A 143,486-nucleotide genomic window follows, 5' to 3' on the forward strand; every position below is an offset into this window, starting at 1 on the left:
CCATGCAGGCTGGGTGGCCACCCCAGGCCCGGGAGGGCCCCCCGATGGCAGGTTGCGTGACTGCCCCAGCTCAGGGCGGCATGCCAGGCAGGGCAGGTGCGTTAGGGCAATATGGAAGACATGCCAGAGCGGCCCCTGGCCAGTCCTTGTGCATCCTAAGCCCCCCCCCCCCTTGGAAGGGATGCGCTGTCACCGCGGGCCTGGTCATGCGCTCATGGTGCCAGGGCAGGATATGGCTGGCAGTTCACCAAAGTATCGCAGGCAGACACGGGTCCATGTGTAGATGAGCTTTATTCCCAGTCCCACGGCGCAACGTACAGCCAGGCCCAAGGGTTCACGTCCCGCAAGGATGCACTTGAGCAGCACAGCATCCCCGCAAGGGAAGAGGGCCCTGGGGCCATAGGAAGCCAACCACCACGGCCCCCTCCCCTCCAACCCACAGGTCTGAGACGGGGGGGGCCTGTGCTGAACCTATCCATGAACTATGCAGCTGCCAGACAGAAGATAGGGAATTGTTACATCTCAGACCCTCCAAGGTCATGCCGGCGGGCGGTGTAGTTCGGTGGGCAGCACAGAAACACTATACCCACAGCGGTCCCGGCTGCATGGAGGGCGACGGGTGGCGGGAGCAGTGGGCGGCCAGGCTCGGGGCCCAGCTCATTGCCAAGGCTGCCGGGAATGACCTCCTGGCAGATGAGGGTGCGATGACTGCGCGGCCAGTTTACCTGGAGGAGCTCTTCCCTGGCCGTGCGGAGGAGGCCCACCTCATACGAGCGTGGCTAGACACGGCGCTGTGCGAGGTGGAGCATGACCTCCTGGAAGAGGAGGTGGCTGCGGGCCCTGCGCGCAGTAAGTCAGGGTCCTCGGCGCCATCCAGGGAGCCTCCTCCGCTGCCACAGAGGGCAGGCCATAAGGGCCCGGAGGCGTCCCAGCCACTTCCGTCGAGGCGCAGGTTGCAGGTGCTTGCAGCAGATGCCGGGCTGCCACCAACGGGTGCCCCCCCTCCCTCTCTCCCCCCTCTGCAGGGACCATCAATGACAGGTGGATGGCTGCCATGGACCGGGTTCACGGGGCATTCCAGCAGGCGCGGGCAGCGGCACCATGTGAGTCTCGCCAACAGGAGGGGCACGGGCATGTGGGGTGGGGCGGCCTGCGGCCGCGACAACACCCCCAGAGCCCACAGGGGCCCTGACGCTCCCATCCCCCACCTCTTGCCCCCACAGCGGCGCCCGCCCGGAGCCCCTCGCCAGATGAGGAGGAACTTGGGAGGGGCTTCACCGCCTGGTCTCCACCCCGCTACCCGCCACCCGCTGAAGACCCAGAGGGTGACCCAGTGGAGGGGCCTGGCAGGAAGCGGCCGAAGCTGGAGCCCGTCCCCGCAGACGGCCGGGCAGCTGCCGATATGCCATCCCAGGCACAGGCATCTTGGACCCCAGCCGGGCCCCTGCTCTGTAACGGGGATGCCGTGGCGGGGTCGCTGGCCTCCCCCTGCTCCGACGCGCTACCTAGCCCTCACCCTCCTGGCTGCTGAGGCCGGGGTTCTGGGTTGGCAAGCTGCTCTCTGGGCGCCTGATGCGGCCCTGGAATCGATTGGGAATAAAGCCAAGTTCGTTAACCGCTTTTCCCGTGCAGCCCGTCCATGGGGGGCGGTGGCTGCTGGCCGGGGCGGCTTTCCCATGCTCTCTACATGCAGGGGTTGAGGGAGCGGGGACTCGGAGGGGCCGCCTGGGACACCATAGGGGCGTAAAGGGCGAGTGTTTGGCCGGCCGAGCCCCCCATGGCCAGGCATGGCCCTCAGCGCGCAGCATGCCACAGGTGCTCCGCGACCCTGTCTCGCACAGCTCGGTCATGCTCCTGGGGCTCTGCAGGGGCGTCAGGAGAAAGGCGACCGGCGGGCGGCAGCCAGGGGTCCTCGCCTGGGCCCTCTGTGGCTGGCAAGGGGAGCTGCTGGCGCACGGCAATATTGTGCAGCATGACACAGGCAGCCACGAGCTTGGCGACGGTGAACGGCTGCATGGCCAGGCGGCCGCCCGTGTGATGGAGGCATCTGAAGCGCATTTTCAGCTGACCGAAAGCACGTTCGATCACCATCCTCGTGCGCCGGTGGGCCTGGTTGTAGTTGGCTCTGTCGGCGGGCTCATCCGCAGGGTATGGCGTCAGGAGGTAAGGCAGCAATGGATAGCCACGGTCACCTGCAAGGGGAGGCGGAGTTAGGATCTCCCTTCCCATCCCCGTCCCCTCACAGCTCCCCCACCAACTCCTGACCTAGGAGCCAGCCTCTCCCCTCAGGCCATGATGACAGGAGCCTGTTCAGGCCGGAGGTGGTGAAGATCTGTGCGTCGTGGACGCTTCCCGGGAACTTGGCAACGAGGTCCGTGAAGATCCCCTGGTGGTCACAGGCTGCCTGGACGTTGATACTGTAGAACCGGTGCCGATTCCTGTAGACCTGCGGCTCCTCTCTGGGAGCGCATATGGCCACATGCGTGCAGTCGACTGCTCCAATCACATTGGGGAAGCCTGCAAAGGAGGAGAAGCCAGCCCGGATGGGTGCCAACTCTGCCTCCGAGGTGGGAAAGTGGATGTGCTCGCGGATCCGACCAACTAGGGCGTCCAGGAAGGCATGCAGGCAGCGGCTGGCGGATGACTGGGAGACCTCCAAGGCCTCAGCCATGACTCCCTGGAAGGAGCCGGTCGCAAGGTAGCGGAGGGACAGCAGGACCCTCTGGAGGACGGGGATGCCCCGGGGAGCCGCAGCTTGCCCCTGAAGGGCGGGCGCGAGCTCCTCGCACAGAGCCTGTATGGCTGCCCTGTCCAGGCGGAAGCGGTCCAGGCAAGTCATGTCGCCCAGGAGCAGGGATGGCACCCTGGCCTGGAACCGGCGGCGGCGTCTGAGGCGGCGCCGCCTGAGGGCCGCTCGGACAAACACGGCTGGCAGGAGGTGGCTGGTCCGGATGGCTGGGAGCCGCGGCGGCAGTGGCGGGCACCAGGCGGGGATGATCAAGGTCCTGCCTGGAAGGAACGCAGGTTGAGTTTCAGCACCCTGAACCCCCCCCCCCCACGCACAGCAGCAGGCCTACCGGTCTCAGCGGCCCGTTGCAAGTGGTGCTCAGGAGCAGGTCCTCTGTCCGCTGCATGGGCCGTCCCAGCCACCCTTCCCGGTCCTGCACCCCCTGTGCCCTCCTCCATCTTGCCGAGGGGATGGGTGAGCACATGACTAGGTGGCTGGTTCCCACCACTTATCTCGGGGACCGGACATTCCAGCGGGCACTACCCCCATGTCTGCTGAGAGCACTAGTGGCGGCGGAAGCCAGCGCCAGGCAAACTGGACAGAGGCCGAGAGAGTGCTGCTTTTTGGGCTCGTGGTGGAGAATGCGGAGGTCGCCCTGAGCACGCACAGGGGCGCCTCGTCCCGGTCTCGACGACGGGCATTCTGGCAGATGGCAGCTGACAGGGTCTCGGCTGTGGGCAACGCGCCCCGCACTGCTCACTCGGCAATGAAGCGCTGGAATGATTCTTTCGGGCCCGCGCGCAAACGAGTGCGCCTCCTCATGTCTCAGGGGGTTCCTTATGAGCGGGCCCTTGACGAGGGGCTCCCAGGCCCAGAGGCGGTCATGCGAGCGGTCATCCCGGAGGCGGTGGTGGGCGGCCTGGGCGTTGAGGTCCTGCCCGGTTAGTATTTGTGGATTCAGGGAGGCGAGGGGGGGGACGTATGGATCGTGGCACATGTGTGACAGGGCCTCTCCCGTGAGTAGGCACGGCCCCTGAGGGTCCAGACCCAAGCCAGGCGGAGGCAGAGGCAGCGGAGTCTGTGCCCCCCCTGGCAGAGAGCGGGGCCCAGGAACAGGCAGCCCTTCCACCGCCACAGCAAGCCCCTGCTGCCAGCGACGAGGAGCCTCAACCGGGCCCGTCGGGGGGCATGGATCCGGAGCACGGTATGTATCTGTGGCCCTGCTGCTGGTGGGGCCAGGGACCGGCTCGGCCGCCGGCCTCGGCCACACATCCAAGGCCACTCATGGCGCCGACCGGTCTCAAGACGAGGGGCTGCGGCCGCAGTTGGAATGGGTGTGCTTGGCCCGGCTCGGTGGCCTGTGGCAGCCCATGTTGGGCCGCTGCTCTTCCCTCCCTGGGGCCTCTTCCCACCCATGTCTCGCTCCAGCAGGGACCATGCGCCTGGAGATAGGCGGGGAGGTGATTGCCCAGCTGCGCGAGCTGCCACCCTCCCGGAGGACCTCTGCTGCCGGAGCGGCTCTCCTGCAGTCGCTCGGCTTCCCTGTGTCGGTGGAGGGTGAAGGTGGCCCTGGGACTCCGCCGGTTCAGGACACCTCATCGACAGAGCCGCTCGAGGAGCTGTCCCAGCCTGCAGCACCATCCCCTCCAGCCCCCCCGCCCCCGGGTGCCATGGGCCGTGTGCGGGAAGGACCTGGCTCCGCCTCTGAGGGGGAGGGGCCCATGGAGGGGATCCTTCCAGGCGCACGGGCTCGCGGCCCCCGCCCTGCCCAGCGGCTTCCCCCGACACTAGCCGCAATGTGGGCGGCGATCGAGAGGGAGCGGCTAGAGGTGCACGCTGCATGGGAGGAGGCGAACAACCGCGGCCGGGAGTTCATGGCTGCGGTACTGGAAGTGGGGGAAGGGGTCCGTGCCTCTCAAGTCCGTGCCGAAGCCCTGCTCGGGCGGCTCGTCGCCATCCTCGACCCTCCGGCCCCACCCGCTGCAGCAGCTCCACCTGCCCCAGAGGCACCCCTCCCTCGGGCCCAGTTGCGTGCGAGAGGCCGGGCCCGTGGACGGCCAAGGGGGTCCGGCCGCCGGCCTTGCCGGTGACCGCCGCTGCCGCCTTGGGGGTGGGGTGGGGTGTTTTGCTGCACAGGCGGCTCTCCTACACGCCTCCCCTTCCTCACGTCTGCTGGGGGAGGTGGGATGATATAATAATAAAGGCTGATTTCTGTGCAATGGGTGTCTGTGTTCTTTGCCTTGGGATGGGGACGAGGGGGCAGGCCCGCTGTGTCTGCCTCTTGGTGGCGGCCTCAGGCCAGCCCTCCCCTTCGGCGCCACTGGGGGGCTGTCCCCTGCTGCCAGAGACTGGCTGCTGCCCTGGATTCCTCATGGCAGGGCGCCTGCCAGTCCCATGCCAACCTCTCTGGACGCGGCCGCCAGGGACTTGGTGCTACATTGGGCAAACGGGGGAAAGGCTTCTCAGACTACGCCCACCCCTCTCCTTCCCGACTGCGAGCCCCGCCCGACACACGAGCCGAGGCAGTCTGCCAGCATGGGCGCGGTTTGCCTGCTGCTCTGGGGCCTGGCCGGGATTGCGTGCTGCCCATAGGCTGCGCCTTTCCTGGCCCCTCCCCCTGACGCTTGTCAGGAACAGCGCCCTTTGGCTGCGCCTGGCGGCGGCCGTGGATCAGACCCGCCCACAACACTTTCTGGTTCTCCAAAATTGCATCTCTGCGCCGCTGCGGGCGCTGCTGCGGCCACACTTTGCTGGCACAGGATCCGGCCCGGCGCCGCCGCCACACCACCAGTGCAGCCGCGTCGGCGTTGGGGCCGGCCATAGGATTGCGCTGAAAGTGCTGCTGAAATGGTATACTGAAGACGAAACAGTTAAAGTGCAAATGGTGAAGTGGGCTATAAACTTTAATAAAGAAATAACAATGGAGGCGTGGGAATACTTGTGGAAAAATACGTTGAAGATCACGACATGCACCAATATTAAAGAGAATGTCTATAAAATGATTGATCGTTGGTATTTGACACCAAAGAAAATTGCGCTAGGGAATTTGAATATGTCTAACAAATGCTGGAAATGTAAAAAGCATGAGGGATCTTTGTATCACATGTGGTGGACTTGTGAGGTAGCTAGGCAGTACTGGGGGGAAATAATAAGAGTAATTAGTAAGATTTTACAATTTCAAATTAATAAGAACCCAGAACTCCTGCTACTGAACTTGGGAATGGAGGATATTCCAGCACAATATAGGACATTGCTATTTTACATGACAGCAGCGGCTAGACTTTTGTACGCGCAAAAGTGGAAAGTGCAAGAAGTGCCAACTATTGAGGACTGGATATATAAATTGCTGTACATGGTGGAAATGGACAAAATGACAAGGAAACTGAGAGACCTTGATCCAGGACAGTTCAACACGGACTGGGAGAAGCTGAAACAATATTTAGTGAAGAAATGGGAGGTGGGAGGAGAACTGTGGCAGTTTGAAAATTACTGAAATACAATAAAAGTAGAGGGAGGTGACTATACTGGGGGGTGGAGAGGTAAATGAGAATTTCTAAGCAACTATTTTATTAGACTATTATATATAGCATTAAGTATTATAGGTGTTATTACAAGAATTATAATGATAGAAATTAACCAATTATAAGGATAGAAACTAATTAATTTCATTTCTGGCAATAATTGTATAATGGAGATAATTTTATAATTGCAATGAAGGAATTTAAGTAAGGTGGGAAAATATATATTAATGTATAGATTATGTATTAAATTGATTGAATGGGTTTGGAGGTATATATGGGTCAAATTGGTTGACTATTTTTGGTGGATAGTTGCATAATGAAAGAATAATACAATTATATAATTAAAACAGTATGAAGATGAGATATGTAGAAAAATATATAGAGTATAAGTTAAATTGGTTGACTTATATTGAATGTACTGTTTATAGAAGTATCTAAAAATATGCTAAATGAGGGATAAATTGTTTGCCCCATATTGAAGATGAGATTATAAGATAGAGTATAGAGTACCAAAATTAGCTAAATGATTATTATCAAAAGAAAATATGCCAAGAATGTATTATTTAGTTATGTATTATTTAGTTGTTAAAGTAAGTAGGAAGACAGAAGGAGCACTGTGTTATACAGATAAGCTTAGAAGAAAGTGGAAGATTATGTTTGACAGATAGAATAAATTTAAAATGAGTAAGGGAAAAGGGACAAGGGGTTGGAAAACTGTTGGAAGTCAACAAAAGGGGGGGAAAGGGAGGGGGTTAGAATTGGAAAAATTAAAGGAAACTGATTGTAATGTACAATTTAATGATATCTAATCCAATAAAATTATTTAAAAAAAAAACAACTGGTATTGGGGCAAGAGTTTATTCGCCACCAGAAAAACAGATTCCATCTTCCTTGTAACTGAGAAAAGGCTTAAATCTCGGTAAAATTCTAAACAATGACATCCTTAAGATCAATAGATTTGAAAAGGCCTAACTCTGCTTGGGACTGCCCTCAAAATGGCACGCGGACTTGCCCGGGATGCTTTTTGAGCCGCCACACGGAGCTGAAATAAACAGGAGACACGTGGGTGGTTTCGCGATTTTTGTCCTTTTCACACCTTCCCAACCCTTTTGTGTCTGCATTTGACAAGGTGGTTAATATTTAGAAGGAAACAATGCAACTTTGCGGCGCGCCTTTCTAGCGTCCTGCTTTTGGGTAGGGCGACAATCAGCGAGGGGACAGGCCAGGGCCCTTCCCCGCCTCAGGCTCAGGCTCAGCCGGAAGCCCTCCCTTGGCCCGAGGCCTTGGCGGGCCTCTGCCCGTCAGCAGGGACGAGGCTGACCCGGAGCGAGCGCGAGCGCGCCCCTGGCCGCGCAGCTGAGCGCCCCGCTGACACTCGCGGCTCCGGCCAGCTCGGCGCGATCCCCACAACACTCCTGACATTCCGCCAGAAACGGAATTCGGCTGGACCTTCGGGGCGGCGGGAGCCGGACTCGGGGCTTGCCTTGAGGCCTGCGCCCAGAAGGGCCGGGAGACGCCGCCTCCGATCGGCCCCCAAGGAGATTTTGGCAGCGGCGGCAGCAGCAGCGTCGCCGCCGCGGTGGCGTTTCTTCGCTGCGCGTCCCCCTTTGGTCCCGGCGCTGCTCTTCGCCCCGCTGCTGACGCGCGGTTGGCTCCAGCAGCAGCAGCAGCAGCGCCGCCGCCGCCGCCGCCCCGCGGGGACCAGGCGGGGTCCGGCCTCTCGCGCTCTGCCCGCCGGCCCGCTCTGCCCCTTGCCGGCCGCGCTCCGAAGCCGCCCCGGCGGCCACTTCCGGAGAGGCGGGCGCGGCCTGCGACTGCGCGCAGGGAAGGCGGGGGCGGGCGCGGCTCCTCCCCGCTCCGCGTCCGGCCATGGCGGCGGAGGCCGAGTCCGAGTCCGCGGCGTCGCGGCGGCTGGCGGGGCTGGTGGAGGCGCTGACGACGGCGGGGGGCGCGCAGCTGGACCCGCGCGGGATGCGCGAGCTGAAGCGCCTGTGCCGGTGCGCCGCGATGGGCCGGGGCGGGAAGGGCCGGGGCGGGCCCGGGCCCGGCGCCGCGACTGACGGCCGCCTCTTTCCCCCCGCAGGGCCGAGCCGGCGCAGGTGGGGCGCGCGCACCGGCTGCTGATGGCGCAGCTGGCGGCGGGGCACGCCGAGGTGCGGCTGGCCGCCTTCCGCGCGCTGGAGCAGCTCTTCGCCCGCTCGCACGCCTTCCGCGCCCTGGTGGCCGCCGAGCTGCCCGAGCTGCTGGCCCTGGCGGCCGGGAGCGAGCCCCGCCGGCCCCTGCCGCCGCCCGCCGCCGCCGCCCGCCAGCTCCGCGCCGCCGCCCGCCGCGCCCTGCCCGACTGGAGCCTCCTCTACGGCCCGGCGCTGCCGCAGCTGGCCCACGCCTGCCGCTTCCTGGCCCTGCGCAAGAAGGTCAGCCGGGCGGGAGCGGGAGCGGGAGCGGGGCCGGCCGCCCAACCCCCCCCCCCCCCCACCGTCACCCACCGCCCTCCGGGGCTGCGCTGTGCTTGCAGGTGGACTTCGCCGACGCCAGCGCCAGGACGCCGGCCGAGCGCGGCAGGGAGCAGGAGCGGCGCGAGCGGCTGGACGGCCTCCGCCAAGAGGGCGCCCGCCGGGCCGAGCGGGAGATGGAGGGTGAGCCGGGCAGGCCGGGGCAGGCGAGGGGCGGCCAAGAGGCTCCCGGAGCGGAACCCCGCGGGCGCTTCAGGGCTCCCCGTTCGCCGGCCGGGGGAGAGGGCGGGCGGGCGGGCGGGCGCCGGCCGAGGAGGAGCGCCGGCCTGGCCGGCTCCTCCGCGGCGCCTGGCTGAGCTGCTGGCCCTTGACAGGCGCGGCCGGCGAGATGCAGGCGGTGCTGACGGAGCTGGAGAGCTGCTTTCGCCTCCTGGTGCCCCACCCGCTTGACCCGGCGGCCGAGGAGCAGCCCTGCTGCAGCGCCCACCTTCCCGCCTCGCAGGGCCCGCCGCCGCCGCCGCCGCCGGAGGAGGAGGACGGCGCGGCTTTCCTTCAGAGCTGCGGCCTCGGCTCCCGCCACTACGCGCTCTGCCTCGACATCCCCACAGGTAGGCAGGCCCCTGCTGCGCCCGCGGCCGGGCAAGGCGGCTGCAGCGGCGGCTGCTCTTTGCTGGTGGCTTGACAGGTTTGCCTGCCTCACAGAGCAGTTTCCAGGCTTGTTCTAGTGGGGAAGCTGGCCTTACTCCCCGTTTCTGAGTGAGAGGAGAGCCGAAAGCGAAGCAGGGGCAGCCTTGGTTAGGAATTGGGTGGGAGACCACCAGCCAAGACCAGGGCGGCAGGGGCAGGCAGTGGCGAACCACCCCTGTCAGTCTCTTCCCGTAAAAACCCCACCAGGGGTTGCCATCAGTCAGCGATGCCTTGACAGCGCTCTCCACTCCACTCCAAGTGAGAGACAGGCGGACGCCACCGGCGGCCTTGGACCTCTCCGTGGCTCCCCTGCCCCCTGCCGGGCCCCATTTTCTGCTCTGGTTGGCTGAGATGGGGCGGGTTGCGCCCCAGTGGTTCCCCCCCTTCCTGCCTGGCTGCCCTGGCCCTTGTGTCTAGGTATTTAAAGAGTCATCCTTATGCAGGTGAGACACATCTCCAGCAGATTTAGGGAAAGCATTGCACACTCTGAAGAAGGGACCTGGCAGGGGGGCAAAAGGTTGTATGAGGCCCGTAGACGTGGGCCTCAGTTCAGACCAGATTGACCTGTGAAGTGGTAATACGCTGTAGAAGAGTTCAGCATTTTCAGCGCTCTGAAGTTTAACTCAGTATTTAAATATGGCGGTAGTCCTGGTAGAAAAAATAAAAGTGGAATGCAGAAAACGAATTGTGGAGAGAAACAAAGACGCTTCCTTAGCATACGTACAACACGCAGCAGCCATGTCTAGCTTGTGTTTGCTGTCTCTGGTATTCACAGTATGGCTGGGAGAAAGCAAAGGCCCTTTATATGCTAAGTTAGAAAGAATAAATTATATGTTAGAGCAGTAAAATAAGTTCAGATTTCATAAGAAGGTAGCGCTGCAATCCTAAACGGAATTATACCCTTAAGTTAGAGGTTTTAGGATTGTGCTGCTAGTATTGCGTGGGGAGAGACTGTTCCCATCCGGGGCAGGGCTTTTTCCTACTTCCTGCTGTGCTCCTGTTCCATCCCCTGGGAAGTAGTTGCTGCCCGGTACATTTTGTTGTATTTTGATGGGGTTGTTTTCTCGTGTTGTAATCTGCTTTCAGTCCACACTCAGTGGAGAAGAGCAGCGCAAAAAGTGTCCAGACAGGTAACTGACAGCCTCTATTTCTATAGTTTTCCCTGCATCCGTGTGCTTGAGTTTTAGGTGTTGGCCAGGTAAAGACAGTTTGGTGCTATTACCTTGCCTTAATTCTCATTTTTAACTTACTGTTGTCTTTGGGTATTCTTAAGTGGATAAAAGTATAATACTGTGATTGTCAGAATTACTGAAAATGTCATCGTTGGTATTAATAGTTGGCTATTGTTGATTTGTATTATGTTGCTTTGATTTTTGTGAACTGTTTTCATCAGGTAGCAATTCGTTTCCTGCCATTGTGCCTTTTCATCATTCCTCCTTAAAGATAAAGGGTGTGGGGGCTTGAAAGGGGGAAATTATGGATTTGGCTGTTAATGGCTATGGAGAGCTCTTAGTGCCCTGCCAGGGTCTGCCTTGGCTTTTCCCTGGGGGGTTGCTGAGGCCTGAGTCACCAAATTGTAGCATTCATGGTCACAGCCAGGGCTTTTTTTCAGCGGGAACGCGGTGGAACTCAGTGGGTTGCCCTCCGAGAAAATGGTCACATGGCTGGTGGCCCCGCCCCCTGATTGCCAGACAGAGGGGAGTTGAGATTTCCGCGCAGAGGGCAATCTCAACCCCCCTCTGTCTGGAGATCAGGGGGCGGGGCCACCAGCCATGTGACCATTTTCTCGGAGGGCAACCCACTGAGTTCCGCCACCTCTTTCCCCAGAAAAAAAGCCCTGGTCACAGCTCTGAAATACTTAAGACAGAGCAGGAGGCTGCTAGATCACTTTTGGTTTATGTATTTGTATTAGATTTTTAGACTTTTAGTTTTATGATGAAAGCTGATTTTTTAAAAAATATTTTCTTCTGTTACCAATAGATGTGAAACTGCAGGAGAATGAAGACAATACGGCCATAATAAACAGTCTTATGGATGCTCAAAAACTCATCAGAAACAAATTCCTGCCATCTGTACAATCTTGGATTCAGGTCAGGAAAAACTTTTCTGTTAACATTTAAATTTGGTATTTTCTTGTCTGCTGCCCTTATGAACCAAAATTCTCATGGCCTCTTTTTCTCCAAAGGTACTCAAGATAGCTTGCAAAGTAAAACCTACACAAGAAAGTTTACTGAGTTAACTGTGTAGTATTATATAATGTTTACTGAGTCACTGTGTAGTATTTTCGTTTCCTGGGGTTCTGCAGTAACTTCAGTGTCCCTGTGTCAAAGGGTGGGTTCTTTCCAAGTCTCTTCTGGCTTTATAATGAATGCCTGGAGTTTAGCACATTTCCCCCAATGCCTTATTTCTGGCCTGAATGCTATCTCTGAGCAGATGTTTCCACAGCTGTTCACACGTTCTGGCTTTGATCAAGTCAGTCTCTGTGAATTGTTGCTTAGAGGAACCCACCTGCATGGGCTAGAGAGAAAGGAAAGGGCTGGCATCCTTTCCAGTGTTACTGCGAGCGCCACGTTATTAGATGCAAGTGTGGGAAGGAGGAAAATCTTGGAGTCCTTAATCTTTACTGCAATTTGGAAATGAGCAGCACTTTCTCCTTCCAGCTGTTCGAAATGGCCTTTGCTGGCAGAGGTGCGCACTGGGTTGCCGTTTTCTGTGAGATAGGGGCTTTCTGGCACACTGGATTTTTGTGTTCCGCTTTGATAGAATGAGGCTTGGTATCCATCTTGAATACTTCTGCAGTTAGTTTCTCCTAAATCTTACTGCTTCTTTCCCCTTTTTTGTCACTGTCTGCTGTCTCCGTTAGTCCCCTAAAGTACTGAGTTGGAATATCTGACAGTCTGTTCAGAGGTTCTACTTTGCCCTTTCTATAAAGGAGAATGCTGCAATACCGTATCTGTCTGCCGTGACTCAGGGGCTGAGCTGAAAGTCCTTCTGCTGTCTAATCTGTAGCTCGGTCATTGCCCACATGGTGCCTGTAGTGGGAACATTCTGTCAGCTTTAGGGGGCAAGGCAATAAGCAGAGCTCTTCTTGCCAGATAGTGGTGCGTGCGTTCTTTGAGAAAAAGACCTTGCTAGCTTGAGGCTGAGAGGGAGTGCTTGCTTTCTGCCAGTCCACGCTGGCATCACTAGTGGGCATCTTAGGGGCTGTTCTACAGAGGGGGGATCAGTGATGGAAAGACCCCGAGGGCAGGCATGGCAAAAGGAGAGTTCCTTCTCTAAAGACTGGACAGAAGTTGGCTTTTGCTGCCCTTTATTCTGAAGCTCACAGCTCTTTTCTACTGACTTCACAAACTGGCATTAATTGTGCCCAAATCCACTTTATGCTGCTGGAGCATAGAAGGTCTGCGTTGAAGAAAACAAGCTCCTTCGGTTAATAGCGTTATTTTCTTCTGTCCCAAGGGCACCCAGCGGGCTTCAAGTGGAGGAGGAGTGGGGAATCAAACCCGGCTCTCCAGATTAGAGTCCTGCCCCTCCTAACCACTGTACCAGACTGGCATTTTGGTGTTTTAATTACGTGTTGTGCCCCACTTTGACCCAGGGGAAACGGTGGGATAGACAAGTTTTAATTAAACACATTCATTTTTATTTGAATAGCAGACCCCTATTCACATCCCCACTCTGCCATGGTAGCTTGAAGAGGGCATCATTCCCTCTTCCCTTTTATCCTCACAACATCAACCCTGTGAGGTAGGTTAGGCTGAGCGTGCCTGGCCAGGGGGTTACCCAGTGTCCTTCCATGGCAGAGCGGGCTTGTGCCAATCATGGCCAGACATTCTAACCTCTGTACCACCCACTGGGTCCCTTGGTCTTACTGTCTCCTCTGCACTGAGTATAAGCCAAACTTCTGGGGTACAAATAGAAAAGTGTGCTTGACCTTTGAGAGTTGTTGATGGCAGGGGGAGAGCAAGGCGGCATGCAGAAGCACGCAGGTCTCCCTTCTCTTCGTAGTGGCCGTGCGGTTAGGGGGTAGCACAAGGGAAACTAAAAGATGGGAAATAATCTCGACATCCTTCCCAGTCACCACAGTGTAAATTTAAAAAAATAAATAAAAATGCACCAGCCCCTTCTATGAGCATAAGGCACAAGTTGCTTTTCAGAGCATAGCAGAGCTGTGATATTGCGGCATGCATCCAGCCACACAGCGCCAAGGCTTCCATGACGTGTCAGTATTCAGAGGAGGGGCGTGTGGGTGCTGCTGATATCCCCCCCCCGCCGCCCCCAATGCTCTGGGTGTGGGGCAGCACTGAATTTTTCCCTTCCCCCTTCATGGTCCCTGGGGCAGTTCCTGGCATCTCTCCTTTAAGGATTTCGGGCAGCAGCAGGTTGTGGCAGGCAGAGCCCCTGTGGCAGGCTGTGGAGGATAGGGTACAGCAGACAGATCTCTGACCCATTTGCATCAAGACACTAGTTCTTGGTCAAAATGGATTTTATTCAGAAATCAGATCATTTCCATACACAGGTCCATGGGACTACTTGGAAGCAAGGTAGACATCCAAGCAGCATGAGCAGAAGTTGACAGGAATGACATCATGTGAGAGACGCTTCTCTTTTGCCCTTCTGGTTTACTCCTTTCTCCCCCCTCCCAACCGTAAACAATACTTTGGCACTCTCTTGGTGTGAGAACGTTTCACATATTTGTGATATCACACCGAGTTACTAGGAAGCAAGACACAGCACTGTCTGGGAATGAGCACAAGGTCATAAACACTGGAAGTAGTTACAGTCCAACAGATAAACACCTGTAAAAGCCTGAGAAAAGAATAGTTATGACACTAGCAAAGTGATACTGAGCTATAGCAAGATACACTGCGTTCAGCAGAACAGAATCAAAATTGGCATGGATGGGGCTCAGACATGACACCTTGCCTGTCAGAGCAGGCAGTGCCAAGCTTCAGAGATCTGTGGGTATTGGGCTGTATTTATACGCGAGTGGGGGCCTAATGCTTACATAATTCTTCTCCTCCAATTTTACCCCCACAACAACCCTGAGGGTAGCTTAGGCTGAGAAGAGTGTGAGTGGCCCAAGGTCACCCAGTGAAACTCCACGGCAGAGGAAGGATTCGAACCTGGGCCTCCCAGATTCTAGTCTGATCCTCTAACCACTACACTACTCTGTAAGTCTCTGAGCAGAAGAGAAATGAAGTTTGCCTGACAGCTCCTTTAAACTGCTGAGCTGTCGCTGCTGCTTTTGAGTATTCGGAAGTGAAAACTGTTCCCCAGGATCAGCTGCGGGTAGCTGAGTACGGTAAACCTGGCTATTTTTTATTCATGTGGTATGTCAGGTGTGGTGGATGTTTTGGCATGCCTTTGGGTGACATCACTAATTTACATTTAACTTCGTAGTTGTTCACAAGAGCTGGAATAAGTGACAATCGTCTAAGGAAGGCCATTGATCTTAAAAATAAACTAGAGGCTGCGCTGGAGAAACAGAAGGAAATGAATATTGACTATAAAGAGAAGAGGAGAAAAGTGGTGAGTTGAACTATCTCCCCCCCACCACCACCAAAAATAGGTTATTGGGAATACAATTCGTAGACTGAAAATGATGCGTTAGTATTTTCTCAGTATTCACTATTTTAGTCAATTTGATATAGCAGGAACAGGCGGGAGTAGAAAGTTCTGGAAATGTGGGGGGGGGGAGGGGGACATTACATGCAAATTTTTTCTTTGATCTTGACCTAATTCTTCTAGAACTTCTCATGAAATTGTTTGAGACTTTTGAATGCTACTCTTTAATGAGAACATCATGCATTTCTGCTTAGAGTGCCTACTTTGCTTAAGCATATGAAAACAAAAGAAAACGTGCACAAAGGGCCACGGGGCTGACTTTTCAGACATTGCAAGTCGGTCGATTCGGGACAGGGTGTGAGATGGGAAGGCAGCTCATTGCCGACAGACCAGGAATGAGCTCATACTGCATCAACAACGCTTTACTTGGTGTTGTCGAATTTCTCCTGCCACAAAGCTGCCCTTGGTTGCATACTTTCACGCAGAATGAAGTTAGCTGTGTTTTAGGCCAAGTCAACTTGTAGTGATTAGCCACTCAAGGTATTTTTTTCATAGCATGTCTTCCTGAGGGCTAATGTTCCATTAAAGAGCCCCATCTTAACACTTCTACTTTTCTTTCTTTTATAAAGAACCTAAGAGTATTCTCATTTTTTAAGTTAGGATTTTAAGAAATCTGCTTTAACTTCTAACCTCAAACCTTGGGATGAGTAGCAATGGACGGGCTTTAAAACCCAGCAGGCTTCGAGCCTCTGCAGAAAGAGGTCCAGTTTTAGAATCTCCATGGGAGGGGAATTCTAGCATCAGATATCCAAGGACCTCAGTTCTCGATGTGTAAGGTGGCACTTCTGAGTGAGAGGCAAAAATACGGGTGCTTGTGTGGTGGCAAAATCCAAATCTCAAGTGAAGGCAGGCATGTGACACTGAGGAGGCCTGCTGTCGTTCCCAGCACAGTAAACTTAGTTTTGTTCTGCAGTCAAGGGTCCCCACGGCATTCATTAGTCGCCTGGTTCAAGGTTCATAAACATTCATTCTTTCTATGAGGGGGAGGACATCAAGACGTGGATGATTCCCACCTGTCAATCGAGGCAAGACTAAAATTCTTCCAGACTTCCTGTCTCCTGGGCAGGGGTTGCCCATTTCCTGCCTTGCTACAACTCAGCAGAAGGTTCATCATAACTCTTTATTTCCATTTATTTCTCCTCCTTTTCTCCTCCTCCACTTCTTCCCATTGTTTTTTGTGTACTCTTCTCACCCCTATAAGGGTGGTGTGGCTGATACAATGGAGGACCCGGAATATTTCAGCTTGGGTGGCTTCATTTCCAAGGAGGATGAGGACCCCCTTGCCCACCCAAAAATGAGAAGAAGGGACTACCCTCTGGCACAGTCGAGCAGGCACAGACTTACCAGAGGGTGGCTAATGGCAGATGAGCAGAGCCTGCTGCACAATTTAACTGCACATCTCTTGGGCAGAGGCTGATTCTCGTGGGAAGATCCTCCATGCCGTTAAAGATGGGTGGATACTTGGGCTCAGCAGAGCAGTCGGGGAGACAAAGCCCCACTGTAGAACAAAGTACAGCTGCTTCGCCTCCCAGTTTTGGTCCCCAGTTTTTGAATGCCCCCAGATGTAGCAGCACATCAGCCTTGGTTGACTAAGAGAGCACAAAAAATTGCCCACCTCCTTTCCTCCCTTTTGCTTACCCTTCTCCTCCCCCACTTCTGGGTGGCAATGGAGGGCAGAGAGAATTTCAACACCGCCTTGGATGGCTCCGTCTCCAAGGAGGATGGGGAACCCCTTCTTCCTTCCAAAAATGGATGGAAGGGACTTCTCCCCCAGTGCAACTGAGCAGGTTCAGACGTGCCAAAAGTCCCTCCTACTGGAACTTGGGGATGGGACAACTCTTGCAATAAAAAATAAGGGGAAATGCCTGAGAAGGTGCTAATAGTCCCAGAGTAACCCAAACACCTCTTAAACCAGAAGAACTATCAGGAGTTGCTAGCCAAGACTGGGTTTGTGCTCGTTCTCTCAGAAACCAGGGAAGAGACCATTCCTAAAGCAAAATACAAAGGGAATAAAGGTTTCCGCCCGCAGATTGCTTAATGGGGGAAGAAAAGTAGTGCCATTCCCAGAATTATTTGAGAATCAAATGAAAGCAGATTGGATTTAACCCTCTTTCTAGTAAAATATTTCATTACTTGCCCAACCATTCTATGGATCTTTTACAGGTACCATTAGCAGATGCTCCTGTTACAGCTCTTCTCTCACATGACTTGGTTACTTTTATTTATTTGCATTACTTACAGCCCACCTTTCTCATGGAGACTCCAGGCAGGTTACACAGTCTGAATGAGTACCATCAATTTCAAGGACATTTCAGTAAACAACGTAATAGGTTATATAATGTACTTTTGCAGACTAAAAGCCAGCAGAAATCCAAAGCAAAGTTGAATAAATGCTGAAACAGGGCGTAAGCTGCTGTAGCACAGTGGTTAAGTGCTGCGAATCAGCACTCTACTGGTTCGAATCCCACTTCTGCCATGAGCTCAGTAGGTGGCCTTGGGTCAGCCACTCCTCTCAGCTCAGCTCCTCAGCTGTATTGTAGGGATAATAATAACACTAACTTGTTCACTGCTCTGGGTGAGGCACTAATCTGTCTAGAAGAGTGGTATGTAAGTGATGTTGTTGTTATAGAACTACGCAGTAGGTTCATACTTCAAGCAACATATAATGCATCGTAGTTAAGTCTGTGGTCTCTGTCTCTTTACTGACCAACTGGACCGTGAGTCATACTACGCTGGGGAAGGTGCCAGTGGGCTCCTTAAGGCCCACTTTACGGCTGATGCCACCCGGGGCTCGCTCTGCTTTCCTCCTGTGCGATGTCTCGGTGCGTAGCAAGCTGATCATCAGTCCAAACTAATCTTGGTGTCCCTTCTGTTCCATGGAGAAAGACTCGTTGGAGACAGCTTGGATGATATCCTGATGGAAACCAAGGCTAAAAAGCATGTCATTCCTAGAGTACATAGGAGAGGTGACAGGAGGCAGAATCCTTTTGACGCCAGCATTCTTTGCCGTGCTTCGGGGGTGAACAAAGAGGCCCGGCTGTAGTAGAAACAAGCAGGAGATCAGACGAGGATTTTACCAATAAAGAAGCAACCACCAGCAGCCTTTTAGAGGTAAGAGGCCCCAAGCAAAAGAGGGCGTGATGCCAGATACCCGCCAGTGGGAGGGAAGATGCGCACTCTTTCTCCCCCAGTGGGGTTGGTCCAAGGGATAGTGGTCATGATAAAAATGGGATACCCAGTGGAGCGCAAACATTTCACCTGTCTCCAAAGTCTGAGCAGAGAGAGAAACGCCTGTGGGTTATGGAAGCCGTTTGTCACCTAGCAGATACTGAGGCCATGGAGGCTGTAAAGCGTCGTCAGTTTTCTTCACTGTCCCCAAGGAAAAGGGACTGAAGGGCAATGCCAGACCTGATGTACCTGGAAGATCTGATGTCCTCCCAAGCTCCAGACGGAGTCTTTCTGCTCCACCGCAAAAGGCACTTGGCCCACAGAGCCTCATGGCTTCTATAGACCTCAGCAAGGTGCATCTCCTCATTCCCATTCTCTCAGCTTCCCACAGGAACCTGATATTTGCCTTCGCTTGTCTGGTCTCTGTTTCTTGGGCAAGATTTCATTCCCATTCTTTGCAGTGGTTCCCAAGCTCCTTCCAGCTACAACAGGGCCACATCTGGCAAACTCAGCGCTTGATCCTGTTCATGGGCAAGAATATTTACAGGCAGAGCTTTGTTTCAGCAGGAACACGGTGGAAGGGAGTTCCGGCACCTCTTGAAAATGGTCACATGGCCGGTGGCCCCGCCCCCTGATCTCCAGACAGAGGGGAGTTGAGATTGCCCTCTGTGCTGCTCAGCGGCGGGGAGGGCAATCTCAGCCCCCCTCTGTCTGGAGATCAGGGGGCGGGGCCACCGGCCGTGTGACCATTTTCTCCGAGGGCAACCCTCTGAGTTCCACCACCACCTTTCTCCAGAAAAAAAGCCCTGGTTACAGGTATTTACAAATGCGAGCCTGAGAGGCTGGGGAGCAGCCTGTCAGGGAAGAGAAGCACAAGGCACCAGCGGTGTGTGTGGAGAGGAAGGTGTGCATCATGATCCAGAGCAACCACGTCTTAATAAGGTCAGGTGACGTCTCAGCAAATGTCCACAAAGAACAAACTGGGCTGGTCCAAGTCTTTGCCTCGGTGCATAGAAATGGAGCAGATGATGTGCTGGTCAGAACAGAACCTCAAGTCCATATCTGCAGAGCACACGAAGGGTTAGCAGAACGAGCTGGTAGACTGGCTAAGTAGATTGCGGACAAAGGCAGCTGGTCTCTCAGGATGGAGATCTTTCTTCAGACTGCCAGATGCTTTGGGGCCCTTGGGCTTTGGCCCTCGCAGCACTGCCTGCCCAGCTCCTTCCCCAGGTTCCAGGCAGCAAACAGATGCTCTGATGTCCCCTTAGGCACCAGGACTTTTCTCTGCTTTTCCTCCTGTTTCTTTAATACCAGAGATGCTAAGAAAAGAGACACGCATGGAGAAAAAGGCAGACCTGATCGGCATAGCCCCAACTGGCCATGCAAACTCCGGTTAGTGGAGTTACCAGTAGAAGACCCAGAGGAGTGAGCCGTGTTAGTCTGTAGTAGCAAAATAGAAAAGAGTCCAGTAGCACTTTTAAGACTAACCAACTTTACTGTAGCGTAAGCTTTCGAGAACCACAGCTCTCTTCGTCAGATGCAACTGACGATGCTCCTCATCAGGCAGTAGAAGACCCTTCCAGCTCACCTGGACATGCTTCAGCAAGGGGCATCCACACCCACCTGACTGCATGGAGATTGGGGACAGGCAATTCTACAAGAGTCACAAGCAGCCTCTTGAAGAGCCTCTACACCGAGAATTTATAACTCCTCTTGAAAGGCATTTGATAGGTGGTGTGAACGAAAACGCCTAGAACTGTTCACCCCAACATTTCATCAATACCCGGAGTTTCTGCAAGATAGTGTTGAAGGAAAGTTGAAAGTAAACGCAGTATGCAGACGAGCAGCATCTATTCCACAGGTCAATGGATGTCTGATATCCAGACTCTCACAGTCTGATTTCTTAGAAGAGAAATGTTCACAGTGTCACTGTGACACTGAGAGATCTCTGTCTTTTGGTGCTACAGCTCTGAAGATGCCAGCCACAGCTGCTGGCGAAACGTCAGGAACTACAATGCCAAGACCACGGCAATACAGCCCGGAAAACCCACAACAACCATCGCTCTCCGGCCTTCGACAATACAGCCTTCGACAATACAGTGTTGTTGTTGTTGTTGTTTATTTATAGTCCACCTTTCTCACTGAGATCCAAGGTAAATTGCATACTTGCAAGTATATACAGTATGAACAACAGGACGATCACAGAGAAAAAAAAAAGATGATCAACAGTTCAGACTTCCATACAATAAGGTATGGTAGCTACAGATTTGAAAAACTAGCAGAAGGCTGTACACATAGATGACCTTTCTGAATTTAAAGCCCAAGTAATTAATACGATATCTTTACCAACATCGAACTACTCAGTGGGCGTGTACCTGCATCAGCAGAGAGCACCCAGTAGCATAGTCTGCAGCCTCTGTCCCTTACCAAGGTCTCTCCTTATATGTCAGCCCTGCGATCCGGGTAGAAAGCCCTCCTGAACAGCTCTATCTTGCATAGTTTGTGGAAAGCCACAAACCTCATCAGGCAGCCCATTCCATGAGGTGGGGGCTACCACAGAGAAAGGACGTATGTGGGCAGTATCTGCAGAAGGCCCTTTCCATATGAGTGAAGCTGCCATGGTGCAGCATAGGGGAGAGGAGGTTGCCCAGATAGGAGGGACCAAGGCCATGTGGGTTTCAGCAGAATTCAAATGGCCTGCTTTTCGATACTTGGCGTTTCTCATTGCTGTGGGTCCAGTGCTGCTTTTGCTTCTCTAGTGTTCTTGATTATTTTTACCGTCCACTACACCACCGTAACACAGTGCAGGATGGAGGCCGCTGTCCTTGTCATTGTGGAGTCCGTATTTCCTGCTTTCAGCCATCACTTTCTTGATTCTAAATGCCGCTGGGCTGGATTCCTGTGTTCCTGAAAGAGTAAGACTTCTGTTCATTGTACAAATGAGGGAACAGACACGCAAGCAGTCTCTATTCCAAGCCTGTAAAGAAGTAATTGGGAGGAGAGTATATTCCAGTGCTGTTAGGAGAACGTGGTGGACCTATGACAACCTCTGGCCAAAGAGAGATCGGACTGGCCTATTTGCCAGGTAATGTTGAATCATAGAATACAGAGCTGGAAGGAGCCTTACAGACCACCTAGACCAACCCCCTGCCCAATGCTGGAACAGCCTAAAGCATCACCGGCAAGTATTTGTCCAGCCACTCTTAGAAGACTGCCAATGAGGGGGAGCCCACCACATCCCTAGGCAGCCGATTCCACTGCTGGATTACTCTTAACTAGAGATGGGCACGAACCAAAAAAAACCCCGAACCATGTGGTGTGGTTTCACAAACCATGAACATTCATGAACCTGCCCCGGTTCATGAACCGGCTCTGTTTTTTTCATGAAAACATCATTTCTGGGTCAGCAGAAGGTCTGCAGAAAGCTCATCCCCTGTTGCCTAGGAAACTGATTGATCGGTGCCAGGCTGTCTGCAGTGATGAACTGAAAAACAAACAGGCCTAAAGTTTGTGATGGTTCGTCAGAAATCAGCTCTGACGAACCACTGGTTTGCAAACCATGAATCGGCCAGGTTCGTGCCAAACTTCGGTTTGTATTTCTGTTCGTGCCCACCTCTACTCAGTTCAGTTCAATTCAAATACCTTTAATGGCATACAAAGATCTAAGACAGCACACCTCTACTCTTAACGTGAAGTTTTTCTAATGTCTTGCTGGTACAGTCCCTTCTGTACCCGTTTCGAGTCCTATCCTCTGTTGCCAACAGGAACAGTTCCTTTCCCTCCCCTAACTGTGACAGCTTTTTAAATACTTTAAAAGAGTGATCATGTCTTCCTCAACTGCCTCTTCTCCAAAATAAACATTCCCAAGTCCCCCAGTCCTTCCTCATAGGGCTTGGTCTCCAGACCTCTGACCTTTCTGGTTCTCTCCTCTGTACCCATTCCAATTTGTCCATGACCTTTTTGAAGTGAGGCTTCCATAATTGCACACAATACTCCAGGTGGTGCCTGACCAACGTGTTATATAGTGGGATGATGACATCCTATGATTTGAATGTTATGCCTATTGTGTTCGCCTTTTTTGTTGCTGCATCACACTGACTGCACATATTTAGCGTCCCATCCACCCATACCTCAAGAACTTGTTCACACACACACTGCTACCCAGAAGTGTATCCCTCATCCAGTACGCATGCTCTGCATTTTTGTTACCCAAGTGCAGGACACGGCAGTTAGCCTTGTTAAATTGCATCTTATTCAAATCTGCCTATTTTCCCAATGTGTTCCGATCTTGTTGAATCCAATCTCTGTCTTCTAGGGTGTTTGCTACGCCTCCTAGTTTGGCGTCATCTGCAAATTTAATGTGGAATCCCTTCACACCCTCATCCAGATCATTTAAAAAATACTGAAAAAACACTGGGCCCAGAACCAAGCCCTGTGGCACTCCACTGGACACTTCTCTCCAATCAGACATGACGCCATTGGCAACTACTCTTTGGGTGCAGTTATCTAACCAGTTTCCTATCCATCTAACCATCCTAGGGTCCAGTCCACAGTCCTCCAGTTTACCCATCAGAACAGCGTGAAGAACCTTGTCAGAAGCTTTACAGAAATCTAGATAAACTACATCGACAGCTTTCCCACAATCTAGCAAGCCTGTCACTCGATCATAGAAGAAGATGAGGTTGTTCTGGCAGGATCTGTTGAGGACTTCCCTATATCACCTTGTTGTCCGTCAGATGACTGCAGATCGACGTCTTGAATATCTGTTCCAGTATCTTCCCTGGGACAGAGGTCAGGCTGACTGGCCTGTAGTTCCCTGGATTGTCCTTTTTCCCTTTCTTGAAGACTGGGATGACATTTGTCCTCCTCTAGTCTTCCGGCACATCACCTGTCCTCCAAGAGGCCTGGAAGATGATTAAATAAGGGTCTGCAGCTTTTTAAGCACTCCCGAGTGTATCCCATCTGGCGCAGGGGATGTGTACACATCTAATGCAGCAAGGTGCTTCTCCACCACTTCTCTGCCCATGTTAACCAGCAGCCCCGAAGCTATTTTTTGCGTACACTCATCTCTAGGTGCGCCTGTTCTCTTCTGGAAAAAGTGGTGCAGGATCCAAGCAGGCGAGGTCTAGGAGCATCCCATCACCCTTCTCTGCCAGCGAGGCTTTCCTTCTTGTTGCAGAACTGCAGCCTGTCGTCTTTGCCCTTTTATTTGTCGCCATCTCTCCTCTCTCTGTTCTGGCAGAAAGGCAGCTACGTCGTTAGGCAGTGCGACTACGTTGATTTTATAGCCCCTTTTCTTTTGCATCTGTTTTCTCCCTCTATCCATGGCCAGTCATCTCTTCAGAGTAGAATTCCAACACAACTTCCATCCAGCATCTTCCTGCTCAGCTCACAGAACCGTTAACTTGAACTGACAAAAGACGTTTCCTTCTTCTGAGACCAAGCATTTGTTTCCTGTTCTTTGAGTACTGGCTTCTATGCTGTGTCCGCTTTGATTCACACAGTTTAAAAATGTAACAGTAAGTACGCAGCGTGCTGTTGAATTTTGCAGTTTAATTTGAAGCTTCCTTCTACTTGAAGCCCCGAAACAGCAGATAATTGTTTTCAGAGACTGAATTCAGATCCCACCAAACCGGAGTGTGTATACTCAGCAGTGTTTGGAAGCTGAAGACAGAATTTGGAGCTCAAAGCCTCGGGCAAATTGTGCCTTAGAGATGCTTGCACAGCTTCCTTTTCTAGCTATTCAGTAGTAGTCTCAGCTCCACGGAGGGTAGATCATTTGCTATATCATTGGGCTGTCAATTCAGGAATCTAATCGTATCATAGTTAACATTCATTTGGCTTCCCTTTGTCTTGATGTCTGATCCTCAGTTAGCAGTTAAATTGGTAAAGCTATATTTGTTGGGGGGTTGGATTACTAGATTGTTTCCTGCTCATACAAGGCATTTTTGGTCAGCGGAACAGAACATTTTTGCTTTTCCCCTCCCCTCCCGCCGCAGCCCTCTGATCTCCCTGAAATGCTGCGGTCAGGGACGAGGGGCCCTCCGCAACGGCAGGGGAGGCAGATCAGGGTCTACAGCAGGAAGAGGGGTCTGGTGGCAGTGACTGCACTCCTTCTGCTAGCAGAAAAATTCATCCAGATCCAACCCACCTTCTGAATTAGGCCCTTGCACTTATTTATAGTCTAAGAAATAGGATATTTATTTAGGTGATAGGGAATGTTGCTGATTTGAGCTGGGATATTCCGATGCAGGGCTTCAGATTTCTGTCTGAGACTGTTTAGACTTTGGTTCATATACTATGAAAATATTCTGAGAGAGGTATTTCAATATTTCATTTTTTTGTGGAGTTTCACTGCAGATATATTGTCGAAGGCGTTCACTGCAGAATTTTTTAGGAACAAATAGAATTATTTTCTAAGATTGAAAGTAGTAACTGATTCCTGTTAACTTTTCCAGAATTACTCCAGTGGCCAGCAGAGGGAGCGCATCCTACATAGGGATATTTTTGTGCTTGGGTATTTTATGTGCTCCCTTCTCATTTGACGATAGTTCTAGTCTGTTTACCTTTTGGCAGGTGAACAGTGCAATAACATCACTGTAGCATAAAAATAAATAGGATGGGGGGGAAATAATCAGTGGCTGACATTCTTGTTAACTAATGTATTTCTCTTACTTGTTTTTCCAAAAAACTCGTTAAATGTAAGTGGTCCAAGACCATTTATTATCATTGGTTCTGATAAAATTATTACCATTCTGACACCTGTTAAGTTTCTGAATGTTTGCAATTGCATAATCCAATGCACTTGCAGTGCTAAGAATGCAACATAAACCTTGGTGTGCAGTTGGCTAAATATACTTCTGTTCAAAATGTGGTTGTAACCCTGGCAGCAAAATATGTTTTGGGTTTCATTGAGAAACTCCTTCATATGGTCTATTGAGATCAGAAACCAGAAATCACACTGTGGTATTGCAGAGAAAGTGGAGAGCCCTCCCCTCTGGTCTGCATAAGAAGGAAAGATCCGGTAGGCTATATAGTGCATAGAAATTTTTCACAGTTCCAGGCTCAGAGTCACGATTTTCTACCAAAAATGTTCAAAAATGGTTGATCTGAACCAGCTCAGGTTTAAAGGACCATGTTAACAAGGCACTGTTTTTATTAGTGATCTGCCAGAGGTTAGTAGTAGGGAGGTGCTGATAAAATGCATTCAATGCTACTTAGGAGGGATTTTTGAAGATGTGCCAGGAAGTTAACCGTGATGAATTCTGCTGAACTTATACACCAAAATAACAAAACTGCGGGGGGGGGGGGGAGGCGGGGAATAACCGGCCCAAACGTTAATAAATACAAAACATAAGGCTGTGAGTCCAGGCAGGAACCAGAGGACTGTGTGTATTTGGCCAGTGGCTAATCTGGACATGTCAGAGGACCGGACCACAGGGTGGGTGTGCGTCACCTGGGTGATCTCAGCATTTCTGTATTATTCATTAACCTCCTTTGGGTAGCTGGGCCTATTTCAGTGTGAATCCAGACCGAGGCCCGAGCAGGATCTGGAATGTGAATGCAGAGTTGCCGACCCTTCTGCTTCAGGTAAGGAGAGTTGCTGTTAAGGCTGCTTCCTTCCCTCTCTCTTTCAGTTCTGATCTGACCTGATTGATGCTTTTGTTTCCTAAAAGGTCCTCTGCCCTCGGTCTGGGTCTCCCTCCTTCCTGTTCTTTTTAGGCCGGTTTCCTTTATGCTGTCTGATGCTTTTGATTTAGCAACTGTTGTTCCGGAGCCAGTAGAGCCACGTGTTGGATTAGGGGAACTGGGGTCCAGTCCTCAGCTTGAGAAAAAGTTCACCTGGCCATTCTGTCTCGAAGGCGAATCTCAGGGTGGTTGTAGATATGAAATAGAAAGCGTTTGGGAAGAGACCCAAAGTGCAGAGTGGATTAGGCAGGAAAGGAAATTTTTCCCCAAGTGTCAGAGAAATCAAGAAATCTCGTCTTTTCATGCGATATTCAGATTGTGCAGTGAAGCACTGTTTTAAAAGGCAGGCCCTTTAGAAGCCTGTGGCTTCTGCATTAAAAAAACACCCTAGCATTTCTTCAAGTGGTTTACAGAATGTGCGGCATGTAACAATTACTGTGCAATCCAAAGCAAAGTCACTCCAGTGTAAGCCCATTGCTTTCAGTGGGCTTAGACTGGTGTAACTCTGCTTAGGATTGCACTGGTAGAGTTAAAACCGTATATGACCCAAACCAAATTGCAGCCTTAAGCAGTGTAAAATTCAGCACCCTTCGGTAGGACTGGCAATAACTTCTGCATGTTTTAAGCAAGGCGCCTGCATCTTTTTTTATTGCAAAATAAGCAGAAATAGTATTTCCAGGCTAATTCTGAGAAATGTGGAGGTGCCTACGTGCGAGTCAGTGGTTTTCAGCGTGGGGAACTGCCGAAGGGAGGAAAGAGCCACGGTCGGGCACAGGTGCCAGGCAAGGTGCAGCAAACTTCAGGCACCATAAAGCCAGCTGTTGAAGTTCTGCCAGTCCTCCTCCCTCACAACTACTAGCCTATCAAACTTGCTTTTGTGCAGTGTGAGGATCTTTTCAATTCTTTGGAGGAAAGGCAACGATTTCATCTAAATTTATATTTGTGCTTGTAACAGAGGGCATTTCTGGCCCGTTTCTAACGGAGGAAGAACCAGGCGGCTCGTAGTTCACTTAATGTGCCATTTACGTTTATGATTTTAAAGGGTAGAATAGACAGTTGGTAAAAAAAATCTATCCTTAGTAAGTTACTTTCTTTAGTTCTATATTGCTTTCTGATCTAAAGAAGGTTTGTATACTCCTATTAATGGATATTGCGCGATTTGCTTATATTTCCTCCATTTAAGGTGACTTAACCCTATTTTTCGTTATGACTGAGCTCAGAATGCATTCACATAAAGTTGTCTGTATAAATTGGTTCCGCTGTGGTAAATATTAATTTCTTGGCCAAAAATCTACTCTCCTCTAGGAAAAAAATGTTTAGCTGGCTGTGAGTAGATGCCCATGAAATATGGGTACGGTGGGATAATTTGCAAGATCTCCCAGAGAGGGTATTAGCATATAAATAGCAGCTGCAGTGATGACCATCACAGCTGAGTACGTTTAATTTTTAGTTTATAAGATAGAATGGGTTTTTAAATGCGTAGTCATCAAGCCTCCTGAAAGACAAATGAAGTTTAGAGTTCACTTGTCTGAGGAGGCTTTACATCATGTTAACGGAAGGAAAACTGAGCCCACCACAGAAATACTTTAAGGAGAATGATAATTTGGGGCTGGGAAAGGAGAGGAAAAGTAGCAGAAATGGTAGAAAGGCTTCAGTTGCAAAACTTACAGTGCGGTCCTAAGCAGAGTTACTTCAGTCTAAGCCCATTTATTTCAGCGGACTTGGACTAGAGTACCTCTTTGGAGGATTGCACTGTCAAGCTCAGGTGTCTTAAACACAAACCTGTGACCTCTTGATGCGTCTCCCTCGGCTATCCAGCCTCCTCAGATGTGGGCCAGCTGCAACTATAGTCCTGCTATGTTGGTAGCTGTTACACCAGCACTTGTTGCAGTGCCACATATCGCCCTCCTGCGAACCCTCAGTGATACCAAAAGAGGAACAATAGTTGCGGTAGAAAACAAGAGAACGTTAATCTTGACTGTCGCTCCCACAGCATTTCCGGCGACTGTGCTACCGCGCACCAATCGCAGTGTCCCTGGCTCTTGTTCCTGCACGGAAGTCGTCTCTTGGTGGCACTAGCAGAAAAGTCCTGATGCTGATATGGCCCGGTCTGCTCCCCTTCCCCACAGAATGCGTGATCAAACTGTCAGGGACCTGTACGTAATAGTACCTCCCTTGCTGGTGATCCCTGTGGCCCAGTGTTTAGGACAGCCTTTGGAGTGACAGGCAGCAGGCTTCCCTTTAGAAGGGTTTGAGCCCTGGTGGTGATGACCCCCCCCCCACAAAAACAAATGGGGGTAAAACTGTACAGTTGCAGTGATGTCTGGGGGAGGGGTGGCCGTTTTGTAAGGGAGCCACATGGACAAGGAAAAATGCACAACATAACAACAAAGTCAAGGAGGAACCCTCTGAACTTCAGTGGGAAGCGCCTAGTATATGACCCATTAACATTGTGGGAATGTGGCAGGGCTTTCCCCGCATTCCAAGAAGCAAGAAAATAAGTTTCTGGTCCAGAAAATTTGAGGCTGGACTGGCGGACCTTTCCCTGATGAATTTCCCCTCAAAGGTCAAAACAGCCTTTCTCACAGAAACCAAGGCTTGAAGGCTGGTAGCACGGTGTGGTTGCCTAATAACCCCTACAGTGGCATCTGAGAGGGCGTTTGTTTCCTAAAGCTACTGGCGCTGCGCTGCCTCTGTTGTTTGGGTTCTTTAACCACTTTTTAAACATTCTTTCAGTTTGGTAGAGAGATCTGTTTTGTCTCTTCATGGATCTAGTCTGGATATATCCACAGATCTGGCCATGTTTTGAACTAAATATATTGGTAGAGAGAGATCGTGTGTGAGTGGAACGAATGGCGCAAATCCTTGCAGCCTCCAAGTTGCTCCTGGGGGTTGGGGAGGTGGGGAAGTTGGGCTTATTCCCTCTTGGGCTGCAGTCCCTGTGAGGCATCTTTGATTGTTTCCAAGCATCCTTCGAAACCACAAAGGGGGGGGGGTTGGGGAGGGGGGGGAGCTGCTGTGAGGGGAGCACCAAAAATCACCACTGCAAACTTGCAACATTTGCAGTAGGATAGGAACCGACCCATGGTTTTTCAATGGCACCTGCATGACTCTTATCTTAACAAATGAAGAAAAATACCAGCTGTTTAAAGTTATATAAGAACCAACCTTTTATATCAAAGGGCTTAATTCCTCATAGTTAGGCAAGCAGTTAATTTTTTTTTACAAGAAATACAAAATTTAATAAAAAATGCTCTCTCAATTCAAGGATGCAGACAATAAGCATAATATTTTATGAAAATGGCCCCCATATTTAAAATCTGGCATTATGCATTGTAGCACCAAGTCCGCATCTACCTTTTAGAAAATTAAAACACATAAATTCTGTTTAGTGTTTGATATGCAGTGCTCTAGCTGAAAGCTATAATGGCCCTAAAACCTTGGGTTGCTTTTCACCTTTCATAAATTCCTGGGTAGATTCTATACAAAAAATAATTTTCAGCTCCGTGGCTCATTGTTATTCAAACGTGATTGATCGTCGTCATTTACTCAGTGAGGAAGTTAAGTGCTCCTGTCATTTCCGAAGAGTATAATTGGGACGTTTCACAGGTCAGCGCTAGTGACAGGTTTCCCTTTTGATTAGTGTTGGACTGATAACAAAAATTACAGTTTCCTATGATTAATGCTTCCTGTAGAGCCTAAATGCACAACTCATGGATTGTGCCTAAACAAAGTGAATTTTCCTCTTCTTATTCCTTAGCATAGCTTTGTGAGGGTCTCAGAGTTGGAGCCCCTGCAAGCAGGCAGGGGCGTTGACACTTCACTTCATGTTAGGCGCTTGCAACAGGGGCATTTCTGTGAGGACTATTTTAGTGCGTCCTCTGCATTGTCAGTAGTCCACAAAAATAAAATTAGGAAAATTTAGAAAGTCTTGAAAAAGGTTGCTTAACTGTTTCAAGTTTGACCATTAGATTTTTTTTTCAGATGTGTGCCTTATTCTGCACACAGCTTTATTGACTGCAGCTGAAATGCAGGGTGTGTGGAAATCCCTTTCGTATGTATGTATGTATGTATGTAAACAGCCTGGCTCGCCCCCTCTCCAGCCAGGCGCGCTTTGGACCTATCCAGAATTTGGGCGGTCTCTGGCTAGGCAACAAGGCTTCACTTGAGCCAGACCCCCCTCCCCCAACTGCAGAGAAGACCCCCCCCAGGACCCCAAGAAGGGGGGGGACCAGGAGATGAAGGGGGCTTGCTCTCCAGTGGGGAAGAAGAGCTTTAAACCGAGCCTGCAGAGGAGGACTCTGGGGACAGGCGCGTCTGCTCAGCCACCTCTGGAGCCTTCCCTTCTCCAGGCTTTTAAAAAGGGGGTTAGGTCAAGATGTGTAGCCATGTGAGTCTGTCTGTAGCCATAGAAAAGAGCAAGAGCCCAGTAGCACCGATAAGATTAACAAAATGTGTGGTCGGGTATGTATGAGCTTTCATGAGTCACAGCTCAGTTCTTGGACCCAGGCTGCCCCCCCCCCCCCCGTGACATTTCGGGTGTGAATACGGGAGTGCGCACTAAACCGGTTTCTGCCCTCCCAGAGGCAAGTCTTTGCTGCTTTTTGGCCCCAGGAAGCGGGTGGGAGGGGGGAGTACAGAGGAGGAGGAAGAGGCAACCCACCCATGGAGAGACACAAGCAAAGAGACATTTTTAAAGAGATTTTCATACAGATTTTTCCAGACATTTTGAGTGCCCCCAGGAGGGGGGCCGCCAAATCAGTTTACTATGTTTTCACACAATGGGCTTGGATGCTCGTATAATCACGGCTTTGTGGCTATTGCAGTTCCTTACATTTTTTAAGTGCAGTGCATTTCATCGAGGTGTGAAACCTGTGCTAAGCCAGTCTCCCTCTTTTTGCATTATTTCTGTAAATGTTTTAGGAAATTCCAGGTGGGGTTCTGTGCTAAACTATGAAAATAGCTCTTTGAGATGTGTTTTCTTGAACTGGCGTTGGCTGGGGCAGAGTGAGTTTCTCTCGCTCTCTCTTTCTGTGTGTGTGTGTGAGAGAGAGAGACGAGCAGTTCGCAGAGCATTGTGTAGTGGATGTGAATTTTATAAATCCGCTAAACTTTTAATGTTTTCTGTGTTTAACTGTTTACAGTCTTACTGCTGTACATATTGTTAATACCCTGGTAACTCCAGTAACTTTTTGGTTTAAAGGTGTGGTGAGGGAGGGGCCGCTGTGGCTGAGAAAGTAGGCAACTCCCCCCCCCCCAAGACCAGTCCCAGTCCCAGTCCCAGCTGTCTCCAGTTACAGAAAGCCCCAGAACGGGGGCTGGAAACCATCTTTTTCAGCCCAAAGCCCTGAGGTGCCACTGGCAGGCGGAGTAGAGCCTGCGATGAGGCAGCTCCAGGCGTTCATGTGCCACTGCAGTAAAATCAGAAAACCAAAAAACTAGAAAATTCATTTATTTCATTGTATATGTTGAGGAAATCCTCAGGTACCGTAGAACATTCCTGTCAAAATATGAACTGGAAGTGAAGAAGTATGTCTTTTGCAGATACTGGAACTATACCTAAAATGTGTTCACACAGATTGGTGCAGAGGCTAACGCAGGAGCTGAACTGAGATGGCAGACCTCCACTGACTGTGTGTGTAATTAAATTATAGGAGGCTGCCCTGTCCTAATGGAGGCGTTTGTGTTCACCCGCTCGGCTGTATGTTTATACTTTGCCTTTGGTGCTTTGATGTTTTACTGTAGATGAAAGCTTCTGACGATAGCAGCGATAACGAGGAGTTTGTAGAAGTACCTGCCAAGGAAGGCTACGAGCCCCACATTCCAGACCACCTTCGGAAGGAGTACGGTGAGTTTGCCCAGCTGTGGAAAGCGCCGCCTCTGCATGTTACAGCTGCAGTAAAGTAAATAAACAGCCATTATGAAGTAATAAAGTGATCAGGCGTACGGGTAATCTCTCTGATTGCTCTGAGGAAATCATTACATAGATAGGGGAGTAAAGAAAAATAAATACTCTCCAGGAGGCATCGTGGGTCAGGGGCTTGCTTTATTTCCTCCTATTCCACTGTAGCTTTGAACCAAGATGCAGTTGTGTGTGTGTGTGTGTGTGTGTTTCTATGACACTTAAAAAGGAATAGCTGTTTACTCAGGTGTGTAGTACAAGATACGTCTTTGTGGCTTGGAGTTGCTGTTGATCACTTAACGGCACAGGATGGAGTTTGCTTTGCTTGCTGCACTGATGCTGCTTCGCGGCGCCCATGTAATACGATGCGACTGAAGCCACATCTCTGGCTCAGCTGTGACCCCGTGTGTCAGGGCAGGAGGGGAGCGAGATCCTTACGATTCTTATTTAAGTATTTTAGTCCTTTCCTTTATGAATATATTCCTTTGACCAAACATCTTGAGCAGAGTCAATATTTTGCCAGGATGTTAGTCCTCATTACCTGCCCAGTCTCTGGGGCCAGGGGTGACACGTTGTGCGTCTGCCCTGTTTATCAAACATCTCCATCGTGTTCCTTTTTGAGTGCCTCTGTACTCGAAAGCTACACAGCTTTCTGTTGATTAGAGGTGGTGGGGAGCGCTCTGTCCAAGAAAATGTTGAAGCCTTAATATTGCTTTACCCAGAAATCATGGAACTTACTGGAATGCTGCCTTGTGAAAAGAACCTCTCCCCCCGCCCCCCGCCTTCAAGTGGCCACTTTCCCGAGGAAGCAACCTTACTGTGAAAAGATCCACTCACAGTATATTATGTAAATTATTGCCCAGGGCCATCTGCTGTTTGTCATCATGTATCTGTCCAGAGAGAAATTACTGGATTGGTCTGGAGTCCTGTATAAGCTAGCCATGGTTGGGGAATGTTCATTTTTGTGAGCATCTGACAGGGTTATTTGGTTCAAAAACATCTCCGTTCCCCAAAGCAAAGAGGTTAATTACACTTTCCCCTCTTATCCCCCTCCCCGGCAACATGAGTTAAAATAGCCTTTATGCCTTCATGCGTATCTCCAAATCCCAATCGGAATGGAATTGCCATTAAGATGTGCACTCTCATTAATGATCCTTAAAATTCTATATACTTTATTCTTTATCTAAAATTAACTACCGTATATTTAAGCCAAATAACCTTTATCTCTTCGATCTTTGTTCTAACCATATAGCATCTGTAGAAAGCCTTCTAGTGAACTAAAAATGGTAAGGTTTAATTTTTGTTAAAATAAATTTTATCACGCAAGTTAAATGTGCCTCGTGCAGGACTGAATTTTATACAAGTTCGGAGGCCCGGCAGTGAAGGTCATAAAGGGCTTGTTCTGTTTCTGTGTTTAAAAGTCCAGGAATTCAGTGTAGATAGATGAAAAGGGAGACGTTCTCTATAGCCAGGGAAGAGGAGGAGGAGGCACTTTCTTCCTCTCCCCCGTTCTCCTACCATTTCTGGCAGCTGATCAGCAGCAAGAGGCCTTTGTGCACAGTGAGGCTGTGCTCGCAGCGAAGCCAGTGTTGTCAGGGCGTTCGGGAGCCGGGGTGTTCTCCCTGCAGTGAGGAGTGGAGAAGACTGGGGTAGACTAACCAGGGTTTGTGCAAGACAGAGTTTGTGTAAACAAATCAGTTTGTCTCTTTAAACTCTGTCTCCTTAATTATTTCTGGACCATTTTTGGACTAAGTGACGTTCATGTTTATATAATAATAATAATAACAACAACAGTGTGCTTATGTACCACTCTTCTAGACAGATTAGTGCCCCACTCAAAGCAGTGAACAAAGCCAGTGTTGTTATTACCTCCACAATACAGCCGGGGAGTTGGGCTCAAAGGCGCAGTTGATCCAAGGCTACCTGCGGAGCTCATCGCAGTTGAACCAACAGAATGCTGATTCACAGCCCAACCACTTAACCACTGTGCTACAGCAGCTCTCTAGGTTGAATGAAATTTTATTACTGTCATTAGACCAGCATAACATGCAGCTCTCTAGGCTGTTGACTTTGTAAGATTTCTCAAAACATTTTCCATTGGTTGGTTCTTCCCTTTCGGCTTGCGCCCAAGGACGATGGCCTCTGGGCGTGCCCATGCGAAATACCTGCAGGAAGAGAGGGGGGGGGGGAAGTGTAACGTAGGTGGCCTTCAGCCGCTGCTGGAAAGCCAGCAGGACTCCCCCCCCGCCCCCCCATGCCGGTTCTTCTTATTGACGTAAATTTTAGCTAAGCCCTGCCAGATGCTTATGATCCTTGTTAAAAGAAAAACTGTGGGGCTGGGTTTTTAATGCTAAAGGGGAAAGGCCTGGTTGGCTCCTACAGAGGTCCCACTGATTCGAGAAGGGGCGATCTTGTCCTCCTTCCCTTCCACTTGGCTTTTGTCTGTGAGGCCCAGCAGTGCCTTCTGTCAGCTGGGCGAATGAGGAGGCAGAGAAAGATCATCTTCCACCAGCCGAACATCCGTAGCGTCGGGTCCTGTGGAATTCCCTCCTAACAGCGCGTCTCTTTCCGTGGATGCGCTGTTTTTTGTTTTAGAGGAGAGCTCCGCTGGTAGTGGAAAAAATCCAGGCGAACTCAATGAGCTTAGCTGTAGAAACAAACTAGAGGAAAAACTACATTTAATTTTTTTTCATTAAATTTTGTACAGTCTGTGTAATATGAAACCCTTTAAGAGTCCAGAATTTTTACTTAATTCTTCTGATTAATCAGGTGGAAATTTTAAGGTGTGCTTAAAGCATTCATTGATTAATGACACCAATTAATCAATTAAAGCCTTTAGTCTTGATTTAGCTGTGAGGTTTAAAGCTTTCCATCTTTGCTTTCATTAGCCCATTTCTTAGTACTTTATCAAGACTCTGGCTGGTTTACTTGTTGTGCTTTCTATAGCTAAGATTAGAAGAAACACAGAATAGAAATTTTTAATTTGAATAAAATAAAGCCTGTTCACAAATCACAAATACTTCTTCCATAGTAGTCTTTATTTTCCCATTTGGCTTTGCGTTCATTTAGCAACTAAAAATCAAGTTAATTTCAGACTTCAGCCTTGCTATGCCAAAAAACATATAACAATCTGTAGTACAGATTTAATTTTTCTTAAATGATTCATTTATTATATTGAGTCACCTGAACTATCGCTCATAGTTAGGTCTAACATAAGGTGCAGCCACTGATTAGAAGAAGGCAGACGAAGGGGTCTGGCCCAGCGTGGCGCCACTCCAGAGCCCAGGCGGTGTTCGGCGCCGTATTTAAAGTGATAGAGTCGCTTTCCAGTAGGGGAGTGTTAGATAGAGGTACTTGTTTCTTTGGTTGGAAGCACCCTGACATAAAATAATATTGAACTTAGATGCCAAGTGTAGTGAATCATCCTAAGTTAAACAACTGTTAAAATCTGTGGTGCTGTTCTGTACATAATAATGTCACACGATACGAAAACAGTCCTTCTAAATAAAACTCTCTATTCTGAATTTCTGTTGAAATCAGTGATGCTTCCTAAATTCGTAGCTGTTCCTGTCAGGATGGGGGAAACAGGTGATAGTTAAAGGACAGATTTTTTTGAAAACTTTTATTGAGAGCTACTGTGGTGTAGTGGTAGGATTCCATACTAGATTTGGGAGACCCAGGTTCGAATCCCCACTCTCCAGTGACAGCTTTATTGCGTGACTTCAGGCCAGTCCCACTTTCTCAGCCTAACCTCCCTCACAGGGTGATTTTGTGAGTAAAACAGAGATGTGGGAAATGGATTTAATGAAAGAGATTTTATGTAACCTTATGTGCCTTCTATCACTGTTACGCACTTTTACTATTCTCAGGAGCTAATGTAGTATTTGTAACGCAACTTGCAAGAAAATGAAACTTGAAACAAAGACCAAAGCAGAATGTATGTTACACATGTAAAATCACTGTGAAATGTATGATCAAAGTACGGTGAAGTTTGCTATCAGGTAGATCACACTTAATAAGTTTAATGAGCATCTGTTTGATTTCTGACACCTGTTTCTTACTTGATACAGAAATCCCCTTTGTGAAACTGTCCATGCAAAATGTTGCAATGAAAGGTAGCTAAGATTAGAAACATCTCTCAAGGCTGAGAAAGAAAACCAACAAAAAGGAGAAGGGGGACTGAATGTAACTATAAGCACATTCCAGGGGAGGAGAGCATTTCTCTCACTCGGAACCCAGAGAATTATTCTCCGCTTGAAGCCCCCAAGGTTGCCAGAAAGCGATATTGGGGCGCCGCTAATCAATGTTACATAGATCAAAGGAATGGGCATGAATGAGAAGCCCACGAAAGAGAGGTGTGAGAATGGAAGATGTTCCTTCCGGAGATAACACCAAGGACAGATAAGATGATAAATTGCAATTGGGTAATGCTGTAACTATGCTGTTGACATAAGTCGTTTCTTCCAATCAGAATACCCTTAGACACTTGTATCATGAGAGGTGGTCGCCCACTTGAGCCAATGGGGGACCCTGTGTTTTCCGAGCCAATAGAATAACAAATATTACAATTAACCAAAAGGTATTAATTGCTTTGTATTGCTATTGTAGCTTTGATGAGCGTTGGGCATGAGGAGACCTTTTACTCTCTGTAACCATAGTTCCTCCATTGTTTAATAAACGGTTGTAGATTGCTTCATCTGCAGGACTCCATGTCTGTCTCTTATTATGATTGGCTAGAGGGACATTTGGGACACCAGTCGTGTCCAACAGAGATAAGGAGTAAGATTTGCACCACCTTGATCTCCTTGCAGGTATAGCTTGATAAAACTTTTTAAATAAACATCACACATTTCTTGAAACTGAAGTATAAACCAAATGTTAAACTGGGAGGGGGGACATAAGGGAAGAAAAATTTGATTTCTGAGGTTAATGGGTTGGATCCCTGGAGGATTTCCATGAAGGGAAAGGAGGAGCCAGCCTTTTAAAAAAAAAAAAAATCCTTCCTCTCACTGCCCACCCCCAACTCCCCCCTCATGCTATCACCTTGGGATGCAGTGGGGGAGGGTGAGGGGGGCCGGGGGGGGGGTCTGCTCTGCTCCGTCAGCCTCACGTTCAGCGAGATCTAAGCCCTGTTGTGGGAACTAAGCCGTCCTTCTGCCTGCTTGGGTCCGGGAGAGGCTGTCCTGCCGATCAGTAGGATTTATCTCACTGCGCCCTTTGGAGGTGAGGCGTTCTTCTCTTTGGCGTCCTTTGACTCTCAGAGCTCTGTCCCGTTCACAGTGGATGGATGTTCTGGCTCTGCCACCAAGGATCGCGAACGTTTTGCTTTGCATGTTCTGGGGGAAACATTATTTTGCCTGGCACCAGGCCCTACTTAGCTGTAAATGAAAAAGTTTTAATGTTTACAGGAAGCACTCGGTGTGTGTGTGTTTGTACAGGAAATATATGAATTTCAAAATGAGAAACATGTTTAAGTCAGTTATTTACATCTGTCTTGTTAATGATGTAAATTAATCCACCGTGCTTATGGTCAAAGTGGCTGATGTATCGCTTTGCTGTCTTTTGAAATAAACCTTGCATCGATGTACCTGTGAATGCAAGTGAGTTTACGTTGACATGCTCAGTGGCTGACTCCTATACCCCAAGGGCCTGGTCCTTCTGTGGGCTGGCGGGCAGGCAGGCTCATAAAGTTGTTGGCCTCTTACTTCACAGTTACGGAGCCAGACATGCCCAGGCACACCACTTCTTAACATGTGCTCATGCTGTGACATGGCACACATTGGGCTTTTCTGTACACTTGACTTATTCCTGATTTTCTTAGCAATTGATTGAGGAAGGCAACGGCAAGCAACCCCATAACAAAAAGTCTTCCAAGAAAGCGTTGTGCTGCGACGCCCCCCCCCCCCCCGGTGGGTTAGTAATGACTTGGTACCTTTACTTGATCCCCAGGCATTGAAATCAGGTTGGGTATGGTTCTTCTGTACAGCTGCCCTCCTGCATTTTTACAGTTGTGGAGTTAGTTTATATTTTTCCTCATGCACCTTAAATAATCAGGATTTTCAAGCAAGGATGCACTTGTCATCAGTAGCATCACGTACCTTTTTAATTTTTGTGCATGCATACATCACTATAAGGGCCAGATTTTTTTAAATGATTGAAAATGAATATACTGCCAGTCTTTGTATGGGGGAAACCTAAAAGGCTTTGCCGCCCATACCTAATTCTTTCCCCACTCCAGTCCAAACCAGAGAGCCCTGCCCAGGCTAACCTGGAGCCAGCAGGCAGAGGCTAGCCCCAGTGGGGCAAGGCAGCCTCTGTTGAGATGGAGCCCCAAATTGTGCTGTTTCTTCTGGTGCCAGAGATGCCCCCCCCTCCTGGACCACCAGGGTGTTTGCCATTGTTTTTTTTAAAAAATAATTTCATATCCCAGTACTGATCTATCATTATAATTTAGCTTCTCTGAATTCTCAGCTTTCATTTTTTTTTTAAAAAAAGGAAGTCCCTAGCCCCTTCCCCCTTGAAGATATAAGGAAAAAGTCATATCTCTGCAAATGAAAAAGAAAAAGATTGAAAACAAAACCCGGGAGCGGTGGAAAGGAAGACGGGAGGGGGAGGGGTGGGTGCTGTCAGTCCAATCATCACAAAGTGGGTTGGGGGTAGGTGGGATTGGGTGGGGCAAACCACACTAAAAGTAACATTTATACCCAAGGAAAAATGGACTCCACGTGGGCTTTCAGGAAAAGATCGTGGTGAAAGTGGTCTCAAAAGAACTGTAAATACCATGAAAAATCTTTTTTTTTTTAAAGTGAAAATTAAACAAACAAATGTGTTCAGAGATCATGGGATCAGCCCAGTATGGGACCAGAACTGACAATACAGCCCCATGTGGAAAACCCTGCAAAGTCCAAAAGAGAGATGACATTTGAGTGCATGTTCCTTTTCCAGAGCTTGTTGGCATTTATTTTTCCTTGAAGTGGAACTGTTTTTGTACTTTGATTAACATTTGGAAGGGCTTTTTAATCACCAGCCAAGTAACCTCATTTGGGAGACTAAGTTGTACTTGCATCCCACTGATCTGCAGTGCCTATACTAACCAATCCCAGTCGCTGCCTCCCCCCCCCCCCACACACACACATCATAACTCCTTTGTTCGTTTGATTAGATAAAATTGACAGTTGGAATAAGTCACTAGTTTAAAGGTAAGGAAAAGAGAAAGAACAACACGGAGATAACGGACATTGGGGGTGCCAGGACAGGAGGTGGGCTAGTCTGTCTTGAACAGAGAGATGTCGGAGCCCCTGGTTTCTCCCCTAGTCGAGCAGCATGCTGATTTCAGGACAAGGATCGCCATTTCCTGCCTGATGTATCCACCAATTTAAGTTCTAACTTAAAAACAAATAAAAATTTGAATCTGCCATTAATATGGTTTTAATTAGAAAACTATAGCAGAATGCTTATCGTTATTCTTACACTCATATAAAATGTTTGAACAATTTTCAGTTGCTCCCCCAACTCTTCTGCACCCGAATAAACACCACAAATGGAAGTACAATTTCATTCTTCCTGTACTAACTAATATAGCATCTGTCCCTGAAATGTCAAAAGCAGTTCAGTTATTACATTTTAGAAACGGAGTATTCTGGATCATCTATTCCATTTGTTACTGAGGATGAATGTGCATTTCATCTCTTCTGAGTTGCAAATGCCTTGCTTTGCATTGAGTTGTTTGCATGACTTAAAAGATTACAGCAATATTTTAATAAATGGCACAGCTACAAAAGCATGTTCTTAACAACAATGCAAGGCAAGAAATTAGTGTTTGTACAGGTCTGTTGGAAGGGGGGTAGTCAATTTGACTTTGCCTATGCAAGATGAAATGTAAATTTGTAAAAGAATTTAGGTGATTAGGCAGCTGAAGTGTGAAGACATAACCCATTAGGGGTGTCATGGCAAATTAACATTACCAGGCTTTTAATGACCTCTCATTTGTATAATCCTTATTTACACTTTTGCACCTGATCTCTGCAGGAGGATGGCCATTTTGCATTCAGTCTAAACGCTTTCTCTAAAGAGAAAATGTGTCCTGTAGTTATACTACGTGCCACTCCTTGCCTTTGCCCGTTTCATCAGAGGGACTCTTGATTATAATGAACCCCAAATGTGATTTGTTCTAGTGTTGCAGTTTGATTGAGAGAATTCTGGAGGCAAAAAAGCCCTCTGTTGCTGGGTCACAAGTCAGGTTGGAACTCTTCTGTCAGTCAGGAGGAGGCAGGGAAAAGCAAGTTTAGAAAGAGGTTGGTGGGAAACTTGTAGTGAATTAGACAAGTACCTGCTGCACAGCTATGAAGCAGCGGTGATAGTGGCAAAGAAATATTTCTTTGCTTCCATTGCACCAGCTGGTTCACAACCATCCTAATTGTTGAAGGTATCTCAACACCTTCTGGCTCCTAAATCTGAACCTTTGCTGTCTCAACAGACAATAGCTGTGACACCTTCGCATAGTTCTTTGCTGACGAAATAGCACGAACACATTCTGATCTAGATGCCAGTTCTAAATTAGACACGGTGGAAGAAACGTTTAATCCACTGTCTGACTTGCTTAAGGACCATTTTGACTTGGTTACAGTGATGTATACCGTGGCCTGAGCGGCCCACTCTAGCCCGATCTCGTCAGATCTTGGAAGCTGAGCATAATTAGGTGGGTAGCCATGTTGGTCTGCAGCAGAATAACAGGATTTGAGTTCAGTGGCACCTTAGAGACCAGCAAGAGTTTCAGAGCGTTAGCTTTTGAGAGTCAGAGTTTCCTTTTTCAGACACCTTCGGGTGTCTGGAGCTCTGATTCTTGAAAGCTTACACACTGAAACTCTTTGTTGGAAGCTAAACAGGGTCAGCGATGGTTAGTACTTGGATGGGAGTCCATCAAGGGTTTCTATACAGAGGCAGGCAATAGAAAACCATCTCTGTTAGTCTCTTACCTTGAAAACCCCAGCAGGGGTTGTCACAAGTCAGCTACAACTTGACAGCATTTTATAAACACACACAAAAACACAGGTGGGTATTGACACAATCCTGGTGTCTGTGAAGGCCACCGTTTGTGCTCTGGCTCCCTGCCCATCTTGGCTGCTTAAATCATGTAAGCGCCTCATAAATGAGCCCTTGATGTCTTTTGTAGATCAGTCACTAACTCAAGGCACCTTCCCCTAGCCACTCAAAGAAGTGGCTATCTTATCTTGTAAGTGGCTACTTAGCAAAGTATTGATTACTACTTAAGAAATCATCTGTAGACAAAAATGGTAGTTGATGTGGTAGCTGAAAAGGCAAATGTGATTTTGGGTTGTATCAACAGAAGCATAATCTCCAGATCACGCAAAGTGATGGTATCGCTCTACTCTGCTCTGGTTAGACCTCACCTAGAGTATTGTGTTCCGTTTTTGGCTCCGCAATTTCAGAAGGATATAGACAAGCTGAAACATATCCAGTGGAGGGCAACGAAGATGGTGAGGGGTCTGGAGATCAAGTCTTTTGAGGAAAGGTTGAAGGAGCTCAGTATGTTTAGCCTGGAGAGGAGACAACTGAGAGGTGATATGATAACAGTCTTCAAGTACTATAGAGGATGGTGCGGAGTTGTTTTCCACTGCCCCAGAAGGTCAGATCAAAACCAAACTGCTTGAAATTAAATCAAAAGAGCTTTCGGCTAAATGTTAGGAAGAACTTCCTGACAGTTAGAGCGGTCCCTCAGTGGAACAGGCTTCCTCGGGCGGTGGTGGGCTCTCCTTCTTTGGAGGTTTTAAAGCAGAGGCTGGATGGCCACCTGACAGCAGTGCTGGTTCTTGTGAACCTGGACAGATTAAGAAGGGGAGGGCAGAAGGGGTTGCATCAGTGTTTGGTTTTCGTGGCCCTTCTTATATGCCCAGGGTAATGCCGATCGCCACCTTGGGGTTAAGTAGCAATTTTCCAGAGGCCAGTTTGGCTAGGGATCCTGGAGGTGTTTTGCCGCCATCTGAGCATGCAGTAATAGTCACTAGGTGTGTGTGTGTGTGTGTGTGTGTGGCGGGGGAGGTAACTGAATTTCCTGCATTGTATAGGGAGTTAGACTAGATGACCCTGGAGATCCCTTCCTGCCCTATGATTCTTTGATTCTAAATGATGTGGCAAATTTTCACCCAGTCTGTAGTCTGCCATTTCTGTGCCAAGCGATTCAGGAGCAGGAGCTGACGAACTCCAGGTCTTCTTAGATCGTTCTGGTGCTCTGGACCCTTTTCAGGCTGGTTTCAGGCTGGGCTGTGGGACAGAGATGGCTCTGGTGGCTTTAGTGGATGACCTCCATCTGAATGCTGCTTTGTTGCTCCTTCTGAATCTGTCTGCAGCCTTTGATCATGCCATCCTGTTGCTGTGTTTAGAAGCAGGTATAGGTATTGGGTTATGGCTTGGATTGGTTTAAATTGTCCCTTGTGGAATAAATTCTTAGGGTTTCTGTCGGAGACCAGCTATCATCAGGGTATGAATTACCTTGGGGAAGGGAGACAATCCCACCCCCAAAAAAACTAGTATGATACAAATTACTGCTGATAAGAGCACTAATGATGAGTGGGAAAAGGAGCTTGCTGATGTAATTGCAGAGCTTCCGTCTGTCATCTTGGAGAATTCTTGGAGATCAGGCGAGGTGCCAGAAGATTGGAGGCGGGCAAATATTGTCCCCATCTTCAAGAAGGGGAAAAAGGAGGATCCGGGTTACTACCGACCCATCAGCTTGACATCTATACCTGGAAAAGTCTTAGAACAAATCATCAGTCAGTCCTTGAGCATTTAGAAAGGATGGCCGTGAGCCAGCATGGGTTCCACAAGAACAAGTTATGTCACACTACCTCATTTCTGAGGTATATGGGGGGGTCTGAGGAATATGGACCAGGGAATAATGTGAGCATAGTTGATCTCGATTTCAGTAAGGCGTTTGATAAGGTTCCACATAATATCTTTGTTCACAAGTTGGTAAAATGGGGTTTGGATCCTAGTACTATTAGGTGGATTTTGAACTGGTTGACAGATCGCACCCAAAGAGTGCTTGTTAATAGTTCCTCGTCCTCTTGGAGAGGAGTGACGAGTGGAGTGCCTCAGGGATCGTTCCTGGGCCCTGTGTTGTTCAGCGTCTTTATAAATGACTTAGATGAAGGAATAGAGGGGGTGCTTATTAATTATGCCAATGATAATAAATTGGGAGGGGTAGGAAATGCAGTAGAAGACAAAATCAAGATTCAGGATGATATTGACCGACAGGAAAACTGGTCTAAAACAAATAAAATGAATTTCAACAGAGATAAATGCAAAGTTCTGCATTTAGGTAGGAAAAATCAAATGTATAATTATAGGATGAGGGAGACTTGTCTTGGCAATAATATGTGTGAAAAGGATCTAGGGGTCTTAGTAGAACATACACTGAACATGAGTCAGCAGTGTGATGTGGTAGCTAAAAAGGCAAATGATATTTTGGGCTGTATAAACAAAAGTAGTGTCCAGATCACGCAAAGTGATGGTATCACTTTGCTCGGCTCTGGTTAGCTCTCACTTGGAGTACTATGTTCAGTTTTGAGCACCATAGGTTAAGAAGGATTTTGACAAGATGGAACATGTTCGAAAGAAGACAACAAAGATGGTGAGGGGTCTGGAGACCAAGTCCTATGAGGAAAGGTTGAAGGAGCTGGGTATGTTTCGCCTGGAGAGGCGACGACTGAGAGGTGATATGATAGCCATCTTCAAGTACTTGAAGGGCTGTCATATAGAGGGTGGCGTGGAGTTGTTTTTTGTTGCCTCAGAGAGTTAAAATTAAAGCAACAGAGGTTTCAGCTAAACATGCAGAAGACCTTTCTGAGAGAATGATTCCTCAACGGAACGGGCTTCCTCAGGATTTAAAAGCGATTTAAAAAGAGGCTAGATAGCCACCTGATAGCAGTGATGTTTCTGTGACTCAATATGAATGTACACCGATTAGGACTCATATGGACTTCAATGAAATGATTCTTTTTTTAAAAAAATCCACAATGGAATGGCCCTGCTTCTGAACTGGAAGCTTGTTGATGGTGTCCCTCCCTGCTTTCCAGTTGTCCCAGATTTATAGCAGAATAGCCTCAGCACGCTTCCGCTTCCTCCCAGTCCTCTGCTAAAAAGGATGATGGTTTAAAGCAATGTCCCTCCCCCAGATGTGAGCACTGAGTGATCCCCATGTATACAGGGATCTGCTGACAGAGCAGCAAAACTCTTCTGCCAGCTGAGACCTAATGAGAAACTGAAGAGGGTAAAATTAGACATAAGATTTGAGGGGAATAGTACAATCAGCTGCTGTGGAGAACTGGCCAAGTCAAGCAGTGACAAAGCACCAGCTTTGTGCTCCACAAAAGGGGGAGGCCAAGGCAAGGGGTACAGCAGAAGCTCCATCTCCCTGTCCGGGCAGGGCACAGTAGGTTTCCTTCAAAGCTTGGAGGGCAAAGAAAGAGCAACGTCAACGGACAGGCATGCTACCGGTTGGCTGACTTTTAAAAATTCCGTTTATTTATTTGGATAATTTTACCCCACTTTTCTCCAGTGGGCGTGGACTCAAAGTGGCTTACAATATGAAAAAGCAGCAGGCCTTAAATACAGCCAGTCTGCTTGGCGATAAGAAACTAGTCCACGGGAAACAGAGGAAGCGGTAAAAGCTCTGCTGCGTCTGACGGTGATGGCATCTCTCCAGTCACTGAAATGGAAGAGGTTCAGGAAGATCTCCAGAGGAGGAAAAGATGTGGAGATCTCCACCTGAGAAAGAGGCAGGTGTGCCGGCCGTCGTAAGCCCCTCCTGGAGCTTGGGTTTTCTGCTGGAAATTTAACAGTGTTAATTACATTATTGGGCCGCCTGACCTTTTAGGGGAAATGCTATTGTTGTAACTCTAGTTCTTTCCCTGGTGGGATGCTAACATGGCAGGATTCCACTTATGCACCTCATAGTCCACTGATGGATCTCTTGGAAGGGCTGGATTAAAGGTCTTGTTGCCCAGGCCCGGGAGATCCACCTTGTTCACTCTAGAAAGATCATCTCTTCCCAGTGGAACTAGTTTAGGCATGACCTCCTACTCTTTCTGCTGGTTCCCAGGCTTTTGAGGCAGTAGTGGCCAGAAACCCTGTTTTTCCTTGCGTGGGACTAGCAGTCAGAAGCTGCCCCCATGTCTGAAAACACAGATGGAAAGTGAAAGGCGTGCCAGAGTCAAGGCCTGATGGGGACTCTTGTGGAAAAGTGGCAAAAACAAACATGCAGGAGCTCTTCAAGAATCAAAACAATGCATAATTACGCAAAGTAAAAACCACACTTAACTTGACCTTACAGGGCCTATCTGCATGGCAGTTGCTCTTAGGAGTGTGTACCACCCCACACACACCAAAATCAAGGAAATCCAGATCCAAATGTTAGGGATTCAAGATTCCTGAAATCCAGGAAAGATTCTCTGATCCAGCTAAGACGCATCAGAGAATCCCAGATTTATTTGGCAGTTATCCCCTATGCAGAAAACAATCTGGGTGGGTTGGCGGGGTCATTTTTCAAGCAAACTCCACCAAACTTGCAGGGAACTTACTTTTGGCTGTCTTTGAAAGACTACCAAAGTTTAAGGAATATTGAACCTCAGGATCCAATTCTGTGGGCCCCTGAAGAAAGTGCCCCCAACCACTCTCTATTGCTTCCTGTGGGGGAAATATTGTTTCCTATGGGAGAAATACAGAGGGGCAAGACTGCCAGTGGCCCAAATGCAACCTCAATCCAGAGAAAGCCCAACAGAACCAAACTGAAGTCTCCCCAAACCCAAGTGCCCCCAGACAAGCTGCCCAGCCACTCCTATGGGGGAAACGTTTACAAGCAGGCTCTCCGGGACAGACTCATAGGGATCAAGGCTGCCGGTGGCCGAAGGCACATTCACAAAGGCAAGAGGAAGCCCAACAGAACCAAGCTGGAACAAGGGAATGGATGGAAATACCCCCAGAACCAAAGCGAGTCAAGGGGACCAACACGAAACCAGAAAATCATATCAAAACAGAGAATTCTACCCAAACCAAAGCGAAGCAAGGGACACTGTGGCAACTTAGCCCAACTGAACCAGTGTCAATCACAGAAGTCAGGCAGAAAGAGAGAGCTGCTGCAGGGATTGGCCAGTAATGCCAATAAAGTCTGCTGCTGCTGCTGCATGGGATTGGCCAAGAATTGGCCTCCCCTTCCCCTTTTGGAAAAAAAATGGGAGAAGCCCAGGAAGGAGCCAGCCAGAAGCTGAAGCCATGTTTCCCCGATTTCCCCAGATTTATCTTAGGGTCTGGATCTGGGTTCCCGGATTGGATCCCAGAACTAGATTGCATACCTCTAGTTGCTCTAAGTTGAGCCGGTAATGTTTGCCAACTGCTGTGCCACATGAAATACCCCCCCCCCCATGACACATTGCCAGGCCATAGGGTTGAATGGACCCTTAAGATAAGAACTGATAGAAGCAACATCCAGCTAGAGAGTTATAATAATAATAATAACAACATTCAATTTATATATTGCCCTTCAGGACAACTTAATGCCCACTCAGAGCGGTTTACAAAGTATGTCATTATTATCCCCACAACAACAATCACCCTGTGAGGTGGGTGGGGCTGAGAGCTCCAGGGAGCAGTGACTAGCCCAAGGTCACCCAGCTGGCTTCAAGCAGAGAAGTGGGGAATCAAACCCGGCTCTCCAGATTAGAGTCCCACGCTGTTAACCACTCCACCAAACTGGATCTTATTTTTTTGGAGAAGTAATCTGCTAACAAATGCTTCAGCCCTGGTTAGCACATGTATGAACATCAGTTTTGCATAATTGTAAATCAGATTAATGAGATCATTTTGAGCAAAATCCTAAGAAAATAAAGAATGACCTATGGTTGTTGTGGGTTTTCCGGGCTGTATTGCCGTGGTCTTGGCATTGTAGTTCCTGACGTTTCGCCAGCAGCTGTGGCTGGCATCTTCAGAGGTGTAGCACCAAAAGACAGAGATCTCTCAGTGTCACAGTCTCAGTGTCTCAGTGTCACAGTGACACGGAGAGATCTCGGTCTTTTGGTGCTACACCTCTGAAGATGCCAGCCACAGCTGCTGGCGAAACGTCAGGAACTACAATGCCAAGACCACGGCTATACAGCCCGGAAAACCCCCAACAACCATCGTTCTCCGGCCCTGAAAGCCTTCGACAATACAAAGAATGACCTACCTTAAATGTACTAAATCAAAATCTGATAAACACTCTGGTTTTCCAAAGGAACTTGAAAGAAACAAATATGATGTGTGTCTTGGCAAGGACCCTTGTGTATAGATTCATAGATTTGTTGTTATGGTCCAAGACCAGCTAGCAGTACAATAAAAGTATTGAATAGTGCGTAAAAGCAATACAGTTATAAAATAGAATACCATCTAAAATTATATATAAGAGTTTAAAATTCTAAAATCTAAAAAATAATATTAAGATCAAATGACCTTATCTGTGCTTATTGTCTTCTTTGTCTTTTCCCTAATTCGGTAAGCCAACCAACCAAATTTGGCGACCATCCCAGTCAGCTTTTGAATATCACCTGCAAACATAATGGACAGGAGTATCGTAGGAACTGACAATAGGCATCACCAGAGTTTCCCTAATATTTTGGTACAGGCTGCGTTCAAAAATAACATATTCTAACATTTCATCAGCTCGCCTTTCTTCGAAGATTGAGTAAATCTGGCCTCCAGTGTAGCTGAAGATAGGGCATTATACCTTAAAAGAGTAAAAATTCTCCTACGGTTACTGTTACCTAAAAATTTAATATAAGGTTTCAAAGTTATCTTATTAAGTGTAGTTACATCAAATACGGGGTTCTTAATCCTACTCACATCCACCTGCCATTCGACATCCAATATTCTTTGTTTTAAAATAGTTCTAGCCTGTATATACTGCTAAATATAGGTAAAGGCAAGCACTGCACCCTGTGCAAGCACCGAGTCATTACTGACCCAAGGGGGACGTTGCGTCACGACATTTTCTTGGAAGAGTTTTTTTTACGGGGTGGTTTGCCGTTGCCTTCCCCAGTCATCTACACTTTACCCCCAGGACACTGGGTGTTCATCTTACCGACCTCGGAAGGATGGAAGACTGAGTCAAACTTGAGCCGGCTACCTGAACCCGTCTTCCGCCAGGATCAAACTCAGGTCGTGAGCAGAGCTTGGGCTGCGGTACTGCCGCTTACCACTCTGCGCCACGGGGCTTTTATATACTGCTTAGAGAGACCATAATAGTTATCATGGACCAACCTGGCCCAGCAGAGCAGAGAGACTCGGAGGACTCTTCTGAGGGAGAGGCAGCTGGCGAACCTGACCCAGATCCACAGCCAGCGGCAGAGGCACTGCAGGAGGAGGCAGTCTCTGAAGGATCAGATGTGGCTCCACAGCCAGGCCCCAGCACATCGGTCCCTCGGCTTCCCAGCCCTGGGCCAGCAGCAGAGAGCCAGGCACCAGCCAGCTCTCCCCCTTTATCACCAGATCCTCAGGAGCGCCGTCAGAGGAGGGCTAGGAGAGCCCCTCAAGCCAGAAGGTGCAGTGCCAGGCGAGCAGCACAGCACCGGCCCAGCATCAACAGTGATGAAGAGTGCTTGCAGGAGCAGGACTGAGACAACTGGCAGGTGCAGGATGCAGCACAAGCGGCTGAACAATGTGAGCTTAAAAGCAGCAGAGAAGGGAGTGGCTGTGTGGAAGCAAGGTGTCTGCTTACTACTGACCTTGCTGCTGTGTTTGGAATGGAGTCTCTTGTCGCTGACCTCGGCCTGTTACTGTGGGCTTGTTTCTAGAATACCCCTTTTGGACTTGAAGCTGTGAGCGTTGCCTAATCGGTGCCCGAACCTTGGAACCGTGATTTGTCCTGCTCAGACAACTTGGGAGTTTCCCCTTGCCTGCTGCCTATGTGCGTCTGCAGTCGGGACAATAGTTCAATTTGACCTCTGTCTTCTTCTGCCATGGGGAAACAAAATTATCTGGCATCATAGTATAAGTCAGACCACTAAGTGAGAAAATCAGTTTTAACCAATAATTAAAGGCAATAATCCACAGTTTTGCCTGTACCGAGAGCAGGCCTGCCTCTAAATGAATTGCAGCATTTGATACCCTTGTTGAAACTTGGAAAATAGCTCTTTAAAATTTCGATTGCGTTCTTTCAAGTAAGGTCAATTCAGTCTGGAGTAACAGTGGAGCTTCATATAATAACAGAGGTAATACTTTTAGAGAATATAGCTTAATAGCAGCTTCTATATTACGATCCCCTTTGGACCAGAAAAACTTCTGAGTAGCACCAGCACTTTTCTGCGCATTAGCAGTCAGGTAATCAACATGTCCTTTCATACATCCGGACGACTGAAATACAACTCCAAGATACCTATAGCAGCAGACCTGCTCTATGGGATGAGACTCAACAAACCAGTTAAACACCCTAGGCTTATTTGTAGATACCATTATTTTAGTCTTAGTATAACTTATCTCCAAGCAGTTTTGACTGCAGTACTGCAAGGGGGCATGTAAAGCTCTCTTGAGGCCGTTGGGGGTCCTAGAAAGAAGAGTGTAAGATCATTTGAGGCAGTAGATTACATTGCAGACGCCAGCGGCCATGAAGCAGTTTGCATTCATAGACATTTCTGTTCCACCTTTGCGTGTCAGTGAAGCTGAGAACAATACTCTCAGCTATTTGGACTCTCTTAAGAGTCTAAACTCCTAGCAGTAACGTAATGCAGAATAGTCAAAGGTGAGACCCCGGAGTGACATGCATTCACCCCCTTCAGGAATCAGTGGTCACATCACCAGAAGAGAACCGATAGATATGGGGGGGGTGATGGGGGGTCATGGAATCCCTGAAGGACATCTGCTGGGGAGCAGCGGCAGTGGAGGGTGACACTGGCAGAGGATTTTTCAGACAATGGCAGTGATGTTTAACTAATCCTGGTTGGTACTGCACAGAAGAAGGCAATAATAAACCACTTCTGATAACCTCTTACCTCAAAAAACCTATAACGAGACAACTCAAACAAAAGAAGATACTGTGCTGGAAGACAGGATCCCCCAGGCTAGATGGCACTCAATTGGCTACTGAGGATAGTAAAGGACAAGTATGAATAGTGCTATTCTTAACGACGAGAGAAGATTAAAGCAAAAAGGATGTCCAGTTGCTGATGTGAATAGATGCAAAAGGAAAGTCCAAAGTGACGCATATAATAGGAATGTGGAATGTGAGAAATATGAATCCAGGTTAGCTTAAAATCTTAAAACAAGTAGTGGAACATTTACACATTGTAATCCTGGTTGTAAATGAACAAAAGTAGACTGGACTGGGACATTTTCAGTCAGAGAATTGCAAAGTGTTTTACCCTGGAAATGACAAGCTCAGAAGAAACAATGTGAGTTGAGATGTAGCATGGTCATTCAGGAGTTATAATGCAAAGTCTCACAGAATACCAATCAGACTTCAACATAACCATTGTTCAAATTTATGTCTCAGCAACAGATGCTGTAGTTATTTTAGAAAATGAAGTGAAAAGTGCATTCAAAGCAATTGGGAGAAACAAATCACCTAGAGTAGATGGAATATCAATAATGTATTTCCAGCTACAGAAACTGAGTCCATCAAAATCTTAACAAGGATGTGTCAACAAATATGGAAAAGAAAGCAATGGCCCACAGACTGGAATTGCTCAGTCTACATTCCAGTTCTGAAAAAGGAAGATGCGAAATTTTGCAGCAACTATAGGCACATCTCATTAATTTCCCATACAAGCAATGTGATATTCAAAATTTTACAACAAAGACCCACACCTTGGAGCCAGAAATGTCAGATGTTCGTGCTGGTTTTAGAAAAGGAAAAGGAACTAGCTTACCACACTGCAAATCTACAGTGGCCACTGGAGTGTACTATTGAGAAGAAAACCAGTTTGTGTTTTATAGATTACATCAACGCCTATGCTTGTGTGGATCATGAAAAAGTTATGTACCGTTTTAAAAGAAATGGGCGTGCAGCAACACCTGATTATTTTGATGCACAACCTAAAATCTGGACGACAGGCTACTGTTAGGAAAGAGTATCGGGAAACAAAATGGTTTCCAGTCGGCAAAGGTGTCAGAAAAGGATGTATATTATCTATCTGTTCAATCTGTATGCAGAACATACCATAAGGAGAGATGGGTTAGATTTAGATGAAGGTGGAGTGAAAATTGGTGGAAGGAACATTAACAATTTGAGATACGCAGATGACACCACATTACTGGCAGAAAATAGTAAAGATTTGGAACAACAACTGATGAAGGTTAAAGGAGAAGGTGCTAAAGCAGGATTATAGATGAACGTCTAATATAGACTCAGTGACATGAAATCCATGTGGCCTTTCCAACATCCTCTGGTTTGTCGCTTCAAATGTCCTGAGACAAGTTTCTTTCTGAAGTCTCGTGGAATAGATGTTACAAATCAGTGATCTATTTGTTCTTCCTATTGTAAAGTTTCATTCTGGGCAACAATCCCACCATAGAAGTTTATCTGTTGGAGAAGGTACAGCAAGAACTTAACTGAATAAACAACTTGCCTTTGCAAACCTGAAAAGGAAGCACTTGTCAAGCTCGCTTCTCTTTTTGTTCAGCCAGTAATTTTATTGTCAGAAAAGAGTCTGCAACAGGGGTACAGAGAATAGTTCTTGAAAAGAGGATCTGGACTGGTAGGAAGATGGGGTGGATGTGGGGAGGCAGTCCCTCAAGTACCCCTGAAAGGTACGGACCAGCACTTTGAACTGTTCCTTGACACAAAGGGACAGATCTTTCTGTCCAGGGGTGACGCCGTCCCTGTACTGGCGCCTGACAGGAGCCTGCCAGCCACATTTTGAACCTGTTGAAGCATAGAGATCTGAGCCGCTAAGCACCGGCCAGGATTCAACAGCACCCTCAAGTTACAAACATGCTTCTTGTGGTTAAGAGCAACCCATTCATTCCTCAAGCAACTTTGTCATTGACCAACCACACCTGAATCTCATCTGGATTAAGTTTTAATTTATTGGCCCATTCCATCCCATTGCCAGGCAACTCTTCAGGACTTCCGTAGACCCAGCCGTCTCTCAGTGTTAGCGGCACATCACTCCTGACTCCTGGATAGGTCTTCCTATGGTTGCCTAGCAGGCGGTGCTTTTAAATATGGCACGTAGCACTTTATTAGGGTAAAAAGGATGAGACTGCGGGGAGGGTCTGAAAAATCTGCACAGTTTAGGCTGATGTGCCCGTGGGGGGGGGGGTTGGGTTTGCGTTTCTTGAGTAGAACCCACCCATGCAGAATTGTAAGATGATGCTGAAATGGTGAGTGATTGGAAAGGCAGCTTGTGGTCAGTTATGGGAAACTGCTTATTTTCGGGGGGGGGGGAGTGGGGGTAAAAATGTCTCCAGGGCATGTGCTAGTCTTTTGGAGGTGCCCAAACTGAGTTCCACACTTTATTAATAGCGTATAATCCTGTTCTTGAGAATTTTCTGTTCATATTATTTATATTCTAGCTCTGAGGGGTCCCCCCTTCTTTTCAATTAACTGGGAACTAAAGCAAAGTAATTTTGATTCTCTTAAATCCAAATAGCAATGAAACTTGTTCTCCTTTTTCTTTGAATTTTCGTTTAGGAGCTTTTATCTCCCCTTAATCCCACCATTTCTGTCAGGACATAATCTCTTTCTCAAATTTACATTTTAATTACAAGGCCACCTGAGCTAGCTGAAATCAATAATGTCAGCGTTCAAGAGCCCAACTTCCCACTGAAGCCCCAGCCTCTCCATTTCCTGCTATTGATCTCTCTCTTCAATACTGTCTGTTTTATTGCTTCAGGCAAATGGGCGCCAGTTGGTCCATTTAAACAAACACACAAGGTTTGGACACTTTTCTCAAAGCAAGTATTTAATATAAATTTGAACAAAGATATTTTGAAGATCAGGTGATACTGTGTAAATCCAATATAAGAATATCTTTTAGAAGATCACTGCTGTTACGTTATGCCACAAAATTATATCTGATTATTTAAATGATTTTGCATTTGTTGTAAGTAGTTTGTCATCTCTGCTTTTTAAAGGGCTCAAAACCAGCAGCAGCAGATGCTTCTTACACTTTGAAATTGTAGCCCGTGCAGCTTCGATTGCAGTTGTCGTTATTGATCTTGATGTTCTACAGTTTTGTTCACTGTGGGCAGAAGATCCTAGAATGGCAAAGTTGAAGGTTTAAGAAATAAATCGTAACATGTTCCAAATGTCCGTTTGGTGTTCAGTAACAAATGTATATGTATCTTAGAAAGGAGTCCACGGAACTGTCAGGATGCAAGTTGTTAGAGGAAGAAACCCACAAAACGAGCGTGCAAAGCTGATTGTTTCCACAGGAGGTTTTTCCAACACTTCTTCCCATATTCTTCAGGCTTCTGGCGATCTCTAATGAACAGAAAGTGGGCAAAGATCAGTCCAGCCAGGACATTGTGGGTTTAGGCAGGCCTTTCCCCCAAAGGCAGCAACAGCCTCCCTGACTTAACTTTCATCATCCATCTTGAATAAAGCTGTACAAATTGAATGGGATGCCCTGCCAAATTCACCCCTCAACTCTTCTCCAGCTTCTACTAGTTACAGAGGCAGCCACACAATTTAAAAAGCCTTCTGTTGATGCCCCGTTGACTGATTGGAGCTTCAACTTAGTCATCCGAATGGAAGCGGATGGGCTCCCAGGGATCCAGAGGACAAAAGAATTAACTGTGTTTGAAGGGTCATCCATCAGTAGTCCTCAGAGTGCAATAGAAAGCTCTTGGTTCTCCTGGGCACTGACCTCTTCTCAGCAGGCACTGGTGTTCCCCAAAACCTGAAAGACGAGCTGAAGGAAATGTCCCCGGCTGCAGCCCTTGTCACAGACACATTTCATTCAGGTTTCAGGGAGAGCCGTGGCATCAGGTGGGGCTGCTTGTAGAAACACTTGGCCTCTGCTACTGAGGTCGATCGAGAATGCATGTCAGCCTTGCCTGGCCATTACTTCATTGCACTCTTTGGGGATTCCTTAAATTTTTTTCTGCTGGAAACCAAGGACAAGAAGAAGGCCATGTCCACCAAAATATTCTAAACCCAAGCAGTTCAGAATATTTAATTGCTTAAATGGCTTACTCAGATAGGGAAATGATCACAGTTTCAGCACGAAGTGGCAAAGATCCACGTCTGCAGCCAGGAGGCTATAAAATGAAGGAAGCAAGAACTGTATGTGATGACAGCAGCATAGGTTCCACCCCAGGCATAGGTGGTCAACTCCCAAGATTTTTCAGTGGTATGGCAACAGTCTACTTCTGATTGGTGGGTGCAGAAGATGAACACCAAAGGGTGATTCTCAACGACTAGAAAAAATTCTCTGCAATAGATTTGTTCAGGTACCAAAAAGCAGGTGCCCAGCCAATGTCTCCTTCTTCAAGTGAAGATTGGAACTATAGAAGTGGTATCAGAATCCCAGAAGGCATCGGGGGGGGGGGTATTCAGTTGTCTTATAGTTCCAAAAAAGGACAGAGACATTTTGGCCATTTTGGATCTAAAGCAGATAAACTGCAGAATAACAGAGGAGAAATTTGTAAGCCACTTCGGGTTCCTACTGGGGAGAAAAGTGGGATATAAATGAAGAAAGTAAAAGTACCAAAAACCTTCCGATCCATTATAAAAGCCATCGATCGTGGACTTGTCAGAGAGCTTTCTATTTTTTTACGTTTATAATCCACTCTCTTTGCAAGCGGGTAACATCAATCAATAAAAATCACATTAAAATACATAAAAACACATAAAAACATAATAATCAGTGTAAGAAGGCAGCAGCTTATCACAGCCACCCATATGTCAAACCCGATCTAATACATCCCATGGGATGGGTGATGGCATACATGTTAGGTGAGTTGGCAGACCACCAGGAGGAGGGGGCTACATTCCTTGCTCGACAGGAGACCGGCAAAAAGGAACTCACTCAAGCCCCAGCCTCAACCTTATGTTTAGCAGAACGTCTCTGTCCTACAGGCCTGACAGAAGGAGAATAAATCCTGTCGGGCCCTGGTTTCCACAGGCAGAGAGTTCCATCAGGTGGGTGCCAGGACTAAGAAGGCCCTGGCCCTGGTCGAGGCCAGGCAAGCATCCTTGGGACCAGGGATCACCCGTAGCTGTTTATCAGCTGGCTAAGTACCCTCTGGGGAACATCTGGTGAGATAGTCCTGCAGATATGCTGGTCCCAGTCCGTTATGGCTTTGTAAGTTAAAACCAACACCTTGAACCTGATCAGGAACTCCACTGGGAGTCAGTGCAGCTGATGCAGAACCTGTTATATGTGTCCTATATGGTGTCCTAGTGACGCACACAGCTGCATTCTGAACCTGTTGCAACTTCTGGCCCATACCCAAGGGAAGCCCCGTGTAGAGAGAGTTACAGCAATCTGATCTGGAGGTGACCATTGCTTGGGTCACTGTCATTAGGTCATGAGTCGAAAGGTAAGGGACAAGCTGCCTGACCTGTCACAGATGGAAAAAAGTAGATCGGGCAACTGCAGTAATCTGGGCCTCCATTGATAGGGATCCAGGATCCAGGATCACCCCCAGACTCCTGACCGTCAAAATAGGAGCAAGTGGCACCCCTTCCAGGGTTGGGAGCTGGATTCTCGAACCGAACAGGTCAACTCTGTTTCTTTTTTTTTTTGAAAAATTTTTTATTGGGTTAGAACATTTTTATTTTTACATTACAATCAATTTTCCCCTAATTTTTCGTTTCTAACCCCCTCCCTTTCCCCCCCTTTTGTTGACTTCCAACAGCTTTCCCACCCTCTGTCCCTTTTCCCTTACTTCTATTAAATTCCTCTGTCTAAAACAGATACACATTCTCCATTATATTAAGCAGTGCATCATTAACTCCTTTAATTATTATACACCCAAACTATACGTCTTTAGATAAACAATTTATCCCATTTTCCAGTTTTGAATAATTCTATATAAACCTATATATCATAAACCATAAAAATTTCCCACATTTAAATCAAACAATTTGATTTATTCTCTATATATTACTCATTTCAACTTTTTATGGTAATTCTATATAACTCCTCAGATACTCAATCAATTTAACTCTTCTATACATTCAGTTTGGTGCATATAAATCTTGTCAAAGAAAGAAAATATTGTTAGTTAGTCAATCCTCATGTTTAAACCTTATCATTAATTATTCTCTATCAGTTGACCTATACATATCTATATATATCTCAATCAATTAATCTAACTGCTTATAAATTCACATTTCTCTTCCTCCCCCGGTAAAGTCACCCCTCTCTTTTATACTTTTATTATATTTCAGTAGTTCTCAAACTGCCACAGTTTTCCTCCCACCTCCCATTTCTTCTCCAGGTATTGTTTCAGCTTCTCCCAGTCTGTGTTGAACTGCCCTGAGTCCAGATCTCTCAGTTTTCTTGTCATCTTGTCCATTTCAGCCATATACAGCAATTTGTAGATCCAATCTTCAATAGTTGGTACTTCTTGTACTTTCCATTTCTGCGCATACAAAAGTCTAGCTGCTGCAGTCATATAAAAAATCAACGTCCTATGATGGGCTGGAATTCCCTCCATTCCCAAGTTTAGCAGCAGGAGTTCTGGGTTCTTATTTATTTGAAACTGTAAAATTTCACTCATTTCTCTTATTATTTCCCCCCAGAACTGCCTAGCTACCTCACACGACCACCACATATGATAGAGGGAGCCCTCATGTTTCTTACATTTCCAGCATTTATTAGAAGTATTCAAATTCCCTAGCGCAATCTTCTTTGGTGTCATGTACCAACGATAGATCATTTTGAAAATGTTCTCTTTAATATTGATACATGTCGTTGTCTTCATTGTAGTTTTCCACAAGTATTCCCATGCCTCCATTGTTATTTCTTTATTGAAATTTATAGCCCATTTCACCATCTGTGTTTTAACTATCTCATCCTCAGTATACCATTTCAGCAATACTTGGTATACCTTGGATATTCTTTTCTTGTCTTCTTTAAGAAGGGTCTGCTCTAGTTCCGAGTTCTCTGTTCGTATGCCCCCTTTTGCAAAGTCTGAGTTGTATAAGTCTCTAATCTGTCTATACTGAAACCAATCATAGTTAGGTGATAGTTCCTCTTGCGTCTTTATTCTAAGTTTAGATACTTCAATCTTAGTTATTTCTTTGTACGTTAAACATTGTTGTTCATTATCCACAGCTCTCGGATCTATCACCTCATATGGAACCACCCACAAGGGGGTTCCTTCTTGTAGGTAAGTTCTATACTTCTTCCAGATTGTAAATAGACTTCTCCTTACAAAATGATGCAGGAACATCGAGTTGACCTTTACTTTGTCATGCCATAGGTATGCGTGCCATCCAAAAATTTTTTTATATCCCTCTAGGGCTAATAGTTTCTTATTCTTTAATGTCATCCACTCTTTTAGCCAAACTAGGCAGATTGCATCATGGTAAAGTCTCAGATTGGGCAGTTGCATTCCGCCTCTCTCCTTTGCATCTTGTAAAACTTTTACTTTCACTCGAGGCTTCTTGCCTGCCCAAACAAAATCTGATATTTTCCTCTGCCATTTTTCAAATTGTTTAGAGTCTCTGATGATTGGTATTGTCTGTAACAAAAACATTACTCTTGGTAACACATTCATCTTAACTGCTGCAATCCTGCCCAACCATGACAGGTTCAATCTATTCCATTTGATCAAGTCTCTCTCTATCTGAGTCCATAATTTTTCATAATTATTCTTGAACAAATCTATATTTTTTGCAGTCAGCTCAACTCCCAAGTATTTCACCTTACTAGTTACTTCACAATCCGTTGTTTCCATTAACAATTGTTGTTTCTGCTTAGTCATGTTTTTGCATAATATCTTTGACTTCTTTTTGTTAATGAAGAAACCTGCCAAATCTCCAAACTCCTTGATCTTGTCTATCACTTTTGGCATGTTCTCCAGTGGGTCTTCTACAATTAACATTATGTCGTCTGCAAATGCTCTGACCTTATATGAATAGTCCTTTATTTTTATTCCTCGTATTTCCTCATCTTGTCGAATTTGTATCATCAGAATCTCCAATACTAAAATGAACAACAATGGAGATAACGGGCAACCTTGTCTTGTTCCTTTACTAATCGTCAATTTTTTGGTCAATTCATCATTCACTACAATTGCTGCAGTCTGGTCTCTATAGATTTCCTTGATTGCTCTGACGAATCTTTCTCCCAGTTGTAGCTTTTCCATAGTGGCAAACATAAAGTCCCAGTTTAAATTATCAAACGCTTTTTCAGCGTCTACAAAGAAGAAACCAACCTCTTTGTCACAACGCTTGTCGTAGTATTCAATAGCATTGATCACTGTCCTTAAGTTGTCTCTTATTTGTCTGTCTGGCAAAAAGCCTGCTTGTTCCTCCTCTATGACTTCCGAGAGCCACCCCTTCAATCTCTCCGCCAATATCTTCGCAAAAATTTTATAGTCATTATTGAGTAGTGATATAGGCCTATAATTTTTCACGCTAGTCAGATCTTGGCCCTCTTTTGGGATCAATGATATATTCGCTTCGCTCCAAGTGTCTGGAATTCTTTGATCCCTAAAAACTCCGTTCATCACCTCTTTTAGGAATGGTGCCAGTTCATTGGCCATTGTCTTATAAAATTTAGCCGTAAGTCCATCTGGCCCTGGCGCCTTTCCTAGATTTGCGGATTGTATTGCCATATTTATTTCCTCATCAGTTACTTCACTGTTCAGCTTATTTCTCCAAGCTTCCGAGATCTCTGGAAGTTTGGTTTTCTCCAAATATGATGCTATTGATTCTTTGTTTACTTCTTTTTTATTATACAGCTTAGCATAAAATTTATAAAAGGCTCTGCTAATGGTAGTCTGCTCCAAATACGTTTTGTTTTCTTCACAAATTTTATTTATTATTTTCTTTTCCCTTTTCTTCTTTAATTGCCATGCCAAATATTTCCCAGGTTTATTAGCACCCTCAAAAGCTTTTTGATTCAGTCTTTTAAGGTTCCACTCCAATTCTTTGTTACTCATTGCTGTTAACTGTTCTTGAAAAATTTTGATTTCCTGATGTATTTTCTTTTTCCCTGGTCTCTTTTTTAACTGTACTTCTTTGGCCTTTATTTTCTCCTCAATCTCTTGTCTTTTCTCCTCTTTCTTTTTCCTTGCTCTACCATTTAAGTCCATTAGTATGCCCCTTACAACCGCCTTGTACGCGTCCCAAACTTTACTGGTTGGTACTTCTTTATTCACGTTGTATTGTATAAAAAACTTAGTCTCTCTTCTCAGTGTTTCCATATTCTCACTTTCCTGTAACAGGTCCTCATTTATTCTCCAGGCTTTCCTTTTTCTCCTTTTTCCAAATTTCCACATAATTGGGTTGTGATCTGAGCCTACCATCGGCATTATTTCTACCTCCTTAGTCCATAGCGCTAAGTCCTTTGAGGCCCAGATCATATCAATTCTTGATAATGTAAGATGCCTTGCAGAATAAAAAGTAAACTGTTTGGTTTTAGGATATTCTCTCCTCCATACGTCTTCGAGAGTTTCTTGTTGAATCAACTCAAAAAAAAGCTTTGGCAATAGTCCTCTTTTCTTTTGTGCTTTTGTAGTCTTTTTGTCTAATTCCAAATCTGTCACTCCATTGAAATCTCCAGCAAGAATTATCTGGTCATATACAAGATCGTCTAGGTGCTTCCTTAAGTCCTCAAAAAAGCTTTCCTTTGCACCGTTAGGTGCATAAAGTCCGACTACCAACACTCTCTTTAAGTTCCAATTACATTCCACTGCTACAAATCTAGCTTCCACATCTCTCATAACAAATTTTGGCTGCAGCTCCTCTTTTATATACAACACCACTCCTCTTTTTTTCTTGTTGGAAGCCGCTACAAATTCTTTGCCCAATTTTCCAGATTTTAAATATTTTACATCCTGTTTTCTAATGTGGGTCTCCTGCAAACAAACAATATCACATTTTTGTTTTAGTAGCCAATGAAAAATATTTTTTCTCTTATTCGGTGAGTTTAGTCCATTTACATTCCAAGATAATACTTTACACTCCATATTCATGGTTTTGTTGGTAAGTCTTTTTCATTGTCCTTGATAAATCTCTCCATCTCCCGCTCAGATCTGATGCGTTTTTTTGCCCCTCCAAACTCAAAGGACACTCCTTCCGGTAACTCCCATCTGTATCTGATATTCATGTCCTTCAAAGTCTGAATTAGCACTCTATATTTTTTCCTGTCCAATAACACTGATCTGGGCAGTTCCTTCATTATAATAATCGTCTTGCCATCAATCTCCAATGGATCTTGAAATTGTTTGGTCACAATCCTCTCTTTCATATTTCTAGTTGTAAACTGCACAATCACATCCCTTGGTAGTTTCCTCTGGGTTGCAATTCTCGAGTTCACACGATACGCCACATCTAGGATAGCCACAATTTCCTCCTCCTCCTTCCCCAGGTAATCAGCCAACACCTCAGTCATCTGTTCTTGCGCTGACTTCCCTTCCACTTCTGGCAGACCACGAAAACGAAGCTGCTTCTCCATGTGTTTAGTTTCTGCAACTGACATCCTCCCCTTCACCAGCCTCATCTCTGTTTGTTGCGTGTCTATTAAATTCTCCATCGCGTCTTCTACTGTTTTAACTCTCTGCTGCGTTCCTTGTAATTCACTGCTAATCGTTTCCACACCTTTTTTCACTTCTGACAGCTCCGACTTTACTGTCTGTGTAACTTCCTTGACCTCTTTAATAAGCTCCAATTTCGTGTCCTTAAGTTCTTTCATCATGTCTATAAGTTTTTTGTCCAAGTTTTCTATTGCCGATTGCCACTCTTTTTTCGACATCGTGGGGCTTGCTTTAGCTCGCTCCCACGAATCTGCTCTCTTCCTCAGCTCCGTGGCGTATAATTAAACGTTTTCCTTTTTTTTTAAATGTCCCAATCTTTGCCAAAATTAATTTTTTATATCCAAAATGTCGGGCGTCTTTTCTCTATGGTTTCTCTATGTTATTATAATCCAAGATGGCCTACTTCCTCTTCCGCTGAAACCACGACCCTTCCACTTTCAAAGATGGCGATTCCCCACTTCCTGTCCTTTGGCAAGGGCCGCTTCCCTCCAGCCACTCTATTGTTGTTACGCACTTCCTGTCTCCCGCCTTCCCACAGCAGGTCTCGCGATGGTGTCTTTTTCCCACAGCTCCAAAACCACAGGTATTCAAAACAATAGTCCGATTTTTGTAATAACTTCTTTAAACTTAGTCTCTTTTAAAATACAACTCCTGCCGAGTCTTCACCTCCTTTTCGCTAGTCTGTTGCAGTTTAAAAGTCTACTTTCTTTCCTCTCTGTTTTTGTCAATCTGTCCCGTTTCAAGAGATAGCGATCTTTACCTTCTCTCCAGCTTTCTCGGGTTGTAATCGCTGTTTCGATCTTAAATTCTCCTCTCGACTTCCCTCCCCGATCGAAGCTTGGGTATGTAGGTCTTATGCCAGCCGAATTGGCCCCAAAATTGCCGCAGAGATTATAGCCGACCCGTCGCAAGGTGGGACCTCAAGGATCGGGGGGGAGACTCCTTGTGTAGAGCCCCCCCTCGTCCGAGATCTAACTCACCCTAGGGTCTTGAGCGTTCTTTGCCTGCTCCCCGCCTGAGAGCAGTCGGCCGCGGGTTATTTTCACCCCTCCGGCCGGTTAAAACGGCAATCCGGTCAGCTCCACAAATGGAGCTGCGTTAGACCTCCATGAATCCCAAACCGGAAGTCCAGGTCAACTCTGTTTCAACCATCCAGTCACAGCCTCCAAAGCTCCAGCCAGGCCATCTGGGGCAGGCAGGCTGGCCGTCCATCAACAGATACAGCTGGGTGTCATCTGCATACTGATGGCACTCCCGTCCAAAACTTCGTACCAGCTGGGCAAGGGGACGCATAGTGGTAGTCCGGAATTTATGCATTTACATATTCCTATCCACAGAGTACACAAGTGTTGCTTATGCAGGGTCTGCATTACAAATGTTGGGCACCGCCTTTCAGTCTTCTCTAAGGGTAGTTTTAGGTGGGCAAATGTGTTGGTTTGCAGTAGAACAGCAGGATTTGAGGCACCGAAAGAAGGGAGCTCAGACTCTTGAGAGCTTAAACCCTGAAAATCTTGTTGGTCTCTAAGGGGCCCCAATCCTGCTATTCTCTGAGGGTGTTTTTGAAGGCAACTTCAGCAATCCTACTTTACATCCAAGGGGTAGTGATACCAGTGATACTTTCCTGTGTCCATAATATGCTGATCAGGTCCCTCAATCATAACAGGACCTTTGGGATGTAGAACTTGTACTTACTTGTTCACAGAAACTTGGCTCATGCCTCTGGGCAAGCCAAGGCTTCACGTACTTGTGTTCAGAGAGGAGAGCAGGCCCAGTGAGGTACTATTCAGCTGCTGCTGATCAACAGGGTCTGGATCAGGTCACTGCAAGTACAGCCATTGTTTGCAAACCAGCCCTAGAGGGCAAAATGCAGGCCTGAAAACCTCAACAATCTGCCGGTTCATAAGTGGGGCAAAGTTCAGGAGCGCTCCCAAACTGCAAGCTTCAACCTTCTGCGGGGGAGTGCCCAGAACCGTCAAGAACAAATGGTAAACCTAGTCCCAGATTGGCTTTTCCCCTCGTAATTTTGGATTTACCTGGATCAACTTCATTGGGCCACATCCTCCACACACCAGCGTAAGAGTTTCGACTGCCACTCTAGAAATCGATAAAAAGAAGAGTTGTGTGATATCCAGATGTCGATGGTGCTGTTCTCCAAACATCGGCCTACTTCTCCCAGAGGTTTCATGCAGATATGAAATAGAAGGGAAGACAAGGCGGGATCTTGTGGATGCCCATAGGCTGAGGCGGGAGAGCATCGGTCTCCCATTGTCACCTTCTGACACCTGTCTGTACACCAGTGTCTCCCACGTCCTTCCTAGCTGAGCTCTACTGAAACGGACTTAGAGGTCCAGAAGGACTAGCAGGGGCAGCCTGGCGACAGTGTTCAGTATCATGGGGTATAAGGAAGTTGGTGAAGGGCTAGCAGAAGGGCCGTTTCCAGACAGCTCCCCGCTGCTCGGAAGAAGCCGGAAGATCGTGAAAAAAACGTGGAAGATCGCGTTTTCTCGCGCGAGATTTGAGCGACGTCACATGACGTCACGCAAATCTCGCGTGAGAAAACGCGATCTTCCACGGTTTTTTCACGATCTTCCGGCTTCTTCCGAGCAGCGGGGAGCCGTCTGGAAACGGCCAAGGTCAGGACCTTTCACTCTCTCGGGGTATGAACTACAGTGGCATTACCAGATGTGTGGGCCTTGCATACCTGGTTGCCCTTTCTCTCTGCAGCAAAGGAGGAGTATTTCACCCTCAGGAGCTGGCCTGAGAAGTGACAGGAAGAAGTAGAAAGGGGAAACAGATGAGAAGAGGAGGGTCAGCCTGAAGAAGAGCAATGGGGGCGCCCAGGGGCCTCTGCCTCTGTCAAAGGCCCCCAAGGACGGGGGTAGAGCCACCACAGTTTGTATGGAAGGCAAGGTTCTGTGTCTGAGGGAAGCAGGTGAGGCCCAAGCAGGTGAACTAAACTGTGCCTGTGTGCATATAGACTTTTTGTTTTTGTTTTTTTGAAAAATTTTTATTGGGTTAGAATCCATTATTTCCACATTTACATTCAATTTTCCCCAATTTTTTCATCTCTAACCCCCTCCCTTTCCCCCCCCTTTTTGTTGACTTCCAACAGCTTTCCAACCCTTTGTCCCCTTTCCCTTACTTTTATTAGCTTCCTCTATCTAAAACAAATATATATTCTCCATTATTCTAAGCAGTACATCCTTAACTATTTTTAACATTATATGCCCAAACTGTAAGCCTTTGTTTCCATCTTAGATAAACAATTTATCCCAATTTTTCAATTTCAGGTATTTCTATATATCATAAACCATATAGATCATACATTCGTTTATATCAAACAATTTGACTTATTCTCTCTATATATTACTCATTCTATCTTTTTATAATAGTTCTATATATCTCTCCTCACGTAGTCAATCAATTTGACCCATCTATATCTTCAGACATTCAGTTTGGTACAAAACTTGTCAGAAAAAAAAAGAAAATATTGTTAGTTAATCGCTCCTTATATTTAGTCCTTATAATTAATTATTTTCTCTATGTTCTGTTTGTTAACCTATATATATCTATATATATGTCAATCTATTAATCTGACTGCTTATTAATTCACATTTATCTCTTCTCCCCCCGGTAAAGTCTCCCCCCTCTACTTCAATACTTCAGTAGTTCTCAAACTGCCACAGTTTTCCTCCCACCTCCCATTTCTTCTCCAGGTATTGTTTCAGCTTCTCCCAGTCTGTGTTGAACTGCCCTGAGTCCAGATCTCTCAATTTTCTTGTCATCTTGTCCATTTCAGCCATATACAGCAATTTGTAAGTCCAATCTTCAATAGTTGGCACTTCTTGTACTTTCCATTTTTGCGCATACAAAAGTCTAGCTGCTGCTGTCATATAAAATATCAACGTCCTGTGTTGGGCTGGAATTCCCTCCATTCCCAAGTTCAGTAGCAGGAGTTCTGGGTTCTTATTAATTTGAAATTGTAAAATTTCACTCATTTCTCTTATTATTTCCCCCCAGTACTGCCTGGCTACCTCACACGACCACCACATATGATAGAGGGAGCCCTCATGCTTCTTACATTTCCAGCATTTATTAGAAGTATTCGAATTCCCTAGCGCAATCTTCTTTGGTGTCATGTACCAACGATAGATCATTTTATAAATGTTCTCTTTGATATTAATACATGTCGTTGTCTTCATTGTAGTTTTCCACAAGTATTCCCATGCCTCCATTGTTATTTCTTTATTAAAGTTTATAGCCCATTTCACCATTTGTGTTTTAACTATCTCATCCTCGGTATACCACTTCAACAGTACTTGGTATACCTTGGATATTCTTTTCTTATCTTCTTTAAGAAGGGTCTGCTCTAGTTCCGAATTCTCTATTCGTATACCTCCCTTTACAGAGTCCGAATTATATAAGTCTCTGATCTGTCTATACTGGAACCAATCGTAGTTAGGTGATAGTTCCTCTTGTGTCTTTATTCTAAGTTTGGATGCTTCAGTTTTAGTTATTTCTTTATACGTTAAACATTGTTGTTCATTATCAACAGCTCTCGGGTCTATCACCTCATATGGAACCACCCACAAAGGGGTTCCTTCTTGTAGATAAATTCTGTACTTCTTCCAGATTATGTATAGACTTCTCCGAACAAAGTGATGCAGGAACATCGAGTTGACCTTTACTTTGTCATGCCATAAATATGCGTGCCATCCAAATATTTTTTTATATCCCTCTAGGGCTAATAGTTTCTTGTTCTTTAATGTCATCCATTCTTTCAACCAAACTAGGCAGATTGCATCATGATAAAGTCTCAGATTGGGCAGTTGCATTCCGCCTCTTTCCTTTGCATCTTGTAAAACTTTCACTTTCACTCGAGGCTTCTTGCCTGCCCAAACAAAATCTGATATTTTCCTCTGCCATTTTTCAAATTGTTTGGAGTCTCTGATGATTGGTATTGTCTGTAGCAAAAACATTACTCTTGGTAACACATTCATCTTAACTGCTGCAATCCTGCCCAACCATGACAAATTCAATCTATTCCATTTAATCAAGTCTCTCTCTATCTGAGTCCATAGTTTTTCATAATTGTTTTTGAATAGATCTATGTTCTTTGCAGTTAATTCGACTCCCAAATATTTCACTTTACTTGTTACTTCACAATCCGTTGTTTCCATTAACAATTGTTGTTTCTGCTTAGTCATATTTTTACATAATATCTTTGACTTCTTTTTGTTAATGAAGAAACCTGCCAAGTCTCCAAACTCCTTGATCTTATCTATCACTCTTGGCATGTTCTCCAATGGGTCCTCTACAATTAACATTATGTCATCCGCAAATGCTCTGACCTTGTATGAATAGTCCTTTATTTTTATTCCACGAATTTCATCATCTTGACGTATTTGTATCATCAGAATCTCCAATACTAAAATGAACAACAATGGAGATAACGGGCAACCTTGTCTTGTTCCTTTACTTATCGTCAATTTCTTGGTCAATTCATCATTCACCACAATTGCTGCAGTCTGGTCTCTATAAATTTCCTTAATTGCTCTGATGAATCTTTCTCCCAATTGTAGCTTTTCCATAGTGGCAAACATAAAGTCCCAGTTTAAATTGTCAAACGCTTTTTCAGCGTCAACAAAGAAGAAACCAACCTCTTTGTCACAACGCTTGTCATAATATTCAATAGCATTGATCACTGTCCTTAAGTTGTCTCTTATTTGTCTGTCTGGCAAAAAGCCTGCTTGTTCCTCCTCTATGACTTCCGAGAGCCACCCCTTCAATCTCTCCGCCAATATCTTCGCAAAAATTTTGTAGTCATTGTTGAGTAGCGATATAGGTCTATAATTTTTCACATTAGTCAGGTCTTGGCCCTCTTTTGGGATCAATGATATATTCGCTTCACTCCAAGTTTCTGGAATCCTTTGATCCCTTAAAACCCCATTCATCACCTCTTTTAGGAATGGTGCCAGTTCATTAGCCATTGTCTTATAGAATTTAGCCGTAAGTCCATCTGGCCCTGGCGCCTTTCCTAGATTTGCAGATTGTATTGCCTTACTTATTTCCTCGTCAGTTACTTCACTATTCAACTTATTTCTCCAAGCTTCCGAGATTTCTGGAAGTTTGGTTTTCTCCAAATATGACGCTATTGATTCTTTGTTTACTTCTTTTTTATTATACAGCTTAGCGTAAAATTTATAAAAGGCTCTACTAATGGTAGCCTGCTCCAAATACGTTTTGTTATCTTCGCAAATTTTATTTATTATCTTCTTTTCCCTTTTCTTCTTCAATTGCCATGCCAGGTACTTCCCAGGTTTATTAGCACCCTCAAACGCTTTTTGATTCAGTCTTTTGAGATTCCACTCCAATTCTTTATTGCTCATTGCTGTTAGCTGTTCTTGAAGTATTTTAATTTCCTGGTATACCTTCTTTTTCCCTGGTCTCTTTTTTAGCTGTATTTCTTTGGCTTTTATTTTCTCCTCAATCTCTTGTCTTTTCTCCTCTTTCTTCTTTCTTGCTCTACCATTTAAGTCCATTAGTATGCCCCTTACAACCGCCTTGTAAGCATCCCAAACTTTATTGGTTGGTACTTCTTTATTCACGTTGTATTGTATAAAAAACTTTGTCTCTCTTCTCAGTATTTCCATATTCTCTCTTTCCTGTAACAAGTCCTCATTTATTCTCCATGCTTTCCTTTTTCTCTTTTTTCCAAATTTCCACATAATTGGGTTGTGATCTGAGCCTACCATAGGCATTATTTCTACCTCCTTAGTCCATAATGCTAAGTCTTTTGAGGCCCAGATCATATCAATTCTTGATAATGTAGAATGCCTTGCAGAATAAAAGGTAAACTGTCTGCTTTTAGGATATTCTCTCCTCCATACATCTTCAAGAGTCTCTTGTTGAATCAACTCAAAAAAAAGCTTTGGTAATAGTCCTCTTTTCTTTTGTGCCGTTGTAGTCTTTTTGTCTAGTTCCAAGTCTGTCACTCCATTGAAGTCTCCAGCAAGAATTATCTGGTCGTATGCAAGATCGTCTAAATGCTTCCTTAAATCCTCAAAGAAGCTTTCTTTTGCACCGTTAGGTGCATAAAGTCCGACTACCAACACTCTCTTTAAATTCCAAATACATTCCACTGCTACAAATCTAGCTTCCACATCTCTCATAACAAATTTTGGCTGTAGCTCCTCTTTTATGTACAACACCACTCCTCTTTTTTTCTTGTTGGAGGCCGCTACATATTCTTTGCCCAATTTTCCAGATTTTAAATATTTTACATCCTGCTTTCTGATATGGGTCTCTTGCAAACAAACAATGTCACATTTTTGTTTTAGTAGCCAGTGAAAAGTATTTTTCCTCTTATTCGGTGAGTTTAGTCCATTTACATTCCAAGATAATACTTTACACTCCATACTCATGATCTTGTTGGTAAGTCTTTTTCATTGTCCTTAATAAATCGCTCCATCTCTCGCTCAGATCTGATGCGTTTTTTGGCCCCTCCAAACTCAAAGGACACTCCTTCCGGTAACTCCCATCTGTACCTGATTTTCATGTCCTTCAAAATCTGAATTAGCACTTTATATTTTTTCCGGTCCAGTAACACTGATCTGGGCAGTTCCTTCATTATAATAATCGTCTTGCCATCAATCTCCAATGGATCTTGAAACTGTTTTGTCACAATCCTCTCTTTCATATTTCGTGTTGTAAACTGCACAATCACATCTCTTGGTAGTTTCCTCTGGGTTGCTATTCTCGAATTCACACGGTATGCCACATCTAGGATAGCCACAACTTCCTCCTCCTCCTTCCCCAGGTACTCAGCCAACACCTCAGTCATCTGTTCTTGCGCTGACTTTCCTTCCACTTCTGGCAAGCCACGAAAACGTAGCTGCTTCTCCATATGTTTAGTTTCTGCAACTGACATTCTCCCCTTCACCAATCTCATCTCTGTTTGTTGCGTGTCTGCTAAATTCTCCATCGCGTCTTCTACTGTTTTAACTCTCTGCTGCGTTCCTTGTAATTCATTTCGTATTGTTTCCATACCTTTTTTCACTTCTGACAGCTCCGATTTTACTGTCTGTGTAACCTCTTTAACCTCTTTTATCAGCTCCAATTTCGTGTCCTTAAGTTCTTTAATCATATCTAAAAGTTTTTTGTCCAGATTTTTATCCAGGTTTTCTATTGCCGATTGCCACTCTTTTTTTGACATCGTGGGGCTTGCTTTAGCTCGCTCCCACGAATCCGCTCTCTTCCTTAACTCCGTGGCGTAAAATTTAACGTTTTTCTATTTTAAATGTCCCGGTCTTCTTATAGAAATTGTTTTAAAGAGTCCAAAATGTCGGGCGTCTTTTCTCTATGGTTTCTCTATGATTTTGTAATCCAAGATGGCCTACTTCCTCTTCCGCTGAAGCCGCGACCCTTCCCCTTTCAAAAATGGCGATTCCCTACTTCCTGCCCTCCAGCAAGGGCCGCTTCTCTCCAGCCACTCTATTGTTATTACGCACTTCCTGTCTCCCGTCTTCCCACAGCAGATCTCGCGATGGTGTCTTTTTCTCACAGCTCCAAAGCCACAGGTATTCAAAACAATAGTCCCATTTCTTTAATAACTTCTTTAAACTTAGTCTCTTTTTAAATTCGATTCCTGCCGAGTCTTCCCCTCCTTTTCACTAGTCTGTTGCAGTTTAAAAATCTACTTTTTTTCCTCTCTGTTTTTATCAATCTGTCCCGTCTCAGAAGATAATGATCTTTACCTTCTCTTCACTTTTCTCGGGTTGTAATCGCTGTTTCGATTTTAAGTTCTCCTCTCAGCTTCTTCCCCCAATCGATGCTTGGGTATGTAGGTCTTATGCCAGCCGAATTGGCCCCAAAACTGCCGCAGAGATTATAGCCGACCCGTCGCAAGGTGGGACCTCAAGGATCGGGGGGAGACTCATTGTGTAAAGCCCCCCCTCGTCCGAGATCTAGCTCACCCTAGGGTCTTGAGCGTTCTTTGCCTGCTCCCCGCCTGAGAGCAGTCGGCCGCGGGCTATTTTCACCCCGCCGGCCGGTTAAAACGGCAGTCCGGTCAGCTCCGCAAGTGGAGCTGCGTTAGACCTCCATGGATCCCAAACAGGAAGTCCGCATATAGACTTTTTGGATTACAATAAATTGTACTAGTTCCTGGTCTTTTTGGCCTCTGATAAGTCCACTGAAATTGATTTGTTTCTGAATTAATGCAGCGTTTTCCCCAAATTATACAAGAATCCTGTAGCACCTTAAATAATAACAATTTATGTATTTATTTAGTCTGGACACCTGTGGAATTTTACTGCAACAGACTAACCTCTGCAAATATTCTTTCAGTGGCTATGGAACAGCAGAATGGTATCTGACTGAGATTCTCAGTCAATAATCTGGGATAAATTTGATGTGATTTGTTTTCTTGCGCAAGTTAAAATAAGTAGCCCATCAGCAATCTGGTTGTTAGTATTTTTCTGCTAACTAAAACTGAATCAGACTTTCTCTGCAAGTGAGTATTGCTGTACAGAGTCGCCATTTTTCTCTTTGAGAGATGTGTTTGCTTCATACTTTACATGGCTGCAAAATAAGTGTTTGCCACCATCTTTGCTTTTCTTCTTGCAGGCCTTGAGCCTGTCTCGCCTCCGAACGCCTTAGGAATAAAGACAGCAGAAGAGGGAGAACCTCAGCAAAATGAAGAAGAACTTGATCCAACCTGTGCCGCTGCAACATGGAAAATTGTCCAAGATAAACTACCCAGAGTGCAACCAACAGATACCAGGTTGTAATTATAATTAGTGTGAAAAGGTTTTTTTATTATCTTTGATCCCAAGCACTGCTTTGAAATATGTTAGAACTGAGGCTGGTTGTTAAGAACTGTGGAGTTGCTCCACGGAGGGACCACTCTTAACTCCCTGGAAGATCTTCCTAATATTTAGCTGAAAACTTTTGATTTAATTTCAAGCAGTTGGTTCTGGTCCGACCTTCTGGGGGCAACAGAAAACAACTCTGCCCCATCCTCTATATATGACAGCCCTTCAAGTACTTGAAGATGGTTATCATATCACCTCTCAGTCGTCTCTTCTCCAGGCGGAACAGTCTTGCTTTCCTCCTTCAGAGAGAAAGAGAGAGAGCGCACGCTGTTTAAATTTTTGTGATTATTGAAAAGACATGGCATGTGCCTCCAGTTTTTGGAAAAGCAAAAATGTTCTTTGCAGCATCACGTTCAATAATGTTCATGCACTTGGGAATTTTGGCAAGAATGTGTTGAACAGCAGTGTTTGTAAAAATGTTTTTAATTTTTCTGTTGTTTTATTCAAACTATTAAGTTTAGTCTTCCTATGTATATCCTGTGAAGATTATTCAAGTTCACATATACATTTCTTCCTCCTTTATAAGTAACAGGAAACTATTGGTATGATTTTGAAATCACAAGATTGGGTTTTTTTTCATTTTTACTGTAGTCATAACAAGATGGGTAGCCGTGTTAGTCTGCCTGTAGCAGTAGAAAAGAGCTAGAGTCCAGTAGCACATAGAAGACTAACAAAATTTATGGTAGGGTAGGAGCTTTCGTGAGCCGCAGCTCACTTCTTCAGATAGTCACATGGTATTTTAAAGACCTGCTCATTGGAAATATGAAAGTAATACACTAATACAAATCTGTGCCAATATGGAAACGGGGGATACACCAAAATGTATATATAGAAGTCAAGATAGTTTTCAAATTGCATTTGTGGCAATAATGCTGTTAACTAGCCAGACAGAGAATTGACACCGTCTATAAAAATTGAGGGGGCTGGAAATCAATTAATTGAAAGGGAATTAACTGTCCCACTTACCCTGACATATCCCAGAGCGGTCTTAAACCATGTAAGACAGGAAGGAATTACGAAGTTGGTTTCTGCAGTGATTCTACTTCCCTTTTTACTTCTAGTTCATTAACTACTTCATAGCATTTAGAAAGCAGCTGCCTCTTCGGGCTGATTCTGGAGGTGTGAATTTTTCTTTAAGTCTGTGGAAGTCCAGGAGATCACAAAGCAGGATTAACTAACCCGGTTCCAGAGATTGTTGATGTTGTTGGTGTTTATTTGATTTATAGCCCGCCCTCCCCGCAAGTGGGCTCAAGGCAGGTTACCACAATATAATACAAAAATAGAACTTTGAAATACATTAAAATCAGAATCATCGATACGTCCAGTCAAACCCCAGATGGCCGCCTCCTCCACTCTCCCAGCATAGCCTATACAAGGAGGGGAGAAGAGGTACAATGGATGTCATCATCACTATGACTTCGCATATGAGGGGGCAGGTGGTTATGGAGCCCCCTCTAGCAGGAGACCGGTCGGGAGGCATTCCTAAAGAAACCTTAGGCTGGCCTCAGCCATACACCTGGCAAAACATCTCTGTCTTACAGGCCTGCCGAAAAAATATAAGATCTTGACGGGCCTGGGTGTCCTCCAAAAGAGAGTTCCACCAGGTTGGGGCCAGGACTGAAAAACCTGTGGCCCTGGTCAGGGCCAAATGAGCCTCCCTGGGGCCAGGGACCACCAGTGGATGTTTTCCTGCTGATCTAAGCGTTCTCCGGGGTATATGCGGGGAGAGACGTTCCCTCAGATATGCTGGTCCCAGTCCGTTTCAAGGTTAAAAGCAAAACCTTGAACCTGATCTGGAACTCCATGGGGAGCCAGTGCAGCTGCTGCAAGATGTGTGCCCTGTATGGTATACCCGCCAGGACACATGCAGCAGCATTCTGGACCCGCTAAAATTTCTGGGTCAGACTCAAGGGAAGCCCTACACAGAACGAGTTGCAGTAATCTAGTCTTGAGGTGACCATTGCATGGATCACTAGCTAGTGTCAGCTTGTTTGTGGCTCTTGTAAGTTGTTAAACCATCAGGCTTAGAAGGGTGCAGCTGCACTTAGGGTGCCCTTTTTGTCTTTTACTGCTAAAACTAGGCAATTGTAAATAGGTTTGAGGGCTTTCTGCCTTGTCCCGTAAGCATTCCCCCCATCTGAAGACTGCCTATCTGGCTGCACTTGTTACCTTGAAGCTTGACTGCTGTAACACACTATGTATAGGACTTCACTTGAACACAATTTGGAAACTGCACTTGGTGCAAAATGTGAAAACACATGCAGGGGGCATGGATCATATTGCACCTATTTTGCCGTCCTTGTCTTGGTTGCCTGTGTGTTTCCGAGTCCAGTTCAAGGTGCTGGCACTAACCTTTAATATCCTCCACAATCTGGGGGCCTGCATACCTGAAGCATCATCACTCTCAATGTCTTCGCTCAATGCAGCAATGCCTCTTGGTCATTCTGACCCCTGTAAGGGTATGTGTCAGGTCTTGCCAGGTCTTTCCCCCAAGCACTTCACGGCATCACTCAGGTGTATGAGTTAAAGTTACTTTATTAAAGAAGAATACCAGTATCAAGATGGTCAGACAGGATCATTGGTTGAAGTAACTAACACAAGGCAGCAAAGCAAGGTTAATTATAGGGCAAGGTCTCCACCCCCCCAATAGGGAAGAAAGGCCATTAGGATTTTGGCACGCTGAGCCAGGGAGCTGGGAGTGAGGGGAGGAGGGAAAGGATGAGCTCTGCTCAGTCTCTTAGGAGGTTGGTGCAGTCTTGGCTGTAACTTCAAGGCCACGTTCACAGGCCAGCCAGGAAATGGTAACCAAAACACCTGCAAGATAAGCAGCTAGCAACCAGTCAGCAAAACAGGTTCCCTCTGCATGTACACTACACACTGCAGTAAGAAATCCATGACACATGGCAGATAGAGGCTGGAGACGTATCTGACAGTATGTTTTACTCCTGCTCTTTTGGGGGCTTTTACTGTGACTGTTACGGAGTAGCTTTCTGGAGGAAATGAGAAGATACACTGTACTCTTGGCTTTTAGTAGGGACTGTAAAACAAAACTCTTTAGAAGGACTTTTGTCTTCGCAAGATGATTGTGTTGTAGATGCCTTGAATTTTAAATCTTTCTTTCCGAGGGATGTTTTACTTGCATTGTTTTTCTAGTGTTTTTTTTTTACTGTTTTTACTATTGCACGCATTTAGTCCCTGTTATCTGCATTCAGGTTTCAGCAGATAACACACACACACACACACCCTGCAACCCACACTATTCCTGCAGGCCCTTCATCCTCAGAAGCAGTCTTTTAAATTTATTATTTATTTATGTTATTTATAGACCAGCTTCCTCATTGAGACTCGAGGCGGATTGCACAGTGTAAGTCAGTGTATTCCATAAAGTAGGACAACTCTTAAGTGAGGTAATCTGACTGGGATTACAGAAATCTGAAAACAGCACAAGTATTAGATATTTACATTATTTTTAAACAGAGAGGCCTGTTCCTCCAAAGATGACAGGAAGTCAGAAGACCGGCACTTGTAGATCTTGGAGTCAAACCCATTAACTTTTGAATGTTAATCATTAGATGAAAAGAAAAGAATAATTGGCTTTTAAAGGAAAAATATGTGTATTTCTCGCTCTAGTTGCATAATACGGTTGCATTACTGATATTTCAAAGGTAAATATTGCCTCATCATAGATTACTTCAGAATTGGGGTGATGGAAAACGCAGAACTAACATTACATATAATGGTATCTGAAGACTGAAAGGCAGTCCCCTGTGCAAGCACCGAGTCATTACTGACCCATGGGAGGGACATCACATCACAATGTTTTCTTGACAGACTTTTTGTTACAGAGTGGTTTGCCGTTTCCTTCCCCAGTCATCTACACTTTTTCCCCCAGGAAACGGCACTCATTTTACCGACCTCGGAAAGATGGAAGGCTGAGTCAACCTTGAGCCGGCTACTTGAACCCGGCTTCTGCCGGGATTGAACTCGGGTCATGAGCAGAGCTTGGGCTGCAGGACTGCTGCTTTACCACTCTGTGCCACGGGGCTCTTATCTGAAGATTACCTTATAGATATTGCCTGGAAAACAGTTCCGTTTCTGAAAAAGTACATGAATTGTGAAATGCTGCCATGCTGGCTACAGTAACGTTATCTAAATGTCTTAACGAAAGAAGAGCAATTCAAAAGAAACCTGTTTTGCTTATAAATTTATATGACAAGACATACCGGGGGCGGGTGGCTAAAGTAAGGGCTTCCCCAGCCTTTTACTAGTGAAATACTGAGATCACCGCAATGATCAGAAATTCCTTTGGAGCGGGGACTGGGAGTTGTTTGTTTTGGTTTGTTAGAGGGTCGTTTGCTTATCCTGATTTTTTACACTGTCATTTTTGAAAAGGTACATATGGTTGTAAGCAATATAAGCTCAGTGCAGTGACGCTTTTTGATTGCATTAATGTCTTAATCTCGCTGCAGGCCCAAAATCAGCTTTGCACCCTAGGCAAGCCAGCAGTTCACCACACTTTGATCTGATCCTGTTAATGGCTATTCCAGCCCTTGGAGAAGAATGCAATTCTTAACTGAGATAATCTTTGTGAAGACAAGCTCACTGCATTTTAATTTGCTTTGTGATTCTTTTAATATTGTATCCTATCCTTAGTCTTCCCTTCTTGCCACATCAAGTTATATATGCTGGTGGTGCTCCAAAGCTTGCAAGCCCCATGTGCCTCTTTCATGTGCTGCCTGCAGCCCTTCTCATTTTGGGTTCTCTGAGTCGCTCGGTGCCTCAGACAGGTGCTCCCAGAAGTAAACATGGGCGCACCGGAAATGATGCAGGATTATCAGCAGGCTACTGTTAAAGAGAAACATCCTTTGGGCAAGGAAGGGTTCCAGAGGGTGGAAGTACAGAGAGTACTTTTGGGGGGAAAGAAGGTGGGAGAAGGAAAGGAGGTAGAAGACAAACTGAGATGGAAAGGAGTTGAGGATCAGGTAACTTCTTTGGACAACGGTGATTGCAAATGTCGGTCTCCATAAGTCACAGAGTAAGTATCATTAATCAAAACAAGCCATTTTAAAAGTATGTACAAAATTTATGGTGAATTGTCGTCACTCATTGTAAGCATTACAGTATTTATGATAAACAGCCAAGATGATAGGAATTTTAGTAGATCTCACATGACGTGCATGCAGAAGATACTGAACATACGTTGCAGTTCTTGATTGCTGAAAATACGTTGCAGTTCTTGATTGTGAGTTTCATGCATTGTTTTATCAATTTGTTCTGCACATATAGGAATTCTGAATTTGTAACTTCAGGGGAGCAGAACAATAAGCGTGAAGAAGAGAAATCCAAGGCTCCATTTGTACCTTTTGGTTTAGATCTTGCTTACTGGGGAGAAGAACAACCTGTTGCTGGAAAGATTTTTAAGTAAATAAATTCCAATTTTTCTTTTAAATGTATCCTTTTTTGTTATCTGTTGCATGCAAGTTTTTAGAAAAGCTAGCATATATGAATATTACTGTGAAAGTCCTAAATAAAATGGGGTTGAAAGTAAGATTTTGTTTAGAAGTCATGGGAATTTCAGGAACATTAGGGATTAAAACACATTAAATGAACACAGACAATAAAGCTTCCCCCAACAAGCTTTAAGTGTGATATTGTTTATCTTGTATCTTATGGAATCCATGTATCATTCATAAGACAAATATTGATGCTCTGATCTGCATAAAATGCATTAATAGTAAACTTTTTTTTCTGTAGAGTTGCTTCTCAGCATCGCTTTTGGACACCGAACGAGATGGAAGAAGAAGTGGAAAATAAGGATATTGCAGGGATGCTGAAAAGCAGGTGCATAACGTTTGCTGGCAAGTTTGAACCAGTGCAACATAAATGCCGGGCCCCCATGCCAAATGGGGGTCTTTGTGAAAGGCAGGACAGAGTTAAGGTGGGTACAACCAGAATTTTCATTGGTATACAAGTGAAATTAACTTGGGGTGGCTAACTGCGCACACTCTAAGGGGAAGGTCACTGGTGCACATCCACGGGGAGGTAGAGCTTTGGCCCCCTCGTGCAGTTCTTCTTTGGCCACTGCAACAGCAACAGTGTTGGGAACTTCCATGCTCGTCAGCTCCCCTTTCTCCTTCCATATCTTTTCTCCTCTCCAGTTTTGAAGCTCTCCTGTCCTTTTCCCTGTGCCCTCCTCTCTGGACCATGCATCTGTGCCACAGTGGTCTCTTTCAAAAAATGCTTTTTGTGCGGTGTGTGGTCTGTGAAGGGGCTCACTGCCCAGATGTGGGACCAAAGTAGCCAAGAGGGAGAAAGAAGCCTCTCCTCTTCTGTCCCAGCAGAAATTTCTGCCAGGTTCTAACATATCCATTCTGTGCAAATTTGGTGCCATTCATTATCTTTAAACTTCTTCCCCAGCCCCTTGTACACATTCCCCATTGTAAAAAATGATCTTGGAATCCAAAAAAAACACCTGGATTTGAATACAAACCAGTAATGTCCTACCTGGAAATAAGCTACCATGATAAAAATCCTGCCCTCTCCGTTCCTGGATCTGAAATTATAAGAAAAATTTTCTCAGTGCAGACCCCTTCTTGATATGAGAGCCAGGGAGTAAGGGGAGCAAGATGTTTGGTTTCCTGGCTTGAGAAAATGAGAAGTACCGGCAGCAGGCAGAAGATTGTATTTGAATTTTCATGGATTTAAATTCCAGTATCTCAAGTCCAGGTCTCTCATCCTTTAAAGAAACTGGCTATACAGAAAACTTTTAATTTTAACTGCCAGCACGTTGTTTGTGTATGGAGATGGAACTGGGAAGGATGAATGAACTTAAAATGAATCAAAACATCTTTTGCAGAGGGAAATGTATACCAGACTCTTCCCTCATTGCTCCTGGCAACAGGTTTCTAAATGCGAGCGGATGTGACATTCGTAATCACAGCGTGAATGACTGACCGAATGACTGTTTTGTGTATTGCCATCTTCCTGACTCCTATCATTTAACATAGCTGCATATCCCAAATAAACCCATTGATTGGTGCTCTTAGTTATCCCTAGCTGGTTAATAATGTGAACATAACTTGGAGTTCTTTATGAGAAAAAATGTAATTGCATTTAATTTATCCCAAAGTGTCCTTTCCATGGAAAAATAATCCCACGGGATGAACTTGGAAATCCTGTTAATCAAGAGGACAGAGACAGGGAAGCAAAGGAGCAGTTTGAAAAAAAGGAAAAGCAACCAGGTTCGTATGTGTCGCGAAGTAGAAATCTGTGGTGATTTTTTGTTTGAATGAGGTAACCTTTTAAATCTGCTGTAGTGGTTGAAAGAATAATTCAGTAAAAGCTTCTAGTAAGAAGGCAAACTTTATGATCTCTTGATTTAGTTTTGGCAGATCATACGTGATAGTTTCAGTATGAGGCAGTTGCCCCGTGTATACTCAGAATTCTTCTCTGACTCAGGTGGTGCCTCCAAACTAGAAAAGTTTCCCCCCTCGGTCTCTCCTCCTCAAGTGAGCTCCTGCCAGCTGGGCAGGAGGGCCAAGAGGTCTCTGCTTCCTGTCAGGCTATGGATGACAAGATACAGCAGACAGATCCCTGGACCATTGCATCAAGACACAGGTTCTTGGTCAAATGGCTTTTATTCAGAAATCAGATCATTTCCATATGCAGGTCCATAGGGCCACTTAGAAGTAAGACGGGCACCTAAGCAGCATGAGCAGAAGTTGACAGGAATGACATCATGTGAGAGACGCTTCTCTTTTACCCTTCTGGTTTACTCCTTTCTCCCCCCTCCCACCTGTGAACAATACTTTGGTGCTCTCTTTGAGAACGTTTCACGTATTTGTGATATCACATCGAGTTCCCAGCACTGTCTGGGAATGAGCACAAGGTCATAAACACTGGAAGTTGTTACAGTCTAACAGATAAACACCTGTGAAAGCCTGAGAAAAGAATAGTTATGACACTGGCAAAGTGATATTGAGCTATAGCGGGATACATTGTGTTCAGCAGAACAGAATCAAAATTGGCATGGATGGGGCTCAGATACAACACTTCCTTCCTCCATTATGCTTGTACCCCTTCTCCTAGGCTTAGCCGGCTCCGAACAAGGGTGGAGCGGCACACTGCACTTTGAGAAACATCTGTCCCAGAATGTGTGAGGCGGTGAAGCAGAGCTGCTCAGAGTCCACTGGGCACTTTGACCCAGTAGCCCTTGGGAGGAGGGAAGCAGCGAACAGCTTCCCTCTCCTTGCTGACCCACAGCTCGCCTCTTCCCGTGGCTCCAGAGCTGCCGGCGAAGGTCTCCAGGCTCTGCATTGCACCCTTGGTGGTCATGGGAGTTTGGGCATTCCAAGCATCCCGAATTAGACTCAGGATGGGCCGCGCTGTTTTACTGACCAATAACTCACTGAATCCAATTCCCAGCCAAGTCTACAACTGTGGGATGCCCATCAGGAATCCATTTTAATCGGGAATGATAACCTCCCACGTACCTATACCTCACTTGATATCCCTCCACTGAGTGACTCACGTAGGAACGGACTCTGTTGAATACTGTGGCTGTTGTGGGTTTTCCGGGCTGTATTGCCGTGGTCTTGGCATTGTAGTTCCTGACGTTTTGCCAGCAGCTGTGGCTGGCATCTTCAGAGGTGTAGCACCAAAAGACAGAGATCTCTCAGTGTGACACTTTTGGTGCTACACCTCTGAAGATGCCAGCCACAGCTGCTGGCGAAACGTCAGGAACTACAATGCCAAGACCACGGCAATACAGCCCGGAAAACCCACAACAGCCATCGTTCTCCGGCCGTGAAAGCCTTCGACAATACATCTGTTGAAAACTGTTGTGTTCTGAGGTGGTGGGAGGCAGTATGGAAGTTCTGGGACTGTGGATTGATCTTGGTTCATTTTCAGGCTCCTCATCACTTCCTCTTGCAGTTTTTGAGATATTTGTGAATAGGGTCTTAGAGGAGGTCCCTCATCGATCGCAACGAACCTGAGAATGCGTTGCCTCTGGTCTCCCTCGTAACGATGAGCACTTAGGTGCAAGGCATTTGGGAGATTAGAGCCCATCCTCTCCAACTTGGATTAGCAGAAAACTTGGATTAGCAGAAGTAAAAAATAGATCTTGCCAGACTTTGTTGCATTTTTTTGATTATTGCATTTATTGCATTCTCTGTGGGCCAGCCTAGCTTATGGTATATAGATTCATAGCTGATTGGAGAAGCATGCTCAAAGAGCGCTCACCAGTAATACTGAATTCTGGAAGGGGGATCTTGAATAGGAAATGGAAAAACAATCTAAATTCCTGTGTAAAGTTTACCATATGTATATAAAATACGTAAATAACAGTTCTATATGGAAAAGATTATATTTAGAAATAAGATTTTTTTTTTTTAAGAAAAAGGAGCCAGTTTGGCTTCCTCCACTTGAAGCCAGCTGGGTGACCCTGGGCTAGTCACAGCTCTCTCAGAGCTCTCTCAGCCCCACCCACCGCACAGGGTAATTGTTGTGGGGATAATAATAACACACTTTGTAAACTGCTCTGAGTGGGTGTTAAGTTGTCCTAAGGGGCGGTATATAAATCAAACATTATTATTAAAATGTTAAGGCCGTCTCTCCAGGGACCCTGCCCGAGGTGGCTTAAAAATAAAACAATAAAAATATAAAAAACATTTAAAGTTGTTAATAAAAACCCATCATCAAAAACCCAGCCATAAAAACCCACACATAAAAGCATAAAACATCGACCAGCTTAAAAATAAATTGAACAGTTTACAGGCTAAAAGGGCACTATAGAAATGATGGTCAAAAGCTTGAGTCTTTAATTAAAATACTAAATAAACAGAAACGTTTTGACCTGGTACCAAAAAAAGAGTCGCATACACACGAGGCAGGCTTCAAGGCATTCCACAAGCGAGAGGCCACCCCTGGAAAAGCCCTGCCTGTGGTTGACACCCACCTGGTTTCTGAAGGCAGGAGCCCAGAGAGTAGGACTGATGAAGGCCATCTTAACTGGTGGGCTGGACAGTACGGGAAGAGGTAGTCCTTCAAGTACATTATAAAAATGGTGTGATTGTGCTTTCAGAAATAGTTTTCAAGGCTGTAGAGTAGTCGGCCTCTGAGTTCCTCATCAAGAATTGGCTGCATTTCACATTTATGGCATCCAACGGAACGATTCTCTGTGGGGTTTACAGAAGTCGCAACTGATATTTTCAGGGGACAGAGGAATCTAAATGAGTCACAGGTGATTGATCAATAAGTAAATCAACATTAAGGTGTGCCTTTATAACAAATGTCCTGTTAAATAATTATTATTACCTTTTAAAAATCAATTCCTTAATACACATTTTTATATATTTTGGTTCTTATAGCATAGGGGTTTAGTGGCTGAGCTGCAAATGAGCACTCAGCTGGTTGAACTCCCTCTAGTGCCATGAGCTCTGCAGGTGGCCTCGGGTCAGCCACTCCTCGCAGCCCCAGCTGGATTCTGGGGTTAATAACCACACTGACCTTGTTCACTGCTCTGAGTGGGCACTCATCTGGCCAGAAAGGCGGTATATATTACTACTACTACTACTACTACTACTACTACTACTACTACTACTACTACTACTACTACTACTGTAAGTCTGTAGTTGGGAGGGAAGGTGGTATGGTATAGCCCGCTCTTGTCAGATCTCGGAAGCTAAGCAGGGTCAGTACTTGGATGGGCGACCACCAAGGAAGGGCTCTGCAGAGGAAGGTGACGGCAGCCCACCTCTGCTTCTCGCTTGCCTCGAGAGCCCCTTGATGGGGTCACCATAAGTCGGTTGCAGGCATAAGCCTTCGTTCTCTGTGTCTATCCTGCAACTAATTGTAAATACTACACTGTTAGGGTATAATAAAGTGTGTTTTGCTGTAAAAGTAAGTGGTAGCAGCAAAAATATGTAAAAATAATAAAAAGTTTTAATCATCAAATGGGTAAGTCACACAACCAGTGACTTGGTGACTCATTCTTAAGTAGTTTGAAAATGGATGGTGAGATTGAAGCCTCTCCCCCTTCCTCCACAGAGTAGAGACAGTAGGATAGAGAGAGCAGGGCAGAATCACAGGGTTGGACGGGATCTCCAGGGGCATCTAGTTCAATCCCCTGCACAATGCAGGAGCTTCACAACTACCCCCCCCCACACACACACACACAGCCATTGACCCCTGCCCCGTGCCCAGAAGATGGCAAAACACTGTCGGGATCCCTAGCCAAACTGGCCTGGGGAAAATTGCTTCCTGACCCCAAGGTGGTGATCCATCTCCTGGTCTGCTCAGGTTCACAGAATTAGCGTTGCTGTCAGGTGGCCATCTAGCCTCTGCTTAAAAACCTCCAAAGGAGGAGAGCCCACCGCCTCCCGAGGAAGCCTGTTCCACTGAGGGACCGCTCTAGCTGTCCGGAAGTCCTTCCTAATGTTTAGCCAAAAACTCTTTTGATTTAATTTCAGCCCATTGGTTCTGGTCCAACCTTCTGGAGCAGCAGAACACAACTCTGTGCCTTCCTCTAGTTGGAGCATCTCAGCTTGTACCTTTATGTTTTCATGTTCGACAGAATGGCAAAGCAGGATAGCAAATCTGTCGCTAAAGATTTATAATGATAAAACCTCGCTTTTTGTTCCTTGATGCTTAGTTTACAAATATTACATCTTGGTGACGTGGCCGCGGAGCAGAGCTTCGGGCACTTGGTTCTGAAATCATGAGGGATTCGACTGATTTGCTAATCTGCAGTGTTCATCCTGTTACAATAGTTCACACTGGGGAGCAAATTAAGTACCTATTTTTGTGTCAGCCCTGAAGAATGTGTGGTTTTCCAACCCTTAGTGACTTGTTAACAAACAGGTATCAGGACAAGGTAGCAAAGGCAGCCCCTGGCCAGTCAAATGTGAAATAGTATCTCTTTACTAACTACAGTATTGATTCTGCCCTGCCAGTGCAAACGGTGTAATTTTCTTTTCCCTGCTGCTAAACCAGTAACAATGTACGAAGAGCTTTAGGGGCCCATCAGCCCTCAAAAAGGTTGCTCTTCCCTGGCATGCTATCGATTTTTCTCAAAGGCTTTTAAATTGCTCCTTCATTTTACTCAAATGCTCATTTCATCTCTACTGAACACCAGCATTTTTTCGTTGTGTTTAAACAATTGCACCATTCACTGCGCTCCTAAACTGTGACGCCGTCTTATTTACTGGAAGATAAACTGTTTAGACACTTTTTGTTAATCTTAGATTAATCGTTCCTGTATCTGAATTGTACTGCTCTATATTCCTTTACTTCCAAAAATAAACTCTCTGAAGTCCTCTGATCCATCTCTGATGTGTGTGTTTTATTTCGCCCTTCTGTACTTCCCTTGAATTCCTTTGAAGCTCATTTGTCCTCCCACTTGTTGTTTAACCGAAGTTTTAATCTTTCTCTTATTGCCATAAATGAAACTAATAGGATGAGTCTGTCCAGCCTTTTAGAGTTTCTTTGATACTTTACTCATTATCCCCCCCCCCAAAAAAAAAGTTTATGAAGTAGCTTATTTCGATCCTAGCTGAAAAGCTTGAGCTTAATTGTCATGACTGTCGAGGTGATACCAGCATGTTAACAAGGTATGTGCAAATCTTAATGCGTCTTTACGGCATACATGGTTTGATTTTGCTGTTCCCATTTGATGGCATGACATAGGAATTTAAGACTGGATAGTACAGTTGTTCTGGAGGCTTACATCAAATTTAGGATCCTTAGAGCACTCTGCAAATCTTGAGAGTGGGCATTCAGAGCTTTGGGGGGGGGGCAAATGCAGTTCTAGGCAGCCCTTTCTGCCCACTTGCAGTGGCTCTGAGCACCAGTGGAGGAGAGCAGGATTTTGTTTTTTTGCTCAGTCCACCTTGAGGGTAGAAGTCTAGATTTCTCCCCTGGCCTTTTAAAAAGCATCGTACAGGAGAGTGTATAGGAGCGCTTGGATACTACAGAGCCGCTGGCCTGGGAATGGACGCTGGATGTAGTAATTTACTTTGGGGAGGGGGTTCCGATACAGAACTTGCTTGTTGGTGCTCACCCGTCACATTGATTTGTGCAATGTTTCCTTTTGGGATATTGTTTAAATGGATTTAGTTGCAATATGTTTTACGGCAACTGTGTGTGGGATAGTACAATATTAGGGTAATACAGTTTGGGTTGTTGCACAATAATAGTCAGAGGTTAATGTCTGACATAGGATTTATATATGGTTTATTCTCTTGCGGTACAAGCACTTTAAGTCCCTTAGATTATGTATGCAACTGAAAACTGTGATATCTGGAAATTCACTGAGTTTTAAAACTCTTGGTGATTGTATAAACAGTCATAGATCCAGAGGAGTGAGCCGTGTGAGTCTGTAGTAGCAAAATCAAAAAGAGTCCAGTAGCACCTTTAAGACTAACCAACTTTATTGTAGCATAAGCTTTCGAGAATCACTGTATAAACAGTGTCTCCTTAAGGTTAGCAGGATTTGAACGGTGGTTGTTGGAGTCCCACCTGCTGGGAAGGATTGAATTTGACTCCCCTTTGGTAGAGTTTACGACCACCGCCGACACTTCCCTGGATGGCTGGCAGCCCGTTGCGAACCCCTCTCAGCCCACAGTTCCTGGTTAAGATATGAAGGGGGGTTACAGATCAATATCTTTCAGAGCGATCTGCAGGAGGTACCAAGTACAAAGTAGTACAATCGTATAAAAACAAATAAGCGATTCCTGATGTGGCTGAAGAAGCTGAAGCAGAGGGTCTTAAATGCCACTGAGGAAATAGTCCCTCGGGAGACCCAAGGGGAAGACGTGAATGTCGGTCGGGAGAAGTGGACTTAGGGCCCCCCTGCAAATACAGCAGAAGAAAGGAGCTCAGCCAGACGGCGGCGTCAGAGTGAAGCCTCCCGGGCCCCCCACTGATTTCAGGGGAGTTAGAAGGACGTCACTCCGCTTAGGGTAACAGCTGTAGGCTACTTGGAGGTAGCTTTTGAATTCTCCAATAAAATGGATAAATTTATGCTGATGTTGATTAATGTTACTAGTTTAATAATACTTTTATCTAAGACCATACAGAGAGACAGAGCCCACATAGTGTAGTGGTTAAAGTGTCAGGCCAGGATCTGGGAGAACCGGATTTGAATCCCCGCTCTGCTAGGGAAACTTAGTGGGTGACCTGGGGCCAGTCGCACACACTCAGGCTAGCCTGCCTCCGAGGGTTGTTGTGAGGATACAGTGGAAGAAGGAAGAGTGTCACTGGCCACGTTGGGTCCTCAGCAGGGAGGAAAGGGGGGGTATAAATGAAATGAATAATGAACCTGATACGTTACGGTTTCAAGGTGGTCATGGAAAATCAAGACACAGAAAATACTTCCAAACTAACCCCCTTTCCTTCCTCTGTCTAAGAAGACGGCCAAATGTATGTGCTTCAGATGGACTGAAATCTCGCAGTCTGTATTAGCTGGCAGGCAAAGTCCTTTTACCTAATGAGAGAAGCCAACCAGTACCGGGAGGGGAAGCCCCTGGAGGAAGGAACCTCGGATCAGGGCCCTGAGGGGCCACGACATCATTGCCCGTCCAGGAAAGGAATATTTTTCTAGCAACTGACATTTAACTAGAAAGCGCTTCTGAGGCATCAGACACAGGAAATTCCATATTTCACATATTAATGCAGGTTTCTGCCAAAGTGGAGATGCCTGCCTTCAAAATGGAGTTTGAAACACTTTGACAAAATGTAGAATGACAATTAAAGACAGTAATGCAGAGCAAAACGTTTTAGAGTTAAAGTTTAATGTTTGTAATCAGCAGATGAATTTTTTTTTCTCTTGGTCAGAGTGGCAAGATCCAGAATTCATGAGAGAAGTTGAAACAGCCACAGGATTAGATCTTGGATCATCTCGATATAGTGGAAAAGGAGGAAAAAGCAAGGGGAAAAGAAAAAAATACCCAAACCTCACAGACCTGAAGCAGCAAGCAGACACGGCTCATTCCCGCCTTGGAAAGAAAGTTTTTGACAAGTAAGAGGCGTCCTTGTATGTCAGTTTGCACTCTCTCTCATATGCCTGGTAATTTAGTTTTAGTTTACTGATTACCTTTGCTTTTGCAGAGTATGGCTGTTCATTTTTCACAAGAGAATCTTCTGAAGATGTAATGGCTAAAATTGTATTTGATGTATAAGGAACTGATTTTTATTTCTTTAGAATGTTTTATATAGCTTTTCTTCTATACATATTATATACAAGGCAGCTAACAGAATTTAAAAATTAGAAAATGTAGTGCAGAATAAAAGCAGCAAAAGAAATCTCAATTGAAAAATGCACAGAAGCAATCAAAACAACAAAAGCTACCAAAAAATAGCCGCATTCAAAGAATTCAACTATTTCCCATTCACAAATCTCTCTGAAAGAAAGCTTTCTTGACATGATGTTGGAAGTCGAGGCATGAGGGGAAAAGGTGAGATTCTTGGAAGCGAGAACTCCTGTAGCTTGGGTACACGCACTGATCATGCCCACCCGTCTCTCCTTTGTCAAGGCTGGCAGAATACCTAATATCGGGGGGTGGGGGTGCATGTTACTTGTTGAATAGTGAAATTTGTGACCGCTATTAAGTGTCGTGCCCTGACCTGGATAGCCTGGGCAAGCCCACATTTGTCAGATCTCAGAAGCTAAGCAGGGTTAGTTCTGGTTAGTACTTGGATGGGAAACCACCAAGGAAGTCTAGGTTAGCCACGCAGAGACCAGTTGCCTACCATAATTGCATAACACAAATTGCAGTAAATTCCAGTCTGAATCATTGTGATGCACTTGATATGAGTCTCTCTCTGATAAGTGCTTGGAAACATCAGCTGAACCGTACTTTTATCTCATGCAAGCTACTGCAGAAATTTCTTGCAGTCACATCGCTCTGCTGATGCATGTGATCCGCTGCATTCTTGAGATCCTTTTCACACGTACTATTGCCAAGCCAGGTATTCCCCCATCCCGTACTTGGGCCTTTGATTCTTTCTGCCTAAATGCAGAAAGTTGCATTAGTTCCTGTTGAATTTCATTTTGTTGGTTTCAGTCCATCTTTGCAACCTATCAAGATCATTTTGAATTTTATTATTGTCTTCTAAAGATGCTTGTTACTCCCTGACCTGGATGGTCCAGGTGAGCCTGATCTTCTCAGAACTCAGAAGCTAGGCAGGGTTGGCCTTGGTTAGTAAGTAGATGGGAGATCTCCAACGAAGAAGACCAGGGTTGCAGAGGCCACACACTAGAGTTGATCTTTGGGATGGGGATTCAAGCGGATCTGTATGAAATTGAAGCAATGGCGAGCAATGCTCGCCCACATAGACTAATGGATCCAAGTGGGTTCCAGAATGCTTGTGGGATCCGACGCCCCCTGGCGGTTCGTTAGATGAGCTGGTGGAAGGCTGGCATGCCTGTCTGTCGGAAGCCATCGATGAAACCGGCCCCCGTCACCATCTCCGCCCCATACCAGATGAACCCCTTGGTACACAGAGGAGCTATGATGGATGAAGGAGCTGATACGGCTTGAGCGAGTGTGGTGCAGCATTGCGACGAATAGGCAAGAACATCTTGTAGGACGTTTATGAAAGCCTATGAGATGGCTGTGAAGGCAACAAAGAAGGATTTCTATGCTGTTTCCATTGCATCCACAAGCTCATGCGTGGCAAAATTATTTCAGGTGATTCAGTCTCTGGTCTCCCTGGCACAGGGAGACCACAAATTATTAATTTGGGAATTCGCTGTGAGGCTTTGGGGAGCTATTTTGCAGGTAAAATCTTGTCTCTGTGCTGCAACCTGCTTGCCACAGTTGATACAGTACGCAAACTGAAAGCCCCTTGGCCGTCTTCTGGGCCAGTGTTAGTTTACTTCAGTCCACTCTCACGGGATGAGTTGACAGGAGGACTCTGCAGCTGGTGAGACCCACCACGTGCCCTCTGGACCCCTGCCTGTCTTGGCTGGTGAAAGCCAGCATGGATGGGCTGTGGGCCACATTGGAAGCCATTGTCAACTTGTCCTTAAGCGCTGGGAATTTTCCTGGAGTATTTAAGGAATCCATGCTGAGACTTCTCCTGGAAAAAAATCTTTGGACCCCACCGACCCAGCCAGTTACTGCCCAGTTTTGAACCTCCCGTTTCTGGGCAAAGTGATTGAGCGGATGGTGGCGGAACAGCTGCAGGTTTTCCTGAAGGATTCCTCTGTCCTGGACTCATTCCAGTCCAGTTCCCAGCCAGCCTCTGGGACGGAGATAGTGCTGTTCCCCCTCACAGACCATCTTCATAGACATCTGGATCAAGGTGGATTGGTGCTGCTGGTGCTATTGGATCTTACAGCAGCATTTGATACAGTTGACTACAATCTGTTGATTCACTGTGTCGCCGATGTGGGAATGCCAGGGACTGCCTCGCAGTGGCTTGCCTCTTTTCTCCACAGTTGGGGATGGAAGGTGGCGCTGGGGGAGAAGTTATCATTGCGACGCTCGTTGGTATGTGGCATCCCTCAGGTGGCGATACTCTCCCCAATGTTGTTTAACATCTATATGTGCCCCTTCCCAGTTGGTGTGAAATTTCAGACTGGGTTGTCACCACTATGCAGATGACACCCAGTTGTATCTGTTGATGGATGGCCAGCCCGACTCTGCCCCAGGTGCCTTGGCTAGAGCTCTGGAGGCTGTGTTTGAATGGTTGAAACAGAGTTGATTGAAATTGAATCCCACGAAGACGGGGGTCCTGTACTTGGATCGTTGATCGTTGGGTTCCAGGATCCAACTTCCAACCATTGGTGGAGTGTTACTTATGCCCCTACAGACAGTTAGGAGTTGGGGGGTAATTCTGAATGCCTCCTTATCAATGGAGGCCCAGATCACAGCAGTTGCCAGACCTGCCTTTTTCTACCTGTGGACGATCAGGCAGCTTGGCCCCTACCCTTTCGACCCAGGACCTAATGACAGTGATCCAGGCAATGGTCACCTCCAGACTGGACTACTGTAATTCGCTCTACACGGGGCTTCCCTTGGGCCTGATCCGGAAATTACAATGGGTCCAGAATGCTGCCACGTGCGTCCTTACGGATATTCCGTAGAGGGCGCATATAACTCCAGTTCTACGGCAGCTACACTGGCTCCCCGTGGAGTTCCGGATCAGGTTCAGAGTGTTGGTTTTAACCTACAAAGCCTTAACAGACTGGGAGCAGCATACCTGTGGGACCGACTCTCCCCATATGTGCCCTGGAGGGCTTTGATCATATGATAAAAACCTGCTGGTGGTCCCTGGCCTCAGGGAGGCTCGCCTGACCTGAACCCAGAGTCGGGGCCTTTTCGGTCCTGGCACCAACCTGGTGGAACTGTCTGTCTGTTGAGGCCGAGGCTCAACAACGTTTGTTATCTTTTCGCTGGGCCTGTAAGACAAAGATGTCCCGCCAGGCTTATGGTTGAGGCTGAGTTACGGATGAGCCTCCTGGCCAGCCATCCAGGGAGGGGGAATATAACCCCTCTTTTCCATCTGCTGGACCATTGCTGTCCCTCACCACTCTCTCATAGAAATATTTTAGAAATGGGGAATATGAGCTGCTGAATTAGGAGTTTTTATGGTTTTAAATGGTAATTTTAATGTAGATTCAAACTAAAATGTTATCTGCTTTAAGCCCTCTTGCTGGAAGAGTGGATTATAAGTTAAATAAATAAAATAAATAAACATGAATCTGTCTGATGGTTCTGTGATCTGGCCTGCATTGAATCAGTCTGCTAACCGGAATATTATAGAGGGCCTTGTCAAATGCTTTGCTAAAACCAAGGTATATTTGCTGCATTCCCAAAGTCAGTAGGCCAAAAGCCTCAAATATGTATAAGATCAGTCTAGCAAGAATTATTCTTAACAAATCCAGCCTGGCTTCTGCTAATTACTGCACAGTTTTCTTGATGCTTACGGGGTGCTTTGGAGTCTGCTGTAGCGTCTTCCCTGGTATCCAAGTCGCACGGGCTGGTCTGACATTTCTCAGATCCTCCTTTGTCCCATTTTTGAAGATCAGGACAAGGTTTACTCATCTTTGGCTTCGTGGCGTTTATTTGATCCCATGGGAGGGGACCAGACATGGGAGAAGAAAGGATCTGGGGCTACATCAGCAGGTTCCTTTATTGGCTGCACTTTGCCTGCCCAGAAGCCTTGGATTTATTTAGGGTGGCCAGATTTTTCCTGACCAGCTCCCTGCCAGTTCTGTGCTACAGTCCCATCCCCACAACATTCAGGCTGCGTTTGCTAGGCTACACACTGTTCTCTGACAGAGGTAAAATAGGAGCTGAGCAGTTCTGCCTTCCCTTGATCAGCTGCTTCCATGTCACTCTGTTCACTGAGGAGCAGCTCTCCTCCTCAGATTCCGGATCAGGTTCAAGGTTTTCGTTTTAACCTATAAAACCCTAAGTGGACTGGGACCAGCATAACTGTGGGACAGCCTCTCCCCCTATGTGCCCTGGAGGGTGTTTCCATCAGCTCATAAACAGTTGCTGGTGGTCCCTGGCCCAGGGAGGCTCGCCTGGCATTGGGTAGAACCAGGGCCTTTTCTGTCCCGGTGCCAGCCTGGTGGAACTCTCTGTCTGCTGAGCCCTGGGCCTGGTGTGATGTAGCATCCTTCCACCAGGCCTGCTCGACAGAGATGTTCCACCAGGCATGCGGCTGATGCTGGGGCAGAGATGAGCCTCCTGGCCAGTCTCCTGTGTGTGTGTGGGGGGGGGGGTAATGCAGCCCCCTGCTCTGGTTCCCACCAGTTAGTCTATCGCCTTCTCTGGTTATCTCCACCACCTCGTGGGGTGTGTTGGTTGGGGTCAAGGAAGTTTAGCTGCCATTTTGTGTGATGTTTTATTGAATTGAATTGTCTGTATTTATGTTTTTATTGTAGTTTTAACTTTTGTCTTTATCTGCTCTGAGCCCAATCGTGGGGAGGGTGGAATATAAATTAATCCAGTCAATCAATCGAATAGGTGTGCCTGTCCATGCAGCCCTCCTTCCGCTCCCTGGACGTGTCGTTTGTACTTGCACTGTCATCTTTAGGTGTCTCCCCCCCCCCTTTCCTCTGCAGTTGTGTCTTCAGCCCCCCTCACCCACTTTGACCTCCTTTCCCTGACAGATTATCTAGCTGCAAAATCTTCCCTTGTATTTCTCCAGCAATGGAGGAAGGTGTCATCGGGAGGATTATTCCACCCATTTGCTCAGGCAGGGCTATGCTGAAAACGTGCATCAGCTTCGAACAGAAGGCAGATCGCTGGCATCCCTCCTGGCAGAAGCAAGGCATTGAAGAGCTCAGCTCCTCGCTTGCTTCTCGGTGTCTTCGAGTTGGCTCCCTTTGTCTGGGGGGCGGGGAGTAAGAAGTGGGATTTGTCTCCCCCTTCCCGACAAAAAGCCAAGCGATGCATGTTCTTTAGATTTAGCTTTAAATTTGTATGCAAGCCCAATTGAAGGAGGGCCTGTGTGTTGCATGAAACAATAACTGCTTGTTTCACCGGGAGATCCTGAGGAGTAGCATATGTAGATGCCACTTGGGCATCACTCACTGGCCAGCGGGGTGGCAGAGTGGTTAGGTGGCTCACAAGGGATAGGAAAGCTGTCATTACTGTGAAAGAAAACTCCTGATCCATTATTTCTGCTGCTTAAGGTTGTATGAAGAATGGGTTTCTACGGTGCTGATATGAGCGAGAGTGGTAAGTTATGCACAGACCAGCTCTCTAAACTGCATCAAGAAGACAGAATGCAAAAAACAAGAGTACGTAAAGCACTTTTAAAAGCCTGAAGAAGATTATCAAATATAGGGCACTAGGAGAGCAGCCCTTCCATGGTTTCAGTCTCTCCTGTCTGAACACGAAGAGCTTCTGCTGGAGGAGCAGCATCAGCTGGGAGGCGTTTGGCCTGTGGAGGGCCACGGGGTAGACGAGGCCACCAGGCAAGTGAGGGTTGGGTGAGTGCAGTATGCGGGTGATCTCAGCCTCCACAGGCATCCACCTCAGTTCCGAAGGAACGCTTCAAGGACGTGGTCAGGCGGAACAAGCTGCATCCGGACCAGGCAGGTGTGAGGCTGGTCTTCCCAGCTGATTTGGAGAGACTGGAACAAATCGTAGTGGCTGGAGGGGAACTGGCGTCTGCCGAGCACGTGAAGGGCTTGGGGATGTTCATGGCCCAGCCTCGTTGTTTGACACTCAGGTCTGGGGAGTAGCCAAGAGTGCACCTGGCTTGCCAGATCTCTCCTCTCCTAAGCGCCAAGGCTAGCTAGATGCTGCGAAATGCATGAGTTCCTGGTGCCCACTCATGGGTAAACGCACATCAGGGCCCCCGTTCAGGTCAAGAGTGGGAGGAATTCCTGCCTTCTTCCCTGCTGGGAGCCAGGGGATACGTTCGGTGCACAGGCTGGCTCCTGACAGAGCAAATAACGCTCCCCCTCCCAAGTCCCTGGGGGGTTTGAGCAACTGGAAACTGCACAGCGGGAGTTCCTCCTCCTCCCATGCAGTGGTTCCAATCCATGAGCTGCAACCAGGAACTCATCCTGTTACACTGAGTTGTAGGGAGCTGTCTACTTCAAAGGCCCAGTGCTCACCATTTACAAAACAAAAGCTCTGGTCGGGTATAGCCTGTGGGTAGAACCCTTCTGAAAATCTGGCTGCGCTTGAGAGTCGCTGCCCGCTTGGCCTTGGGCGCCGAGAGTTGAGAGCTCTGACCTCAAGGCGTAAGCAGTAGTCCGCTGTGAAGTTGTAGCTGGTTTGTGCTGAGGAATGTTTATTCTGTGCCTGCCACTTAAGTAAGAATCATGAAGACAAATGTAGTCATGGATGCGTGTGTGGTATGTGGGAGTTAAAACACAGAACCCTTCACTCCAGGGCTCTCCCCGGCAAAGCTGTGCCCCGTCCCCGTGCCTTCTCTTCACCGCTAGCCAGGAAAGGTTGGACTGTGTTAGACGTAATGTGTCTAATTGCGAGAGAAGCGTAATCTCAGAGTCACTTGCCAAAGGCTTAGTTGGGTTACCTCCCCAAGCATAAATTGCCCGGCACTGGCTTCGTCGAGGAAGACATGAGGTCATGCAAGTAAATCCATTACCCAAGCAGATACTTAAGCATATCAGAATCTACATAAATAAATTGGTAGGATGTGGTTTAAATGTGTCCGTTTTCTACCAGCTTGGTAGATCTGGGAACAGTCCCACACATTAGTTGCCAGTGGATAACTGCTTCGGCACCTTCCATCAGTGCTTGATCTGCTCAACAGCCTTCTGCACGGAGTAGCTGCAGAAATGGATGGTCTCCGTTGTACAGGGAAATGCATGTCGCCACCGCCATGGATGCAGAGTTAGAGCATGGAAGCTGTTGCCGCAGTGGCAGTGATGCGCCTGGTACAGCTGTCTGTATATTGCAAGCACGGTGGCAACTGGCTTAGGCAGGCTGGTTGAAACTACTCCCCATGTGGACACCAGAACGTGTAGACTGGCCTAGGTTATGATCAGAACAAGTGGGAGAGGGGGAACGTTACTAAACCAAGAACCGAAATTCCTTCTGTTGACACAAATATTAGTGCAAGAATAACCTCAGATGCTGAACAGGCTACTTTGAGGGATGTTCTTTGTTTAAAAATTGTGTTCCTTTCCTTGTCTAGGTGTAATGGTCATTACGAGTAATGAAAACGCCTGTTGGTTTTCTTCTCACAGAACATTGTCCATGGCAATCTCTTATTATCTGTTCTTATTTTGAAGAGTCAATAAGCCATAAAGTTCTAATAAGCGGAATTTCACATCAGCTTTAGAAAATAAATTTTCGAAGTTGTTTTAGTTTACTGTGCTTTGTGCTAATGATTTTGAATGTGTGTTAGTGCTAGGCGTGGGAATCCAATCTGTCATAATTTAATAGGTTTCATAGTTTGCAGCACAAAACAAGATGATAACCTTGGCTTTATATAACAGCCCCAAATTACTTGAAATGTACAGGTGATAAACCCAGGCTCTAGTCTGCCAATAAAGTTAAGTGAAATTGCACACAGATCATCAGAGTGGGATCTCATTTCATTTACAGTCTCTCACAAGCCAGTGGTGCTAATGTAAAAGCTACACGGAAGTGTCAAGGCCAGTGTGTTGTGCTAAAGACTCACTTTTCTCTGCCAATTAAATAGCATTCCAGCTCCCAAGCCATGACCACATGGCTGCCTGCTGCTCCTGCCCACAGAGTTTTCCTTAAAGAGACACTCTGGCTAATAAGCGTATCTGTTATAAGTGTTCTGCTTAAAATCAACCTCGGATAAATATTCTCTGCCTTCAGACGAGTGGTTAGAGACGGAAGTTGCTGGGACTACAAAAATAAAATATACCCAAGGCCTTCTGAAGTGGCTGGCTCGGTGGACGGTAGTCGTTCCATTGTCGTCTCGGTGCATCACACCGTGGTGGGCTAGAGCTATCATTTAGGCCCGCTCCTGTAGACCCAACCGGACCTTCACCAAACAGGCTAGTCCAGAGGTATGTCTGAACCAACTCCCTCAGCAGCTTGCACATCCCAGTCACCAACCCCTTCAGCGGTGAAGGACCTGCCCTGTATGGCGCTCACCCTTCTTCCTCCCCAAACTGAAGAAAGAAGGCGCAATCACCACAGCCCCCCAACACTTACGTAAAACAGAAGCATTGGCTTCAGGCTCGGCTCGATCTCCTGCTCCTCCTGCCTTGGCAAGTATCTGCCCCGAGATTCGCTATGGACTCCCCCCCCCGCCCCGCCCCGCCACCAAGACTCCTCTGCTAGAACCCCTTCTTCAACCCTTTGCTCTCCCGCTACCCAGGACCCTTTCCCTCCATAGGGACTTCTCCCTCCATACTTCCCTGTCAGAAGTACTTTCTCGTCCTGTTGAGGGTCTGCTGTAAGCAATTCCTACCTTGGCTTCCTGTCTTAATCATCTCATTCTTCTTCTCCCGGTCCATAAGTGCTTCCCTCACCGTCTTGGTTCGAATTTTAAAAATCTTCAGATTCTTCACCAGCTGAGCATCTGCCTGAGTTGCAGACTCCATCAGAAAATATTTGTCTTTCTTCAGAGTGAGTGGTGCAGGTGGCAACCACACCGGGATTCAAAATTGCCAGACAGCTTCTGCCCTGAGGTGATAAACAGGCTGGCTAATAAGCTGCATTCTCTTCCTTCAGAGGCAGCGGAGAAACTTAAGATGCCAGTAGCAGGTGCATCGGTCAAGGCTGTGCTGCTCGCTGCCTTCTCCCTCACCTGTGCATCCGAAGGGACCGTCTGTTACTGGGAGCAGGAAGGAAGGCTTCCAGTCTGACCTCCTATTGTGGTTATTTACGCACTTACACTGGGAAGTGAAGAGGCTGTTGATGGTTGCCAGCTATATGCCTTAGACCTGCCTGCTTGCCTAGAGGTCTGAAATGGCCATTGTGACAGCAAGAAGGGCCTTTTCCTGGTTTCTACCAGTGCCGCTTCCAGCAGTTCTCTAAGCAACCTGGAACCTGAGAACTGGGTACTCGCCAACTGGGACCGTGAACGCCTGTCCACTTCCCACTGGTGCAGCCACAGGTTGCCTCTAGCTCTGCTGCTGGATGCTATGGCTGCAGATAGAGAGTTTTTATTATTTATTTATTTACTTCACTTATACCTTGCCTTTTTTTCTCAGTGGGGACACAAAGTGGCTTGCATCCTACTTGTTTCACCCATTTTATCCTCGTAACAAACCTGTGATTTAGGTTAGGCTGCGTGTGTGTGGCTGGCTCAAGGACGCCCAGCAAGCTTCCATGGTAGAGCGGGGATTCAAACCTGCATCTCCCAGGTCCTAGTCTGACACCTTAACCACTACACCACACTGACTTTGTCCGAAGATGAACATTCCATCAGAGCTGTTGAGAGATCAAGCTCCTTGAAGCCATCCGTAACCTACTTAAGAGGCCCTCAGTGGACTGCGATTCCTCTGACTGCTGACAAAGACTGACATAGTTACCGATGCCCAGAGGGAAGTGGATGGCCTCCTTCCAGTTCTTCCATGCTTTTATTATGCACCTCCTTGGGAACACCTTCCTTGAACAAGATGTCAGCAGCCAGTGGCAGAGCCTCTGCGGAGAGTCGCCACATGTTTGTTTAAAAGGACAGGATAGATTGTATCCTTGATCCAGGAGGTCAGAGCATCTGTCTAGGTGGACCTCTTGACCCCAGCAAAACTGGTGTGGAGCAGACACGGTTTCCCATGGGACTCCTCCAGAATACGTTCCTTTGCCAGGAGGAGAGGGTGCAGCCGTGTTCCGAACGGGGGATGCAAGAGGACAGGCTCTCAAAGGGGATCAGTCCGGAGGTGGTCACAAGGCTGATCGAAGTGAAGACACTCACTGGAAAAGAGATCGAGATTGACGTGGAACCCACAGACAAGGTGGAAAGAATAAAGGAGCAGGTGAAAGAAAAAGAAGGCATCCCTCCCCAACAGCAGCAGCTGGTCTACAGTGGCAAGCAGATGAATGACGAGAAAACCTCAGCTGACTACAAGATCCAGGGTGGATCTGTGCTTCATCTGGTCTTGGCACTGCAAGGGGGAAGCCTGCAATGATGGAGCTTCTGCCCCGGTGCCCCCCTCTCCCCGACCCTCCCCAAGGCCCCATGGACAGATCCCTCCATTTGAGCGTCTGAAAAGCATTTAGCGACACCCACACACACACCCGGTTCCAGGACAATGGCTGCTCCCTCCCTGGACACTTCCACAAGCCGTTTGAGGGAGGTGCTGTTGAGGAGGGGGTGCCTTTGTAGGGGGATGCAGCCACCTCTATGGCCCCACTTCGCCTCCTACGTTTACATCCCAGCGAGTTCTCAAGAGCTGCTCGTTCATCTGTCATTTTTGGCACCCACGTTGTAACGTCCCCCTGCCCTGCATTGAAATGGCTGAATGTTAAATAAAAGTGGTTCACAAAAAAAGGGGGGGATCAGTCTGGAGTCTCCCTCAAGAGTAATAATTAACAATGGATGGCATTAAAATCAGTTGAAGATTCAAGTGAAGCATCTGTAAAGGTTCTGGATCGGCCTGAGAAGGAGCAGAATGGGGTGGATCCAGCCATCCTCCTAGGGGTGCCGTCCTCCGACTTCAGTGGCTCTTGTTCCCATGTAGAAAGCCTCCCTAGGCTGGAGGAAGGCTTCATGCTTTGCTTGGTGGAGTGGGAAGTCAGATAGGATTTACTGCGATAGGACCTCATGGTAAGAATTTCGGTTCTTTGTTATTCATGAATCTTAAAACTGTTGCAGAGCAGGTTCACATTGCTGGGAATCTCTTCCATCCAGGCTTCGAAGATCGTAACGTTCAGAGGCTGATAGGACTGCTACAGCCCAGGCCTTTCCCACTGTGGCTCCCACTCCATGGAATGGGCTTCCGGGGGAGGTGAGGGAAGCACCATCTTTAGACATTTTCAGGAAGGTGCTGCAAAGGCCATTTTATTTGCCAAGTCTTTTAATGGAGTCTACGTTGATGGCATCTTTTGTTATGTTCTGTATGTTTTGTAATTTCTAATCTTCCTTGAGCCATAAGGAAAAGCAGAGTATGAATAGATAAATAAACGACTTTGCTGGATTACAAAATAAACAAGACTTTTCATTCACTGGTGTTAGAATAGTATTTTCAAATACTGCAGGAATGCAGGTCAGCTTCAGGAGTTTAATGCAGGAACACCGTCGGAGGGTCCGCCAAGCATGCTGCTGCAACACTTGGGCAGAGCCTTTGTACAACACCACACCTGGCCTCTGAAACCCGGTGCCAGGAGCTAACATCAAGGAAAGGCCTCAAGCTCTATGCCACCGTGTTTGTTGGCCTATCAGTGCAGCTGGTTGGCTGCTCTAGAAGACAAGATAAGATGTTGGACTAGATGGGACTACTGGTCTGCTCCAGCTCTTCTTAAGTTCTTAACAAACAAAAGAAATTGACAGATGTAATCAAATACACAATCAAGAAACTGTTAAACATGTTACTCGTAATTCTCAAGTCTTTCACAAAAGGTTTTTCAATTTCTCTTGTCAGGTCTTGCCAGGTATTTTCCCCAAGCACTTTACTGCATCACTCAGGTGTATGAGTTAAAGTTACTTTATTAAAGAAGAATACCAGTATCAAGATGGTCAGACAGGATCATTGGCTGAAGTGACGCAAAGGACTTCATTAATTAAATGATTAAAAAAACCCGAGCCCCTTGCAACCTGAAAGGCATGACCAAGTACTCATACTGCCCCAAAGGGGTGTTGAATGCTGTCTTCCATTCATCCTTCTCTTTGATTCTTACTTGAAAATAAGCATCTCGCAAGTCCAGCTTAGAAAAGATCTTCCCTTGAGCCACCACTCCCAACAAGTCTCTAATAAGGTGGAGGGGGTAGGCATGAGATATCAAGACTGCATTGATCCCCCTATAGTCCATGCACAACCACAACCCCCCATCCTTTTTCTTGCCGAATAGCACCAGGGTGGCGTGGGGAGAGCTCGCGGGCCTAATAAACCCTCTTGCCAGATTTTTGTCAATGAACTTCCGTAGCTCAGCTCTCTCCCCCAGGCTCATAGAGTACAACTTCCCTTTTGGCAGTTCAATGGCACAATCGGTAGCCCTGTGGGAGGGAAGCTCGTCTGCTTCTTTTTCATCAAACACTTGGCTCAAGTCCCGATACTCAGGGGGGGATTTGCTCCCTCTCCTCTGTGGTCAGCAGCACAGCTTCTGGGATGGGAGGGGCCGCTTTCCCCCACTCCGGGTTCCACAAGTGTGTGGCACTCTTCCCCTGGGAAGCACAGCTCATTGGCTGTCCAGCGTACATATGGGTCATGATCACACAGCCAGAGCACTCCCAACACAAGGGTAAATTTAGTAGCTGCGCTAACTATAAATGTCCGGGCTTCTCAATGGCTCCCCATTCCCAGAGGGGTAAGTTCAGTCTCATAGCTGGGAGGATTCCCCTTCATTCGAGACCCATCCGTTTGTTTGAACACAATGGGATGGGTGAGTTTGCTCATCTCCAGCCCCAATCCCGTCACCAACGCGGGGGCAATTAAGTCTCTAGTTCACCCCAAGTCCATTAGAGCTCTTACTCTGATGTGTGCCCCCCTCCGAGGGTTCACTAGAGTAACCGGCAAATAGAACAGAGCCCCTTTGGGTCTCACCTCTTTAGGTGCTGATTTCTCCGCAACCTGCTGGAGGTGCCTCCTTACAGCGGGTCGTCCTCATTTCCCGCCAGCAGCCTCTGGTCTTCCTCAGGCCTGGACGGGTCTTCACTGGATGACTCTGACTCCTCCTCCAACTTCAAGCCGGTGGCGGCTGCGTTCCTCGGCTGCAGCAGCTTCTTAGTGGCCTTTGAAGGTTCCTCCAGGTTCCTTTGAGCCTTTCGCTCCCTCTCTGGAGCTTCCAGTCTCAGCCCTTGCCAGTCGGCGGCAAAATGGCCTGACCCCCTGCACTGCAAGCAGAGGCTCCGTTTAAGGCAGAGGGCCTGCTCAGCCGCCGAGAGGTGATTTCTGGAGTGCTTCCTCTCTCGCACCCTGGCATCTGAGGGGGGTCTGCACTGACCCACTTGGTGCTGCATCCGTAGTAGCTTGACCACCTAGTCCTGATTCTCGATCTCGCAGGCAAGTTGAATCCGTCCCAGCAGGGTCTGGGTGTTGTCTTGCACCAACGCCTTGGCCACCAAGTCTGGGTTCAGGCCCACCCGGAAGAATTCGATCTTTACTCCCTCAGCCCAGTCCCTCACTTTGGCGGCGTACTGTTGGAATTCAGCGGCGTATTCTCACACGGGACGGTTGCCCTGCTGCATCCATATCAGCTTGGTCCTTGCCCTCTCCTCCTTGAGTGGGTCTTCAAACTGCTCTCCTAACGCCCGGATGAACGCCTCCAAGCTCCATAGTTCTAGGGTGCAGGCCTCATACAGGGTCACGTACCAGTTTGCTTCCAGGCCCCCCAACCGTGAGCCCAAGTAACTCACTCGGCCAGCTTCATTGGGGAAGGTAGGGCCCCACTCTCGGAAAAACTCCATTGCCTGGATTAGGAAGAAACCTAGTTACTCGGGATCCCTCTCAAACTGGGTGTCGAGCTTGTGCCACCCCTGTGACTGAGGTGCAGGCACCACCGGCTCATCTTGCAGTCCTGGGACCGGACCCAGCACACCACTGTCCGGAGGGGGCCCTGCAGGTGGCCCGGGTTGAGGCAAGATTTGCATTGTCTCCTGGAAGCCATCCAGTAGTTCTCCCAGTCCTCCTTTAATGTCATCTATCTCCCCCCAGAGGGCACACATCTCCTTGGTAACAACTTGGGGGGGCCTCGGGCTTATCCAGCTCTTCAGGCTCTTCCTCTTTTGTCAAGCCAGCGTCAGCTCCTCCCAGCTCGTCGTCTCCTGGGGTGTGCTGTGCCTCCTTTGGCACGGTAGTGGGGTTGCTCACACTCAGTTTGAACAGCTTGCCCCTTTGCCTCGCTCTCTCCTTGGCTTCTGTGGCTGTTGGGCCTCACGGGTGCCCGTTCCCAGGGGGGGGGCAGTCAGCCAGTTCCGGTAGTTGGCTCCCGACTTGGGGCGTGCCCCTAATCCTTTTGGCACTTCGCTTCCGGCACCCTGCAGTTGCACGGGGCTGGATGGTAGTCCCTCTGGCATCTCATGAGATCCCTTGTCCACCTTGTCTGGCAAGGCACAAGTAATGAAGTTCAGGACTCTGGTTCCAGGGGTACTTTGGGACTTCACCCAAAATGCCAGGTCTTTTCAGGAGTTTCCCCCAAGCACTTCACTGCATCACTCAGGTGTATGAGTTAAAGTTACTTTATTAAAGAAGAACACCAGTATCAAGATGGTCAGATAGGATCATTGGCTGAAGTGACGCAAGACAGCAAAGCAAGGTTAATTATAGGGCGAGGTCTCCGCCCCCCAATGGGGAAGAAAGGCCATTAGGATTTTGGCACGCTGAGCCAGGAGAGAGGGGAGGAGGAGGGAAAGGATGAGCAAAACAGGTTCCCTCTGCATGTTCTCAGAGGTACACTACACACTGCAGCAAGACATTCATAACACATGGCAGACACGCTGGAGGTGTATCGGACATCTCTGTTTCAGGCCTCTGTGGGAAGTGTGTGTGGTTATGGGAGAGGGGTTTTTTAATTAATTGATGGAAAACACACACACACCCTTTGTCTCCTTGAACTCTTTGTGGCGAAGAGTGTGGCAGCCGGATGATCTTTCAACAGAAACAGCTCTTGTAAGCTGCTTCTTTTTTTTTTAGAATTTTTTCCTGTTTCTGCGAATGATCACGTGCTGGGCGTTACGTGGCTACAGGGATGTAGGAAGGCACGAATGCTTAGGTGGGTGTGCCAAGTGATTTCTGCCCCCCCCCCCCCAGCAACCTCTGATGGGCTTCTTCCTTGGTGTTAGGGTGCCATTACATTTTTCTTTTCCTATCTCAGGTGGAAATTGTTACACACCTTCAGCTCCAGCTTGCTTTTATTGCTGTGGCTCATGCCCTTTTAATGCGTAAAATGTTTTCAGTTCACCAAGTTCAAACAATGTATTGATGAGCAAAACCCTGCCAACATTGCCCTCTAGAGGTTCGTGTTCCGTGCATTTTGTGCAGCAATGTTTAAAATTTCTGTAAGTAATTGTCTACAATGAATGGAGGAATAAAGTGTAGGGAGTGCTTGGTCGTTATGCTGGAACACCACCATTTGTTTATTTCTGCTAATGAGCCTATTTCTAAATTAAAACTGTTTGTATTGCTGTAGCTAATTTAGTTAACATAATGAATTAGTTCTGCTTCATCATCAGTGCAATGTTTGAGGCTTGATTAGTAATTAATCATACTGCACTTCATTATTTTTGCTAGCATATTCATAAATGTAGCCCATGTTTGCATGATACATTAGTTTAGCGCTCTTATTTTCATCTTGTCTTGCTTTTTCTTGCAGAACCGCAATGAAACGAGTGGCGAAAGCAATGAATCGAATAGACCAAAGGAAACACGAAAAGTTTGCAAACCAGTTTAATTATGCACTCAATTGAACTGCCGCGTGGGGCGAGGTCCTTGATGGTGCTGTGACTCACTTCTTTAGATAATTATTTTAATTAATAAATGATTAATTGTAATTTAAATATCAAATAGTTGATAATGGGCATACATTTATAGCAAAGAATTGTATATGTAACAAACTGATAGCTATTTGGACTGTGTCTTAAACAGAAGTTTTATGACTTGTATAGGAAGCCCCCCCCCCCCCCCGCTTCTGTCATTTCATAAAATGTGCAAATCGAATTGTTCAGGATAACGTTCTTGTTGGGAAAGTGGAGCTGTGATGCAGCATATCAAGTCAGGAGGGACAGGGTGTTTTTTCCTCCATTTCTTCAGTCCCATCCCATTACATTTTGTAGTTTTATTAAGTATCTTTGATGTTAACGTCGTTTGTAATCCGCTTGCTTATTGACTGAATAGTTTTGTTTTTACTAGAAATCTTTGCTATTAGATTCCTGTGTGTTACGTGCCATCAAAATTTCTTAAATGTTATTGCTCCCATATTTTATAATTGGCTTTGACTGTGTAACTCTACTGTAATCCATTTTGAGTCCCAGTGGGAAAAGCAGACTATAAATGAAAATAAATAATCCAATAACTTGGACTTGGGGTTTTTATTTTCCTTTCAGCGTGTGATAGATTTCAAAAGCAGAAGGTGCTAGGGAGCCACGGAAGGAAGGTACAGGCTTGTTATTTGTCTCTTGACCCTCGGTGTATGCAAGGAAAAGCTGCAGTTCCAAAAGCAGTTTAAAGCTTTGCTTTCCCCATGCAAGTCATTCCTTGTCTCTCTGACGTTCTTCTTGGTATATCTCAGTGGTGCGTTACGCTTGCACCGGCAACTAGCATCACCATGGCTAGCTTGCCAGAACCAGCAGCACCCACCAGTCACGCCACGGCCCTTCTAGGCCTTTCCCTTCCCTTGCCCGCAAGCTTCAGTGGCAGGGAGCAGATTTGGAGAAGCTGTCCATGAAATGGGCAGGATTGGCACAGTGGCGCCACTCTCCGTTTAATCCCAGTCTGGTGGGGCTGTGCGCTCTGGAGCAACTCCGGAAGATTGCAGCAAAGAAACAGATGTGCAGATCCTCTCCGCCCACCCCAAGAGAGAGAGAGCCCCCCTGTGCATGCCTCAAGGAGAGAGGAGAAACTGTCCCCTAATTCCTTCAGACTCCTACCTGTAGCTTTCCTGGCGATATATTTATCAAGAGGCCAGCAGCAGAGGCGGAAGGCAGGTTGTGTTAATTGCCACCACTCAAAGAATGCAAGAGGCTCTTTGGCCCACTGGTACAGGGACAAACCGTTTTGCAGACGAGCCCTACAAATATCATCATCATCACCACATTCGATTTATATACCGCCCTTCAGGCCCACTCAGAACAGTTTACAAAGTATGTCATTATTGTCCCCACAACAAAACACCCTGTGAGGTAGGTGGGGCTGAGAGAGAGCTCTGTGAGAGCTGTGACTAGCCCAAGGTCACCCAGCTGGCTTCGAGTGGAGGAGTGGGGAATCAAACCCGGCTCTCCAGATTAGAGAACCACGCTCTTAACCACTACACCAAACTGGCTCTCATGACAACACTATGAACATAGTGCTATATCCAGAGGAGTTAGCCATGTTAGTCTGTAGTTGCAAAATAGTAAAGAGTCCATAACCTTTCGAGAACTACAGCTCTCTTTGTCAAAGAGAGAAGAGGGCTGTGCTTCTCAAAAGCTTATGCTACAATAAAGTTGGTTAGTCTTAAAGGTGCTACTGGACTCTACTGTTTTGCTATTACAGACTAACATGGCTAACTCCTCTAGATAGTACACAGTAACGTTGTCTACATTCCACATCCCTTTACCAAAACATATTTCTAAAACATTTCTTTATAGTGTAGCTGTCTTACCTGTGTAAAAAAGCCCTCCTGAATAAATAAGTTTTACATAGTTTATGGAAGCTCGGGAGAGTAGGCGCACTCCATAAGGCAGGGCCACACAAGAGGGTGTGTGTGTGTGTACAGGCAGTTGTTCATTTCACTCATTTGCAGGGCGCCATTTGGGTGAGGGGCCACGGCCATGAAGTACGTTTTGCATGACAGCTGGTGCCTTGAATTGACCCCACCCGGGTGCTGTTCTTTAGCTACTACCTGGGAACTAGACCTGCCAGTAGTTGTGCCAGCCACCACAGGCAAAAGGAGCAGGACAGGGAAGTGTGCAGAAGGAGTCATTAGGGGTGTGTGAAATGAAACAAATGAGCTGGAAATTCACCCAGAAATTGCTGGTTAAAGAAGCTGCTGGATTTGCGAAACAAGTCCAGGAGACCAAATTATGACACACACACACACACCCCTCCATCCCCAGATGTGTGTGTTTTGTTTTGGTCCTTACCTCGCAGTGGCGGCAGGCAGGCAGGCACTGGGCCCCACAGCAGTATCTTGTTTTCCTTAATGGCATTTACCAATGGTATCCCAAGGAGAGGGAGCCCCACCATTATTGTGTTGGCAGGAAGGGGGAAAGTGTGCAAAGGGCATGAGTGCACCTCCCCCCCCCATTGCTACCCAGACAATGGCATCGTCTCCCTGCCAGTCAGCACCTCGCAAGGGGAGACCCCTCCCCGCCTATCAGCTTTGGAAACGTTTGGAAGGGGGGATGTGCAGACTTCAGTCATAGGCTTCAATTCAAAAGGTACTTCCCTGGAATTAGCACCAAGGCTGTACATAGTGAAAAAAACGAGCCAAAAATACACACAACTCACTGATTGAGCTCATCAAAGCAGCTTCCGGAATGCTGGACCAAATCAGGACACAAGGCTGTAACAACTCCCCCCCCCCCGCCCAAACGTTTGTGTGTGTGGTTTTGGCACACATCATGCAGTGGCCATGCAAGCAAGCCAGGCAGTGGGGGGTGGGGGCGTTTCCTTAATGGCAAGTCTGCCTGCGCTCCTCATGCAACCGATTGGCCCCAAGGGGGAGAGGCCGAGCCCTTCGCATTCACTCCGTTGGCCAGAAGGGAATCTGCACGGCACTTTTTCAGCGCTTCCTGGCCAATGGCATTGGCACTGAGTGGCTCGTAGGGATCAATGTTTGCTTTGTATTGGGGAGGGGAGTAGCTGGCAGCAGGGTGCCGTCCCACCAGCACCGCCCTCCTCACCGTCGCCGTCCCTTTGTGCGTGCTTTTATGCACAATGCGCGGTAAGGGCAGCCTGGCGACATCCATGTGGGTCTGAGGAGGGAGGGTCTCCTCCAGCCCCTGAGCCCCCGGCTGCTACAAAGGCACAGGCTCTGCAGATTATGGGGGGGGGGGGGAATGGAAGGAACAAGCATTTGTTAAGGGGGAGCCAGGCGGTCCCAGGCACGTAGAGCTGGTTTGTGCCCATTCAGCGACCTGCTGCTGCTGCTGTCCTTCTCGCACGTGGGCTCAGAGCGGATCACAAAATGTAATATATACAATAAAAACATGGTAGCAAATTAAAACATCATTTAAGGCAGTCGTACTCATATTGCACATTCATCAGACATCAAAACAAGTCTGTGGGGTAGGGTGGCCAGTTTTCCAGAAGAGAACAGTCTGGGGGAACAACCGCCCCCCCCCCCCCGGCAAGAGGCTCATCCGCCTCAACCACCATATATCTGGCCCAACAACCCTGTCTTGCAGGCCCAGCGGAAAGATAATCTGACAGAGCCCAGGTTTCCACAGACAGAGTTCCACCAGGTTGGGGCCAGGACCAAGAAATCCCTGGCCCTGGTTGAGGCAAGGCAAACCTCCCCAGGGCCGGAGACAACCAGTAGATGGTTGTCTGCCAAACGGAGCAGCCTCCAGGGAACATATGGGGAGAGGCGGTCCCTCAGGTATGATGGTCCCAGTCCATTAAGGGCTGTAAAGTTTAAAACCAAGACCTTGGGTCATATCTGGAATTCCACTGGGAGCCAGTACAGCCGGCCCAGAAACGGTGTGATCCGAATGGACTCCCAGTCAAGATACGCGCTGCTGCATTCTGGACCAGGTGTCACTTCTGGAGCAGGGCGGAAGCCAGACTGGAATGGATCTAGGGCAGAGGAGTCCTTCAGGAATGCCTGCGGCTGTTCTGCCACAGCCTGGTCAGTCACCTTACCCAGAAACAGAAGGGTCAAAACCAGGCGGTAACTGGATGGGTTGGTGGGGTCCAAAGATGGCTTTTCCAGGAGAAGCCGTACCATACCTCTGCTTCCTTATAACAACAACAACAACAAGCAGAGGAGGCGGGCAGGTTGTGTTAATTGCACAGGCCACCGCTCAACAAATGCAAGAGGCTCTTTGGTCCACAACTGACACAGGCACAAACCATTCTGCAGACGAGCCCTACAAATATCATCATCATCATCGTCACATTCGACTTATATACCGCTCTTCAGGACGACTTAATGCCCACTCAGAGCAGTTTACAAAGTATGTCATTATTATCTCAGCCCTGTGAGGTAGGTGGGGCTGAGAGATCTCCTAGAAGCTGTGACTGACCCAAAGTCACCCAGCTGGCTACAAGTGGAGGAGTGGGGAATCAAACCTGGTTGTCCAGATTAGAGTCCCACGCTCTTAATGTGTATGTATGTATGTGTTTACATACACACTGTGTGTTTGTGTATGGATATGTTTACATGTATTTTAATCTATGTATTAGGATGGTTGTTGTGGATTTTCCGGGCTGTATAGCTGTGGTCTTGTCATTGTAGTTCCTGACGTTTCGCCAGCAGCTGTGACTGGCATCTTCAGAAGTGTAGCACCAAAAGACAGATCTGTCTTTTGGTGTCACAGTGTGGAAAAGAAGTTGGCAGGTAATTTATATCTACTCAGGACCGTGGGGTTGGGCTGAGTCATCCTGTAAGAGTTTCCCAGGGTGTGGAATGCTAATGGAGGGAGGCTTCACTGTATCCTGAGGAGGTTCTTTTGCATATGGATTGGTGCTTGATATGCTAATCTTCTCTGCAGGGCTATTGTAGGGTATAGAGTATTTTGTTAGCCTGGTGTTTTTCAGGACTGGAAACCATGCTCTATTCATTCTTAAAGTCTCTTCTTTCCTGTTGAAATTGTGGTTATGCTTATGAATTTCAATGGCTTCCCTGTGCAATCTGACGAAGTAGTTGGAAGTGTTGTCCAGTATTTTAGTGTCCTGGAATAGGATACTGTGTCCTGTTTGAGTTAGGCTATGTTCAGCCACTGCTGATTTTTCAGGATGGCCAAGTCTGCAGTGTCTTTCATGTTCTTTTATTCTTGTCTGGATGCTACGCCGTGTGGACCCGATGTAAACTTGTCCACAGCTGCAGGGTACGCGGTATACTCCTGCAGAGGTGAGGGGGTCTCTACTGTCTTTTGCTGATCGTAGCATCTGTTGTATTTTTCGGGTGGGTCTGAATACTGCTTGAAGGTTGTGCTTTTTCATAAGCTTTCCCATCTGATCAGTGATTCCTTTGATAGATGGCAAAAACACTTTTCCTGTGGGACACTGTTTTTCCTTGGTTGTTTGATTTATCCTTGGTTTAATTGCTCTTCTGATTTCATTTCTGGAGTAGCCATTTGCTTGAAGTGCGTGGTTTAGATGATTAGTTTCCTCGTTGAGAAAGTGCAGTTCACATATCCGTCTTGCACGGTCTACTAATGTTTTTATTATGCCTCTTTTCTGTTGAGGGTGGTGATTAGAGTTTTTGTGTACCGATCCGTGTGAGTTGGTTTCCTGTAGACCTTGTGACCTAACTGAAAGTTTGCTTTGGAATGGAAGTTTCATCTTCGTTCTTCTGTGCCTCCACACATGGGGACTGCGCAGGCGCAGGCCAGCCGCCGGAGAATTTTCCATAGCTTCTATAGCTCCGAAGGGGCCGTTCGTCGCGCGCCTCAGCGACCGTTTTCCCGCCCAAACGGTCACGTGCTCCTCCAGCGACCAACGGCCCCTTCCCTCAGTTCTCTTCTTGCCGCCGCTGGGAGAGAACGTTAGCTTCGTTGCTCTGCGCTTATTACTTGTGATTGATCTTCTGGTTATTTGGATCTTCAAGCGTTGCCTGAAGTGCCATACTAAAATGGCACAGACCGATGGCCACGACCAGTGCCTTTTTTGTCTGGGGGAGACCCACAATGTGACCGCCTGTAAGATCTGTCAGGGGTTCACGCATAAGGCCCGTCAGGATCGGCAGGCCCGGCTGAATTCCTCCCTCTGGAAAGCGGTCATGTCAACAGCAACACCGCTGCCCTCCCCCAAGGCTGGCCCAAGCCCCTCTGTCGGAGGGCGCTCGAGGGCGGGTTCTGTGTCCTCCGCTCGGTCTGCACGCCCCGCAAGTGCCGCAGCGTCGAAGACAACCTCTCCAGCGCAGGGTTCGGCGAGGCCGCCCCGAAGCGCTTCTTCCACCGCGTCGGATCCGAGAGCTGCCGCCTCGGGACCGAAGATCGTGGTTCCGAGCCCTCGGTCGGAACCGACGACTGGGTCGATTCCGGTGGCTAAGCCGCGCTCGTCATCATCCAGGGCTGCGTCGGTACCGAGATCTTCTTCAGAGCCACCTGCAAAGAAGAAGAAGACCAAACACCGTCATCGCTCTCCACGCTCGGTTCCGACGGAGGAGGTCATCCTGATTCCACGCACCCCATCTCCTCACCTGGGCTCTCCGGTTCCGGAGGATGTGCCGGACCCGGGCGCGTTCGAGGTTGTACCATCGGCACCTTCCCCAGTAGCTGATCCAGGCCCGCCTCCGAGTCGGCGGGATCGGTCGTCTTCTGGTCACCGCTCACCAGCAGCTGCTTCCAGTCGTGAGCGACGTCGGTCCGAGGAGGGGAGTGTCGGTTCCGGGCGATCGTTGGCCTCCCGTCATCGTCAAGCTTCGGATCTGCCTCCCGCTTTCCATTGCCAATGGGAAGGGGCTCCTGGTTTCGCGTACTCGGAACCGAGGCCCTCGACCTCTAGGCAGGCATGGTTCCCTCCGCCGGCCCGGGGAGAGGAATCGCACAGTTCCGAAGGGGAGGACGTCGGCAGCGTCGGAGAGTACGGTTCCGAGTCCTGTTCCGAACCTTCGCCAGACGACAACGTGGCGCCGAGCAGTAGTTCTCCATATGAGGATTTGAGAATCTACGCAGATCAGATGGCTCGGATGGCTCAAGCTTTGGAAATGGATATCTCCTCAGCTGTTCCCCAAACCAAGGACAAGCTGCTCAGGAGGGTCTATGCTGACAATCCTGCAACCGTTGGCTTCCCTATGCTTGAGGGGATAGAGGAAATTGTCGAGAAGGTGTGGAAGGTGCCCTGTGACCAACCTGCCACCTCGAGGAGGATTGAGCAGCTTTATAAGATTAAACAGGGCACCTGGCCATCATTGTTGAAGCACCCTCCGCCTTCATCGCTCGTCACGGAGGAGTTCCAGTCTCGCCGCTCTGGAGCACCCTCAGCGCCACCTGACAAGGAGGGGAGGAAGCTAGATGCCCTAGGTAGACGGCAGTATTCCATCGCGTCCCTAGGGTTGAGGATTGCCAACTACCAGACGATTATGGCTGGGTACCAACTCTACCTTTGGGAAAAGTTGGCATCCTATGTTGGCCTCCTCCCCCCTGAACAGAAGGCAGTGGTGTCGCTCCTGCAGACAGAAGCTGTCCGCCTGTCAAAACAACAGCTGAATGCAGGGAGCCATGCGGCTGACACAGCAGCTCGTGGGATGACTTCCGCCATCGTCCTCCGACGCCACTCATGGCTGCGGTCTACGGCCCTTTCCCAGGAAGTGAGGTCCCGGGTGGAAGGCTTACCTTTCGAAGGGGAATCACTGTTCTCCGCGTCCACCGATGAGGCCTTAAAGAAAAAGAAGGAGGACAGGCAGACGGCACGGTCCTTGGGCCTAGCTCCCACTGACAAACCCGCCTACAAGCCACGATACACTCCCAGGTACGGCCCTTACCACTACCAGGGCAGATACCAGCAGCAGCGGCCGAGTTACCAACCGTTCCCGGCTTATCAACAGCGGCACTACCCTCCTCAGCAGCAGCCCAAGAGGCGTAGGCCGTTCAAACCTCGTTCCTCGCAGCCTCCGTCCCAACAGAAAGAGCAGCAGGGCCCGGGGAGGCAGTACTGACGGGTCAACCCAGCCGTACCACCGAACTTCTCGGACAGACTGAGGCCATTCCTCTCGGAGTGGGAGTCAATAACATCTGACTCATGGGTCTTAACTATTGTTGAGAAGGGGTACGGGCTGGAATTCATTGAACTGCCGAGATGCTGTTCACCGCTGACCGCTGTCGATAACACTATGGCCGAGCTGGACACTGAGATAACATCGCTCTTGGCCAAGGGAGCTATAGAGGAGGTGCCCTATGAAGGCTCTGTGAAGGGGTTCTTCTCCAGGTTCTTCCTAGTCCCCAAAAAGGACGGGGGGTTGCGTCCCATTCTGGACTTGCGAGGCCTTAATGCCTATTTGAGGGTGACTAAATTTAAAATGGTAACGTTGGCAACTGTGCTTGCCCTGCTCAGGAAGGGGGACTGGTTTGCGGTCCTGGATTTGAAGGACGCATATTTTCATGTGGGGATACGTGAGGAACATAGGAAATACCTGAGTTTTGTCTACCGGCAAAGGGTTTTTCGATACAAGGTGCTCCCCTTTGGCCTGTCCACTGCCCCACGGGTGTTCACTAAGTGTGTTGCTCCTGTGGTCTCCTTCCTTCGGGAGCAGGGTTGTTCAATTTTTCCGTACCTTGATGACTGGCTCATCGTGGCTGAGTCTGAGCCCAGATTAGCCCAGGACCTTGATCTGGTGCTTACCACATGCGACCGATTGGGCCTCGTGGTTAATCTAGAAAAATCTAAATTGGTTCCCAGTCGTACGGTCTCCTACATTGGTGCACTTCTGGACTCTGTGAAGGGTAAGGCTCTGCTCCCCCAGGAGAGGGCTAGGTCCCTAAAGGGTCTTGTGTCCATGTTTAAGAGGAACCGTTTTCAACCGGTACGCACTATCCAGTGCTTGCTGGGCCATATGGCTGCTGCTACTTCTGTAATCCCCCTCGCCAGGCTGCATTTGCGGCCTCTCCAGAACTGGTTTGTACGAAGGTATGATGCTTTTCAGCACCCTCCGTCCCTCAAGCTCTCCGTTCCTAGGAGCATACTGTCCTCGTTGGATTGGTGGCTGTCTGAGGGCAATTTATTTGGAGGATTCCCTTTCGGTTATCAACATCCTGACATCACGGTGACCACTGATGCCTCTCTAATGGGATGGGGGGCTTACTGTGGGGATGTCTGTGTCCAGGACGTCTGGACTGAAGGTGAAAGGGCGCTCCATATCAATGTTTTGGAACTAAGAGCCATTCGTTTTGCGCTTGTGTCCCTTACAGCTCTGCTGCGAAATCGTCACGTGTTGGTACAGACAGACAACACCACTGCCATGTACTACGTGAACCGGCAAGGGGGCACAGCGTCCATGACTCTCTGCCGGGAAGCCACGCTCACCTGGCAGTGGGCGGTCAAGAATGGCGTCACTCTGCGAGCCATACATGTGGCTGGGTCAGACAACGCTCGGGCGGACGCCCTGAGCAGGGTTATGTTGTTAGACCACGAATGGGAGCTCAACGACGGGTGCAGTGGGCTGATCTTCCAGATGTGGGGACACCCGGTTATAGATGTGTTCGCTACGGCGGCGAACGCCAAAGCCCAGACGTTCTGTTCCCGAGCAGGGAGCGATCCGCTCTCTATTGGGGATGCCTTCCTGTTTACGTGGAACCAGGGATTGCATTACATGTTTCCGCCCTTCCCCTTGATAGCCAAGGTCCTGTGCAAAATAGAGGAGGACAGGACAGACTGCATCTTAGTGGCTCCTTTTTGGCCAAGGCAAGTCTGGTTCCCAAGGCTCCTGCAGCTATCTCAGCGGACCTATGTGAGGCTGCCCCCTTGGCAGGATCTTTTGAGGAATGGGGACATTCTTCACCACGACCCCGGGAAGCTGCATCTGACAGCTTGGCGGATCGTCCCTCCTCATTGAGTTTTTCTACGCAGGTGGAACGGGTCCTCTTGAATGCCCACAAGCCATCTACCCGGCGCTCTTACGAGGCCAAGTGGCGGAGGTTTGAGACCTGGGCACGTGAGAAAGGGGTGGTTCCTACGGATAGCTCCCTAGGGCTGATTTTTGACTATTTGTGCCTCCTGAGGGACCAGGGATTAAGGGTTACCTCCCTCAAGGTTCACCTGGCAGCTATCTCTGCTACCCACTCTCGTGTTGATGGTAGCACGGTTTTTTCCCACCCAAAGTCCCGTCAGTTCATCGCTCTCCACGCTCGGTTCCGACGGAGGAGGTCATCCTGATTCCACGCACCCCATCTCCTCACCTGGGCTCTCCGGTTCCGGAGGATGTGCCGGACCCGGGCGCGTTCGAGGTTGTACCATCGGCACCTTCCCCAGTAGCTGATCCAGGCCCGCCTCCGAGTCGGCGGGATCGGTCGTCTTCTGGTCACCGCTCACCAGCAGCTGCTTCCAGTCGTGAGCGACGTCGGTCCGAGGAGGGGAGTGTCGGTTCCGGGCGATCGTTGGCCTCCCGTCATCGTCAAGCTTCGGATCTGCCTCCCGCTTTCCATTGCCAATGGGAAGGGGCTCCTGGTTTCGCGTACTCGGAACCGAGGCCCTCGACCTCTAGGCAGGCATGGTTCCCTCCGCCGGCCCGGGGAGAGGAATCGCACAGTTCCGAAGGGGAGGACGTCGGCAGCGTCGGAGAGTACGGTTCCGAGTCCTGTTCCGAACCTTCGCCAGACGACAACGTGGCGCCGAGCAGTAGTTCTCCATATGAGGATTTGAGAATCTACGCAGATCAGATGGCTCGGATGGCTCAAGCTTTGGAAATGGATATCTCCTCAGCTGTTCCCCAAACCAAGGACAAGCTGCTCAGGAGGGTCTATGCTGACAATCCTGCAACCGTTGGCTTCCCTATGCTTGAGGGGATAGAGGAAATTGTCGAGAAGGTGTGGAAGGTGCCCTGTGACCAACCTGCCACCTCGAGGAGGATTGAGCAGCTTTATAAGATTAAACAGGGCACCTGGCCATCATTGTTGAAGCACCCTCCGCCTTCATCGCTCGTCACGGAGGAGTTCCAGTCTCGCCGCTCTGGAGCACCCTCAGCGCCACCTGACAAGGAGGGGAGGAAGCTAGATGCCCTAGGTAGACGGCAGTATTCCATCGCGTCCCTAGGGTTGAGGATTGCCAACTACCAGACGATTATGGCTGGGTACCAACTCTACCTTTGGGAAAAGTTGGCATCCTATGTTGGCCTCCTCCCCCCTGAACAGAAGGCAGTGGTGTCGCTCCTGCAGACAGAAGCTGTCCGCCTGTCAAAACAACAGCTGAATGCAGGGAGCCATGCGGCTGACACAGCAGCTCGTGGGATGACTTCCGCCATCGTCCTCCGACGCCACTCATGGCTGCGGTCTACGGCCCTTTCCCAGGAAGTGAGGTCCCGGGTGGAAGGCTTACCTTTCGAAGGGGAATCACTGTTCTCCGCGTCCACCGATGAGGCCTTAAAGAAAAAGAAGGAGGACAGGCAGACGGCACGGTCCTTGGGCCTAGCTCCCACTGACAAACCCGCCTACAAGCCACGATACACTCCCAGGTACGGCCCTTACCACTACCAGGGCAGATACCAGCAGCAGCGGCCGAGTTACCAACCGTTCCCGGCTTATCAACAGCGGCACTACCCTCCTCAGCAGCAGCCCAAGAGGCGTAGGCCGTTCAAACCTCGTTCCTCGCAGCCTCCGTCCCAACAGAAAGAGCAGCAGGGCCCGGGGAGGCAGTACTGACGGGTCAACCCAGCCGTACCACCGAACTTCTCGGACAGACTGAGGCCATTCCTCTCGGAGTGGGAGTCAATAACATCTGACTCATGGGTCTTAACTATTGTTGAGAAGGGGTACGGGCTGGAATTCATTGAACTGCCGAGATGCTGTTCACCGCTGACCGCTGTCGATAACACTATGGCCGAGCTGGACACTGAGATAACATCGCTCTTGGCCAAGGGAGCTATAGAGGAGGTGCCCTATGAAGGCTCTGTGAAGGGGTTCTTCTCCAGGTTCTTCCTAGTCCCCAAAAAGGACGGGGGGTTGCGTCCCATTCTGGACTTGCGAGGCCTTAATGCCTATTTGAGGGTGACTAAATTTAAAATGGTAACGTTGGCAACTGTGCTTGCCCTGCTCAGGAAGGGGGACTGGTTTGCGGTCCTGGATTTGAAGGACGCATATTTTCATGTGGGGATACGTGAGGAACATAGGAAATACCTGAGTTTTGTCTACCGGCAAAGGGTTTTTCGATACAAGGTGCTCCCCTTTGGCCTGTCCACTGCCCCACGGGTGTTCACTAAGTGTGTTGCTCCTGTGGTCTCCTTCCTTCGGGAGCAGGGTTGTTCAATTTTTCCGTACCTTGATGACTGGCTCATCGTGGCTGAGTCTGAGCCCAGATTAGCCCAGGACCTTGATCTGGTGCTTACCACATGCGACCGATTGGGCCTCGTGGTTAATCTAGAAAAATCTAAATTGGTTCCCAGTCGTACGGTCTCCTACATTGGTGCACTTCTGGACTCTGTGAAGGGTAAGGCTCTGCTCCCCCAGGAGAGGGCTAGGTCCCTAAAGGGTCTTGTGTCCATGTTTAAGAGGAACCGTTTTCAACCGGTACGCACTATCCAGTGCTTGCTGGGCCATATGGCTGCTGCTACTTCTGTAATCCCCCTCGCCAGGCTGCATTTGCGGCCTCTCCAGAACTGGTTTGTACGAAGGTATGATGCTTTTCAGCACCCTCCGTCCCTCAAGCTCTCCGTTCCTAGGAGCATACTGTCCTCGTTGGATTGGTGGCTGTCTGAGGGCAATTTATTTGGAGGATTCCCTTTCGGTTATCAACATCCTGACATCACGGTGACCACTGATGCCTCTCTAATGGGATGGGGGGCTTACTGTGGGGATGTCTGTGTCCAGGACGTCTGGACTGAAGGTGAAAGGGCGCTCCATATCAATGTTTTGGAACTAAGAGCCATTCGTTTTGCGCTTGTGTCCCTTACAGCTCTGCTGCGAAATCGTCACGTGTTGGTACAGACAGACAACACCACTGCCATGTACTACGTGAACCGGCAAGGGGGCACAGCGTCCATGACTCTCTGCCGGGAAGCCACGCTCACCTGGCAGTGGGCGGTCAAGAATGGCGTCACTCTGCGAGCCATACATGTGGCTGGGTCAGACAACGCTCGGGCGGACGCCCTGAGCAGGGTTATGTTGTTAGACCACGAATGGGAGCTCAACGACGGGTGCAGTGGGCTGATCTTCCAGATGTGGGGACACCCGGTTATAGATGTGTTCGCTACGGCGGCGAACGCCAAAGCCCAGACGTTCTGTTCCCGAGCAGGGAGCGATCCGCTCTCTATTGGGGATGCCTTCCTGTTTACGTGGAACCAGGGATTGCATTACATGTTTCCGCCCTTCCCCTTGATAGCCAAGGTCCTGTGCAAAATAGAGGAGGACAGGACAGACTGCATCTTAGTGGCTCCTTTTTGGCCAAGGCAAGTCTGGTTCCCAAGGCTCCTGCAGCTATCTCAGCGGACCTATGTGAGGCTGCCCCCTTGGCAGGATCTTTTGAGGAATGGGGACATTCTTCACCACGACCCCGGGAAGCTGCATCTGACAGCTTGGCGGATCGTCCCTCCTCATTGAGTTTTTCTACGCAGGTGGAACGGGTCCTCTTGAATGCCCACAAGCCATCTACCCGGCGCTCTTACGAGGCCAAGTGGCGGAGGTTTGAGACCTGGGCACGTGAGAAAGGGGTGGTTCCTACGGATAGCTCCCTAGGGCTGATTTTTGACTATTTGTGCCTCCTGAGGGACCAGGGATTAAGGGTTACCTCCCTCAAGGTTCACCTGGCAGCTATCTCTGCTACCCACTCTCGTGTTGATGGTAGCACGGTTTTTTCCCACCCAAAGTCCCGTCAGTTCCTTAAGGGAATGTTCAACCTCTACCCACCAGTGTCGCCTCCTGTACCACAATGGTCACTGTCTTTGGTGCTGGCACGGCTAATGTTGCCTCCCTTCGAGCCTTTGGCGACCTGCCCCTTGGACCTGCTGTCGTACAAGGTGGCATTCTTAGTGGCTATAACCTCTGCCAGGAGGGTCAGTGAGCTCTCTGCGCTACGGTCTGACCCCCCCTTCCTTTTATTCCATCCCAATAGGGTGGTATTGCGTCCCTGCCTGGGCTTCCTACCTAAGGTAGTGTCCACTTTTCATCTGTCGCAGGAGATATCGCTTCCTGCATTCTTTCCTCACCCCTCTTCCAAGGGGGAAAAGGCGCTGCACACTCTGGATTTGAAGAGGGCGCTAGCTTTCTATCTGGACAGGACAAAGGGCTTCAGAAAGTGTCCTCACCTGTTCGTGTGTTTTGGGGCCAAGGACAAGGGCAATAGGGCTTCCTCGCAGACTCTGTCCAGGTGGATTGTGACGGCCATTAGTAAGGCCTATTCCCTGGCTGGGGCGAGTTGCCCGCTGCAGGTTAGGGCCCATTCCACGCGGTCCCAGGCTGCCTCTTCGGCTCTCCTCCGGGGGGTTCCGTTGGCTAGCATCTGTAGGGCAGCCACCTGGTCCACGGCTGACACCTTTGTCAGGCATTATGCTGTGGATGTGGATACAGGGCGAGATGTGGCTGTGGCCAGGGCTGTATTGCATTCCCTTTTTTCCTGAGGGGTTCTGGGATGCTACGCTATCATGCTACAATTTTGTAGTTGTATGTTTTATATGTATATATGCTTATATATATATTTATTGAATATGTCCTTATACAAGTGTGTATATATGGGAGTACGTTGTATATATGTATAGTTGTATATAGTTATAGGTTGTTTACACTTGTTGATGGTTCTTGTGTGATACAATAAAATTGTGTTGGACTTCACCCCACCTTCCTTATTGTGTGAAGCTTGGTACACTCCCATGTGTGGAGGCACAGAAGAACGAAGATGAAAACAGGGTTGACATACCTGTAACTTATGTTCATCGAGTTCTTCTGTGCTGACACACAACCCTCCCTCCTACCCCACTGTGAATTCCAATGCACAATGCTGTGTGGGCTATAACAAATATTGGTGTCTATGCAGGTTGTGGTTATGTGTATTGGTTCAGCGGCGGCAAGGAGAACTGAGGGAAGGGGCCGTTGGTCGCTGGAGGAGCACGTGACCGTTTGGGCGGGAAAACGGTCGCTGAGGCGCGCGACGAACGGCCCCTTCGGAGCTATAGAAGCTATGGAAAATTCTCCGGCGGCTGGCCTGCGCCTGCGCAGTCCCCATGTGTGTCAGCACAGAAGAACTCGATGAACATAAGTTACAGGTATGTCAACCCTGTTTTCTCCCTGATTTCTTTCTCCATAGTGAATTGTATGTTCAGGTGGATATTGTAGAGGTGGTTTAAAAACCCCATCAATTCTTCCTCCCCATGGCTCCAAATGATAAATGTATCATCCACAAACCGGAACCATACACTAGGTTTGTGGGGTGCTGATTCTACAGCTGTTTTTTCAAAATGTTCCATGTAGAAGTTTGCTATAACTGGGTTGAGAGGGCTTCCCATGGCCACCCCATCCATGTATGTGCCTCCATAGCTGCCTACACTCACCTTGGCATGTGCCTTTCCCAAGCATTCTTCGGGGTCCACAATCACAGAACTCCATGCTGTGTGCTGTCAGACTCAGTGGGCCGATGGTTTAAAAAGAGGACTGTGTTTTCTGTGCAATTTTGGTGCCATTGTGTGCAAAAACAGCTGCCGCTGAGCCTTGCCCCTTGAAAATCGTAAAATGAAAAAAATCTTAACAGATCAGCCGAGCTGGCAGTGCCCTAGCCAAAACAGACCAGTAGTCGCAATTTTTCTGTAACTCCCAGAACTGAAACTTTCTAGATACCCACCCCTAATTAGCGCTATTGAATAACATGGGACTTAGATCTGAGCAGACTTACTTGGGGGGGGTGCACCTTGGTTGGCTTTGCAGCACTACCAGACACCTGGTCTGTCTCCCCCACCCCCATCAGGGCACTGGGGCAGTAGCTGGGAGGGAAAGTACTGCTAGGGGGTTGCAAGTGGTCTGTCCAATCAATCAAACCTGATAGAAGCCCTGGAAGACTTCAACCATAGGCTGCAATTCTAAAAACACTCCCCTGGGAGTAAGCACTATTGAATAACAAGGGACTTGCATCTGAGTAGACCTGTTTACGATTCTCTCCCCCCCCCCACCCCATCCAGCATCCGGCAAAACGTTTTTTAAAACCAAATTCTCCACACCAAGCTTAAGTCAAGCCCCCTGAGAGCCATTCACCTGCCATGCCCATTCAAACACAATCCTGCCTGCCTGCCACTAAAGGAAAACTTATGGAAAAAACAGGTCTCTTTAGGTGGGGGGGGGGATTAGGACAATCATGCTGCCTGCCTGCCTTCCTGCCCTTGTGCAAGGGAGATCTGTGACAATTAATGCGAGAAAACCTGCTCATCATGGGAATAAAACTGCAAAGCACAAGGAAACACGGCACCAATAGGCAACTGCAGGAAGCAAAGGTAATAGTTTATTGGCACTATAGAAACAGAAAAAATGAACATACAGCAGAAATGTTTGTAATGCTGCTGCCGCCGCCTCACTAACCGTAATGCCCAAGACCTCCCCCCCCCACACACACACACTGGAACCTGCAAACGAGTCCCTGCTGCCTGCAAGCGCATGCCTGGCACCTGCCCCAGACACCACCACGGGGGCCCCACCAGGCAGGACACGAACCAGGTCTGAGAGCCCCTGCAGATTGCCTCCCGTGCTGAGGGAGCAAAGGCGACAAAGGATGCAGGCAGAAGCAGCACAGAGGAGGCCAAGCGCCAGGCTTGCGGAGCGCCATCGCCCTGTAGACTCTCGGGTCAGAACTCTGGCAGCAGGACGCCTTTGCAGCTCCAGGGCCAGAGAAGACACAGCGCCTCCTAAGCCTCAACATCTGCTGGCAGGTGCAGCTGAGCCAGACCCCCCCCCCCTTCAGCCTATTTACGCTGCGGCTGGGCAGAGCTTCAGTGCTGGATCAGCTGGTTCACTTTGCATTCGCCTTGTGCTCCAACACCGGCCAGTCAGGATGAGCCTTCATGGTTTTTGAAGCAGCAAAACATCAGCTACGCTCAGTCTAGCTGGACAGCCTCAGGGCTTTTGTCGGGTTCTGCCGAGGGCGCCGCCCTGTGAGACGCCAGCCTGCCTGACTTCAGCCTTAAAGGACCTTCAGGGAGTGTGTGGGACCCCGGTCTGTGGAAGGAGGGGGGGTATACCTTCTTTATCCCCCTGTGTTGCCATCCTGTGCAGGGACTGGGGGACTGCCGGGGCGGCTGGGTAGCTGCCTCCTGGCTGCCTCCCGTCCCCTCCTCCCGGCAAGTCCGGGGGCTGAACAGATATGCTATTCCTGTGCCTTTCCAATGGGCCATGACTACTAGGGATGTGCACTGGAAAAATTTGTGTTTCAGTTTTGCATCTGTGATTTTGAAACAAACTATGTACTATTATCTGTTTTTTCCAGGTGCGGCACTGGAGGCTCAGTTCTAACCCATTTGTTTTTTCTGGTTAGCAGGAGTTTCTAACGTGTTCTTTGCAATGAGGGCTTCCAGACTCCTTGGGGCAGCTGTTTTTGCACTTCATGGCACCAAAATTGCACAGAACACAGACTTCCCTCTAAACCATTGAGCCACCAAGTTTTTCCTCATTTCCCCAAACAAACACAATTATAGACCCTGAAGAAGGTGCGTGTCCACAGGCACACACTAGGAGTGTGTGTAACAGAAAGAAAGGGGCCCTGCTTACCTGATCCAGCCACCCCAAAGGGCACAGCAGACAGCAAAAGACGGCAGAAGTGGGCAGCTGGCCACACCACCTCTCAGCAGCATGCCCTGGCCTGGGATGTCATGGCATCAACAGTCTTCCCAGGAAGCCAGCCAAAGGGCAGGCAGGCTGCCCAGCAGCCATTCCCTCTGGCCAACAGCAAGGGCTGCACCACCGTTGCCAACTGGGGCAGGGGGGCTGGCCAGGTGGGGACAATCCCAGGGGATCAGAGGCAGGGCTGGGGCAGGTCACTCCTATAGCCCCTGGCCCAAGTTCTTTGCCCTACCCTCAAGGGAAGGTTCATGGGGGGGCAGGGCTGGGCCTTACATGAGAGCGAGGGAGGGGAATAAAAGGAGGAGCAGGCCCAGAGGTCAGACTCTGCAGCCTACAAAGGCTGTGACACAGTTTCCCTCACATCTGGGGCTGATGTTTCCTGTTTGGAACACAAATTCATGTGCCTTTTCAGCTGGAGTGTGGTGTCAAGTCTCCTCATGCACGTGTGTTGTCAAGTCTCCTCTGACCTATGGCAGCCCCATGAAGAAAAGACCTCCAAAACGTCCCACCATTAACAGACTTGCTCAGATCCTGCAAACTGGTGGACGTGGGCTCCTTTTCTTGAGTCCAGCCACCTTGTCTTAGGGCTTCCTCTTTTCCTGCTGCCTTCCACTTTTCCCAGCATTAGAATTTGGGGACCATTATTTTCAATGAGGAATCTATTTGAGAGTCTGGAGCATCTCTTTATAGTGGCACTAAACTAGCACAGAACAGAATCCTTTCTCTAAAGATCCCCTAAATTTCAAGCAGATTGAACAAAGGGAATCAGTTTTACAGATCCCCAAAGTGGGTGCCTCTCAGTGTAGGGACGCTTCTTTCTACTGCTTCCTGTTGGGGGGACGGGCAGTCAGGAGGTGGCCTTCCAGGAGAGCGGAGGTTGCCAGCCACCACCATCGGAGAAAGCACCTTGTCCGTATCCATTTCATTGTCCTACTCTTAAAGTGACTATTTTAAAAATTGCCTTTCCCTTGAAAACTTGGCGTTTGTCACCCTTCCTTTTTGTGGTCTGTTTGTTTCCTTTCACAAAGTGAGGAAGGCTTACTTTTCAGGAAAACAACCCTTCCCATCCCTGCAATTTTTGAAAATACTTGACAATTTTTTTAAGAAGTGTGTGTCTGTTACAGCATGTGATGAATGAATCAATTGTCCAGTTGCTACCAGGCATATGTATCAATACAGGGCATCCATTGAGGGACTGCAGTGTTTCATGTCTAGGGCCCCCGGTGGATGCAGTTCTCCGACACAACATGGACAGCTCTTCCTTTCCCCTGTCTTCAGTATAGCTGGGAGAACAGGATGGTGGTGCCCCATCGTCCTTATCGGAGTAAAACTCTAAAGCTGAAGGTGTTGGGCTAGAATTCTGTGAGGATGGAGGAAACAGTTGAATTCCTTGAAAATAAAGGGAGATGGGGTTTTAAACCAAACTGCACTGGAAATCAGTGTGGAAAACCAAAGTGGCAAGATTGCAGTGCCTTCTCTTGAAGTTGAAACTCGAACCAGGGTTTTGTTTGTTTGTTTTACTCTGACTGGACAAGCCCAGAGAAAACTCTGTGCTAGACTGACCCAAAATTTCAGCCACCTCAATCACAACAGGAGACCTTAAAGTTATGACAGTCCACATGGAATCATAGGGCTAAGCTACAAGTGACGAATGACACTTGAACAGCCAGTGGATCGAGTGGAGAGCAAGCGGAGGGCAAGTGAACAGGGACGAATACACTTGCCGTTCAAGCGTCATTTGTCACTTGCAGTTTGGCCCATAGAATCATAGGGCTGGAAGGGATCTCTAGGGTCGTCTAGTCCAGCCCCCTGCAAAATGCAGGAAATCCCCAAATAAGTCTCCCCCCACACATAGTGAACTTTACTGCAAGGCCGGAACATGAACAATGTATTCCACAAGGATTTGTTTATTTATTTATTGGGCTCCTAGCCTGCCCTCCCTGCAAGTGGGCTCAGAGCAAGTTACAGCAATAAAACATATAATTTATGTCAGATATTCCAATAACACCAGATATTCCAATGCAACTAATCCCTGCCCCACTAACCCAGACATCTGGGGCTCTATTCTTAATTATTTCAAGACAAATTCCCCCTTCATTTGTGTACCCAGATGATCCTTTGCGATGGGCACGATGACCAGGAAGTCCGTCTCTTCAGAGCCCTCACCCCACGATGGACCTGCCTATTTGAGGAATTCGACCTCAATCACCTCGTTCAGTCATCTTAGGCGTTTGGAGGAAATTCCCTGTCTCTGGGACTTGGCTCCAAAGGTGATTGGCTTTCAGTACTCTCTGCTCCTCCTTTGCAAGGATCCAATTGGAAGGGAGTTGCCCAGGAAATCAGTAGAATCAGAGGGGGGGAAGATACCTGCTGCATTGCTAATATAAGCACCCAAATATGGGGAAAAACCCTCAGTTTTTTTCGAGGTATGGTTTTTGTAATTCCTAGGAATTCCAGATTTCTGTTACCATTCTGGAAAATCATGGCAACAACTTGAAACAGTGATTTTTCATGTATATTTTTGGCTCCGGTGCTTCATAACGCATGCCCCTAGTTCACAGAGCTGACAGGATGGGGAAGAGCAGGAAGTTGTCAATTAGGACTCGACTCTGGGAGAGAGAAAACAGAATAAATTTAGGATCTGACTCTTACAGATTGGGGTTTAAAGGAGTCTGTCTCAAATTTGGGGCAGGCTGGGTAGATTATATTCCCTGTTTATAACTAGGTCTAATCTGGTTCAAATCTATTCTTCAAAAAGAAAGTGACTGTTTATAAAATATCTGTTGAGACTGCGAAAGTCTAACAGAGACTATTATCTTGAGGTGAAGTCCAAGAATGACTTCTGACTGGAAACAGATCTTTCAGTGTGGAAATAGCACAGTGAGCAACTGAGTTATAGAGAAAGTACGTAAAGCAACTGAGTATATAAAGCTTTCTGACACTGTACCTTGTGGAGAAAAAAACATTTACCTTAGTCAAGGCTGTAGGACTAAATTGTTTTATAGCCTGTTCAATGCACCTGTAGGTACTGAAATTTTTTAACCATGTTGAGAAGAAAAATCACAATTGCTGTTGAACACACATGATGCTGCCTTCCGCTGAGTCAGCCCCTTGGTCCATCTAGGTCAGTCTTGTCTGCTCAGACTGGCAGCTGCTCTTCAGGGCCTCAGGCGGAGGAAGGCCTTTCACGTCACCGACTGCCAGGTCCTTTTAACTGGAGACGCCGGGGATTGAACCTGAGACCTGCATGAATAAGTGACAGCCCCTCCTCCCTTGTCCTTTTTTTTTATTCTTGCCCCAAGAGAGAGTCCTTACAGAACACTAAAATTTACCTAACAATAGTAACCCCACAATTCAATAGCCATTGAAATCCAGCCTTCAATGCACAAGCCTAGATCACCTCTGGGGTGGGGAGAGGGAAGGTGTATTCTTACACACCTAAATCCCCAGGAATTTATGGAGGCTGCTGTGAAGGCTTTAATGGCTTTAAGTGCTGTTTTAAAAGGGAACACGCTAGTGTAGTTTGACCAGCATGGTCTCTGCCCGGCCTACCACCAGACAGGCCCTCAGAGAGGAACTACACAAGACAAGTTACTCAAGTTTGTGCACGTATACATATTTATGTGTGGTCTTGCATTCATGTGCTAGCTTTCCCCTAGGTACAGCACATGTCGGCTAATTTAATAGGATCTCTAGGTGTGTGGTTGCATTTGCGAGTGTTCAGGCTCACTACTATACAGTTGCTAGTGCAGAGTATCATTTTTAATAATAGTAATAACTGCACTTATATACCACTCTTCTAGACAGACTAGCGCCCTCTCAGAGCGCTGAACAACGTCAATGTTGTTATTATCCCCACAATGCAGCCAGGGAGCTGGGCTGAGAGGAGTGGCTGACCCAAGGCCACCTGCTGAGCTCACAGCAGTCATGGGAGTCAAACCAGCAGAGTGCTGATTTGCAGACCAATCACATGATCCATGTGCTACAGCCATTTCTGTTTCTGCTTCTCTCTTCCTTGACATTTGGGTCATTCTTGTCATTCTTGTTGAGAAGTGTTGATAAAGTTTAGCAGAGTGAATAGAAGCACACGGCAAAATAAGGCAGCGACCGACAGACACATACGAGTTTAGCTTCTAATAAAAAAAAGATTTACTGCAAAATTAGGGTAAAAGGGCACATGGAAAGAAAATAACAACAGACTAACTAAGTTCCATCTTGTTCCTTTTAGTTCACTTTTTCTGTCACTTTCTCTCTCTACTCTCTCATCTCTGTTGCTCTAATTCCCCCCCAATAAATTGATCAGCCAGTAGTCAATCCTGGGTTCACCTCACTGAGAATAAGACCACCTCTTTTGGGTCGGGAAGTGTCTACTCTACACCTATCATTAGCTTAACACAAACATCAGTTTAACGCCTTCATGACAGAAGAGAGATGTGACACCTGCAAAACTCAACGAGAAGGGAGGTCCAGTTGCTTTGATTCATGTGATTTATCATCGCTCTCTAATGTATCTCCCCAGTTCTATTAAAAGCTGTAGTGGCCACAAACAACTTTCCATTTGTTTTCTAACATGACTGTTCTTTCCCACAATTTTTAATATTCCCGCAATGGGATAGCTTGCTTGACTGCTTCCTCCCTTTTCATCCATTATACCTCACCTGGTTGTTGTTGGGATGAAATGAAGAAAACTGCTTGATGCTGCTTGTTTTACTCTCTGTTTGATGAGATGGCTTTTGTAAAAGCTGAGTTGATTAAAATCACAGCAACAGAGGTGTTTCTTCCTTTCCCCCTGCAGAGCGTTAAACAATCCCTATTTGCTTTTCTCAAAGACATGAGCACATGTTTGAATTGTGTATTATGGCTGTTTTCCCCATGTTTTATACCACCTTCACCCATAATTGTTGCAAATGCTCTCAAATGTCTAGCTGTGTGAGAAGATACTTCCATCCCTCATAAACCTGTGTGTGTCCCTCTGTCATTTTATCATCTGAGGCTGTGTTAGTGGGGGAACTAACAAATGAGTGAGCATGGGGGTGGGGAGCAAGCTGTGAGCCCCAGTGCCCAGTCAGTCCACCCGCCATGCTGCCCTCCCACAAAACAGCACTAGCGTGGCTGTGCCTGGAAAAGTGAGCCCAGGAGACAACAGCTGACACAAAACATGCAGGCCACCCTCCCCTTCTTATGCATGTGCGCAAAGATGATGTGCAACATGGGATGCAACTCCCCCGATCTCAAAGGAATTGGGATTAAACTTGTGGTTGTCTGCCCATAGGATCGAGAGGTGTGTGACTGTATGAGTTAGTGCACAGAACACAAATGGGAAAACACATGGAAGTAAAAACACTTGCACAAACTCGTGTAACTTGTCTTGTGTAGTTCCTCCCTAAGTGGCTTCTGAAAGTTGTCGTTCCAGATGAGGCTTGAGGTCAACGGGACACGGGGGAAAGTAAGTGTTATTAACTTTCTTGGAATGAAATAAGGTTGTTCAGTAAAGAGGCTTGAAACTATATATAACACATGGTGTTTGATGGGTTCACGGTTCTAACCTAAATTACATTTAGGAAGTGTGAGCTCCTTCTGAAATTCCAAAAATGAAGAGATATAGGATAGTATCAGGATGCAGATATATATACATGACTATTTCCAGTTTAACATAATCCCTGAAATAAACTGGCCTTTTATAGGAGATTTATTTACTTATTTACAATTTTTATACCACAGTTTATCTCCTTAGACTCAATGGTTTAAAACAGCAATAAGTTATGAACAAAAGACGATATATCAAATTTGCCTGAAAGGAAGACTGGGGGGTGTCATGTCTGTACCCTTACATCCATGCCATTGTTCTATGTGTTGAACCATTGCTAATGCTGTACCTTGATTTCATTTTTGCAAATGCTCTAACCATCACTTTCGTTTCTCCCTCTAGCAGCCTGAGAACGCAGCTGTCTTATCTTTCTTCTTCTTCTTCTTCTTCTTCTTCTTCTTCGAAGCTCACAGAAGTGACCTTGTACTGTCTGCAATGTTGCCGTTGACTCTTATGCCTCTTTGTCCTGTCTAGGCTGATGTATAAACTCCAGAAGAAGTTCCCAGGCCTTTTCCCAAGCAAAACCTGTGGTCAAAGTGGGAGGGGGGGAAATGATTGAGTATTTAGAGCTGTGCTTTCTTCAAGTTTCTATTCCTATCAAGGAAGCGTGTACTGCTTAGATGCTTTCTTGCCTTTGAGTAATTCTATGGACATATATATGGAAAAGACTGGATTTCTGAATAAAACCATTTAACCAAGAGCTTGAATTTCTTGTTGCAATGGTACAGGGATCTGTCTGCCATACGCTGTCATCCATAGCCTGACATTGGGAGGGGCTGTCAAAGCAAAAGGGGGCATCTTCAGTTCACATACAGATCATGGACAGTAAAAAATGCTTTTTGCATATAACCTTTTTATGCAGGGGTTGTCTTTCGTTCAGGTAAATATGGTAACAATCAACAGATAAAATAGGAGGGGAAGTTTGCAGCTCTGATGGGCTTTGGGGCAGTCAAGGTATTCTCTGGTGTTTGGGGAACTCTGCAGCCCCCACTCCTGGAGATGCATACAAGAATCATTACCACTGCTATTGAATCACCGTACTGACGCCATATAAGCACCTGCTAATTTGTGTATCTCTGCCCATTTCTGGGAAAGTGTTCATAAAGCAAGCGTCTTCAAGCTCTGAGAGCAGGTAGATGCAATGCCCACAGATAATGACAGGGGTGGGGTGGGGGTGGGGGAGATGTTAATGATTTGAATTCATAGTCTGCCTTTCTCCTGGGACCCAAGACAGATTACAGCCATGGTTGACCTTTCAGTCAGTCAGTAAGTGGACTAAAAATATGAGAGTATCAGGCAATCACTGAGACAAAATATGCTAACATTTTAATCTAACAGCAAAGATTTCTAGCAGACAAAATAAAATAGTTGGGCTGGGATTGGGGGGAAGCACACCATGTGCTAACATCTCTGTTTAAGGCAACATGACAATTGGTGTTGAAAAGACTGTCCGTAATAAAGGTCACCTCCTGAGACAACCCAGCTTTGCTCCCTCAACAAGAATTCCCCCACCCCACCCCAGACTGTTCTGTTTTGCACATTTTGCAGAGATATTTCAAGTTGTGAGGGATGCCAGAGGATGTCGTCTCACTGTATCAGTTCAATTACAAATTATATGGGCTCCTTCTGTGTATCTACTAATGATGGTCACACAACCAACTGCATCAGCAGTTAAGGTGAGCAGCACAGGTGAGCTGGCTGCTGCACATGCTCTATGGGACAACCTATAGAAAGAAGCACTCCTGTGGGGGTTTTTTTGGCTTTGCCAACTGTAGCATGGCACTGTGGTGTTACTTCTCTACACGGGTAACCTGTGTAAAATATTCAGCCTTTGGAAACTAGATGTTTAATTTTTGATTTCTGCTGATGCTCAGAGGTTAGCCTATAGCAGCTTACACAGACATGGTCCAAACTAAAAAACTCATCTCCTAAGCAAGCATCTAAATCAGAGTCTGCCCGACAGTTAGGCAGATGAGGGTTCTTTGTGGTCAAAGAGTCCTGGCCGGGGTGGGGGTGGGGCACAGAAGTTGCCTGCAAGTTCATAATAGGTAGAGATGTGTAATCTGATGGAAATAAAAGAGGACTCCTGTGGTGGGTGGCTGTGTCCTGTGAGCGCACTTCCCTGGATCAAAAGATTGCTGTGGGCAGGAAGCTCTGCCAGTGCTCTGTCCCATAGCGGTGCATACAGAGATCTGAGTCACAACGGCCTGCCTCCCCTGCTGGTGCATGGAGGACTCAAGAACCTCTCGGGTTGCTCAGCCCATTGGACCCATCATCAGAGGGACTGCCTAGGAAGTCCTGCTGCATCATGGCAAGTCCTGCCTGACCTTTCCATTAGGACTTGGGAGGAGCTGAGTGGCTGTGGCAACACAAGGCCATGAGGTGTTCTGCCCTCTCGCCTGCACGTGTCTCCCATTGGACTCAGCCAGCCCCTCCCCTACTTCCCTGGGGGAGTGCCTCCATTCATGTCAGTGCCTGACCCTCCTGGGTCTGTGTCTGTGCAATTAAAGGGCCTCTTTGCTGTAGACATTGCCAGTTGGATCCAGCTCCTCCTCCCATGCTTTGGTCTCTGTGCAGCAGGGTTGACTGGATCAGGCCCATTACTTATGCAGTTTTCAGTGAACAGAAGAGATGACAAGAAATGACAGCAAGAGTGGATCCTTGCCCCCTCCCCCCCCCCACACCCCTTTTCTTCCTCTCTAGGATTTGTATAAACTCTTGGGGGCTTAAGCAGACTGACCTCTCGTCCACCTTTTCCTCTCAAACTGATTCTCAGTATTCTATTCCTTTGAGAATCTAGAACATAATCAGTTCGCTGTGTCTGGGGTCTGAGGCTCTTCCCCCAGACTTGCCGGGAGTAGAGGGAGGGAAGCAGCCAGGAGACAGCAACCCAGCCACACCAACGGACACCCAGGTCCAGGACCTGCCAGCAACAGAGAGAGGGGAAGAGGCACCCAAGCTGCAGAGGGTTAGACGGGGCAGGTGGAAGCCGACTAGCCCCATCCTTCGGTGGGAGGCTAAGAGCCCAGGCAGGGAGAGTGGGGGTAGCCAGGAGGGGATCAGACCAGAGGGAGAAAGCCCAGGAAGCAGGGACAGCCAGCTAGCAGCAAGACAGCCAGCAACCTTACCTGCAGTGAAGGAAGGGCAGCACAGGGCCACGCCCCAGCCTGCAGACAGGCTAGAAAGAATCTGCCAGAACCAGGTGGGTCTGAAAGCAAAGCAGCCACAGGTGGGGCTGCCTGAGGCCCTTAGTAGAGAGAGCTTGGCAGCCAGCCCAGAGCACACAGCTGTAGCTGCCCAAAGCAGCCAGACTAGCTACCCCAGGTGCTGCTGCTTGAGACAGCCAAGTCTGTGGCTAGAGTACAGGAGGGGTGTGTGGCTGACAGGTGGAGCAGGGAATTGGTGAAGGGTTAAAAGGGAAGTCCACCCACAGGGCATGGTGAGTTGTTGTGTAGGAGTGTGGTGGAGTGGAGAGAGAATGAGAGCGCAATGGGAGGAGGCGGAGGAGAGAAGATGAAAAGGCGGAGGAGAGAAGATAAAGAGGCGGAGGCGGAGGCGGAAGCGGAAGACCGACAGCTGGAGGAGGACAGCTGCCATGGAAGGCAGCCAGGACAAGGTCAGGTAGAAGGGACTGAGTGGACTGAGTGGACTGAGAGGGTGTGAGTGTGAGGTATACCCCCCTCCTTCCACAGAGCGGGATCCCACCTATTCCCTGAAGGTCCTTTAAGGATAAAGTCAGGCAGGCTGGCGCCTCACAGGGTGGCACCCCCGGCGGAACCTGACACTCATATTTTAGCATTCTTTTCTTGTGCGGGGGTGTTAATTTTTAAAAACAACATTTTTATGTATTGGAGACCCTGTAGCTGTGGATGTCCCGGTTTTGTGGTTTTGTTCATGAGCACAGGAACCGTCTAGTTCAGAAATAGTGTTTGATGGGGTGCAGCACACGGCACTCAAGGGCATGTCTGAAAATAATGAGGGCAGAGAAAGGTGTCAGCAGATGATGGAAGAACCAACTGCAGCTACAGCCTTTTAAAGTCTGGCTGGCTGCTCTTGCAAGCTCTTTTCCAAATGTTTCCAAGAGTTGTCTGGAGAGGACTGGGTTGGCGTTAGTTCTGGTAGGCTTGCAACAGTGCCCTTGCTTCAGTTTAGAGCTGCTGAGATTCTCTAGTATGACATTGGTTCTGCTGGGAGGGACTCTCCGGTTTGCAGTGGCTTCTGGTGAGATTCTGTGGTTTGCAATTGGTCCCCTTGCTTCAGTTCAGCCCTGGTAGGATTCCCTTGCTTCCATTTGGTTCTGGTTGGCTTTGTCGGTTCAGCTTGCTTTGGGACTTGCTTTGGGGACTGGTTTTGGTTAGGTTTCTTTTTCCTGAAATGCCTTGAAAATTTTTCCAGCATAGGAAACAACGGAGAGTGGCTGGAGGGGCACCTTGTTCGGGGCCCATAGAACTGGACCTTGGGGGTCCCATTCTCCTGAAACCAGGGAGGGGGGGGTCTTTAGTGGACTAGGTTCCCCGCAATTTTACATCAACCAATGTTGATGTACATCCCAATTTTATTCAGAATTCTGTAATCTGATTCAGTATACCAGAAAATACTGAATCAGCAATTATTTGGTATTAGCAATTACCAAAGGAGCCCCATGGCGTGGTAAGCCGCAATATTGCAGCCCAAGCTCTGCTCATGATCTGAGTTTGATCCTGGCAGAAGCCGGGTTCACATAGCCTGCTCAAGGTTGACTCAGCCTTCCATCCTTCCAAGGTCGGTAAAATGAGTACCCAGTTTCCTGGGGGTAAAGTGTAGACGACTGGGGAAGGCCATGGCAAACCACCCCATAACAAAACTCTGCCAAGAAAACATCATGATGCGATGTTTCCCCATGGGTCTTTCCCCTTAAAGATGGAGGTCCTGCATGTGGGTGTAGGGTCCATGGGTGCGGCTCCAGCTCCCCGCTCTCGATGGAGCACCACTTATGCTGGTGTTGAGAGTGAGGAGCCTGGGGGTGGTCCTGGATGCTTCCCTGTCTATGGAGGTACAGGTCGCAGCGGTTGTTTAATCCTCATTTTTCTATCTAAGACAGGCTCGACAACTTGTCCCTTACTTATCGACCCATGACCTTACGACAGTGATCCATGCAACGGTCACCTCCAGATTAGGCTACTGCAACTCACTCTACGCAGGGCTTCCCTTGGGCTTAATCCAGAAACTGCAGCTGGTTCAGAATGCAGCTGCACGGGTGGTTGCCAGAGCACCAATCATGGCTCATATAACACCTATCCTCCGTCAGCTGCACTGGTTACCGGTGGAGTACTGGGTCCGGTTCAAGGTTCTGGTGCTGACCTATAAAGCCCTATGCAGACTGGGCCCAGCATACCTTCGGGACCACCTCTCCCCATATGTTCCCTGGAGGTCACTTTGATCAGCTAATAAGCAGTTGCTGATGGTCCCTGGCCCCAGGGAGGTCCGCCTGGCCTCTACCAGAGCCACGGCCTTTTTGGTCCTGGCTCCGACCTGGTGGAACTGTCTGAGGAGATTATGGCCCAGCAGGATTTGTTATCTTTCCGCCAGGCCTGCAAGATGGAGGTGCTCCACCAGGCATTTGGTGGGGGCTAGGCTGTCCTCTCGCTGGCCATACCACTGAAGACCTTCCACCACCCATGCAGGAGCTCATAAAGTGTGACGCAGGGAGTGATGCAAGAGCCAAGCCCTGCACCTGAAATGCTGTATTTTAATATCTATATCCGCCAATTGAGAAATTTTTATTGTATATGGAATGGCGTTTTAATGTTTATTTATAATGCTTTTATTGTTTTTAAACTGTATGTTATTGATTGTATGTTGTCATACCGCCCTGAGCCCATCTGATGGGGAGGGTGGTCTAGAAATGCAATAAATAAATACATAATGGCTCGGTGCTTGCACAGGGGACTACCTTTACCATTACCTTTATATGGTTGGAAGGGACCTCTAGGGTCATCTACTCCACCCCCCTGCACAATGCAGGAAATTCACAAATACCCCCCATACACCCCCAGTGGGCCCCTGCTCCATGCCCAGAAGATGGCAAAGCACCATCAGGATCCCTGGCCAAACTGGCCTGGGGGAAATTGCTACCTGACTCCAAAGTGGCAATTGGCCATACCCTGGGCATGTAAGAAGGGGCCACAAGAACTAAGCACTGATGTAACCTTCCTGCCCTCCCCGTTATGATCTGCCCAGGTTCACAGAATCAGCCGTGCTGTCAGATGGCCATCTAGCCTCTGCTTAAAAACCTCTAAAGAAGGGGAGCCCACTAGTATGACCAGCACCAAATTGCACACCCCTAGTCTCAATTCCAAATCTAAAATCCAGATTTTGGTGCAAGTGTACCTCCCTAATTTGCATGTCTATTTTAGGATGCTAACATCTCGATCGAAGAAGACTCAAAGACTTCTTGTGCTGGTGTTTGCCCTGGTTCTTGCGGATTATGAGATGGGTTTGGTGGAGCGTTTCTGCGAATAGAAGGATTTCTACCTGTGAAGCCGGACTTCTTTCCCTGTCTCCTCCTTCTGCAGCCCAAAATGCCTTCCCCATGGAAGCAAATTCTTCTCTCCAGAGAAACACTGTTGGATTCAGTCCCCAGTCCCATAGTGACAGCTCCTGACTCCTTACTCCCCAGTCCAAGCTCAAAACTGGTCATATTTCGACCGCTCAGCACCCAGCACAAGTGACCCATCCCCAGACTCTGGAGACCGGGCCGTGCAGGAGACGTCCTAATGCCAGGTCCAAAGCCTTTTTTGTGTGCAACGTGCTCCGACGTGGGATGCCCCTCAAGAGAGGGACCGAACCAAAACAAGGGACTCCTCCGAGGTAAAAAAACAAACAATAAGGGACTTGCCTATTGGAGGGAAAAACAATAATATTGATAATAATTTTTTGATAATAATTTTAATTTATATAAAGTGCAAAGAGTGCTGAACAGTGCAAAACATCACAATAATAAATAAGTTCAATAGATATATTAATTACAATAAATAGAAGAGGTCACAGAATCAATCATACATTCAAAATTACTCCTACACCACTGGTCAAGAAAAGTATTCTCCGGTTGTAACAAAAATATTTTTTCTTCTTTTATACTTTGCAGCTGTACATAAAGTCAATAAAGCCTTAGTATGCAATGCTAGAGCCCATTTAATATATCCCATCCACAACTAGCGTTGTGCACTAAGGCTTCGTGGACTGTGTGTACATCTCAGCAAGAAGGAAGAATACTGTGTGTCGGTCCTCCCGCGAACACTCGGCAATATAAGCATTTTCCATACATCTGAAAAATATAAAAGAAGAAAAAATATTTTTGTTACAACCAGAGAATACTTTTCTTGACCAGTGGTGTAGGAGTAATTTTGAATGTTTGATTGATTCTGTGACCTCTTCTATTTATTGTAATTAATATATCTATTGAACTTATTTATTATTGTGATGTTTTGCACTGTTCAGCACTCTTTGCACTTCATATAAATTAAAACAAAATTGGTTGTTGGGGGTTTTCCGGGCTGTATTGCCGTGGTCTTGTCATTGTAGTTCCTGACGTTTCTCCAGCAGCTGTGGCTGGCATCTTCAGAGGTGTAGCACCAAAAGACAGAAAGACAGATTTCTGTCTTTTGGTGCTACACCTCCGAAGATGCCAGCCACAGCTGCTGGAGAAACGTCAGGAACTACAATGACAAGACCACGGCAATACAGCCCGGAAAACCCACAACAACCATCGTTCTCCGGCCGTGAAAGCCTTCGACAATACATAAAACAAAATTATTATCAAAAAATTATTATCAATATTATTGTTTTCCCCTCCGACAGGCAGTGCCTTTTTGTTTTTTGGCCTCAAGAGAGGGGGACGGAGGGGACAAAGTTCCTGGGGCCTGAACGGAGCTCGGGGGCCCAGGGGACTGGAATCCTGCTCCGTGCAGCAGCCAAGCGACCCTCCGGCCCGTTTGGAGAAAAGGTGTGGAGGAAAACATGCTGCTCTCACTGAGCCCCCCCCCGCCCCCCCTTTTCTTTCTGCTCCTGAGAGAGGTGGTGAAGGGGCTGCATGAAGGGTTGTTCTCCCTGATTTCCAAGAAATAGAAATCTCCACGTTCTATACAGCACGCTCTCCTGGCATCAGGTAGGTTCCACTGAAGATAGTACAACTTAACTTCATGACAAGTAAATATTCCTAAGACTGGGCACACACAAAAATTACTAGAGCAGGAAGCAGACTTTCCAAACGACGCACGGCATTATTTGGCTCCCACACAATTTTCTGCCATGCCTTTCAGTTTTTACATTAAAAAGTAGAATTTCAGTGTTGTCCTGTATTAGTTGGTTGTTATTTGAAAGTGGCTTTTTGGTACTATATTCCATTGCAATGTACACTGTGTCAATCATAAGTAAAATCTGTCCTTTAACAATTTTTTATATTCTCCTTTAATGTTTTTCACCTAACGAACAATTATTATTCTATTCATGCTAATGGCAAGCCACGTAATTTGTTTTGTTTGGATCGGGGTATATTGTGAAATCTTTGTCCTGGGGCCCATGGCAGCTCTCAGCAGCCCTGTCCTTAGGAATGCCACCGGTCTGCCTTGCAAGGAACAGAAGAATAAGGCACCCGGCAGTGCTGCACCGCAGCGCCTGGGGATCTGGGATTTGGGCTGGTCCACAGTTTGTCATTCTGCAAACTATGTAAAAGAGAGTTGTACAGGAGGGCGAATTTATAAAGGTAATAGAGCAATAGTATAACAGAATGGTTCAGAAAGGCATTTTTATAAAGGGAACAGTAGTCAGTTCCACTGTGTATCAATTTGTTGTATGTATCATTCTGCTCTTATTGCACTGTTTTCTACTTTTGTAATTACGTTTTCTCCCTCACTTGACACATCATGCCTAATATTTTTGCACTGTTTCTAGTTTTTATGATCCTAGTCCTATGATGTTGCTTATTTGATCTTCCCTGTGTCAGCCCGATCTGCAAAAACGCATTCATCCCTCTATAGCTCCGAGCCCAGCCGGGATCCTGACAGACTCTTCTGAATACCAGAAACCATCACCAGACTATTGGACAACTTTTCTATCAATTTATTTGCCTGTTCTTGGAAATTAAAACAAACCTTCATTAAGACATTAAAACTCAGTCTATGACCCTGTTGAGTATCATGTGAGTTTTATGGGGGGGGGGGTTTCTTTCTAAAATATTTTGCTACCAAGTTGCCTATGAAACCTCAAATTACTCTAAGAATAACTGCAGAAAAGCAAGCTGATAAAATTGTGTAGACCAAAACAGAGTTTTCAACAATTAATCACAAAAACATTTTTTCCATGTTAGAATACACAGTTTGTACAGCCTGCCTCTGAATTATTTCTTTCAAAACATTGTGGATCTCTTGCAGTCATTTCCCTTAAATCGGGTGGGAAAAGTTGTAAATTATATTCCCAAATTAACAAAATTTATTTTTATTTAATGTATTTATTTAACATCATTTATAGCCTGCCTTTCAAATTTGGGTTTTGATTCTGCATTTTTCAACACATGCTGGCAAGTACCTAAAGAAAATGTTGTGATGCGAGATCGGTGAGGCCGAGGCCTGCCTTCGTTTTCACAGCTCTCAGGCACATTTCAGATTTAAGTTTAAGGCACACAGCAGCCCAATTTATATTGAGACCACAGCCAGTGCATGGGGAAAATTGAGGAAAGCCAGTGAAAGATTGGAGGAAAGCTGGGGAAGCCCTGGGTGGCACATGGATGCCGCACAATGCTGTGGGGAAGCAGGAAACAATGCCCCCCCCTTCCCAATGGCATGAAACGCAGGGCAAATAATCTCGTGAAAGTGGCACAATTGAAGCTATCCCCTAATGCCCTTTTGTCAACCTAAAATGGCCCGGAGAAGTCACTGTTTTCCCCATGAAGAGAGAGAGACAAGTTTCCTCAAGGGGTCAAACAGGGCACCGTGGCTCCTTGAGGTTGCCCCTCGGAGTGCTGACGTCCCAGTCTGAATCAGGCCTCTGTGTGATGGAGTGTTAAATTTTAAAAACATCTGTAAACTGCGTAAGCAGACCCAGTTCTCAGGTGGTGGAATGAAAAATCTTTCTGCTCCCCCTCGCCCTTCAGCATCCGCCCCCGGCGCGAAGCACCTGGGTTCCAACCACTGGGATGGAGCTGCCAGTACCGCAGCTCGAACAGGCCACCAGTGGCTTTCTCTGGTGTAAGCATACAACAATCTAGGGCAAGTGGGTTTGTCAAGCAATGTCTGAAATATTCCTTCCATGTTTGCTTGATACTCCCTTGACTGGGGGGGGGGGGCTAAAATAGGAAGGGATTAAAGTACGACCACAATGCCTGAGATTTCAGGAAACAGCGACCAACTGGTCATGAGTTCAAGTCCATGCTGGGCCACTTCATGTCCGCAGTAGCGAAAACAGAGCTGAACATCTTGAGCCAAATTGCATGATCTCATCCATCCGTTTTTGCCAGAAAAGCTCACTTGGAGGGATCCTGTCTTATAAGTACAAGCAGCTCAGGAAACCTGCTCCAGTCCTACCCCAAAGAGTCCAAGAATGCAAAGTCCACCTGAGTTGATCGAGCAGGTCACAAAGGCACCACTTGAAAGCGTTCGGTAGAAATACAAACGTTTACTGTCTTGCTTAGCAACAGACCGTTGCCCTGGGCTTCAGAAGAGCCAGTCCATGGAGTCTGCAGGCTACGCTGAGTGGAGGGGGGGGGGCAACCGACAGAAGCTTTAGGTGGTGGTGGGGGGACGGGAGCAGGCCCTGGCCACTGACTGGCTCTCCCCCTCGGGGGGGGGGGTTGCCGCAGGCGCCAGAAACCCTGGCGCTAGCAGTGCCCACCCTTCCTAAGCGAGAGGCTCCTGCATGGCCAAATCTTTCTTGAGTTATGTGGGCTGCGATGGGCCTTGGCTCTAAAGACAGTTTTAGAGTCACGGCCATTCTTCTTAGTACGACCTGAGCCGAGAACGTGTTGCTTCATACAACAACCAACGTGACCTTACAACACATTATTATTTTCAGAGTTTGGTATAAAAGCCAGACCCTTACTGATAACGCTGTTGCTTAGCCAGGGAGTTTTCATCTTATGCCACAACTACTCACATTTGAGGGTGGCATTGTTTTAAGCCTTATGTATTTCTGTATGTGGCTGAAGAAAGGTGCCTTGAGTTCAACAGTGGGAGGGGCTGTGATTTAAAAACCAGCGATAATTAACGGCTGGACATAAAGAGATGGCGGCAGCAATTGTCCAGATAGGGACCCTTCTGCAAAGCACCATGGGACACGAGAGAGGAAAATCCCAGAAACCAGAGCGCTCATTTTCAATGGCTCAAAATACTGTTCAAAAGATGAGTTGTTTTTATTCTTGAACAAATCACACACAGGAGGCCATGCTTGGGTGTGTGTTTCTTGGCTCAAGAGCAATTGGGCATTGAGAGCATCCCCTGAAATTTTTAATTCCAGCTCCTTGAGATAAAGGTCTGCTCCTGGCACTTTAAACCTTACATAATTCAACCCAGATGGGTTCATTTGCAGACTTCAGAATCCCTCGCCAAACAAACAGATTGGGTGTCAACTGGTGAAATTACCGCCACAAACAAGGATATTAATGGCCCTCGATCTCATTCTTCTGCCATGACTCTTTGAGATGAAGATACACAACCACCAATCATCCAAAGCGTTTCGTCAACCCTGGAAAGAAACATCTTGGAGAGAATGTGTGCTGCCTTGCACAGGTTGAAACACAGACTTTTTGTTTCAATGCCTCTGACTGAATATTGAATGAAAAACTTTTGTTTGAGGTGTTAACCCCACAACATGATACTGTCCTAAGCCAGATGGGAAGGATTTGTCTTTTGGAATATTTCAGACAATTTTGCATTCCTTCTTGCATTCAGTTTCATTCATCCAGGTCTCACTCTTTGAGGACATGATCTGGAAAAACTTGGACCAGAATCTGAAGTTTTGTGAGGCAAATTTGAATAGCAAGGCTAGGCTGGCCCTGGCAAGCTGAGCCCTGGGTCTCAGGCCATAGTTAAAGAAGCAAGGGGGGGTGGGGGGGTCTGTCATCCAGAGGAGACGGGACTATTAACGGGATGCGATGAAATACCTCCATGACCAGGAACTTTATGCTCCATTTAAGTCTGATGCAGTTAGAGTCATTGAATATAACTTAGGATAGACCTTGCAAGAAAGAGACAAACAACATTTTATTCCGGCGTAAGCTTCCACGGATAAGAGTTCACTTCTCCTGATGCAATGTAGTGGTTCCCCACAGACAGACCTTTTACGTGGGTGGCATGAAAACATTTAATAGCAAGGTCAAAGAGCTACGCAATGCAGAGAGGACAGGGTGAAATTTAATTATGCAAAATTCAAACCTAACCAAGGAAAGTACAGAGGCCATTCAGTAATATTGATAAATTAGTAAACTCTTGTAATAGGTAGGGAGTTGTGGGTTTTGCCAAGATATTTAACATCTAAAGGGAGTAAGAAATCCCAAATTTTTGCTCAACACTGGTGGGGGGGGGGCAGTATATGAGACAGTGGTGAACTTTTCAATAAATTCTAGTGTAGCAGCCCGAGTAAATGTTTGTCACAATTCTCCAGAATTTCAATTTTTTAATAATTTTTTTACATCCTAGAAATGTATTTTCTAAAATCCATACAAATATCTGCCCCCGCCCAAAGAAAGACCCATTTAACTTGACAGTGATCCTTCCGGAGTGCTTCTTAAAATCCTCCCCCCCTTTGGACCTTTTGTTCCCCTTTTGTCCCAAAATACGGGATAAGTTGAATTATATACTTTGTGAGGCAAAGAAATGACCTTTTGGCCTCCTTAGCTGTTAAGTGAATCAAACCAGGGGGATAAGGAGAGACCTCCGTCTCATACAGTATGTTTTGTAGATACGATTCTGAAGAATAATTATATATTGTAATTATATAATTATTTTTCATTTAATGACAAATGAAGGGTATTGTCATTGGTTCCAGAAATGGCCAGTCTGCAAATGGGTGCATTCGCTCATTAGACCATCCATTTAGTCATAATAGTTAGATGCTGGTAGCACAAGGGTTCGTTTTTCCTTGTCAGTTTTCCATGTCTGGATTGACTCCATATATGATAATATGAGGCTTGAGCTATGTTTTGATAGTAAATACATTAATTTTTGGATGTAGTAGTTCAAAAAGAAGATGGTAAATTAATTACAGTCATCGACTGAAATTCCTTCTTAAGTCATCATCCTAAACATATTAAGAACAACTTGCCATACAGTTGGTTTCTGTGATTAAAGAGAAATTATTCCAAACATGATGCCTTGATTTATTGTGGACTTGCATGCAAAATGAATCTCTTATAAACTCATTGGACCATAATAGGCAATCTGTACCGAAGCTCTGCGTAGCTCAAACTCTAGGATCTGTACTACCAAATACGTGGGGGAAATATTGAGAAACCTTTAAAAATGGGGAGCACAACAGCTGTACTTGTCTGAAGAAAATTTCTGTCCTCTGCAGTGAAACGTTCTCTTGATAATAACCAGTAATCCACAGACCCTATATTATGGGCTACAAAAAGAATAGATTGTGCTTTTATTATTGGAAATAGAAGCACCATTGGTTTTAAGATTATAAATGATGCATGCAAAGGGATTAAATGAGTATCTGGAGTTATCACAACTAATCAAGATACCATGTGAGCATCTTTATTTTATTTATAGGAACCTATGTTACTTACAAGGAGTCACAAGGCAGTGTTCTCGGATGAGACGTGGCCGATCTCAAGAGTGGAAACCTGGTTGTCTTTAACGTTTCCCAACCTTTCTTCCATGGAGGAACCCCTAAACTAATTTTTCAAATCCCAAGGAACCCATACCTATGAAAACATTCACAAGCTAGAAAAAGCTGGTGGCAGGAAGCGCAATTCAATTACTGTTAAATTATTGTCAAGAAAATTTATTTGTTAAGAGCTGCTATTTTCTGCAAACCTGGGGTGTTTTTGAGGTTTAGAAAACGATGCCTTTTCGTACATACGTCTCTGTGTGTGTCTGTGTGCGTGTGTGTCTGTGCGGAGAGAGGGAGAGAGAGAGAGGGAGAGAGAGAGAGAGGGAGGAGGAGGACTTACATTGTAAGAAAAAACTGAAGCATTTTCTTGTCTTTTTTGTATTACTTTTTTCAAATATCAAAATATCAAATCAAAATAAAATTTACTTAAACATCAAAATAAAATTTATATCCAAAGTCAATATAAGCTTTATTTTCAATGTGATATTTGAGCTTGTATATTAGGAATTTGTCACTGAATTTCAATTTTTTAATGTATTCATTCTACAGTTTCTTGCGGAACCACAGACAATGTCCTGCGGAGTCCTTGCTGGGACACGCTGCCTTGGAGGGCAGGTCCCGTCAGTCTCTTCTGACTTTAGCACAAGAAGATCGCTTCCGCTTGGGATGTGGTTGGCCGAATGTGTTTTGTTCATATTCATATACTGTATTGTTGAGAGCGCGTTTGGCTGGGGACGGCTAAGTGAGATTGCTTCTTGCAGGTTTAAAAAAACTGTTTTAAATCGTGTTTAATTTTGATGCTTAGGGAGGGCTGTGTTTTAGGAGTGTATTCCCTACGTGTATTTCATTATGTTGTTTATGTTAAATGTGTCTTTATCTGGCGGAATCATCACTGATCCCTGTGTCTTGGATTCTTCATTCTGAACTAACATCCATTCCCTGGGTATTCGGACCCTTTTTAATGCCTGCCTCCCCAGGTATTCCTCTTTATTCTTTGGGCTTCGGAATGAGAATGCCTCTGTGGAATGAGGGTTTGCTATGTTCGCTGCCTTCAGAACGGTATCAAAGAGGAAAATTAGTTGCATCTGGTTTTAAGCCGACTTCAGGTCATGATAATATCCTTCAATTGCTTGATAAATCAGCCCTGGGATTATTGGCTCCAGGGGTTTTCCAGGTATGGAAGTCAAATTAACAGTTCTATAATTCCATCTTTTATAGAAAAGAGATGCAATTTCCCATAAGCCGGTCAAACAATTAAAAACGAATTGATTAGATTTTGACTTTAGTTGATTTGACGGCAAGCTTTAAAGCAGCCGGAGTGAATTTTAGTTGGTGACGCTGAGAATTAAGAGCGCACATTTTAAGGCTAATTCGAAGGGATTCTTTCCAGGGGTTTTGTGTCCCACTTCGAGCCATTCCCAGCTCCCTCGGAAGCCCCAACGGGCGCCCCGCCGGAGTTTTAGCGGGTTCCGCGGGCAGCCCTGCTTCTGCCAGGAGGCAGCCGGCTTCCCAGCGGGTGGCGCCGCCGCCTGCCCCCTCCAATCCCACCCGAGGCCGGGCGAGCCCGGGACTCTCCTCCGCCCTCTCGGCGGGCCGAAGGGCCTCCTGCTCCTGCCGCCCCGCGGCCCGGCAGAGCAGCGGCGCCGGCCGCCCTGCCGGGCCTCCCTGGGCGGAGCGGCAGTTGCCAGAGCCCGCTCAGCTGCCAGAAAGCCGGCGCGGAGGCAGGCAAGCCAGCAAAAGAGCGCCGTCGGGCTTGGCCGGCCGCTCCCTCGGGGCCGCCGCCGCCCCCGCCCCGAGAGTGCCTCAGGGCCGCGGCCCCTGTCGAGCCGGGCCGGCAGCGCCTCCCAGGCCGCCCGGGATCCTGCCGCCCGGCGGGCGCGCCAGGCCCCCTCCTTGCCTACCTCCCCTCCTGCGCACCTCGCTCTGCCTTGCCGCGGGGAGAAGGCGCCGAAGGCCGCCGGGCCGGAGAGCATCGCTTGGCGCCTGCCGAGAGCGGCCGCAGCGAAATCCTGGCAAGCGCTGCCGGCCCGAGGGGGGCCCCGACTCTTCGCCACGCGCGCCCGTCGAGGCGGACTGGCGGCAGGGAGGGCGCGGGCGGCCGAGAAGCGGCTCCCGCCTGGAGCAGGTTCGACAGTTGGCACCGACTCTTTCCTGCACAGAAGTGATGGCCACGAAGTACAACACGGAGTGTGTGTGTGTGGGGTGGGGGGTGGGGGTGGTGCAGCCGCAGTTGTTCTGGGAGGCGTTGCGCGGCCCCGCTGCCTGTGCTGGTCGTTTTGCGGAAACGAGGCAAAGGGGCTTTCCTTGCGGAGTTGTCCAGCAATAAGTCGGGGAAACGCAGCAAGCCGGTCCAGGCGGCACAAGGCAAATGACTCGAGCGGCGAAGTTTCCTTGGCGGGGGGAGGGCGCTCCTCCGGCCGGGATTTATTCGAAAACACGGGAAGAAACAAGATCCAGCCAGAGGCGGGGCCGGCCAGGCGGCGCCGGAGCCCGCTGCAGTCTGGGGGGGCCAGAGGGCCCGACGGGGTCCTTCCCGCCGCTGCGCCCCCGCTCGGGCTCGGCTCCGGAGCCACTGAACGGGCGAGGGAAGGGGACGGAGGAAGCAGGCGGCAGCCCCGGAAGGGGGCTCTGCTGCCTCCGGGCACCGCCGGCTGCGGAACTCCCGGCCACCGGGCCTGCCTTGCTGCTGGTGGGTGCCGCGGGCCGGCCGCGAGCGAAACCGGCGCGGGGTTGGCTTGAGCCAGCCGGCGCTGAAGGAGGGTCCGCGCAGCGCTGGCTCGCCCGGGGCTTCCTCCGCGCTGGGCCGCACCACCGGGCCGCCGCCGCAGCTCTGCAGCCAGTCCCGGGTCAAGCGAGGCGCCCCCGGCGGCGGCAGGGAGCCTCGAGGGCGCGCCGAGAGTGGGCCGGAGAGCGGCCGGAGTCTCTGGGGCTGCGAGGAGTCCGTTGCGGGCGGGCGGGCGGGCGACGCGCTCAGTCCGGCCGGGCCGAGGCCGCCTTCATAGGTGCGGCGCGTAGAAGGGCGCGCCGTAGGTCTGCGAGCCCAGCACGAAGGGCGAGAGCACGGCGGCGGGGCCCGGCAGGAAGGGCAGCTGGGCGGCGCAGACCAGCCCGCCGGCGGGGTGCCCGGCGTAAGCGCCCGGCGGGCCGTGCATGGCCAGCGCGTGGTTGCCCAGCGGCGGCGAGTGGCTGAGCGGGCTGAGCGCGCCCGGCAGGCCGCCGGCGCCGCCGCCCGGCCCCACGCCGCCCGGGCCGCCGCCGCCCGTCGGGGCGCTGGTGTCTGCGCCGGGGTTCTGCTTCTTCCACTTGGTGCGCCGGTTCTGGAACCAGATCTTGACCTGCGTCTCGGTGAGGCTGAGCGAGAGCGCCAGGTTGAGGCGCTCGCACACCGACAGGTAGCGCGTGGCCTTGAACTTGTTCTCCAGGGCCACCAGCTGCTCGTAGGTGAAGGCCGTCCGCGCCCGCCGCGGCTTGCCGGACTTGGAGTCGGAGCCGGGCCGCTTGCGCTTGGCCTTGCCCGACGGGGCGGCCGTGGAGGGGGGCTGCTGTGGCGGGAAGGCGGGGGCGCCCCCTGGCGGCGGGGCCGGCTGCGGCGGCGGCGGCGCTTGGGGCGCGGCGGGCTCGGAGTCCTGGCCCCGCCGGCCGCCGCTCTCCTCGCCGCACAGCTCTTCCTCTTCCTCTTCCTCCTCGTCTTCCTCCTCCTCCTCCTCCTCGCCGGGCTCTGGCGCTTCGCTGTCCGTGCAGGGGCTCCGCCGGCTGCTGGCGTCGGCCTCGGCCTCCTCCGTCCGGTGCAGCTCGCCGGCCTCTGCGCGGAAAAGCAGAGAGAGTTAGCTGGGCCAGGCTGCCTGCCTTCCCCGAGCGCGGCCCAGAGGAAGGCCTGGCATTCCGCCGCCCGCCGTGCGGGGTTGACCGCGTTCCAGCCCCGCCCCAGGCCCCAGGGATGCCGACGCAGCTCCGGCTGCCCAAAGAGGAGGGCATCGGGCTGCTGGCGCCGGGCTTGCGGACGGGGACGGGACGGCAGAGGCGCCGGCTGCGCGCTCCGGCCCAGGCCCAGGCCCTTGGCAGAGGGGCTGCCCGAGAGCCGCCGGAGGCTGGGCCTGCCCTCAGACGGCCTTGGCACTCCCCCTCGGCTGCCTGGCGGCTCTTGGGTCCAGCCCCGACGGCAGCACAGAGCGGCTCCCCAGCGCAAGGCCCTGGAGACAAAACCGCGGACGGCTCTGAACGTCGAGGCCAGAAGGAAGGCGGCCCGAGGAAAGGGCCCGGCGCCGGCCTTGGGCTCCGAACAACGCGCCCTCCTCCTCGGGGGGGAACAGGCGGCCCCTGGCGCCCGGTCCTCGCCAGCCCTTCGGCGCCCAACACCAAGCGGCCGCGCGTGCCGGGCAGGGCCTCCCGCCGCCCCAGAGACCTCCGCTAAACGCCGGGACGGGGAGGCGGCGGCCGCGGGCGGCCCAGAACCGCGCAGGCCTCCCCAAGCGCCCCGCGCACTTGAAAAGGAGGGTTCCGCGCGGGAGCCCGAGAAAGGCCACCGGGCCGAGCCCAGCCGGATTCCGGCGGCACTTCCCGGCCTCCCTTCCCCGATGCCTTCAGGCAGCCCGGAGAAGCCTCGCCGCTCTCTCCGCGCCGCCGGACTCAAGTCCGGCAGGAAACTGGAACGAATGAAATAATCGATCCCAAACTGGGTTCCAATAGTAAATATCGGAGAGCCGGTTGTGGGCGGCGCTTCGTTCCGAGGAAGGCATCTGTCGCGACGGGGCTTCGCTTCTGCCCGGGCAAGAAGAGCGAGAGACCCGCGGCCAGCGGCGCTTCCCGGAGCCCGGAGTCCTCCGGCCGTCGCCTTTCCGGGCTCGCCCTTCCGGCAGGGGCGCCGGCCAGTCCCCGCTGGCTCTCCGCGGAGC

General features: G+C 47.9%; 1 protein-coding gene across 2 annotated transcripts; it reads left to right on the forward strand.

Annotated features, from left to right (window-relative positions):
* Nucleotides 1–8,095: 8,095 nt before the first annotated feature.
* Nucleotides 8,096–101,953, forward strand: UVSSA (UV stimulated scaffold protein A). 2 transcript variants are annotated; one of them, XM_054974735.1, is made up of 13 exons: nt 8,096–8,246; nt 8,333–8,663; nt 8,765–8,885; nt 9,077–9,310; nt 11,370–11,479; nt 14,793–14,921; nt 31,620–31,722; nt 70,108–70,264; nt 75,642–75,776; nt 76,110–76,293; nt 77,485–77,596; nt 85,191–85,374; nt 101,249–101,953. In XM_054974735.1, the coding sequence occupies exons 1-13, from the start codon at nt 8,119–8,121 to the stop codon at nt 101,340–101,342; spliced, it is 2,022 nt and encodes a 673-aa protein (XP_054830710.1). In that variant the 5' UTR covers nt 8,096–8,118; the 3' UTR covers nt 101,343–101,953. The 2 variants fall into 2 exon arrangements, with proteins under 2 accessions (XP_054830710.1, XP_054830711.1); XM_054974736.1 differs by lacking the exon at nt 9,077–9,310.
* Nucleotides 101,954–143,486: the final 41,533 nt, after the last annotated feature.

Source organism: Eublepharis macularius, chromosome 3 (assembly GCF_028583425.1).
Source record: "Eublepharis macularius isolate TG4126 chromosome 3, MPM_Emac_v1.0, whole genome shotgun sequence".
Classification (NCBI taxonomy): Eukaryota; Metazoa; Chordata; class Lepidosauria; order Squamata; family Eublepharidae; genus Eublepharis; species Eublepharis macularius.

Excerpts from the sequence above, each read along its gene's own strand:
- UVSSA (XM_054974735.1), top strand. The coding sequence starts at position 8,119 with ATGGCGGCGGAGGCCGAGTCCGAGTCCGCGGCGTCGCGGCGGCTGGCG. Across the intron at positions 9,311-11,369 it reads CTGCCTCGACATCCCCACAG|ATGTGAAACTGCAGGAGAAT; the intron begins GTAGGCAGGCCC and ends TGTTACCAATAG. Across the intron at positions 85,375-101,248 it reads GGAAAGAAAGTTTTTGACAA|AACCGCAATGAAACGAGTGG; the intron begins GTAAGAGGCGTC and ends TTTTTCTTGCAG.